We start from the raw sequence: 121,067 nt of genomic DNA, 5'->3' as shown, positions 1-121,067 counted from the left end.
CCAGAAGTGCAGCGGGGGCCGAATAAATGGCCTCAGGGGGCCGCATGCGGCCTGCGGGCCATAGTTTGGGGACCCCTGCTTTAAAACAAGGCTAGGCCCTGGCCAGCTAGCTCACTTAAGAGCATCATCCCAAAACACAAGATTGTGGGTTCAATTCCCAGTCAAGGCACACCAGGAATGGCCAACGAAAGCACGACTGAGTGGAATTACAAATGAATGCTTCTGTTCCCCCTCTCTGTCTCTGAAAATAAAAAAGAAATTAAGCCCTGGCCTCATAGCTCAGTCGGTTGGAGTGTCCTCCCAGAGTGAGAGGTCTCTGGTTGGATTCCCCAGTCAAGGAACATACAGGAGCAGCTCCATGATCCTGTCTGTCTCTCCCTACCTTAAAAACAAACCAAACAACAAAAAAGGCTATAACAAGATGAAGTATACAACTATTTCTCTTATGAGTAGTTATCCAAAGAAATGCAACACACTAATTCAGTAAGACATACGCACCTGTATGTTCATTGCATTATTTATAAAAGCCAAGATATGGAAGTAACCTAGGTGCCTGCCAATAGATTAAAGGATAAAAAAATCTAGAATATATATACCAATGGAATATGACTTGGTGATAAAAACGAATGAAGTCTTGCCATCTGCAACACACGAATTAATAGACCAGGAGGATCTTGTGCTGAGTAAAATAACAAAGACAAATATGTGATTTCACTTTTATGTGGAATCTATTGTAGAAAGCAAAGGAACAAACTGCAATTTGATGGTTACCAGATTAGAGATGGTTTGGAGCATGGGTGAAAAGGGTCAAGGGGTTAAGAAGTACAAATTGGTGGTTTCAAAATAGTCATGATCATATAAAGTATGGCATAGGGAAACAATATTGTAATAACTATGGTGTCAGATGGGTAGTAGATCTATTGGGTCAATTATCAGTTATATAAATGTCTAATGTACTCTTGATACTAACATATGTCAATAATAAAAATTTAAATATTATTTACAGAGGCCCTGGCAGGGTAACTCAGTGGATAAAGTGACCCCTATTTATTTTTATTTTCTCCTGTTAAACTCTTTTGGGGGGGATATTTATTTTTTTATTAATTTTAATGGGGTGACATTAATCAATCAGGTTACATAGGTTCAGAGAAAACATCTCCAGGTTATTTTGACATTTGATTATGTTGCATACTCATCACCCAAAGTCATATAGTCTTCCATCACTTTCTATCTGGTTTTCTTTGTGCCCCACCTCTCCTCCCATTCCCTCCCTCCTCCTCCCCACCCCTGGTAACCACCACACTCTTGTTCATGTCCTGGAGTCTCATTTTTATGTTCTTAGTTTTTTTATTTAATTTACTTATTTCATTCAGTATAATGTTATCAAGGTCCATCCATTTTGCTGTAAATTATCCAATGTCATCATTTCTTATGGCTGAGTAGTATTCCATAGTATATATGTACCACATCTTCTTTATCCAGTCTTCTATTGAAGGGCTCTTTGGTTGTTTCCATGTCTTTCCTCTTTCAATTAATGGAAATTTTTTTTTTAATTTATAGAAACAGTGACATGACAAAGGCTAAAATCTGTCTATTACAGTATTATTGTTACTTTTAAAGTTACTGTTTTACCCCAAACTATTTCCATACATAAAAAGTCAGAGTTGAAGTATAATTGATTTTTTTATTGACTTTTAGAGAGGGAAAGAGAGCAAGAGAAAGAGAAACATGAATTTGTTTTTTGTTTTTTTTTTTTTTTTTTGTTTTTTTTTTTTAAATTTTTTTATTTTATTTATTCATTTTAGAAAGGAGAGAGAGAGAAGAGAGAGACAGAGACAGAGAGAGAGAAGGGGGGGGAGGAGCAGGAAGCATCAACTCCCATATGTGCCTTGACCAGGCAAGCCCAGGGTTTCGAACCGGCGACCTCAGCATTTCCAGGTCGACGTTTTACCACTGCGCCACCACAGGTCAGGCATGAATTTGTTGTTCCTCTTATTTATACTATTCATTGGTTGATTCTTGTATGTGTCTTAACTGGGGATTGAACCCATGACCTTGCCATATCATGGTGATTATGTAACGAGCTGAGCTATCTGCCTATGACCGATTGTTTATTTTCTTGTATCTCATTTTTAAGTATAAACTTCAAAGTTGAGTGAAGTTCAATTGATATTTTTAGAATTCTAAGCTAAATATTAAAATAGCCTATATATGCATATATAAATGAGTCTTATATTCTCCAAATAGGAAAACTAATAAACTGCAAAGATACAAAAATAGGTTTTTGTGAACATTATGTCCTATAATGTTATGTACTTTTTTCTATTGAAAAATGAAAAGGGCCATATTGTAGATCTTATATAAAAAGAATATATTCTGATTTAAGAAATGCAAGCAGTACAGAAAAATACAGAGTAAAAGTCATCTAAAAGTCCATAACTCCATTATATGCACTGTTGGCATTTTGTGTGCTGTCAGCACATTGTTTTGTCACCATACTTTTCCAACTCAATAACTCAAGGCAGTAAGAATGAAGCATGTTTTATCAATTTTATGATTATTTCTTGTTATACTGTAAATTAATCAGTTCCCCATTGGTGAATATTTAGTTGGTTACTTTTTACTATGATAAAGCATGCAGCAGTAAACACCTTTGTTAAATATATTGGCAATGCAATATTAAATAAGAGTATTGGGAATAGGCATCTTTGTCCTGTTCCTGATCTTAGAGAAAAAGCTTTCAATTTCTTCATTGAGTATTATGTTAGTTTTGGGTTTATTATTTTTGGCCTTTATTATTTTTTTTCTATACATATTCTCCTACAGATTTTAATCATGAAAGGATGTTATATTTTTCCCAATGCTTTTTTTTTACATGTATTGATACATGATTTTTATCTTTCATTTTAGTAATGGGATGTATTACATTTATTGATTTGCATATGTTGAACCACTTTTTGCATTAAAGGGATAAATCCCACTTGGTTATGATGTTTAATCCTTTTTATTCATGAATTTAGGTTGCTAATATTTTGTTAAGAATTTTTGTATCTCTATGCCTGACCTGTGGTGGTGCAGTGGATAAAGCGTCGACCTGGAAATGCTGAGGTCGCCGGTTCGAAACCCTGGGCTTGCCTGGTCAAGGCACATATCAGAGTTGATGCTTCCAGCTCCTCTCCTCTTTCTCTCTCTCTCTCTCTCTCTCTCTCTCTCTCTCTCTAAAATGAATAAATTAAAAAAAAAATTTTTGTATCTCTCTTCAGGGTTACTGATCTATAAATTTTCTTGTGGTATCCTTATCTGGCTTTGGTATCAGGGCAGTGCTGACCTCAAAGAATAAGTTTGGAAATTTTTTGGAAGAGTTTGAAAGGATTCATGTTAATCTTTTTTAAGTAGTTGGTAGACTTCACTAGTGAAGCCATCTCTCCTGGAATTTTCTGTGTTGGGAGGCTTTTGATTGTTGATTTTTTTTTTTTTTTAGCAAGAGAGACAGGAAGGGAGATGAGAAGCATCAACTCGTAGTTGCGTCAGTGCAATTTGTTGATTAGTACTTCTCATACATGCCTTAACCTGGGGTGCTTCGGCCAAGTTAGTGACCGTTGCTCTAGCCAGCATGGGCTCAAATGACCTGGGCTCAAGCCAGCACCCATGGAAGTCCGTCTGAGATCCCACACTCAAGCCTATGACCCCGCACTCAGGCTTGTGAGCCTGTGCTCTAGCCAGTGACTTCGGAATTTCAAACTTGAGACAGCAGCATCCCAGGTCGATGCTGTATCCACTACGCCACCACCAGTCAGGCTGATTCTGTTTCTTTGCCGATTAGTAGTCTGTTCAGATTTTCTATTTCTTTCAGATTCTTATTGCTACGTTGTGTTTCTAAAAATTTATCCATCTCTTCTAGGTTATCTAATTAATTGCCATATACTTTTTTATAATAGTCTCTTATGGTGCTATGTATTTTTTTATGTTTATTTTATTGAATTTAGAGAGGAAAAGAGAGACACAGGACATCAAGCTGGCCACCACTGTGCTTCCAGAAGATGCTCTACCAATCAAGCTATCCGGCCAGGGTGGTGCTATGTATTTCTGTAGTGTCAATTGTAGTGTCTTTCATTTCTAATTTTGAGTCTTCTTTTTTATTCTTGTTAAAGATTCATCAATTTTTTCTTTTCAAAAAATCAGCTTTCAGTTTTATTGATCCTTTGTAATTTTTTTCTGTTCTCAATTGCATTCATTTCCACTGTTATTTTTGTTTCCTTCTTTCTGCTAACTTTGAGGTTAATTTGTTACTTTTTTTTCTAGTTCCTTGAGATATAAAGTTAGATTGATACCTGTCTCATTTCTTAATATATGCATTTATCACTTTAAACTTTTTTTAAGAACTGCTTTTGCTGAATCCATTATTTGTCATGTTAATGTGTTGTTCCCCACTTATGTTATTGTGGGGAATCAGTGAGATACCTTTGGTAATATGGAGATATATAGGAAATGTTTGTCTCTAAACTAAGCACTCCCACTGTTCTATTCAATTGTTTTGTTGGTTAATGAGAAGGATAGCAGGGGTAGTTTCTTCTTGCAGTCAAACTTTAAGTGGTCACTTCTTACTGTAGTTTGTGTGCCTGCCTATACCAGCTTTTGTAATTTTTGATTCTCGACTTTGTTTGGTTAAGTAATTGAACCCACCCTTGTTGAAGCTTTTGTCAGTTTACTCATTATTCTGAGTCATTTGACTCTGCATAAAAGCTTACAGATGCTGATACAGTTTCATATAGTAGAGTATAAAGATTTGTGGCAACTATTTTCTTTACCTATTATTTTACTTGTACTTTATTCAGTAGAGGTGAAGATATTAAAAGTATGCATGTTATTCACTTTTATTTTACGATTTGCACTGTACAGTGATTTCACAAGAGAAAGTGTGCTGTATTGGTTTCCTTGCCAGACTTTTTTCTTTTCTTGAGGGTGAGGTGTATTATGTTTTTTGTGGTATAATTTTCACACATTCTAAGTTTACAGTTTGATGAGGTTTGACAAATGTTGACACCTGTGTAACCATCACCCATATCAAGACACAGAAAACTCCCATCATCCCAGAAAATTTCCATGTGCCTCTTTGCAGCAAGTTTTCACCCTGCCCCTACTTGCTCCAGGCATTGGTGGGTCTAACTGATTTCTAACGCCATAGATTAGTTCTGCATTTTCAGCATATAAATAGAATCCTATGCTAGGTATTCTTTTTTTTATTTATTTATTTTTTTTTATTTTTAGAGAGGAGAGTGAGTGAAAGAGAGAGAGAGAGAAGGGAGAGGGAGGAGCAGGAAGCATCAACTCCCATATGTGCCTTGCCCAGCAAGCCCAGGGTTTTGAACTGGTGACCTCAGCATTCCAGGTCGACGCTTTATCCACTGCGCCACAGGTCAGGCAGCTAGGTATTCTTTTGTGTTTGGCTTCTTTCTCTCCACATCATCTGCCAATATTACACACATTGGCAGTTGTGTGTGTTGATTGTATTGAGTCTTTCTGTGATCATGTTTTGCTTCTCTTTAGTACAGTGGAATTTTGGAGTCATAAAGTAAGAGTATGTTTAACTTTATAAGAAATTGTAAAACTGCTCCCCAAAGTAGTTATATATACCATTTTACATTTCTACCACCAATGTCTGAGATTTCAAGTTCTTTGTCATATTTTATTTTAGGGAATTTTCAGCTACTTTGTCTCTTCCAGATGACTAGTCTTTTGTTTTATTTTACTCGATTAACACTTTGGTAATGATGTTTTAAAGAGGCAAAAGAGTCTTTGCAGATGAAAAAGGTGGAAGTCTAGAATCAAACATGACATGAAAAGACAGGTCAAAAAGAAAGATAGATTTTATCCTCAGACTTCTAGTAATACTTTTAATGGGTAGCCACCTGGCTGAGACCTATGGTAACACTTCTTTCAGTGTCCCTGCTGCTGCTTGAATTGTAAAGGCTGCAACAGAAATGTGTTTCTTTACTTCCCTCCAGGCTGAACACGGGTCGGCTTTATTTTCAATGTCAAACATGGCATCATAGATCCCAGGAAATGATTCCCCAGCATATTTGTTGTGCCTACTTGGAGCAAAGATGATGTGCCTATTAGGAAAAAAACAAAACTATGTTGAGCTAGAATATACATCTTAATGCCTTTTTAAATTTTTTTTCCTTTTAGATTACATCTTACTATGTTAAGTATTCTTTGTCTCCTGGCATTCACTTTCGTTACTCCAAAATGAAGACATATATAACTCATTTGAAACACTTATGTAACAATATAATTTTTAAGCAAAGAAAGGAGCTAACAATATGCATTTGTTAAGATGAGTCATGAATTCTACCATGTTGCCAACCCATACTGCTGGATTGTGACTAGGTTCTTTTAAGTTGTTTGCATTTAGTTGTCTAACTGCTTGGATCCACAGTGATAAAAGTGTATGCATTATGGATATACTTAAGAGAGAGGAGATAGAAAACAATAATTTATCTTTGTGTTGATGATTTTAGAGATTAAACAAGAATGACAGTTGTTCCCAGTACTCTTCAGACATCAAAAAGCAATATTGAAGAAGTTTGTGTTCCCAAGATATGTATACGATAAGGATAATGAAGCTCATTCCACAAAGGTAAAACAGTCATATATGGGTTGCCCACGCACACACAGTCAAGTTCTGATAGAGAAGAAGGTTTTGCAATAGATTTCCAACTTTGTATCCTAAGTAGTTAGTGCAAGAGATCAAACTACGTAATTTATTAAACAATCATCAGAAATTCTTCCCAACACTAAAATCCTACAGCTTCTTCAAGCTATATGAGACAAAACTGTATGAAACAACATGGAAGTCTATGAAGTCACTATTAATGATCAAAGAGAAATTTACAATGTTAATCTCTTATATTTCTTTATTTTATTTATTTATTTATTTATTTATTTATTTATTTATTTGCATTTTTCCGAAGCTGGAAACGGGGAGGCAGTCAGACAGACTCCCACAGGTGCCCGACCGGGATCCACCCGGCATGCCCACCAGGGGGCGATGCTCTGCCTCTCTGGGGTATTGCTCTGTTGCATCCAGAGCCATCCTAGCGCCTGAGGCAGAGGCCACAGAGCCATCCTCAGCGCCTGGGCCGTCTTTGCTCCAATGGAGCCTCGGCTGTGGGAGCGGAAGAGAGAGACAGAGGAAGGAGAGGGGGAGGAGTGGAGAAGCAGATGGTCGCCTCTCCTGTGTGCCCTGGCCGGGAATCGAACCCGGGACTCCTGCACGCCAGGCCGATGCTCTACCACTGAGCCAACCGGCCAGGGCTAATCTCTTATATTTCTTAAAGAACATCAGGATTTATCACTCTTGGCTTTTAAATCTTAATATGGCTGCAACTGGATTTTTCTTACTAAAGTAAGTGTATGTGCTACACTGGAAGCACTGATACTGTGACTTATATACGAGTTGAGCTGTTGAAGATACAGGTCAGACTATACTTGCTCTCTTCTGCAGAATTGTAAAGGGGGAGTGTAGTAAAAAGTCACTGACATAGGAAACTTTGTTTGAATCGTTGACCTGACATCTAATAATGCCTCTGTGGTCTGGCAAATTACCCAACTTTTCTAAACTTGTCCCATATGTATAAAAGAACTGAAATAATTTAGGCTCTGCCTATAGTAACTAAGTAAGTTTTAGAGTCAAAACACCTGTTTTAAAATCAGAACTCCTATTTACCTTATGACATCCCACTGGTGAGTTAACATCCCTGTGCTTGTTTTTTCATCTTTAAAATGGGAGTTATAATAGTACCGTCCTCAAAGGATTGTTGTGAGAATCAAATGATGGATGGAAACCACTCAGTATAACTTGACATTTAGTAAATGCTCAGTAAATATTAGCTATTATTCTGAGGTTAAATTCTTCCATACGTCTCTTGAAGGTAAGGAATCTTGCAGTTTGTGACAACCCAGGTGGACTTAAGAGGGTTTTAGGCTAACTGAAATAAGAGAAAAACAAATACTGTATGATTTTTACTTATATGTGGAATCTAAAAAGACAAAATAAGAAAACAAAATAAAAGCAGATTTAAACTAATGAACCTGATGGTTACCAGCAGGGAGCAGGGTAGGAAAGGGTTAGGACAGAGTGCAGGAATGGTGAAGGGGAATATAGTCAATAATTGTGATTAAGTTTGCAGAGTGACAGATGATTACTAGAACTAGTGTGGTGATTACATTGTAAGGTATAAAAATACTAAATTACTGTACTGTAGACCTAAAACAAATATATTGTATACCCACTTTAATTAATTTTTTTTAAATCAAGAAGCTAGCTAAAAGATAATCTGACAATAGACAGTGACCAATTCAAATACCATTTCATGAATGATAGACCCCCAAAACTATTCTGGCCCTGTAAAAATTGAAACCCTAGTCTAGTTTATCACCCTCTACAATGACCATTTCTAAAATTCAAGAGGTGTCAACTGTAGCAGATGGTAGACTACAATCTACATTTAAACTATAATCCTTTCTCCCTCAAATGTTTTCATATTTTCATAATCAGATGCTCTGCAGCTTTTAAAGACTTCTGCATACCTATTTCACTAGATTACAAGAAAAGTAAGTTTTATTTAATACTCTATATTAGAGTATGTTAGTTTTCTATTGTTATAACAATTTATCACAAACTCAGGGGCTTAAAACAACACAACTTTACTGTCTTATACACTGCTCACAAAAATTAGGGGATCAGGGAACGTGCAGATACTCCAGTACTTTCAGCCTTTTGTATAGTACATTTTACCAATGAAATAAAAGTTGGTTTTGCATCTCACTTGCATAATCAAACAACTTTCTTTGACTTGTTTGCTTTTCTGATGTTTTTGTTTAATAAAGATCAAATGCTTCTTTTTTTATTGCTTCATATTAATTTTGAAATGTCCCCTAATTTTGGTGAGTTTTGTAAGTTAGAAATCTGACAGGGCTGTCACTGGACTGAAATCAAGGTATCAGCAGGGCCATATTTGGGAGGTTATAGGGGAGAATCTATTTCCTTATGGTTTTCTAGTTTCTACAGGCTTCCCTGAATTTTCTGTCTGCCAAACCAGAACAGCAGGTCACATGGCACCACGTGGCAACACTAACTAGTTCTTCCCCTTTCCCACCTAATAGTGATTACATAATTGTGCCTACCTTGATAATTCAGGGAAACTTATCTATCATAAGATCACCTGATTAGCCTGACAAGGCCGGTGGCGCAGTGGATAGAGCGTCGGACTGGGATGTGGAGGACCCAGGTTCGAGACCTCAAGGTCGCGAGCTTGAGCGCGGACTCATCTGGTTTGAGCAAGGCTCACCAGCTTGAACCAAGGTTGCTGGCTCAAGCAAGGGGTCATTTGGTCTGTTGGAGCCCCCTAGTCAAGGCACATATGAGAAAGCAATCAATGAACAACTAAGGTGCCACAATTTAGAATTGATGTTACTCATCTCTCTCCCTTCCTGTCTGTCCCTATCTCTTCCTCTCTCTCTGACTCTCTCTGTCACTGTCATCAAAAAAAAAAAAAAAAAAAAAAAATCAACTAATTAGAAACCTGAATTCCTTCTACTACCTTAATTCTTTGGTGTTACCTAACACAGTGGTCCCCAACTTTTTTTGGGTCACGGACCGGTTTAATGTCAGAAAATATTTTCATGGATCGGCCTTTTAGGGTGAGACAGATAAATGCACAAAATAAAATTATGCGACCGGTGTAATAACTGTGGTATTTTTAAATATAATTGTCAAACTTATGAGACAAGCATCAAGAGTGAGTCTTAGACGGATGTAACAGAGGGAATCTGGTCATTTTTAAAAAATAAAACATCGTTCAGACTTAAATATAAATAAAATGTAAATAATGTAAGTTATTTATTCTTTCTCTGCAGACCAGTACTGGTCCGTGGCCCGGGGGTTGGGGACCACTGACCTAACACTTTCAGAGCTTCTGGGTATTATGAAATGGACATATTTGGGAGACACCCTTACAGTGAAAGAAATAACACTTACTTGGATAGCTGTGATAGTTTAAATGTGTTATGCATAATTCAGTTACATTTGCAGAAATTAATTTTAAGCATACTTTTTATAACACATTTATACTTCTGAATTTTAAGCTGAATGTTTTACCCTGGCCAGTTGGCTCAGTAGTAGAGTGTCAGCCCAGCATGTGGAAGTCCTGGGTTTGATTCCTGGCCAGGGCACACAGGAGAAGTGCCCATCTGCTTCTCCACCCTTCCCCTTCTCCTTTCCTTTCTGTCTATCTTTTCCACTCCTGCAGCCAGCACTCCACGGGAGTAAAGTTGGCCCAGGCACTGAGGATGGCTCCATGGCCACTGCCTCAGGCACTAGAATGGCTCCAGTTGCAGTGGAGCAACAGCTCAGATGGGCAGAGCATCGCCCCCTGGTGGGCATGCCTGGTGGATCCCAGTTGGGGGCATGCAGGAGTCTGTCTGCTTCCCACCCCCAACCCCACCCCTGCTTCTCACTTTGGGGGGGAAAAAAAAGATGAATGTTTTAAATATTTCATAGTAAAAACATTTGATTTTAAAATGTGTTTTTCCTGATTATTTTATTACTGAACACTGATTTTATGATAAATACATATATATATATAGAATACATAAATGTGTACACAATGGGTTACTCATTTTTTAATCCAATATTTGTCAATTCTAAGTGATAGAAAAATTTAAGTGCATTATAAATCTAGTAATCTTTATTTGCTTGAAGTTCATGAAATAACAGAAATTGAAAATGGCATTGATCCAGTACATATACTGAATTTTTTTATCTCATATTTTAAAAAATTGTACAGGCTTGTTTTTAACCTGATCTACATGCCAGATGTGAAAAAAATGAAATGAATTTTTATTTAAAGAAATGAAAAATTCTGGGTATCTGGGATTAGTAGTATATAGCTGCATTTCTCAAAGAGTTAGTTGGGAAAAGTGGGAGTATGTTACCCATACATATTTAATTAATAAAATAAACCTTACAATCAGGAAGGAAAAAATTATTTCCATACCACTAAAGACTGAAACATGGCAGTATGGTTAGTTAACATATGACACCAAACAGTTTAAAAAGAGTTGTTTTCTTGTAATGAGGACTTGGAACATTTACTCTCTTAGCAACTTTCAGATAATGTAATACAGTATTATCAACTACAGTCACCATGCTGTACATAACATCCCCACGATTTATTTTGTAACTGGGAATTTGTAACTTTTTTTTTTTTTCATTTTTCCAAAGCTGGAAACGGGGAGGCAGATAGACTCCTGCATGCGCCCGACCGGGATCCACCCGGTATGCCCACCAGGGGGCGATGCTCTGCCCCTCTGGGGCGTCGCTTCGCTGCATCCAGAGCCATTCTAGTGCCTGAGGCAGAGGCCACAGAGCCATCCTCAGCGCCCAGGCCACCTTTGCTCCAATGGAGCCTCAGCTGCGGGAGGGGAAGAGAGAGACAGAGAGGAAGGAGAGGAGAAGGGGTGGAGAAGCAGATGGGCGCTTCTCCTGTGTCCGGGAATCGAACCTGGGACTCCTGCACATCAGGCCGACGCTCCACTGCTGAACCAACCGGCCAGGGCTGGGAGTTTGTAACTTTTGACTGCCTTTACCAATTTGGCACACCTCCCACCCCATGCCTCTGTCAACCAGCAGTCTGTTCTCTGTATCTTTAAGTGTGTGCATGTTTGTTTTGTTTTTGAATTTCACATATAAGTGAGATTATATGGTATTGTCTCTTTCTGATGTATTTCACTTAGCATAAGGCCCTTAGTCTTCATCCATGTTGCAAATAGCAAGATTTCATTTTTTTTTATGGCTGGATAATAACTATTTGTCAGTCTATATATCTTTACCTGTATCTATGCATATAGATAATATATCATATTTTCATTATTCATTCACCCACTGATAGACACAGGTTGTTAACACGTTTTGGCTACTGTAAATAATGCTGGTTACATAGGAGTTATATATATATATATATATATATATATATATATATATATATATATATATAAAGTTTATACATAGGAGTATACATCAATGTATACTGATATATATATGTATACTGATATATATATATCTTTCAAATCAGTATTTTTGTTTTCTTCATATAAATATACAGAAGAACTGCTGGGTCATATGGTAGTTCTCTTTAATTTTTTGAGATTCCTTCATACTCTGTTCTATAGTGGCTTTGCTAATTTACAATTCTAACAACAGTGTACAAAGTTTCCCTTTTTTTCCCCATATCCTCTTTAATACTTGTTATTCTCTTTTGGAGGTTAAAGGTAATATCACATTGTGTGTGAGGGTTTTTTTGTTTGTTTGTTTTTTGCATTTTTCTGAAGTGAGAAGCGAGGAGGCAGAGAGACAGACTCCGCATCTGCCCAACCGGTTTCCATCTGGTAAGCCTACTAGGGGGTGATGCTCTGCCCATCTGGGATGTTGCTCCATTGCAACAGGAGCCATTCTAGCACCTGAGGTGGAGGCAATAGAGCCATCCTCAGCGCCCGGGTCTATTTTGCTTCAATGGAGCCTTGGTTGTGGGAGGGGAAAAGATAAAGGAGAGGGGAAAGGTTGGAGAAGCAGATGGGCACTGCTCTTGTGTGTCCTGACCAGGAATCAAACCTGGGACATCCACATGCCAGGCCAATGCTCTATCACTGAGCCAGCCAGCCAGGGCCTCATTGTGGTTTTGATTTAATTTCCCTAATAATTAGTGATGTTTAACATCTTTTCATGTGCCTGTTGGCAATCTGTATGTCTTAAAAATTTTTCTATTTAGATCCTTTGAACATTTCTTAATCAGTATGCTTTTTTTGTTGTTGTTACTGAATTTTATGAGTTCTTTATATGTTTGGGATATTGAATCCTTATTGATGTATCATTAGGAAATATCTTCTCCTATTGGGTTTTTTGTTGTTTTGTTTTGTTGATGATTTTCTTTGCTGTGCAGAAGCTTTTTAGTTTGATATAGAACCATTTGTTTAGTTTGGTTTTTGTTTCCTTTGTCATTGGAATCAAACCTACAAAAATATTGCTGAGACTTATGTTCAGAAGCTAACACCTATAATTTTTCAATGTACAGTGTTACCTTGAGATACGAACAGACCAACATACAAAATTTTAAGATACGAGCTGCAATTCAGTCCATATTTTTGTTCGATATCCAAGCAAGATTCTGAGATACGAGTCGTGATTCGGAAAGCTGCCATTAGTTGGAGGAACTCTCAACTGCGGAGTTGAAGGAGCTACGGATGATGCAACATACAGAGCTTCTGTAAGAAATTAATAGTGAGGAGGAGGTTGAGTCGGAGGAAGTGATTTCTACAAGTGAAATTAAAGACATGCTGGCAATGTGGGAGAAGCTTTCAAATTTCACTGAGAAGAAACACCCAGAAAGTTTCAACTGATCGTGCTTCAGCACTTTTTAATGACAATTGTTTGTCACATTTCCATAACATTTTAAAAGGCAAGCAAAAGCAAACCTCTTTGGATAAACTTTTATTCGAAAGTCCTGCAAGTGAAAGTGCTGAAAGTGCAGCCAAAAAGGCAAAGACAGGTGATGATTAAATGAAAAATATGTAATGTTAAGCTTAGGTTAAGTTTAAAGTTAAGAAAATGCAATTTTTTTACAGTTAAGTTTTTGTGGTTTCATTTTAAGAAAGTACAATTTTAGTTTTGTTTAAAGTAAAGAAAATGCAGTTTTAGTTTACATTTAGTGTTAAGAAAGTGCAGTTTTAGTTTACATGTTTACAGTGCCTGCATCCCTTCCTCCCTCCCTCCCTTCCTCCCTCCCTCCTCTTGCCACATTCATCTGACTCCAAGGTAAGAATACAGTACTAAATAACACTTTTTTCTTTTATTTCATATATTTTGTTATGCACTGGTAAAGTATACATGTGTGTAATTCTTTAATTTTCTTTTTTTAAGTATTTTTTTAAATTTTAATTAATTGTGTTTACAAAGATTCTAGGGTAACCCCAAATGCATCCCCCGCCCCCTTATTTCCCTCAACATCTCCCTTGTCCCCCTCCCTACAGTGCCCTCCCCCCTTCCCTTCAGGTTTATCCCATCCTACCATCCCCTTTCCCTCTGTCCTCTTTTCCTCTGGTCCCTTTGATCCCACCTCTGTCTCAATTCCATTCCTCAGTTCTCATTATTCTTTGGATTCCTCAAATGAGTGAGGTCATATGATATTTTGCTTTCTCTTCCTGGCTAATTTCACTCAACATAATAGTTTGCAGGTCCCTCCATGTTGTTGCAAAAGATAATATTTCCTTCTTTTTCATAGCCCCATAGAATTCCATTGTGTATATGTGCCACTGCTTTTTAATCCACTCGTCCACTGACGGACATTTGGGCTGTTTCCAGATCCTCGCTATTGTGAACAATGCTGCCATAAACATGGGGGTGCATTTCTCCCTTTGAATCACTGATGTGGTGTTCTTGGGATATATTCCTATAGGTGGGATGGCTGGGTCAAAGCGCAGTTCCATTTCTAATTTTTTGAGGAATCTCCATACCGTTTTCCACAGTGTCTGCACCATTCTGCATTCCAACCAATGCAGTGCAGAAGAGTCCCCTTTCTCCACATCCTCGCCAGCACTTATTCTGTGTTGTTTTGTCAATGAGTGCCATTCTGACTGGTATGAGGTGATATCTCATTGTGGTTTTAATTTGCATTTCTCTAATGATTAGTGATGTTGAACATTTGTCTGTTGGCCATCTGTATGTCCTCTTTGGAGAAGTCTTCATTTCTTTTGCCCATTTTTGATTCGCTTGTTTGTCTTCCTGGTATTGAGTTTTACAAGTTCTTTATAAATTTTGGTTATTAATCCCTTATTAGATGTATTGTCAAATATGTTCTCCCATTGTGTGGTTTGTCTTTTTTATTCTGTTCATATTGTCTTTAGCTGTGCAAAACCATTTTAGTTTGATATACTCCCATTTGTGTATTCTGTCTTTTATTTCATTTGCCTGTGGAGATAATTCAGCAAAGATATTGCTGCGATAGATGTTGGTGAGCTTACTGCCTAAGTTTTCTTCTAGGATACTTATGGTTCCACAATTTACATTTAAGTCCTTTATCCATTTTGAGTTTATTTTTGTGCACGGTGTAAGTTGGTGGTCTAGTTTCATTTGTTGCAGGTAGCTCTCCAGTTTTCCCAACACCATTTGTTAAAGAGACTTTACTCCATTGCTCTTACCTCCTTTGTCAAATGTCAATTGTCCATAAAGATGTAGGTTTATTTCTGGGTTCTCTGTTCTGTTCCATTGATCTATATGTCTGTTCTTATGCCAGTACCAAGATGTTTTGAGTACAATGGCCTTGTAGTATAACTTGATATCAGGAAGTGTGATACCTCCCACTTTATTCTTCTTTTTCAAAATTTCTGAGGCTATTTGTGTTCTTTTTTTGTTCCATATAAATTTTTGGAATATGTGTTCTATATCTTTGAAGTATGTCATTAGTATTTTAATTGGTATTGCATTGAATTTATAAATTGCTTTGGGTAATATAGACATTTTGTTATTCTTCCTAACCATGTGCACAGTATATGCTTCCACTTGTTTGTGTCTTCCTTGATTTCTTTTATCAATGTTTTATAATTTTCTGAGTACAAGTCTTTAACCTCCTTGGTTAAAGTTACTCCTAGGTACTTGGTTTTTTTTGTTGAGATATTGAAGGGGATTGTTTCCTTAATTTCTCTTTCTGACAGTTCATTGTGTATAAAAATATCTCTGATTTTTGTGTATTAATTTTATATCCTGTCACCTTGCTAAATTCGTTTATTAGGTCTAGTAGTTTTTTGACTGAGACTTTAGGGTTTTCTATGTACAGTATCATATCATCTGCAAATAATGATAGTTTTACTACTTCTTTTCCACTTTGGATGCCTTTTATTTCTTCTTCTTGTCTGGTTGCTGTGGCTAGGACTTCCAGAACTATGTTGAATAAGAGTGTAGAAAGGGGGCACCCCTGCCTTGTTCCTGATTTTAGGGGAATTGCTTTTAATTTTTGTCCATTAATTATAATGTTGGCTGTGGGTTTGTCATAGATGGCCTTTATCGTGTTCCCTGTATTCCCACTTTGCTAAGAGTTTTGATCATAAATGGGTGCTAGATTTTATCAAATGCTTTTTCTGCATCTATTGAAATTATCATTTGGTTTTTCTCCTTCCTTTTGTTTATGTGGTGAATCACATTAATTGATTTACAAATGTTGTACCATCCTTGCCTCCCCAGAATAAATCCCACTTGATCATGATGTATGATTTTTTCATATATTATTGGATCTGATTTGCTAGTATTTTGTTGAGGATTTTAGCATCTAAATTCATCAGGGATATTGGCCTATAATTTTCTTTCTTTGTGTTGTCTTTGCCTGGTTTTGGAATCAGAATTATGCTCACCTCATAAAAGGAACTCGGAGCCTGACCAGGCGGTGGCCCAGTGGATAGAGCATGAACTGGGATGCGGAGGACCCAGGTTCGAGACCCCGAAGTCATCAGCTTGAGCGTAGGCTCATCTGGTTTGAGGAAAAGCTCACCAGCTTGCACCCAAGGTTGCTGGAGAGCAAGGGGTTACTCAGTCTGCTGTAGCCGCATAGTCAAGGCACATATGAGAAAGCAATTAATGAACAACTAAGGTGTTGCAACAAAAAAATAATGATTGATGCTTCTCATCTCTCTCCATTCCTGTCTGTCCCTATGTATCCCTCTCTCTAACTCTCTGTCTCTGTAAAAAAAAAAAAAAAAAAAAAAAGGAACTTGGAGGTGTTCCTTCCTCCTTAATTTTTTGAAATAGCTTGAGAAGGATAGGAGTTAATTCTTCTTTGAATGTTTGATAGAATTCACCAGTGAAGCCATTGGGCTCAGGAGTTTTGTTTTGGGGGATCTTTTTGATAACTGTTTCAATCTCTTTTGTTTTAATCGGTCTGTTTAGGTTTTCTGATTCTTCCAGACTGATATTTGGAAGATATGTTTCAAGGAATTTGTCCATTTCACCTAGGTTGTTTAATTTTTTTGGCATACAGTTCTTCATAGTATTTTCTTAAAATATTTTGCATTTCTGTTGTGTTGGTTGTTATTTCTCAACTCTCATTTCTAATTTTATTTATTTGAATCCTCTCTCTTCTTTATTGGGTGAGTCTTGTTAAAGGTTCATCGATCTTGTTTACCCTTTCAAAGAACCAGGTCTTGGTTTCATTGATCCTCCATATTGTTTCTTTAGCTTCTATGTCATCTATTTCCACTCTGATCTTTATAATTTACTTCTATCAATACTACCTCTGAGTCTTACTTACTGCTCTTTTTCTAGTTCTTTCAGAAGAAGGGTTAGGTTGTTTATTTGAGCTTTTTCAAGCTTCTTAAGGAATGCCTGTAGTGCTATGAATTTCCCTCTCAGGACTGCTTTTGCTGTGTCCCATAAATTTTGAGTTGTTGTTTGCTCATTATCATTTGTTTCTAGGAATTTTTTTATTTCTTCTTTGATTTCATTCTTAATCCATTTATTATTTAATAACATGCTATTTTGTTTCCATGTGTTTGAGTATTTTTCAGATTTTCTGTTGTGGTTGATTTCTAGTTTCATGCCATTGTGATCAGAGAAAACGCTTGATATGATTTCAATCTTCTTAAATTTGTTGAGACTGTTTTTGTGTCCTAACATGTGGTCTATCTTAGAGAATGTACCATGAGCACTTGAAAAGAATGTATATTCTGCTGCCTTAGGGTGAAAAGTTCTAAAGATATCTATTAAATCAAGTTTATCTAATATATCCTTTAAGTCTGCTGTTTCTTTGTTAATTTTCTTTCTTGAGGATTATCTAGTGATATTAGTGGGGTATTGAAATCTTCTACTATATATTATAGTATTGCTGTTGATCTTGCCCTTTATATCTATCAAAGTCTGCTTTATATATTTAGGTGCTCCTATATTAGGTGCATAGATATTTTTGATGGTTATATTTTCCTGTTGGATTACTCCCTTTATCATTATGTAGTGACCTTCTTTATCTCTTACTATAGTCTTTGTTTTAAAGTCCATTTTTTCTGATATAAGTATTGCTACCCTAGCTTTTTTTTTCATTTTCATTTGCATGAAATATTTTTTTCCATCCTTTTACCTTCAGTCTATGTGCTTCGTTTGTTTTAAGGTGTGTCTGTTGTAGACAGCATATGTATGGGTCCTGTTTTCTTATCCAAGTAGTTCCCCTGTTTTTTGATTGGATAATTTAATCCATTTACATTTAAGGTTATTATTGATATGTAGTTGTTTATTGCCATTTTATTCTTTAAAGCTGTATTCCACTTTTGCTATATTCTTTTCCCACTTTGATCTGTTTACAACAGGCCCTTTAACATTTCCTGCAGCGTTGGTTTGGTTGTAATGAATTCTTTGAGGTTTTTTTTTTTGTCTGGGAAGCTTTTTATTTCTCCTTCAATTTTAAATGATAGCCTTGCAGGATAAAGTAGTCTTGGTTGTAGGCTCTTGTTCTGCATTACTTTGAATATTTCTTGCCATTCCCTTCTGGCCTCAAATGTTTCTGTTGAGAAGTCAGATGTCATCCTTATGGGGGGCTCCTTTGTAGGTGATAGCCTTCTTTTCTCTAGCACCTTTTAATATTTTCTCTTTATCATTTAGCTTTGGTATTTTAATTATGATATGTCTTGGTGTAAGTCTTTTGGGGTTTCTCTTTAATGGAGTTCTCTGTGCTTCTTGAACTTGTGAGACCCTTCCTTGCATCAATTTAGGGAAGTTTTCAGCTATGATTTGATTGAATAAAGTTTCTATTCTTTGTTCTTTCTCTTCTTCTTCACGAACCCCTATGATTCGGATGTTATTTCTCTTTATGTTGTCACAGACCTCTCTCAGAGTTTCCTCAGACTTTTTGAGTCTCTTTTCTTTTTTCTGCTCTGCTTTCGTGCCTTTGTTCATCTTGTCCTCCAACTCGCTGATTCGATCCTCGGCTTCATCCATCCTGCTTTTTAATTCCTTCCATTGTGTTCTTTTTTCTGATATTGTATTTGTCACCTCTGACTGATTCTTTTTTTAATATTTCAATGTCTTTTTTTATACTTGCTATCTCTTTATTTAGGTGTTCATAATGAACACCTATCCATTGTTGTTCTAAGATCCCTAAGCATCCTAACAATCATTATTCTAAACTCTGCATCTTGCAGTTTGGTTATTTCTGTATCACTCAGTTCCTTTTCTGGAGATTTCTCATGGGGTTTTATTTGGATTGCTCTTCTGTGTCTTCTCATTATGTCTCTGTGTTTGGGTGTGTTGTTTGTAGGGCTGGTTGAGTCTAGGTTTGGTGTTGTCTGCTTCCAATTTTCAGTTGTGTTATTTCTAGGTCTTCTTGGGTTGGTATCAGCTGTTGTTTGTAATCCACTTTTGGATTTGGGCTGCTTTGAAGTCTTGATTTGTTTGTTTTCTTCTCAGTTGTAGTCTTGTTTACTGATCTCAGCAGGGGGCTTATTTGAAACTGTATCCAGGAATGCAGTGGGTGTAACCTGAGACTCTGAAGGCCTGATCTGCCAGTTACTCTCTCTGGAGGCAGGGTGCTTTTTCTGCTTCAGTAGGGGGTGGTGTATCTCAGATCTTCATGGAAACCTGAGTTACTGCCCCCTCCTCCCCACTTCTGGTTTTCAGCTGTGTCTTGTTGCGCTGATTGGAGCTGGAGAGATGTCTGGAAATGTATGATCCAGAAGCATTTTAGTCTTGTGTTATGTGGAAGGACTAACCCCTCCCCCAGCTATGGCCGCCTCCAGCACTGGATGAGTCAGCTTCTCAGGTCCTCCCATGCATTCCTCTGCCAGTCACTGTCTGTCTCTCTCAACCCATTTTCCCTTTGGAAGATAAGCCAGTCCTTTCAGCACACCTCGTTCCCATGTCCCCAGGCAAGTGGCTGTGAACGATATTTACTACTCTTTTCCTTGGAATGAGAGCCCTTCTGGGCTCTCAGACTCACACCCCCTTTGTTCCTGTAAGCAGGGGAAACTCACCATCATCGGTGCTCCCTACCAGGCTCAGTGTGGCTTCTTCTTTGCTCCTTGGTTTTTGAGAGCTGGTCTTGTAGTCCGGAGTTGTTTTTTCATGCTGATTGTTCCTAAATTAATTTGTAATCCAGTTTGGTGGTGTGAGCTGGGAGTCTGTGCATTTGCCTACTCTGCTGCCATCTTACTGAAGCTCGCCTCTACTGTAGTGTGGTCTACATGTGTGTTTCTTAATTAAAATTATGTCTTTTATAATTGAGGATGGTTTGGGGATGTTTCACAAGGCTGGAGTGGATTAAATCTATTTCAGTTATTTTAAATGCGAGAAATTTGTTTGATATACGAGTTGACTGACTTACGAGCTCAGTTACAGAACAAATTAAAGTCGTATCTCAAGGTACCACTGTATTTTATACTTTCAGGACTTTAGAGTTAATTTTCTGTACAGTGTAAAATAGTGTTCTGTTTTTTTTCTTTCACATGTGGCTGTCCAGTTTTCCCAGCACCAATTATTGAAGAGATATCCCTTTCTCCACTGTATATTCTTGGTGCCTTTGTCATAAATTAGTTGTCAGTATATACGTGGGTTTGTTTCTGGCTCTCTATTCTGTTCCATTGATTTTTGTCTGTTTTTCTGCCAGTGTCATACTGTTTTGCTTTATCTTTGTCATATAGTTTGATATCAGGAAGAATGAAAAATCTTTCTTTATTCTTTTTACTCAGGATTTCTTTGGCTATTAAGGGTCTTTTGTGGTCCCATACAAGTTGAGAATTTTTGTTTTAATTCTGTGAAAAATGCCATTGGGATTTCGATAATGACTGCATTGATTTTTATACATTCCTTTAAGTAATATGAACATTTTAATGTTAATTTTTCCAGTCTATGAGCATGGACTGTCTTTCCATTTCTTTGTGTTATCTTCAATTTCTTTCAACAGTGTTTTAGTTTTTGGTGTAGGTCTTTACCTCCTTTGTTAAATATTTTCCTGGTGTTTCGTTCTATTTATTATTATTATAAATGAGATTTTCTATAGTTCTCTTTTTGATAATTCATTGTTAGTATATGGAAACACAAGTTTTTTATATTGATTTTTTTACCCTGCAATGTTATATTTATTTATTCTAATAGGTTTGGTAGGGTTTTTAGGGTTTTTTAGTATGTTGAATAAAAGTGGCAAGACTGTCCCTCCTTGTCTTATTCTTGAAAAGAATATTGAAAGCTTTTCACCATTCAATATTATGGTAGTGAGCTTGTTATATATGGTCTTTATGAGATTATAATATGTTCCCTCTCTACCCACTTTTTTGAGTTTTTATCATAAATGAATGTTGAATATTATCAAATGCTTTTCCTGCATCTGTTGATATATGATTTTTATCCTTCATTTTGTTAACTGTGGTATGTGATTTGCATATGGTGAACTATTCTTGCATCCCTGGAATAAGTCCCACTTGAACATGGTGTATAATCCTTTGAATGTACTGTTGAATTTGATCTGCTAATATTGTGATTAGGATTTTTATACCTATGTTCATTAGGATATTGGCCTGTAATTTTGTTTTCTTCTAATGTCCTTATCTGATTTTGTTTTAGAATAATGGTGGACACATAAAGTGAGTTTGAAAGAGTTTCATCTTCATTTTGGAAGAGTTTGAAAAAATTAATATTAATTCTTTAAATGTTTACTAGAACTTACCAATGAAGCTGTCTGGTCCTGAACTAATCTGTCTATTCAGATTTTCTACTTTTTTACAATTCAGTGCTGGCAGAGGCTATGTTTCAAGGAATTTATCCAAACTGTCCAGTTTATTGGCATATGATTTTTCTTAGTAGTCTCTTATGATCCTTTGTGTTTCTGTGGTATCAGCTGTAAAGTCTCCTTTTTCATTTCTTATTTTATTTGAGCCCTCTTTTTCTCAGTGAGTCTAGCTAAAGGTTTATTTTTTATTTAAATGAGGGAGATCTTAGTGTTTTTTGGGTCTCCATTTCAGCTCTGATCTTGGTTATTTCCTTCTACTCTGAGATTTTTGTGTTACTCTTTTTCTATTGCCTTATGGTATAATGTTAGGTTACTTGAGATTATTCTTGAGATAGGCATTTATCGTGTGAACTTCCCTCTTAGAACTAATTTTGCTGCATCACATAAATTTTAGCATGTTATATTTCCATTTGCTCCATATATTTTGATTAGTCTTTTGATTTCTACATTGACCTATTAGTTATTCAGTAGTGTGGTTTTTTGTTTGTTTTTTGACAGAGACAGAGAGGGACAGATAGGAACAGTCAGGAAGGGAGAGAGATGAGAAGCAGCAATTCTTTGTTGTGGCACCTTAGTTGTTCATTGACTGCTTTTTCATATGTGCCTTGTGTGTGGGGGGGCTACAGCAGACCGAGTGACTCCTTGCTCAAGCCAGTGACCTTGGGCTTCAAGCCAGTAACCTCTGGGCTCATGTCTATCCCACACTCAAGCTGGCAACCTCACGGTTTCAAACCTGGGTCCTCTGCATCCTAGTTCAATGTTCTATCCACTGCGTAACTGCCTGGTCAGGCCAGTAGCTTGTTTTTTAAACTTCACATATTTATGAATTTTCCAGTTTTATAAATGAGTTTTGTTTTTATACCACTGTAGTTGGGAAATTTGCTTGATGTGATTTCAATCTTCTTAAATGTGTTAAACTTGTTTTGTGGCTTACTATATGATCTGTCCTTGAGTATGCATTATGTACACTTGAACAAGTGTGTTTTCTGTTGCTTTTGGGTGGAATGTTTTATGTATATCTTTTAAGTCTCTCTGGCATAGTGTGTTGCTTAAGGCTGATGTATTCCTACTGATTTTGTCTGGATGATCTGTGGTTTATCTATTTATGTAAGTATCATCTTTCGTTCCCTACTATTATTACTTGATTCATATATGTAGGGGCTCCTATATTGAGGGCACATATATTTACAATTGTTACATTTCCTTGATGTTTTGACTCTTATTATATAATGCCCTTCTTTTTCTCATTTTTTGCTTGAATTCTGTCTTGTCTGATATAAGTACAGGTACTCCGTTTTCTTTTGATGTCTACTTGTATGGTATATCTTTTAACTTTCCCTTTCAGTCTGTGTGTGTTCTTACTTCATAACTAAGTGTCTTGTAGGCAGCATATACATGGGTCTTGTTTTATTATCCCTTCATCACAATGTTTTTTAATTGGAGAATTTAGTACATTTATATTTAAAGTAAATATTGCTTTATACTCACTGAAATTTTGCTGTTTTTGATTCAGTTCCTCTGTTCTCCTTGTGTTCTCTTTTGTCGTTTGATGACTAGTTAATGGTATGCTTAGAGTTCTTTCTCATTATCATTTGTATCTACTACAGGTTTTTGTTTTGTGGTTGCAATGAGGCTAATATGTTACAACTTACATTTATAAGAGTATGTTTAAGCTGAAAATAACAAATTTGAATACATGTACTCTCCTACACACCACAGGTTTATGTTTTTGATGTCATACTGTTACCACTTTTTATGTTGTATAAAACCAGGGGTCATCAGGCACATGTAAGAGGTTCTATTAAAGAGACCAGACACTCTGGACCACAGCAAGGAAAAGCACAGAGATGGCACCAGCCACCCGATATATCTGGTAAGGGTTACTGATAGCCCTCAGATAGGTGTTTAATTGGAAATCTACCCCTCAGGCTATAACTGATAAGCTTAGACTTTTTTCACTGAAAGACTGAGCTTCTGGGTCTGTTGCCTCTTGTGCAGTAAGGATGGAAGTCCTTTAAGAATTCTTTCTCTGTTGGTTACAGTCCTGTGGGGCCTGCCAGCATATGCCTCTCTAGCCACCAGAGCCAGGCAAGGTTTTCCTCTGGCAGTAGCTACAAAAAACAGGGTGCCAGACAAGGTTATTCCTTTCTGGGAGAAATCATCAAGCTGAAGTGAGGCAAAAGGAGAGCACGAATATTGCTTCCACTGGCCTCCATTACCTGGGATCAACTCTGTAGGCTTCTATAGGTGTGTCAGACCAGAAACTTGTATCTCAGGTCCTGGTCAAGCAAATAGGCTTTTGTAGAGAGACCGCAGTGTAGTACCCTGGTGGTGGTGGAAGTCCAAGAACTATCTGATTGAACTGTGGTATTGAATACCAAGCCCCTAGGCAGCAGCTATAAAAACCAAGGTACCAAATGCAGATACTATAAAACTTCCCTTGCAGGAGATACTAGTACTCTGGAGCTGGGCAGAGGGAGAGCATAAAAATGGTGCCAGCTGATGAAAGGGGAAAAAATATGGCAGCCACAAGCTTTAGCAAAGGGAGAGGCAGAATGGCACCTGTCAGCCTCCATTATAGAGAGGATCCCAGCAGGTGTCTCCTTCTTTGGCCAGTGTTTAAAGTTAGCAAATTATTCTTTCACATAAAATTGGGGTACTTTTCAAAGGGCTGCTTCTTCCCTAGCCCCAGTGGTGAGTCCGCACAGTCACTTAAGAGCCATTTCTCCATTTGTTATAGTCCTTTGGGTCTCACACTGTGGGCCCCATTGATTGTTAAAATCAGATGTTTTGAGGGCTCATCTCTCAAGTTTAACAGTTGGGTTGCCTGATTTGGGGCATGAAATATTCTCATGAAAAAACTCCTGGTTTGTGAGTTCCCTCCTGGTTATGGGTCATTACACTGGGGCCAGGGTTTACGACGAGAGTAACTTTCTGCCTCTCCTATCTGCATCATTGTGGCCTTTCACTGGCCTGAGGTGGAGTTGGTTGGGTAGTTTTCAGGTCTTTTTCATAGTGCATTGTTCCATATGCAGCTACACAGAGTCAGTGTGTCCATGGAAGTTAAGTTCAAAGCTTCCTTTGTCACAGTCTTGTACTGCCTCTCCCCTAGCTTCAGAAGATAGTCTTAATATTCAGTTAGTAGTTCCAAATATATTTTAAAAACAGAATGCAGTCTATTTAGGGGGTAGTTTAGTACCTATTTAAACTTAAAATGTGTTTACCCTTTGACTCTGAAATCCTAGGTACCAATTATAGAGCTATTAAAACATCCAAATAACATAGAGGGACATCCAGTGGCAGTACTTTTCATAATAGCAAATAATTGAGGAAAAACAACTCAGGAAGGAGTAAAAAATAACTTACACATGTGAGCTATACAGCTGCCACTGTGCAGTAGATGAGAAAGAACTAAAATACATAACAACTGACCCTTGACAAGGTGGGGGTTCAGGACACCACTCTCCACACTGTTGAAAATCCATGTATAACTTTGAGTCCTCAAAAACTTAACTATCCTTAGTATACAGGCAGGTTTGGTTCCAGAAACTCCTGCTCTGGTGGATACCAAAAATCCATATGCTCAAGTTCCCTATATAAAAAGGTATGGATCAATGCATACTGTCAGTCCCTCATATCAGCGAACTCTCAGCCAGGGTCAAAAATAGTAAAGACATTTATTTAAAAAAATCTGTGTATAAGTGAACCCATGTTAAATCTTTGTTGTCCAAGTTTCAACTGTATAATAGAGAAACATCACTATTTTCATTTTTTAAAATCAAGTTGTACAATATACATGTAGTATATATATACATGTGAACATAAATGCATTAAAAATTTCACACTAAATTATTAACCCTGATTTTTTCTGAAGAAAATAACAAATGTCTGGGTATGGATTATAGGGAATCCTGAGGGGACACTGTGCCTTTTTATTCTATTTGCTTCTATAGAGCCTGAATTTGTTTTGACAAGAGATATTTGCTTAGAAATATATAAAAAATATCTACAGATAGGCTAATAGGGAAGTAAGGATTAAAATGACATATGTAAATACTTGGCTGTTTCATTTGTATCAACAGATACTTATGTCCATCCCTATTATTTATGATTTTATAAAAATAGCAGCCATTTACTGAGTGTTTCTCTTTCTGAGCTAAATTTCCTGCCTATCTTAAATCTACAAGCCTGTGAGGTGAAAGCAGCTATAATCTCCATTTACAGCTGGGGAAACTAAGGTTTAAAGGAATAATTTACCAAGTTATACTTAGTATGTGGTAGAGCTATGCTGGAAAATCCTGTGTCTATAATTATTTAAATGGTAATATTAATCCCTAATATTTATAAGAAAAGCAACATATAGAACTATTTTTCATGTATCTTATTTGATGATAAACACCTATAAACAGCCTTATAAAAATAGCAGTTTTGACCAGCTTACTTCATGTGAAAATACCCTAGAAGTGACTTGTTCTAAATTACACATGTGTAAGTAAACTAGAACACATTCTGATTCTAAATGGTAGGACCTTGCTAATTGCCACCAAGGAAACACAGTTTGAGACACCTGGAAAAATGAGACTATCCGAAAGAATATGGCCAAGATACTGAAAGAAAACATGACATAGAGGTCCAGGTAGAAAAAGAGGCAGTTCCTTTAGGCGAAACAGGAGAGCCATCTTTAAAAGCTGAAATGTTGAGTGAAAATTGATGTATATTTATGCTAATTACTTTTGGAGAGTAGAACAGTATCAAAGGGGTTAAAGTTACAGGGAAATAGATCTTTATGAAGAAATCTATCACATAACCTTTCCTAAAAGGAACAGACTTCCTCAAGAGGTAGTAAGTAAGCATCCTGTCATCAGAAAATTCAAACAGAGGTTGGATAACTACATTCAGGCATACCTTGGAGATATTATAGGTTCAATTCCAGATCACCACAGTAAAGCAAGCTTTGCCGTAAAGTGAGCTTTGCAATCTTTTATCTAGTGGAAAGTTTTGTCTTTGTTTAAAAAAAAAAAGGCAACATGTGAAGCTCAGTAAAATGAGGTTTGCCTATATCTGAGAGCTTATAGAAAAGATCTATGTAGAAAGTTGAGCCATATGAGCTATAAGATCCCTTTTAAGATTTTTGTTGCAGAGTTCTTTAATATCATTTATAATTGACATCTGCAGCAAAGCAATAAACAATATGAAAATTTTTCTGACAATACAAATTATACTGTTATGCACAATCTTAGTCATGTTTCTCTCAGTATACATATGCACCTTGAACTCATCTGATGCCAAGAGTGTAAAGCAGGCCTTGGCTGGTTGGCTCAGCAGTAGAGCGTTGGCCCAGACTGTGGAAGTCCTGGGTTCAATTCCTGGTCAGGGCACACAGGAGAAGCACCCATCTGCTTCTCCACCCTTCCTTCCCCTTCTCCTTCCTCTCTATCTCTCTCTTCCCCTCCTGCAGCCAAGGCTCCATTGGAGCAAAGTTGGCCCGGGGAACTGAGGAGGCCATGGGCTCCATGACCTCTGCCTCAGGTGCTGAAATAGCTCTAACCACAAAGAAACAACGCCCCCTGGTGGGCTTGCCAGGTAGATCCCGGTAGGGCCCATGCAGGAGTCTGACTGCCTCTCTGCTTCTAACTTTGGAAAAATACACACACACAGAGTGTAAAAACAGACTTTGGGTATGCTGATTTTGGTCATGGTGAGGTTTGTGGTGTCCTCTAGTGGGACACCGGTTGTTTCCTTACCTATAGAACTTCCTCCCTGGTAAACCAAGTGGATCGATGAATGCTCTTTCCAGAAGCATCAGTTGGTCATTCATGATTCTCACTGCAATGGGACTTTGAGAACAAGAAACAGATAATCATAACTCTTAACTATGGAGCCATATTTTAAAATAATATTATATAGTGGTACCTTGAAATACGAATTTAATTCATTCTGTAACCGAACTCGTAAGTCAGTCAACTCGTATATCAAACTGCTGATACTGGACCCGTGCTCCAATGCACCAACTAGCGGCAGCTTCCCGAATCATGACTTGTATCTCGGAATTTTGCTCAGATCTTGAACAAAAATACGGACCGAGTCACAGACCCTATCTTAAATTTGTGTGTTTGTATCTCAAGGGACCACTGTATAAAGGAAAGGCTGATGATCCCAGTTTCCAGACCAGAACTTGAGTAGCACTGATTTAGAGTTGAATGCTTATGAGTATAGCCAGAATGCTTTTGTATAGTAGGGAAGCTTTCCATTTAGAACTTACTTATTAAGATCAACTTCTGTAAGTCTTCTGTGGAAATCTGAAGCAGCCTCTGAGAAGTTTTTCACAGCAGAAAATAAGGAATCTTTCAAAAATAGAAAAGCAGAGGGAAATGAGTAAGCACAGTGCTCCATATTTCAGAGGCTCACTTTCCTGCCCTCCCGTTCCTGGTTAATACAACTGAATAATACTGAAACCAGTTTTCTATTGAACCTTCTTGTAGAACCATGGAAATTGTTTAAAAATGTTGAATAAAAATAATGTATCAAATAGAAAATGGCTAAATTGGGTCTTAAGAAAATAGGGTTTAGGACATACATGCTTCACACTGCTGGTAAGTACAGTAATCTTCATTTAATGTTGTTGATGGGTTTTCTAACTTTAAGCGAAGCAATATATAACAAAACCAGTTTTACCATAGGCTAATTGATAAAAACAAGACTTAAGTTCCATAGGCATCTTACCTATGTTATAATGAAATGACATTGAGTGAAACAACATTATTAGAGGACCTACTGTATTACACTCAGTGTAAGTACATACAGTATAACAAAACAAGGTCCTTTTATCCCTAGATATTCCATAAACTTTCATTTTTGTTGCTGTTGTTTTAAACCACATACAAACAAATAATCTAATAGATATTATGGGCACTGAGGACAAAGTGTATCGAAGAAAGGAATTTAAATTTCAAGTGAAGCATACAAATTAAGGTAAGAACTGAAATGTGTCCCTGAGACTTAGTACACAGGTGAATGAAAGTTGGGCAATAATAGTGATTTCAGTAGAATAGTGGGAACACCAGCCAGTGCACTTGTGTGCTGAGTGGGAGGGGAAGACCTGGAGACAGGGAGTGTAGACCATCCATCCATCCTCATTCTTTCCTTCCTTCATTAAAACATTCAAGGAACTATTTTTTCCTGGCACTAAATGAAAAGTTTTGATTGTGAAGTCAGGCACACCGAGAGAGGAAATTTTAAGACAGAATTCTAAGACATAAAAATGTTTAATGTTGATAGAGTCACCACTAAAGATAGAGAGTTAGGGAATATAGAGAGAAAAGCATTATTGTATAAGACTGGGTCCTTAAGAGGGTAAATAGGTGAATCAACCTTACACTACAACTGTGGTTTCTCTCTTAACTGGACCCCGACTTATACAGAGTGATAAAAGGTAATTCACCAAAAAGAAATCTGGGCATTTCAGAAGAGACTGAATTCTGGATAGCCATGCAGCTGTGAATATCCATCTTTCTACTGGCCCTGCTCTGTCTCCATTTTTTCCCCCATTTCCCCCATCATTGCAGAGATTCTCTCCCATACTAATCTAAACACAATTTTCTTTGCTCCATTTATTTCTAGGTCTTGGTATCTGCTGCTCATCATAACTTTCTGAAGATTACTAATTCTTATGTAATAATATTTAAAAAGTCATTGCTACCTCTTTGTGCTCCTTTATAGTACTGTGTATCTTTTTTTTTTTTTTTTTTAAATAAATTTTTATTAATGGTAATGGGATGACATTAATAAATCAGGGTACATATATTCAAAGAAAACATGTCTAGGTTATTTGGTCATTAAATTATGTTGCATACCCCTCGCCCAAAGTCAGACTGTCCTCCGCCTCCCTCTATCTAGTTCTCTGTGCCCCTCCCCCTCCCCCTAACTCTCTCCCTCTCTGCCTCCCATGTCCTCCCTCCCCCCACCCCTGGTAACCACCACACTCTTGTCCATGTCTCTTAGTCTCATTTTTATGTTCCACCAATGTATGGAATCATGTAGTTCTTGTTTTTTCTGATTTACTTATTTCACTCCGTATAATGTTATCAAGATCCCACCATTTTGCTGTAAGTGATCTGATGTCATCATTTCTTATGGCTGAGTAGTATTCCATAGTGTATATGTGCCACATCTTCTTTATCCAGTCTTCTATTGAAGGGCTTTTTGGTTGTTTCCATGTCTTGGCCACTGTGAACAGTGCTGCAATGAACATGGGGCTACATGTGTCTTTATGTATCAATGTTTCTGAGGTTTTGGGGTATATACCCAGTAGAGGGATTGCTGGGTCATAAGGTAGTTCTATTTGCAGTTTTTTGAGGAACCACCATACTTTCCTCCATAATGGTTGTACTACTTTACAGTCCCACCAACAGTGAATGAGGGTTCCTTTTTCTCCACAGCCTCTCCAACATTTGCTATTACCCGTCTTGTTGATCATAGCTAATCTAACAGGGGTGAGGTGGTATCTCATTGTAGTTTTGATTTGCATTTCCCTAATAACTAATGAAGCTGAGCATTTTTTCATATATCTGTTGGCCATTTGTATCTCTTCCTGGGAGAAGTGTCTATTCATGTCTTCTTCCCATTTTTTTATTGGATTGTTTGTTTGTTTGTTGTTGAGTTTTATGAGTTCTTTGTAAATTTTGGAAATTAGGCCCTTATCTGAGCTGTTGTTTGAAAATATCATTTCCCATTTAGTTGGCTGTCTGTTTATTTTTATATCAGTTTCTCTTGCTGAGCAAAAACTTTTTATTCTGATGTAGTCCCATTCATTTATCTTTGCCTTCACTTCTCTTGCCATTGGAGTCAAGTTCATAAAATGTTCTTTAAAACCCAGGTACATGAGTTTAGTACCTATGTCTTCTTCTATGTACTTTATTGTTTCAGGTCTTATATTTAGGTCTTTGATCCATTTTGAATTAATTTTAGTACACGGGGACAGGCTGTAGTCGAGTTTCATTCTTTTGCATGTGGCTTTCCAGTTTTCCCAACACCATTTGTTGAAGAGGCTTTCTTTTCTCCATTGTGTGTTGTTGGCCCCTTTATCAAAGATTATTTGACCATATATATGTGGTTTTATTTCTGGGCTTTCTATTCTGTTCCATTGGTCTGAGTGTCTATTTTTCTGCCAATACCATGCTGTTTTGATTATTGTGGCCCTATAATATAGTTTAAAGTCAGGTATTGTAATGCCCCCAGCTTCATTCTTTTTCCTTAGGATTGTTTTGGCTATTCGGGGTTTTTTATAGTTCCATATAAATCTGATGATTTTTTGTTCCATTTCTTTAAAAAATCTCATAGGAATTTTGATGGGAATTGCATTAAATTTGTATATTGCTTTGGGTAATATGGCCATTTTGATTATATTTATTCTTCCTATCCAAGAACAAGGAATATTTTTCCATCTCATTGTATCTTTTTCGATTTCCCTTAACAATGCTTTGTAATTTTCATTATATAGGTCCTTTACATTCTTTGTTATGTTTATTCCTAGGTATTTTATTTTTTTTGTTGCAATCGTGAAGGGGATTATTTTTTTGAGTTCGTTTTCTAATATTTCATTGTTGGCATAGAGAAAGGCTATGGACTTCTGTATGTTAATTTTGTATCCTGCGACCTTACTGTATTGGTTTATTGTTTCTAATAATCTTTTTGTGGAGTCCTTCGGGTTTTCGATGTATAGGATCATATCATCAGCAAAAAGTGATACCTTTACTTCTTCTTTTCCAATATGGATGCCTTTTATTTCTTTGTCTTGTCTGATTGCTCTGGCCAGAACTCTAGCACCACGTTAAATAAGAGTGGAGAGAGTGGACAACCCTGTCTTGTTCCTGATTTAAGGGGGAAAGCCTTCAGTTTAGTGCCATTTAATATGATGTTAGCTGATGGTTTATCATATATGGCCTTTATCATGTTGAGATATTTTCCTTCTATACCCATTTTGTTGAGAGTCTTAAACATAAAATTGTGTTGTATTTTATCAAAAGCCTTTTCTGCATCTATTGATAAGATCATGTGGTTTTTGTTCTTTGTTTTGTTGATATGGTGTATTACATTAACCGTTTTACGTATGTTGAACCATCCTTGAGATTCTGGGATGAATCCCACTTGATCATGATGTATTATTTTTTTAATATGTTGTTGTATTCGGTTTGCCAGTATTTTGTTTAGAATTTTAGCATCTGTATTCATTAGAGATATTGGTCTGTAGTTTTCTTTCTTTGTGCCATCCTTGCCAGGTTTTGGTATGAGGGTTATGTTGGCCTCATAAAATGTGTTTGGAAGTATTGCTTCTTCTTCAATCTTTTGGAAGACTTTGAGTAGAATAGGAACCAAGTCTTCTTTGAATGTTTGATAGAATTCACTAGTATAACCGTCTGGGCCTGGACTTTTATTTTTGGGGAGGTTTTTAATAGTTTTTTCTATTTCCTCCCTGCTGATTGGTCTGTTTAGGCTTTCTGCTTCTTCATGACTCAGTCTAGGAAGGTTGTATTGTTCTAGGAATTTATCCATTTCTTCTAGATTGTTGTATTTGGTGGCATATAATTTTTCATAGTATTCTACAATAATTCTTTGTATATCTATGATGTCTGTGGTGATCTCTCCTCTTTCATTTTGGATTTTATTTATTTGAGTCCTGTGCCTTTTTTCCTTGGTGAGTCTTGCCAAGGGTTTGTCAATTTTGTTGACCTTTTCAAAGAACCAGCTCCTTGTTTTATTGATTTTTTCTATAGTTTTTCTGTTCTCTATTTCATTTATTTCTGCTCTGATTTTTATTATCTCCTTTCTTCGGCTGGTTTTGGGTTGTCTTTGTTCTTCTTTTTCTAGTTCCTTAAGGTGTGAAGTTAAGTGGTTTACTTCGGCTCTCTCTTGTTTGTTCATATAGGCCTGAAGTGATATGAACTTTCCTCTTATTACTGCTTTTGCTGCATCCCAGAGATTCTGATATGTCGTATTTTCATTTTCATTTGTCTGTATGTATCTTTTGATTTCTGCGCTTATTTCTTCTTTGACCCATTCATTTTTTAGAAGTATGTTGTTTAGTTTCCACATTTTTGTGGGTTTTTCCCCCTCTTTTTTGCAGTTGAATTCTAGTTTCAAGGCTTTATGATCAGAAAATATGCTTGGTACAATTTCAATTTTTCTAAATTTGCTGATATTGTCTTTGTGGCCCAACATATGGTCAATTCTTGAGAATGTTCCGTGTACACTAGAGAAAAATGTATACTCTGTCGCTTTGGGATGAAGTGTCCTGTAGATGTCTATCATATCCAGGTGTTCTAGTATTTCGTTCAAGGCCACTATATCTTTATTGATTCTCTGTTTGGATGACCGATCTAAGGCCGTCAGCGCAGTATTGAGGTCTCTAAGTATGATTGTATTTTTGTTAGTTTTTGTTTTAAGGTCAATAAGTAGCTGTCTTATATATTTTGGTGCTCCTTGGTTTGGTGCATATATATTAAGGATTGTTATGTCTTCTTGATTCAGTGTCCCCTTAATCATTATGAAGTGACCATTTTTGTCTCTGAGTACTTTTTCTGTCTTGTAGTCAGCATTATCAGATATGAGTATTGCTACACCTGCTTTTTTTTGGGTGTTGTTTGCTTGGAGTATTGTTTTCCAGCCTTTCACTTTGAATTTGTTTTTATCCTTGTTGCTTAGATGTGTTTCTTGCAGGCAGCATATAGTTGGATTTTCTTTTTTAATCCATTCTGCTACTCTGTGTCTTTTTATTGGTAAGTTTAATCCATTTACATTTAGTGTAATTATTGACACTTGTGGGTTCCCTACTGCCATTTTATAAATTGCTTTCTGTTAGTTTTGTATCTAGTTTGATTCTTCTCTTTTGTTTTTCTATCATTTGTTTCTGTTTGTTTGTGTTCCATACTTCTTTCCTCTGTTGCTACCTTTTTTAAGTCATGTGTTTTTGTGGTGGTTTTTTCTAGGGTGGTTACCATTAAGTAATGAAAAGGGTACCTACCATATTCATTGTAGTACCCTATCTTATGAGTATTTCTGCACTTCATCGTCCTTTGCTACTGTTAATCTCCATTCTCTCCCCCCCTTTTTTTTTCCTTTGTTGTCACAGTTTAAGTTTGGTTTTATTGTGTTCTTGGTGGAGCTGTTACTTGTGGTGTTGTTTTCTTTTGTTCTTTGAATCTGGTTGGAAAACCCCCTTTAGTATTTCCTGGAGTGGGGGCTTTCTCGTGATAAATTCTCTCATCTTTTCTGTATTTGTGAATGTTTTTATATCTCCTTCATACTTGAAGGATAGCTTTGATGGGTATAGTATTCTTGGCTGAAAGTTCCTCTCTTTCAGGGCTTTAAATATTGGGGTCCACTCTCTTCTAGCTTGTAGAGTTTCTGCTGAGAAATCTGATGATAATCTAATAGGCCTTCCTTTATATGTTGTACTCTTCTTTTCCCTGGCTGCCTTGAGAATTTTTTCTTTGTCATTGGTTTGTGTCATCTTTATTATGATGTGCCTTGGAGTGGGTTTGTTGGGGTTAAGAAAACTCGGTGTTCTGTTTGCTTCTTGAATTTGAGGCTTTAGTTCTTTCCACAGGCTTGGGAAGTTCTCGTCTATTATTTGTTTGAGTATATTCTCCATTCCATTTTCTTTCTCTTCTCCCTCTGATATACCTATTATTCTTATGTTATTCTTTCTGATGGAGTCAGATAATTCCTGTAGGGCTTTCTCGTTTTTTATTATTTTTGAGTCTCTTTCTTCTTCTCTCTGTTGTGCCTCAAGTTGTTTGTCTTCTATTTCACTAATCCTATCTTCAATCTGGGTTGTTCTGCTAGCTAAGCTTGTTACCTCGTTTTTCAGTTCGTGAATTGAGTTTTTCATTTCTGTTTGATTTGTTTTTATAGTTTCAATTTCCTTGGTAATATATTCTTTGTGTTCATTGAGTTGTTTTCTGATCTCCCTATATTGCCTTTCCGTGTTTTCTTGTATATCTCTGAGTATTTTTAAGATTTCTATTTTAAATTCTCTGTCATTTAGCTCCAAGGCTTCCAATATGTTAAGTCTTTTCTCCATAGATTTTTCCACATCTATTTGTGTTACCTCTCTTTCTTTTGTATCCATAATATTCGATTTCCTCTTTCTTATTGGCATCTGAGGGTGGTCTTGTTGATAGCACTAATTAGAATTAATAAAGAGTAAAAAGTAAAAAACAAAAACAAAAAAAACAAAACAAAAAAACAACAACAACAAAAAAAAACAAAAAAACAAAACAAAAAAAAGAAAAACAAAGGGTAAAACACCCCACAAAAAAAAGCAGTAATAATTTATTATTTCCCCCTTTTTTTTTTCTTTGTTCTCCTTTCCTCCTCTCCCCTCCTCCGGGAAATATCGTGCCTATAATGGAGGGCCTGGTTTGCGGTGAAGAGTTCAAGGGGGCAAAAAAATAAAAAAATAAATAAAAAAAATAAAAAAATAAAAAAATAAAAAATAAAAAAAAAAAAGGAAGAAAATCTTAGACAAGCATAAGTTGATCTGCCTGCGGGTGATGGTCAACCAAGAGATATAATGAGAGGGACAAGAGGGAACCAGAAAAAAGGACAAAAAAAGGAATAATCAAGAAGAAAAAATAAAAATAATAAGTAAAGATACGTTGTATTAAGTGGAGCAAAGACCAAATACAATGGAGACCTTGGGTTGGGAGGACCCAAAATGCCACAAAAACAAACCAACCAGAAAAAAACAAAAACAAAACCGAAAAAGAAAAACAAAGCCAAAAAAAACCTTGAGTCCCAAATTAACTAATTTGTTCGTGATTGAGGATTAAATGGGAGGAAAGTAAAACGAGAAAAGAAAAAACGAATAGAAAGGAAAAAATAAGAAAAAGAGAAAAACGAAGGAAGAAATAAAAAAGGAAGAGAAAAAAACAAAATAAGGCAAAAAAAACAAAAGAGGAGAGAGTGAGAATTAAGTGTCCTGGAGTATAACCCCAAAGGAGGGTGAGGATGAAGAAGAGAAATAAAATGTAACACTTATGGGTAGTGTAGTTCAAGAAAAGGGAAGCATAAGATGGGCAGAGAATAGAAGGACTGAGGTGGAGGAAATAAAGGCAATAGGATAGAAGGAACAAACAACAACAACAACAACAAAAAAAAAAACCAACAAACAGTGGAACAAGCTGCAAAGTCTGTGGATTTTTCCTGATTTTGAGATGTCAACCTCTTCCTCCTTCTCCTCTCTCCCTCTTCCCAGTCGGCGACTCTGCACCCCAGGCCCTGCCCTTGCGCCACACCCAGGCAGGGACTTGCAGGTGATGGGGTTCTATGGCAATGTCACACAATTGGCTTTAGTCTTGTTGGTAGTCAAGGCCTGCCGGCGTCTGCAGGGTCTAACGACGAGAGAGTTCGCCTTCGTGGATTCTCTCTCCCAGTCCCCCCCTCCCGAACCAGCAGCCTGGCGATCCAGCCACAAGGCTGCCACTGCTTCTGCCTGGGGAGTAAGAGACTCAAAGAGCTGGGAAATCCCCACTCTATCCCCACTCAGTGCAAGGTTCTGGGAAGGGCTCTGACAGTCAGGGCCTCCAGTGTAATCAGGCGGGGGTGGGAGTCAATTGTTGTCAAGGTGATTGTTCAGCGCCTAGCATTCCGTTGGACCTCTCAACCCAGGCTTTCCACACTTTGTAGCCTGTTTTGGCCGGTAAGAAGAGGCACTAGTCTCTGCTTGCGACTAGTGTGGTATAGATCTTATTATCTGCCAAGTCCTTCTTGTTAGCGTTTATCCCTGAATATGGAGGCTCTATCAATCAGAAGTTGCCCCCGCCCCTTTAGCGAGAGGCACCAAAAAATATCACGCCTCTTGTCTTGGGTCGGTGAACTGAGAGAGATCTTATCAATTAGAACTGAGGGTGCGCAGATTTCACGGGTTAATTTTAGTAATTGGGTCGCAGCTGTGCTCCCGAAGGTATTTCAGGCTGCCTGCGCGCGCCCCTCCCCCAACGCTTGATTGTTAGCTTGAATGGCTGGGTGAGGTGCCCCGCCCGCGGAGAGAATCTCCCAAGTAGGGAATACCGCCCTGGGGCCTCTCCCGCTCCCCGTGCGCGGGCCGCTGGGAACGTTAGCGGTGCTCGGTCTGCAATGCTCGGTCTGCAACCAGACCGGGAGCGCGCCAGCGGCTGCTTGCCGCTCGCCCTGCAACCGACCCGGGCGCTGCTCGCGACGGCTGGCGGCGGCGGCTGGCGGTGGCGGCCGGCGGCGGCGGCGGCGGCGGCCGGCGGCGGCTTCCGAGTGCGGGATGACTTACCACAGGCGCACTTTCTCGCGGCTTGAATGAACGTCCCTGCGGTAGCTTCCTCCACACCCTCGTCTCTCAGATTCGAGTGATAACAGTCCTTTTGCTTTCAGTTTGCTCCGAAGATAAATTTTCCTGTTTCTAGTTGATAAATTTGTTGTGATTTTGGGGAGATCTGTCGGACGCGCTGCTCACGGCGCCATTTCCGTGACGTCACTCCCTACTGTGTATCTTTATAATAAATTGTTCCTTTTATTTTGTCTTCTCCTTCCCCACGAGACTTTAAGCTCTCTGAAGACAATGGCCATACATTCAGTACATACTTGATAATTACAGTATATTCTAAGAATATATACTTTCAGAATAAAATGGTTATGATAAAATAGTAATAATAAGTAACATTTTATTGTTTCTATGTGTCAACCAACGGAATCTTTACAGCCATCCTGGAAACATTCTTTTAACCATTTCACTCATAAGAAAACGAACACACAGAGGAGTTAAGTAACTTTCCAAAGGTGACACACTGAACAAACATCAGAGCCAGGATTTGAGCCAGATTCAACATTCAGTGCTACTACACTACACTATATTCATCTATGTTTTGTAGAACAGCAACCACAAGTGGCCAGAAGTACAGGGAAAAATGCTTAACACCATGTAAAGAAATCCTGCATGTAGACTAATATTAAAAGACATATGCAGATATAATCATTATAATGTATATAGTAGAATTGGTGGTTTTCTCCACTTTCCAATATTTGTCCAATAGTGGATTGCATTTTTATAGTATTCTTATAACAGTGAAAATATTTTAAAGGCAGAAATATAGGGAAAACCCAACATTTGGAGCCCTAACTTGGCAAAATGGTTTCATCCTACAGATAACCAAATTAAATCACAGTCTTTAATAGATGTTAAAGTTTTTTTTCCAGAAGCCAGAATTAAGTGAGGCAGTAATAAATTGTAGGATGAAATAGTATGCATTGATGGTAGGAGCTATCTTAAACCTCTAACTTAAAGATTATGAAATACCTGCTCAGTCATTTCTTACCAAATGATACTCCATGACCTTTCAATTGGTCATGCTTCTTGGATATATTGTAGATACTTGTTGCATAGTTCTTCAAAGCTTTTGCATAGTCTTGAATATTGAAAGGAATGATTTGAGAGTCTGCAAGCTCATAAACCAGTGCCCCTCGTAATTGAGCCACAGAAAGCTGTTTTTTAAATGTGGGGTCATAAAAATTTTCAACCAATTCAAACGTCTCAAAAACTGTATGGTATACCGGGTAGCTGCTGTACTTATCCGTTTTCTAAAGAAAAGGTGGGGGTTGGGGGAGGAGACCAAGTACAGACAAACATTACATACTCAAATCATAACATTTTACATATAAAATGATGGCAGAAAAAAATACAACTATATGGTACCCTGAGTTTTATCACAATGAAGCAAAAATAAAGTAAAATCTAACTAAAATACTACCAGGTGTTCAGTAATTTCAAATTCTACCATTCATTTTATAATAAATAATCTTCATTCAAATACTGCTACTTGAAAATACTCATATTTCTAATAATTAAGATTAAGAAGTTCATACTCCCAATTGCAGAGTGGCACAATTTAAAATTCAATTGATTAGGAATGAAAGGTTCTGGGCAGCTAAACGTCTATATAGCTGAAGGATTATGTATTTAAGCACTTGTCCTGTCTCCTCAGACAGTCCATAACCAAATGCTACAGTATTTAACCTGTATTACAAAATTAAATACTACCATTATAGAAATTTATCCCATAGTGGCATGGCATTCTATTTTTTCACTTCTTGGGTCTCTCTGTGCTTTAGTTTTTACCTATCTTTACATTGCTATAGAGGCTATCATTCTCGCTGCTTTTATTACCACTAAAAGGAATCCCCGTTTCAGTCTCTTCCCTTTTGTCTAGTACTGTTTTTCATCTGCATTGTCTTAGAATTAGATAACTTTGTTCAGAATGATGATGGAGTATAAAAATGAACAGGCATTGGAAGAGGTGAAGCACATATATGTATTAAGTATAATGAGTATTAGTATACAAATATATGTGTTTGTTTCGGGTTATTCTGGAGCTGTTATTGCTTACTTTGTTCTTAGTTGTGTTCTGGCTAGTCAAATTTGCAAGGGCTGTATATCCTATACAAGAAAGATGTTGGTATACTGCAATTATGATTTGAAAATTATTAAAATCTATGACAAATCTGAGTTCAGTTTGGTTTGTGACATCATTAATAACATAGGCAAGTAAACATAGCATATGTTGGCATATCTACATGCTTGCACATCATCAATGTGAGTGGAATTGTGCAAACCAGTCAGTGTCAAACAGAAAACAGGATCAAGTTAAAAATGAAGGGAAACTTGTTTTATTCCCTATTCTGGAGCTCTGACACATGACATGCAGTAGTGGGAATGTGAAGAGGGTCTAGTAACAAGAATCTTGGCTTAGCACTCCCCATGACCAACGTCTGTCCTCCACCTGCACACTTCCTCCAGGAAAACTACATCAAGGCCCACAAGACTAGGAGAATGACATTGTCCAACAAAACCTATGTCAGGAAAATGATATGAAATACTTGATACTGATAAGCATCTACATCCCTGACATGACTGTCAACTACCACTTCATTGAATAGCCCTGACCATTAAATTCACAAAATAACCCAAATTACTATCTAGTCCATCCACAAAGGGACATGCAATCTGACTCTATCCCTGAAATTCTTCACAGGAGACATATCTACCTGGTGGCTTTACCAAACAACTAAATGACAGACTTCTTAACAAAAAGAATGTGGATGAGGTACAATGTGTCCAAAATAATAAAATGGCTTACCCTATTCTTAGTATAACGGGCTCTGCCGGAAGCAATTCCAAGTCTTTGAAAATAAGCTTCAAAATCACTTCCAGACCCCAGCTTGTTGATTCTAAATATAGAATGTATGTATAAGTACATACATATATACACACAGAGAGAGGGAGAGAAATACATAAACATCATATGAAGGTAAGTAGATGGGACAATGAATCCTGTCCCAAGAACAGCAAGGAATTACATGGCACTTTTATAGGAATAAGTCTACTCTCCCCAAGACACTTCCATGTCTCCTGCTGGCTATTGTTCTGATAAACCTATAAATCTGCATTGACTACAACCAGAGTTCGGCAGTGCCACCAAATATGGCAGCCTACTGACTATGCTGTCTTTTATATTTTCTGTATTTATGGTATTTGTTTAGAAGGGAAAATAAGATACAGTTCGTACCTTCAGAATATTTTAGTCTAATAGGAAAATCACCATGAGAAAGTCTGTATTTAAGATTGTAAAGATTGTAAATATACTTTATTTTTAAAAATCTATTTCTTTGCCTATAATTAAGAAACCACCACATACATATACAAATATATATATAAATATAAATAACATGGAAATTTTCTCATAAGGGTAAGTCAGTAAAGCAAAATATAAAATTACATACATATGAAAGACATAACTATATACTTCTACTAAACTATTAGATGTGTTTTTGAGATTGAGACCTTGGATATTTTTTAAAATCTATGCTTTTGAATAAACATGTAGAAACATAATGGAAACATTTAAACTTTTACAGACTATTTGGAATATGGAACAAAGCTATAAACTGCTATCATCTGCTTTTAGAAACAGCATGCAATGGAAAAAATATATAAAATGAATTCAGAAAAGCTATTACATGAATCAGGTGAACTAAAAATAAATACTTAAAATAATTAATTAACAAGTAAAGACACAATTTGGTGTTTACTGCTAATGCCCATTAATAAATTTAGAAGCAAATAATCCATCATGTATTTTTTACTCCACCCTTGTCATTTGAAGATATTTATTAATGCATTTATACAAAACTGAATGAAATTTTATGTAAGAATGCAAAATATGGCAAAATAATTTTGACTGAACTTTTGTAAAGTCAGCTGTCTGCTCTATTGTGGGTCCTGGCTGATCGCAGCAGCAGCTGCGTGGTGGGATGCTCTGGGGTCATCTCCACTCAGTCTCTGGATGAGGCACCTGAGAACCGCATGTCTGGAGAAACAAGGGACATGCAGGAATGCATAACTTACCCTGTGATAGAAAATACATGAACAAGTAATTTACCTAGGAAGGTTTTCATTTTCAGATGAAGGGTCCTTTTCCAACCAGCTTTCATAAAGAGATTTACTCTCAAAACCATTATCGGGGCTGGAGATCTGGAAAGATAAGTCAAATATTGGCAATGAGAGGCAGAAACAAGTATATTTTTGCCAACATAAAACCACATTATATAACATCAACTTCTGCTTCTAACTGTACGTATGTTGGTGTGGCAAAACAGGCTTTTGCAAATAGGAAGAAAATATGCAGCCCAAAATTCTTGTTTGTTTATAATGCCTACCTATTGGTAATTTTGCCAGATACCTAGGATAAAATTTCGGGCTTATTTTAGTAAATTTTTACATAGAATTTTATATTTTTAATAAATATCACTTTAATGTTTGGCAGCTTAGATTTATTTAGTGGAAACTATTTGGAGGGGAAATAGATACAATGTTCACTTCAGAGTAAATTGTTTTTGTCCAGGAAGACCTGCAAAGAGTCCTCAGGGCAGCAGATCTAGGTTATGAAGCTGAGCTTGAAATTGAAATTGTCAATATAAATCCTTGTTTAGTAGGGTGGACAGGTGGGTGAGGAGAAATGTTATTTTTAAAATTCTGATAATATTAAAGTTGGAACATGGTAGGTTTAAAAAATTCTACTTAGGTTTGGCCAGGTAGCTCATTTGGTTCGAGTATCGTCCCCATAGGCCATGGTGGCAGGTTCAATCTGTGGTCAGGGTCAATGAATACATAAATAAGTAGAACAACAAATCATTCTCTCTCAAATCAATTTAAAGAGAACACTGAATAACTTTACATAACCTCAGATATCTATTTGGGAATAGACTCTGTGTATACATAAACATTTTTATTACTCCCATTACAAGTATACTTACAAACATACTTTGCTTTTCTTTCTCCGCTCTAAGGAAAGCAGGGAGGGCCATGTGGTGAAAACAGTGTGGACTGTGGAGTCCACCCATGTCTATTTTAGATCCACATCAGCACACATATTGGCTGAAGTTTGTTCATTTACAGCTCTGCTTTAAAAAGAGACCTAACACAGATCCTATTTATGCAACTCAGAAAGCATTTTGTAACCTTTGGTGCATTGCTTTAAACCCTAGTTTTCTCACCTGTGGAAATGGGAGCATGGTACCTATCTCAACCTACACATCAGCTCTGACATCTTCTCTGACCTTATTCCCTCGTCATCACACAGGCGGCCTTGGCGCTCCCGAGGCATCCCATTCCCTGCTAGCACATTGCAGCTGCACAGAGGTTCTCTGCTCATGTCCAGCTGACTGGATTCGACTCTCTACTCAGCTCCTGTCAACCTGCAACAGCTGAGATCCTGCTCCAATTCCTACAGTATGCTTGGATCCAATTCCTTGAAAAATTCTCTTCATTTTCTGGAATCACACCATGTTGGTCTAGCACTAACCAGAACTCTGTGGCCTGGACACCCCAAAGCAGACTTTTCTTAGCTATATGTGCTGTCATAATTGCTGTCCCTCCTCCACTGTATCAACAACTTGTTCCATTTCTTGCTTCCGGCAGACAGCTGCCCTTTTTTGCAAGCTCAGCCCTCCCCACCACCTCACCCTACTCTCCCATCACCAGCATAATCTGACTGTGCCAACACACATTAGGTTTGATAAAATTGTGATTGTCAGTTTGCAGGAGACTAGTAAGTCCTTTTTCTACTGAATTTTGGTATGGCCATAAGTAAGCATCTGGCTTTGCACAGAAGGGCGTAGACCTACACTTTTCCGCTATTGGCCCTAAATGTTTTATCCTCCCTGACCTCACAAGCAGGAGCAGGCTCTGTAGGACACAAAGCATAAATGCATGTCCTGAGAAGGGTCTCCCAGGATGGATTTTCTCTGCAGCTTGCTATTTAGAGAGGATGTTTTCATGGGATATTCCAGTGAAAGGATTAAAGACATAACCTAACCAATACAGTGAGAGAGCTGTGATGGGAATAATGGAGACTTTCACTGGGGAGAACTAGTTTTTAAAGACACAGTAAAAGGGAAAGGGCACATACAGAAAAGTAATATCTACTTGAAAGAAACATTTCTATAATTAAAACAGGGAAGTATTTAGAATAGATTATAAGGGGATATACAATTTTTAGAGAGTACATTAGTTTTCAAAGTACTCTTTGTATCAATAACTAATACTTACAATATTTCTGTGCCATAAGTAAGCATGTGGAATTATTTCATTTTGCCTTTAGACCTGCTACTGCTTAATGTATTCACTACCCTGATACAAAGCAATCTTTCTAATGAACAAATATCAATATAATAATGTACAACCTTGTAAAAGATTTATCAATTTCTCCAACAGATTTCTGAACTCCTCAGCCTGTTTGTCACGCCCCATTTTGTAACCATCTTTCCAAGACACTCTGTGCTTCGGTCATACTCAGCTCCCTCTGGGTTGGGAAGTACGTTCTTTGTTCTTTCATACCTCATCTTCTTGGGAACTGTGTCCTCTGCTTAGAATGCTTTCCTTACTTCCACAGCCTTCCATTCTACAGCCCAAGCATTAATCACTCTGTAAACATCTGATGCTTCCCCACTTCCCCAGGTACCCCAGGGTTTTAGGTTCCCTGCTCCATAATTGTTCTCCATTGTATATAGTATCCAAATATTCCAGTGAACTATCCTCTCTAGATTACAAAGTATTTGGATTCAATGACATTGTCATTTTATTATTGCTGCTCCTAGAATTACTAGGGCCTGATAATTGGTAACCACTCAATAAATATCTGAAGGATGAATGAGGAGCCATGGCAGTCTTTGAACCAAGGCTTTTTCATTCCAGCTCAGTGTTCTTTCTGTTATATCAAAATGCCTCTGCCAGATGAACTAATATACCCTATACACAACTGTGTACAGAATAAGAATTGTTAGAACAGAGAAACTAGCAATGCTATCTTAATTTTAATGTCATATAGTGTTTTAGAAATTTTTGTTCTGACTTTTTATACAAATCAGCTATGTCTGTCACCAGTTTAAAAATACTGCTAATTAAGAAAGATGAGTATTACTTATCTCTTCATCAGAAAACATTAAGACAGATCTACTTTTATACCTCTTTTGTCAGTTTATACACCAACTGGTAAAGAAGGGGTGTACAGTCAACTCTGAGAGTATAATTGCCTGAAAAATAAAACATAGTATATATTTAAAACTTTCAAATGAAAGTGTAATCTATGTTTAATTCTAACTTTATTTTCTAATTATAAACAATATCTAATAGACATCAAATCATAGGCATCAGTCCCTGGGAATTAAAAATAGGGTGGAGATAGTTCTTCAGGAACAAGAGAGGTTGCAGCGCACACTCTACAGAAGAAGGTATAGGGGGACTTGGGCTGCCAAGGCAGCAGCTCCCATAGCAATCTAGTCATTGTAAGGGTAATGCTTCTCCCCCCTCCTCCCCCCGCAAGAGAAGGGGGTGGGGACAGAACAGACAGACAAGAAGGAAGAAAGATGAGAAGCATCAATTCTTCGCTGCAGCACCTTAGTTGTCCACTGATTGCTTTCTCATATGTGCCTTGATGGGGGGGAGGGGCTCCAGCTGAGCCAGTGACTCCTTGCTCAACCCAGTGACCTTGGTTCAAGCCAGCAACCTGGGGCTTCAAGCCAGCAACCTTGGGGCTCAAGCCAGAGACCATGGGGTCATGTCTATGGTCCCATGCTGAAGCCAGTGACCCCAAGCTCAAGCTGGTGAGCCTATGCTCAAGCCAGATGAGCCTGCACTCAAGCCAGCAACCTCAGGATTTCAAACCTGGGTCCTCTGTATCCCAGGCCAATGCTTTATCCACTACGTCACCACCTGGTCAGGCTGTAAGGGTCATTCTTATGTACTGTCTCTTAGGGGGAGTTTGGCACAGAAAACAGTAAGGCTACAGCATTCATTCCCCATTCATTCATTCAATGAGATAGCAGATAGCAAGACATTAGACTAGAGCATGTCAGTATCTAGTAAGTAAGCACTGACATTTATCTAGAGACATAACCATAATGCAGGGAAAGTTTAGGACATATAAATGTCACATGTCAGATTCAAAAGAAAGTCTGTAGTTTGTGCTCACCTCAAATTTGTTTCAATACAGAAAGTATTTCTCTGTGAAATACTTCTCCTAAAATACTTTAGCCAAATTCTTTTAATACCTCTATTAGAAGAATGTAGAGTTTTGAACAGGAATGCAAGATAGACAAACGGTAAATATTCTTAAGAAATTAGGATCAGTAACTTAGCTATGAATCAAATTTACCTTCTATTGATGAATCTGAGTTGATGTAAGCAATGCTTCTCTCCTGGAGTGTTTTTGCATTCTCCTATAGTTGAAGACAAGTTGTCAATTCACAGTATTTACAATTGTGGGAATGTAAAAAAAAATAAGCCAATTAATTTAGTATAAAAGTGGTCTGCAAATACTTTATGAATCATGTACCTATGCCTTTGACTATAATTTCTGAAGAGTGCTGATAACTGGTTGGTTGACAACAACATTAATGGAATTAAAATAAGGACAAGAAATAGGATGCTGTAGTTATTGCTCATAACATTAGCAGGGAGCCCCAGGAAAAAAAGTCTTTTCAAAGTGTGGTTCTTTGATTCCCTGAACCAGAATATGAAGGAGTGAGGCTCTCAGATTCTGGGCCCCGACCCAGATCTACTGAATAAGAATTGCTGAGAGTGAAGCCCGGAAATCTGGATTTTCTAAAAGGTGTCCTTGGCAATCCCTGCATGTACTGAAGTTAGAGATCCAGTGATACTGGAAATTTAAATGTATCATTTTAACAGGAAAAAAAAAAACCAGAAAACAAAAGTGAAAAATAGAAAATTTCATTTTTTTTTAATGAGAAGATATGATGAAAAAACAAAAATGAGAAGAGGACAAATAAATGAGAGGGAGTGAAGGAAGGCCATTACGACCAACAAGACTGACTCCCTCTAGCTCACCCACACTGCTCAAGAAAGATACAGACTAATGCCACACACAGATGGGAGTATGCTGAGAGCTCCCATTACTTCTCTCTCTTTCTAGCTGACTACCTTACAAGAACATGTTATAACAAACATTCAAGCTGAGAGGTTGTGGCGCAAGTGAGGACTGGCAACTCTGTACTTGCGCACACAGGCCAGATGATAGTTGTCTCTGCTGTAGATAAAATATAGAGTCAGAGTTTCCATTATTCTCCATTTAATTAGAAATTAATTTTTATTTATTTATTTATTTTTTACAGAGAGAGGGATAGACTGGGACAGACAGAAATGGAGAGATGAGAAGCATCAATCATTAGTTTTTCGTTGCAGGTTGTAACACCTTAGTTGTTCATTGATTGCTTTCTCATATGTGCCTTGACGGCGGACCTTCAGCAGATCAAGTAACCCCTTGCTCAAGCAGTAACCTTGGGTCCTAGCTGGTGAGCTTTGCTCAAACCAGATGAGCCTGTGCTCAAGCTGGCAACCTCGGGGGTCTCGAACCTGTGTCTTCCTCATCCCAATCGGATGCTTTATCCACTGCGCCACGGCCTGGTCAGGCTAGAAATTAATTTCTTTAATCACTTAAAGTATTCTGTTGAACATGATGAAAAATCTGATAGAAAACTAGAAACTGTTGAAATTCTCTTTTAATCCACATTTATTTAAATTAATGCAAAGTATATTATTTTATATCTTTGATTTCTTTGATCTTTATTTCACACTGCTTAAAATTATAGAAACAAGAGACATGTATTTATATAAATATATACGTGTATTCACATGAAATTATTTATTTCTAAAAGTAAATGACTTTAATGAAATTTGATTCATCTAGTCAACTTCCAAAATGCATGTTTGTAATACCAACGTAATAGTAAACCTTTGCAATATAAACGGAATTGAAAGGATAACTGTGTGGAATTGAAAGGATAATTGAAAGGGGATTCTCAGGTTACAACAGTCTCGACATATGAGGTTTCAAGTTTATAACTCTCACTCCCATAAAAACTAAAAAAAGTTGAGATGTGAGTGTTTCGGCTTACGCTGTTAACGTGGTACCTATGGTCTACGTGGGCAAACTAATTTGGTTGCACACGACAGAAGAATATGCAGTAAGTAACGTGGGATGTGAGTGAGGGAGTTGGTGTCCCCCAGTACGCTTACCTACGCCATATTGGACTGTTAAAAGCGCAAATGTTCGTTCATGTTAGGGTAGGGTGTGGTTTGACTTATACCAAAATTCAGGTTAGGTCACCGTCGTAGGAATGGAACTGTGTTGTAACCCAAGGATCCCCTGTATGTGATTTTACCCCCATACCAATTTGATTCACATTATTTTAAAGGAAGAGAAAATGAGTCAGAAGGAAAGCATCTGGAGAACTAGAACCAATATGAAGTATATGACATGTTCAAAACAACTCTGTCAAGTCTAGACCTATAAAAAAAATCTGGACCTACAAAAGATACACAGAGGATGACAGATGGAGAATAAGGGCTTATATAGTACACCTGCTTTTATAAGAATTATGAGCTTACCTTGTAAACTTAAGAACTTAGAGTTACTCTGCAGAGAAGCTAAGGGAAAAAGACGAAAGAAGGAGGCCTAGGAAAGACACTTAGAGATAAAGCATTAAAAGCCAGTCACACAAATGAAAATCATATCTGAAAAAAAAAATAAATCTTGGAAATTCTAAAGCAAGGCAATTTACTAACGTAATTCTACAAGACCCTCCCATACTCAACAATCAGGCACTTGTGGGAATGCGAAAATATCCATATGGCTGCAATTTTATATGGAAACTATAAACATGAAATTATAATCAAAGTCAAGTCGTCTTAATAGAATATCTTATGTTTTATTACATAGAAGAATTCCAAGGAAACCTCAAAAACTGGAAAATTAACTCCAGGGATTTGTTTGAGTTTTTAGATAAGCCATTCACTTGCCAGAAACAGCTTACTAGTCTTGACTATTTGCTGACCCCATAGATTTTGTGTGATTCTGTTTTGCCCAACTGATGTGAAAGTAAAAACCAAACTCTAGTTCTTAAATTCTCTGAAGTCTTTCTCCAAATTAAAACCATATTAGGCAATGGAGTCAATCTGCTTGTGAACATCCTGAGATACATACCTTTGCTCTCTGTTGACTAAGAATATAAGCACTTCCCTTGTCTTTCTTACCTCAGCCCATTCTGTGGAGCCCAGAAGTCCAAATTCTTCGGCATCCCAGCTGGCAAAAATGATAGTTCTTCTAGGTCTCCAGCCTATAATCATTGTTAATACACACAGTTAGGAACACCTCCCTAAAAATAAAGGACAATTAGTGAGTTGCTTTTTGTCATCATCTACCAGAGAAACATTATTTACCTCTACTCATCAATTTTCCAAAACTCTGAACAATTTCTTGTAAAACAGCAGTGCCAGTGGTTGGGTCAATACCTCCAAACACCCAGGAATCCCGATGACCTCCCAGAATAACATACCTGTCTGGAAAAGAATGTGTTTGAAAGAAGTATAACTTTGAATGCATTTTAAATAGTTTTAAGTTATAATTTTTAAATTAAACTGTCTCTTAGCTTGAGTTTCCTCCACAGAAAGAAATCAACACTAACTATAAGAAGGTAGAGTCTTCTTTTATAAAGTACAATTTTTAAAAAATCAAATTTAGTTGTTTATACCAGCCAGAAAAAAAAATCAGCTGTTGAGTAAAATTTATCTTCTACTACTCTATGTTAGTAAAAAAGTATTTTTAATAGTTCTTTGACTCACCAGGTTCCACAGATCCTCTGATAGTTCCGATTACATTGTAAATCCTTGTAATTTTATTGATGTTATGAACATGCATTTTAACCTTCCTAGAATTTCAAAGGGAATAAATTATTTCACACAGAGCATATGTCTAACAGATTTCTTTCAACATTACGAAAAGTCTCAACAGTACAAGAAGATTCTATAAGATCAATGAATTTTCATATATCCACTACTTAAATTAAAGAAATTGTTACTGAACCACTTGCAAGTAAGTTGCAGATATCACGACATTTTATTCCTAAGTACTTAAGCATGCATCTTAAAGTAAAATTATTATTTTTTTGACTGAGACAGAGAGTCAGAGAGAGGGACAGATAGGGACAGAAAGACAGGAGGGGAGAGAGATGAGAAGCATCAATTCCTCTTTGCACCACCTTAGTTGTTCATTGATTGCTTTCTCATATGTGCCTTGACCGAGGGGCTACAGCAGAGCAAGTGACCCCTTGCTCAAGCCAGCAATCTTAGGCTCAAGCCAGCAACCTTGGGCTTCAAGCTAGCAACCTTTGGGCTCAAGCCAGTGACCATGGGGTCATGTCTATGATCCCATACTCAAGCCAGCAACCCTGCACTCAAGCTGGTGAGCCTGTGCTCAAACTGGACAAGCCCACACTCAAGCCAGCAACCCCGTGCTCAAGCTGATGAGCCTGTGCTCAAGCTGGACAAGCCCACACTCAAGCCAGCAACCCCGCGCTCAAGCTGGTGAGCCTGTCCTCAAGCTGGACAAGCCCACACTCAAGCCAGCAACCCCGCGCTCAAGCTGGTGAGCCTGTGCTCAAGCTGGACAAGCCCACACTCAAGCCAGCAACCCTGCGCTCAAGCCGGTGAGCCTGTACTCAGGCCAGACAAGCCCACACTCAAGCCGGCAACCTTGGGGTTCTGAACCTGGGTTCTCCACATCCTAGTCTGAAGCTCTATTCACTGTGCCACTGCCTGGTCAGGCCAAAGTAAAATATTTTAAACTGTCAATATTTTATATTCCTCCTCCCTATAGCTATATGGGTATTAAATTTTAAAATATTCTATTATTCAACATGTCTTGAGTATTCATTCTAAAATGTTAAATATACTCTACTTACGTAATTACAAAAATAAGGTAGACAGCCATTACATTTTTATGGGAAAGTAGATCGTTTATAATGTGTCTTTGTATTTACATTAATTTCTACTATTTAATAATTTTCTACAAGATTATTGACTTAGTATTATCAGTTAAAGAGCTGGCTGAGTCTGACCATAGAGCATTAGACTAGGACATGGAGGACCCAGGTTCAAAACCCCAAGGTTGCTGACTTGTGCCTGGGCTCATCCAGCTTGAGTGCTGGCTCACTAGCTTTAGCATAGGAGTTGCTGGCTTGAGTGTGGGACCATAGACATAACACCATGGTTATTGGCTTGAGCCCAAAGGTCGCTGGCTTGAGTCCAAGGTCACTGGCTTGAGCAAGGGGTCACTCACTTTGCTGTAGCCCCTCAGTTAAGGCACATATAAGAAAGTAATCAATGAACAACTAAGGTGCCACAACAAAGAATTGATGCTTCTCATCTCTCTCTTCCTGTCTGTCTGTACCTATCTGTCCCTCTCTCTGACTCTCTCTCTCTCTGTCAAAAAAATAAATAAATAAAAATCAATGAGCTGGCTCAGTGCAGCTTGTAAGAAGCATGATAAATGGTTACATGGGAGTTTGGCAAGTGTCTGTTAATATGTACAAGACAAACCAATAAAGAAACTTCCAGGCCATCACTGTTGATTCTAATTTGGGGAGGCTTTTCAATATTCATTCATGAATTACAATCAACCAAATTGGAAATCAAGGCAAAACACAATCAAGCCCAGACAGGAAAAAAAAAAATGCCATTCCCATTACATGAATCCAAAATGACATGGGAAAATGTTAAGTCTATTTTTCATAAGGAAACAAAAGTCCTTATCTATGGGGGAGTGGGGGGATAGAGCCCAGCAGTTTCTAATTTGTGGTTCATTTTTGGATGGAAGAACTAACAAGCTGTCAAAATCTATATGTTATGAGTGTAGATTCTGTTTTTTCTCTCCAAAAGGATACTGAACTTCTGAATACATATTTAGTTTATATGCAGTATTCAACCAAAAATGCCTTTGGGGAAAACTAAGCAATTTTTTTTTTTTCATTTTAAAACATTAAGGATTTATTTTTGCTGCTGATAAAAATAGCAAAAAATCAAAAACATTATATAGCATGTGTTTATTAGTTAGAAACTTAAATTCATTAATATTATATCATCAAATGAAAATTAAAGAATGTAACAATGAGAAATGCAAAAAAAATCTATTAGATAAAATTAAACATTTATTGTAATGAAAATGAACAGAGGCCCTCTGTTCAGATTCTCAGAGGAGCTCATCCCCAACTTTAATCTTCTGTCCTGGTTTTTAGCACCACTGACTCCACAAATGCCTTTATATCCACTAGTTCCTATTATCACTTCAAGCTCACCATGTTCCAAATAAACTGAACTCTAGAATCTCGGCCCCACAGGGCAGGAATTTTTGCCTCTTTTGTTTCTGCTGAATTACCAGGACCCAGAATGGTGCCTGGGGTATAGTAAATGCTCAGTAAATATTTGTGAAATGAATAAATATACTCCTGTAAGGAAAAACTAAGAAAGACCCTAGCTCCTCCATCAGCATTACCTCTGCCTATCATTGCCTTTTAACTAGACAATATCATAGCTCTGTAGAGACAGAAATTAACTTACAGAGATATGATAGTAGAGCAGAAAATTCACGTTCCTTGAAATGCACAATCTGTCTAGTAACCATTCAATGGATTGCCTGTCCCAATGTGAAAAAAATCAGTTTTTCTGCTATTAAGTACCTTCATTTGAGCAATCCTGATGAGCTGATATTTTGTATTAACTTTGAATTCTCCTTTGAGCCAGTTTTTTGTTTGTTTGTTTTTAGCAATAAAGAGACAGACAAACAGGGACAGACAGAAAGGGAGAGATGAGAAGCATCAGTTGTTGTTGCACCTCAGTTGTTCATTGATTGCTTCTCATATGTGCTTTGACTGGGGGCTCCAGCTGAGCCAGTGACCTCTTGCTCAAGCCAGAGACCTTGAACTTCAAGGCAGCAACTTTTGGCTCAAGCCAGAGAACATGGGGTCATGTCTATGATCTCACACTCAAGCCGGCAACCCCACACTCAAGCTGGCGACCTTGGGGTTTCAAACCCAGGGCCTCAGCATCCCAGGTTGACACTCTATCCACTGTGCCACTGCCTGGTCAGGTCCTTTGAACCAGTTTTAACTCCTTTCAGGTACCCTTATTAGTTAAATACAATTTTGGACACATATTCATTTTATATTTGTATGAGAATTATGGTTTTACTTTTTTTAAATCAATTATTTTTTTTTATAATTTTTTGATCCCAATGAGATGTACATGGATTCATCTCATAGACCAGGCACAGGCAGCTTAAACCCAGACATCTCTTATTTTAACTCTTAGAAGTGAATACCAAGTATCAGTAGAATTCTAACTTTGCTGACTGACTGTAACAATAAATTTTTTCTACTTAGTGTTTTGTGTATGTTTCTGGTTTGCTTATGGCTGATAAGTTATTCTCCAATTGTAGAAGCAATGGCTAGAAATTTAATTTGATGTCCTGTCATTTGGTCACCTCTATAAACAGATTATTAGATTATCAAGATTTCCTTTGGGTGAGATACGACAGAAAATATGTCTTTTAGTAATTAACCTGTGTATTTGTCCATTTTGTGCTAAAACCAATTAAGGGTTCTCTGTCCATGGAGAAGGATATCAATTTTTTTATTTTTTTTTATTTTTCTGAAGCTGGAAACAGGGAGAGACAGTCAGACAGACTCCCGCATGCGCCCGACCAGGATCCACCCGGCACGCCCACCAGGGGGCGATGCTCTGCCCACCAGCGGGCGATGCTCTGCCCCTCCGGGGCATCGCTCTGTTGCAACCAGAGCCACTCTAGCGCCTGGGGCAGAGGCTAAGGAGCCATCCCCAGTGCCAGGGCCATCTTTGCTCCAATGGAGCCTCGGCTGCGGGAGGGGAAGAGAGAGACAGAGAGGAAGGAGAGGGGGAGGGGTAGAGAAGCAGAGGGGCACTTCTCCTGTGTGCCCTGGCCGGGAATCAAATCCGGGACCTCTGCACGCCAGGCCAACGCTCTACCACTGAGCCAACCGGCCAGGGCTGATATCAACTTTTTGATGTCTTGACCAGAGAATTTTTGTTTGAGTTTTCTCTTGAACTGTGACTAAAATTGTAGAATTATAACTATATATTTTTCTCTTTTTCTGTGTCTATTTCTGTTTTTAAATAAAAAGACCTTTATCTTTCATTATATATGTTTTCCTACTTCTAGAGGGTATTAATAAATTAGATAATAAAATATATCAAAAGGACTCTGTTCTGATTGAATTATAGATAAAATAAGCACTTATGTAAAAATTCTAAAATTTCTATAAAATAAGAAAATTGAAATTATAATACTTTAAAATATCTGAAATTTAAAAAAATTACAGAAACCAAAATATACTCTTAAGAATCCCAAGTTCACACTGTTAAGGTAAACTTTCAGCAAACAAGACTGATTTAATAATTTTGGTTTAATAAAAATCGCTTTATCTTCTCTGATTTATCAGTATTACACTGCCCTTTCTCTTTCAGAGAAATCAAAATAAAGTTCTGGTCAAGCCTTGCTGTTTTATAACTCTGTTCAAGCTGATCTCTTTAGATGGCATTTCCTGCCTGCCTCAATCCAGTACAGAATTTACTCTTTTTGTAAAATTAAACTCAAATTCAATGGCTGGGAGTGCAGTGGATAGAGCACCAAGGTCACTGGTTCAATCTGGCTTGGCTCCATCACAGGCATCTCTGGCTTAATCCCGTTGGTGCCAGGTCAACCTCCAAGGCTGACAGTTCAACACCTGGCCAGGGTACATGTGAGAAGCAATCAACGGCACAACTAAAGTGGAACACACATTAATGCTTCTCATCACTCTCTTTCTCAAAAAAAAAAAAAAGTTGAGAGAAAAACAATTAAGCTTAGTGTATACATACCCTGTTATTACTCCTCCTCAACAGTGCCATGAGTTAATAATAAGTGTATTGAGTCCTACAATAGTAACATGCTTATTCAGTTGACTCAACCCACCCACATAGTGAATGATCAATAAGAGTTTCCTCCTTTCCCTTAAGTCAGCCTACTGTTTCATGTTAGATTCAGGGAGTGTGCTGTGGCTGCCAGAGTGTAACTATTGAAGGAGCAGGAACAGGGAGTGCTGACAGGAACAGGGAGTGCTGGCAGGAACAGGGAGTGCTGATAGGGCCCCTGTGAGGCTGAGAACAAAAAAGTTTATGTTTGAGATTTACCACTAAGCTAAACCCGGCCCCTGTTGCTATGCTCCAGCCCCTGTTGCTATGCGACCTCCCTAGCGAATAGCTAACTGCCATATCTGCTTCTGTATAATGCTTGCTCACTTAGGATATATAAGGACCTAGCTGTAAGCACCAGGCATGACTCCCGTTTGCAGCTACTTGTGAGTACGGTGTCTCCGGACATCTTGGGAGTTCGCCCCTGCACAGGTTAAACTTGGCCAATAAAGTACCATCTAAACTCCTAAAAGTCGAAAATGGTGCCGTGAGGACATGGACCAAAAAAATCTCCCCAAAATTTCAACAAGTTCAACAACCAGAGACAGAAAAACCTATTCTTGGAGTATCCAAGAGTTTCACACCCTGAAGGCGAAGGTAGGATCAAGCAATAAATTGGCTAAATATAGAATCAACCCTGAGGGAAATAAGTCAGACAAAGAAATTCTGCCTTCCTCACTAACCTGAGCAAAGGCTGCTTTCACTTGGAACTGAGAGTCGGGAGGAGCTAGGGGTGTGGAGGTAGCTAGGCTGCAGCGTGGATGTCCGTTCAAGCCGAGGAAAGAGTGTGCCTGTGGTGAATCAGCCCATGCAAGCAAATGCCCATGCGCCATGCCCCGAGCATCCCAGACTCCAGCCTGGCCTACACTGAGAGCAACTGCCCACTGGGCCATGAGCAGCCCAGCCCCCCACGCGAACCCGGCCATGAGCACCCCAGCCTCCCGCGCCGGGCCGCGACAGTCCAGCCCCCCACGCGCCAGGCCGCGAGCAGCCCAGCCTCCTGAGCACCATGCAGGGAGCAGTCCAGCCTCCCGCGCCCTGGGCCACAAGTAGCCCAGCAACCACCCGTATAGGAGTAATCGCCCACGCTGCCACAAGCAGCAGCTGCCAGCGGCGCACAGAGAGTGCACCAAAGCAAACTTCCCTACACCCGAGCTTCTCTAGGCGGTAGGGGTGCCTCACCCAGCCATTCAAGCTAACAACCAAGTGTTGGGGGAGGGGCACACACGCAGCTTGCAGTTCATTCTGGAGAAATTCCCCGGATCCAATCGCTGAAATTAGCCTAACCCACAGGCTGCTCACCTCCCAACTGACCTACATGGCTATAATTGACAAGATCGCTCTCAGTCCAGCTATCCAAGACAAGAGGCATGATATTTTTTAGTGCCTCTTGCTAAAGGGGTGGGGGCAACTTCTGATTGGCAGAGCTTTCATACTGAGGGACATATGCTAAAAAGAGGGACTTGGCAGTGTTAAGACCTCCTGTACTGCAGGCAGCAACTAGGGCATTTTCTTCCCAGCCAAAACAGGCTACACAGTGCAGAAAGCCTGGGGACAGTGGTTCCACAGAGTGCTGGGTGTGCTGAACAGGCCTAGAAGCTCAGAGAACGTCACCTTGAGAGCAATTGGCTCCCAGCCCCACCTGATTACGCTGGCTGCTCTGACTGCCAGAGCCTTACCCAGAGCCCTGCATTAAGTGGGGATAGAGTGGGGATTTGCCAGCTCTTTGAGCCTCTTACTCTCCAGGCAGAGGCAGCGGCAGCCTCATAGCTGGATCATCAGGCTGCTAATTCAGGAAGGAGAGATTAGGAGAGAGGCTCCGGGAAAATGGACTCTCTCATTGTTGGAGCCTGCAAACGCTAACAAGCCTTGACTACCAACGAGACTGAAGCCAAATATATGACATTGCCGTAGAGTCTCATCAACTGCAAATCCCTACCTAAGCATGACACAGGGGCAGAGCTTGGGGTACAGAGTCACCGACTAGGAAGAGGGAGATGAAAGAAAAGGGAAGAAGAAGTTAACCTATCAAATTAAAAGAAAATCCACAGACTTTATAATTTGGTTCCACTATTTCTTTTGATTGTTTGTTTCTTTCATCCTCTTGCCTTTATTAGTATTATTTCTATTTCCTCAACCTTGGTCCTGTTATTCTCTGCCCATCTTACTCTTTCTTTTTCTTGAACTACAATACCCATAAGTGTTTCATTTTATTTCTTTTCTTCTTCCTTACTCTCCATGAGGGTTACACTCCAAAACCCTTAACTCTCCCTCTCTTTTTGTTTTTTTTCTTTTTTCTTCCTTTCCTTTTCCCCTTTTTCTTGTTTCTCCCTTTATATTAGTTTCTTCTTTTCTCCTTTTAATTTTCCTCTCATTCAATCCTCAATCACGAACAAATTATTTAATTTGGGACTCAAGTTTTTTTGGATTTTTTTGTGGCATTTTGGGTGCTTTTTACTTCACTTTTTAATTCAGTAGCATTCCTCCCAACCCAGGATCTCCATTCTATTCGGTCTTTGCTCCACTTAATACAATAGTTTGTTTTTTTCCCCCTTTTTCTGGTTTCTCTCTTATCCCTCTCATTATATCTCATAGTCGACCATTACTTACAAGCAAATCATTTTATACTTGACCCAAATGTTTTCCTTTTTTGCATTTTGTGGGTCCCTACTTCCTTTTTTGCCCCTTGAAGAGTTCCCCCCAAATCAGGCCCTCCGTTATAGGCAGTTTTTGTTTCATTTAGCATAATATAATTCACAGTTTATCACGATATTTTCCTAAGGAAGAGGGACGAGGAGAAGAGAAGAAAGAAAAGGGGAGGGAAATAATAAATTATTATTGGGTTTTTTTGTGTTTTTTTTCCAAATTTTTTATTATTTTTTATTTTTTTATTTTTTTATACTTATTCTTTATTAATTCTCATTAGTGCTATCAACAAGACCACCCTCAGATGCCATTAAGAAAAAGGAAATCAAATATCATGGATACAAAAGAAAGAGAAGTAACACAGATAGATGTGGAAAAATCTATGGAGAAAAAATTTAATATATTGGAAACCTTGAAGCTAAATGACAGAGAATTTAAAATAGAAATCCTAAAAATACTCAGAGATATACAAGAAAACACAGAAAGGCAATTTAGGGAGCTCAGAAAACAACTCAACAAACACAAAGAATATATTAGCAAGGAAATTGAAACTATAAAAACAAATCAAACAGAAATGAAAAACTCAATTCATGAACTGAAAAACGAAGTAACAAGCTTAGCTAATAGAATAGGCCAGATAGAAGATAGGATTAGTGACATAGAAGACAAGCAACTTGAGGCAAAACAGAGAGAAGAGAGAGATTCAAAAATTTAAAAAAATGAGCCTGACCAGGCGGTGGCATTGGGATGCAGAAGGATCCAGGTTTGAGACCCCAAGGTCGCCAGCTTGAGTGCGGGCTCATCTGGTTTGAGCAAAAAAAATCACCGGCTTGGACCCAAGGTTGCTGGCTCTAGCAAAGGGTCACTTGGTCTGCTGAAGGTCCATGGTCAAGGCATATATGAGAAAGCAATCAATGAACAACTAAGAAGTCGCAACGCGTGAGAAACTAATGATTGATGCTTCTCATCTCTCTCTGTTCTTGTCTGTCTGTCCCTGTCTATCTCTGCCTCTGTAAAAAAATAAAAATAAAAAATAAATAAAAAATAAATAAAAATAAAAAAAATGAGAAAGCCCTACAGGAATTGTCTGACTCCATCAAAAAGAATAACATAAGAATAATAGGTATATCAGAGGGAGAAGAGAGAGAAAATGGAATGGAGAATTTATTCAAACAAATAATAGACAAGAACTTCCCAAGCCAGTGGAAAGAACTAAAGCCTCAAATTCAAGAAGCAAACAGAACACCGAGTTTTCTTTTTTTTAATTTTTTTATTTAAAAATTTTTTTAATTTATTCATTTTAGAGAGGAGAGAGAAAGGGGGAGAGAGAGACAGAGAGAGAAGGTGGGGAGGAGCAGGAAGCATCAACTCCCATATGTGCCTTGACCAGGTAGCCCAGGGTTTCGAACCAGCGACCTCAGCATTTCCAGGTCAATGCTTTATCCACTGCGCCACCACAGGTCAGGCAACACCGAGTTTTCTTAACCACAACAAACCTACTCCAAGGCACATCATAATGAAAATGGCACAAACCAATGACAAAGAAAAAATTCTCAAGGCAGCCAGGGAAAAGAAGAATACAACATATAAAAGAAGGCCTATTAGATTATCATCAGATTTTTCAGCAGAAACTTTACAAGCTAGAAGAGAGTGGACCCTAATATTTAAAGTCTTGAAAGAGAGGAACTTTCAGCCAAGAATACTATACCCATCAAAGTTATCCTTCAAGTACAAAGGAGAAATAAAAACATTCACAAATACAGAAAAGATGAGGGAATTTATCATCAGAAAACCCCCACTCCAGGATATACTAAAGAGGGTTTTCCAACCAGATCCAAAGAACAAAACAAAACAAAACCACAAGTAAAAGCTCCACCAAGAACACAATAAAACCATATTTAAACTGTGACAACAAAACCAAAAAAAAAAGGGGGAGAGGAAAGAGATTAACAGTAGCAAAAGATGATGAAGTGCAGAAACACTCGCAAGATAGGGTACTACAATGAATATGGTAGGTACCTTTTCATTACTTAATGGTAAACACACTTGAAAAAACCACCACAAAAGCACATGACTTAAAAAGGGTAGCAACAGAGGAAAGAAGTATGGAATACAAACAAACAAAAACAAATGATAGAAAAACAAAAGAGAAGAATCAAACAAGATACAAAACTAACAGAAACCAATTTATAAAATGGCAATAGGGAATCCACAAGTGTCAATAATTACACTAAACATAAATGGATTAAACTCACCAATAAAAAGACACAGTGTAGCAGAATGGATTAAAAAAGAAAATCCAACTGTATGCTGCCTACAAGAAACACATCTAAGCAACAAGGATAAAAACAAATTCAAAGTGAAAGGCTGGAAAACAATACTCCAAGCAAATAACATCCAAAAAAAAGCAGGCGTAGCAATACTCATATCTAATAATGCTGACTACAAGACAGCAAAAGTACTCAGAGACAAAAATGGTCATTTCATAATGATTAAAAGGATGCTGAATCAAGAAGACATAACAATCCTTAATATATATGCACCAAACCAAGGAGCACCAAAATATATAAGACAGCTACTTATTGACCTAAAAACAAAAACTGACAAAAATACAATCATACTTGGAGACCTCAATACACAGCTGACGGCTCTAGATCGGTCATCCAAACAGAAAATCAATAAAGATATAGTGGCCTTAAACGAAACACTAGAGAACCTGGATATGATAGACATCTACAAGACACTTCATCCCAAAGCGACAGAGTATACATTTTTCTCTAGTGTACATGGAACATTCTCAAGAATTGACCATATGTTGGGCCATAAAAATAATATCAGCAAATTCAGAAAAATTGAAATTGTACCAAGCAGATTTTCTGATCATAAAGACTTGAAACTAGAATTCAACTGCAAAAAAGAGGAAAAAAAACCCACAAAAATGTGGAAACTAAACAACATACTTTTAAAAAATGAATGGATCAAAGAAGTAATAAGTGCAGAGATCAAAAGATATATATACAGACAAATGAAAATGACAATACGACATATCAGAATCTCTGGGATGCAGCAAAAGCAGTGAAAAGAGGGAAGTTCATATCACTTCAGGCCTATATGAACAAACAAGACAGAGCCCAAGTGAACCACTTAACTTCACACCTTAAGAAACTGGAAAAAGAAGAACAAAAACAACCCAAAAACAGCCAAAGAAAGGAGATAATAAAAATCAGAGCAGAATAAATGAAATAGAGAACAGGAAAACTATAGAAAAAATTAATAGAATAAGGAGCTGGTTCTTTGAAAAGATCAACAAAATTGACAAACCCCTGGCAAGACTTACCAAGGAAAAAAGAGAAAGAACTCATATAAACAAAATCCAAAATGAAAGAGGAGAAATCACCACGGACATCGTAGACATACAAAGAATTATTGTAGAATACTATGTAAAACTTTATGCCACTAAATTCAACAACCTAGAAGAAATGGATAAATTCCTAGAACAATATAACCTTCCTAGACTGAGTCATGAAGAAGCAGAAAGCCTAAACAGACCTATTAGTAGAGAAGAAATAGAAAAAAAACATTAAAAACTTCCCCCAAAATAAAAGTCCAGGCCCAGATGGCTATACTAGTGAAATCTATCAAACATTCAAAGAAGATTTGGTCCCTATTCTACAGAAGGTCTTCCAAAAAATTGAAGAAGAAGCAATACTTCCAAACACATTTTATGAGGCCAACATAACCCTCACACCGAAACGTGGCAAAAACGGCACAAAAAAAGAAAACTACAGACCAATATCTCTAATGAATACAGATGTTAAAATACTAAACAAAATACTGGCAAATCGAATACAACAACATATTAAAAAAATAATACATCATGATCAAGTGGGATTCATTCCAGAATCTCAAGGATGGTTCAACATACGTAAAACGCTTAATGTAATACACCACATCAAAAAAACAAAGAACAAAAACCACATGATCTTATCAATAGATGCAGAAAAGGCATTCGATAAAATAAAACACAACTTTATGTTTAAGACTCTCAACAAAATGGGTATAGAGGGAAAATATCTCAACATGATAAAGGCCATATATGATAAACCATCAGCCAACATCATATTAAATGGCATAAAACTGAGGACTTTCCACCTTAAATCAGGAACAAGACAGGGTTGTCCACTCTCTCCACTCTTATTTAACGTGGTGCTAGAAGTTCTGGCCAGAGAAATCAGACAAGAGAAGGAAATAAAAGGCATCCATATCGGAAAAGAAGAAGTAAAGGTATCACTTTTTGCAGATGATATGATCCTATACATCAAAAACCCGAAAGACTCCACAAAAAGATTACTAGAAACAATAAACCAATACAGTAAGGTCGCAAGATACAAAATTAACATTCAAAAGTCCATAGTCTGGCCCTGGCTGGTTGGCTCAGCGGTAGAGCGTCGGCCTGGCGTGCGGGGGACCCGGGTTCGATTCCCGGCCAGGGCACATAGGAGAAGCACCCATTTGCTTATCCACCCCTCCTCCTTCCTCTGTCTCTCTCTTCCTCTCCCACAGCAAAGGCTACATTGGAGCAAAGATGGCCCGGGTGCTGGGGATGGCTCCTTGGCCTCTGCCCCAGGCGCTAGAGTGGCTCTGGTCGCGGCAGAGTGACGCCCCAGAGGCGCAGAGCATCGCCCCCTGGTGGGCAGAGCGTTGCCCCTGGTGGTCGTGCCAGGTGGATCCCAGTCGGGCGCATGCGGGAGTCTGTCTGACTATCTCTCCCCGTTTCCAGCTTCAGAAAAATACCAAAAAAAAAAAAAAGTCCATAGTCTTTCTCTATGCCATCAATGAAATATTAGAAACAAATTCAAAAAAATAATCCCCTTCACGATTGCAACAAAAAAAATAAAATACCTAGGAATAAACATAACAAAGAATGTAAAGGACCTATATAACGAAAACTACAAAGCATTGTTAAGGGAAATCGAAAAAGATACAATGAGATGGAAAAATATTCCTTGTTTGTGGGTAGGAAGAATAAATATAATCAAAATGGCCATATTACCCAAAGCAATATATAAATTTAATGCAATTCCCATCAAAATTCCTATGACATTATGTAAAGAAATGGAACAAAAAATCATCAGATTTATATGGAACTATAAAAAACCCTGATTAGCCAAAGCAATCCTAAGGAAAAAGAATGAAGCTGGGGGCATTACAATACCTGACTTAAAACTATATTATAGGGCCACGATAATCAAAACAGCATGGTATTGGCAGAAAAATAGACACTCAGACCAATGGAACAGAATAGAAAACCCAGAAATAAAACCACATATATATGGTCAAATAATTTTTGATAAAGGGGTCAACAACACACAATGGAGAAAAGAAAGCCTCTTCAACAAATGGTGCTGGGAAAACTGGAAAGCCACATGCAAAAGAATGAAACTCGACTACAGTTTGTCCCCTTGTACAAAAATTAATTCACAATGGCTCAAAGACCTAAATATAAGACCTGAAACAATAAAGTACATAGAAGACATAGGTACTAAACTCATGGACCTGGGTTTTAAAGAGCATTTTATGAATTTGACTCCAAAGGCAAGAGAAGTGAAGGCAAAGATAAATGAATGGGACTACATCAGACTAAAAAGTTTTTGCTCAGCAGGAGAAACTGACAACAAAATATACAGACAGCCAACTAAATGGGAAATGATGTTTTCAGACAACAGCTCAGATAAGGGCCTAATATCCAAAATTTACAAAGAACTTATAAAACTCAACAACAAACAAACAAACAATCCAATAAAAAAATGGGAAGAGGACATGAACAGACACTTCTCCCAGGAATAAATACAGATGGCCAACAGATATATGAAGAGATGCTCATCTTCATTAGTTATTAGAGAAATGCAAATCAAAACTGCAATGAGATACCACCTCACACCTGTTAGATTAGCTATTATTAACAAGATAGGTAATAGCAAATGCTGGAGAGGCTGTGGAGAAAAAGGAACCCTCATTCACTGTTGGTGGGACTGTAAAGTAGTGCAACCATTATGGAAGAAAGTATGGTGGTTCCTCAAAAAACTGAAAATAGAACTACCTTATGACCCAGCAATCCCTCTACTGGGTATATACCCCCAAAACTCATAAACATTGATACATAAAGACACATGCAGCCCCATATTCATTGCAGCATTGTTCACAGTGGCCAAAACATGGAAACAACCAAAAAGCCCTTCAAGAGAAGACTGGATAAAGAAGATGTGGCACATATACACTATGGAATACTACTCAGCCATAAGAAATGATGACATCGGATCATTTACAACAAAATGGTGGAATCTTGATAACATTATACGGAGTGAAATTAGTAAATCAGAAAAAAACCAAGAACTACATGATTCCATACATTGGTGGGACATAAAAACGAGACTAAGAGACATGGACAAGAGTGTGGTGGTTACCGGGGGTGGGGGGGAGGGGGGCGCGGGAGGGAAGGAGGAGAGGGGGAGGGGAGGGGGAGGGGCACAAAGAAAACTAGATAGAAGTTGACGGAGGACAATCTGACTTTGGGTGATGGGTATGCAACATAAGTGAATGACAAGATAATCTGGACATGTTTTCTTTGAATATATGTACCCTGATTTATTCATGTCACCCCATTAACATTAATAAAAATTTTTTAAAATAAATAAAATTAAAAAAAATAAACTCCTGAAAGTCTCCGACGTTTGTTCTCATACTCGGTGGATGCAACATTTCACAAGTTAGCTTAGTGTTTCAGATGCATAACGTTTTGAAAGTAATAAACTTTTAAAACTTTAAGTGAAAAGAGAAGTTAAAATATTGAACTTTCCCTGGCCAGATAGCTTGGTTGGTTGCATGTTGTCCCAGAGCATAGAGGTTGCTGGTTCGATCCCTGGTCAGGACATATATAGGAGCAGGTTGATGTTACTGTTTCTCTCTAACTCTCTGTCTCTATTTCTCTCTCTCTCCCCTTGCCTCTCTCCAAAATAAATAAATAAATAAATAAACAAATAAACAAACAAAATATTGAATCTAAATCTCAAAAGTCACAATTTTTGAGATTTTATGAAATCAATGTGATATCACTATTGGAAGAAATGAGATACATTATTCTATAGTTACTTTTTAAAATATTTTTATTAATTGATTTTAGAGAGAGAAAGAGAGAAAGGAAAGGAGAGAAAGATGGATTTGTTTTTTCATTTATTTATTCATTAGTTGATTCCTATATGTGCCCTGACCGGGGATTGAACCCACAACTTTGGCATATCGGGACAATGCTCTAACAAACTGAGCTACCCAAGCAGGACTACAAGTACTTCTTAAGTGATATAAAATGATCAATTATTCATTCTAAAAAAATGAGAAAAAGAAGATAAGCAAAATATAACTGATAGAACAGTTATCTTGACATATTTCCATTGAACATATCAAACTTTTCCAGGCTATTAAATTAACATGAAATTACCTGAAGGAATTATTCCCTGTGAAGCCAGGCCCAACATTGTAATCTACATTCAGACTTCCTTTCCAGCTGTCATCTGGTGAAGCTGTTCCTCCCATATGGCTGTCAAGAGAAAATTAAAATGATAAATAAAGTCTAAGCATCACAATTTCTTAGCAAAAATCATGAATTGTGATGATGAGCTTTCGTACATTTAACAAACACTTATTGGGCATTTACTATGTACCAGGTACGGTCAGAACTCCCCGTGTGGGGCTTACATTGTAAAGAGAGAGACTTGACTGAGACACAGAAGCAAAATGTTTAATGTGTTAGTGAGAAGAGTTAAGAAGGTTAAAAAAAACAAAATAGGGAAAAAAGAAATCTTCAGCTTTTTCACTTTTGACTTTAACTATTTATGTAAGGATGTATTAGGTCCAAAAAATAAAGATATGAAGCACATGGCTGTGCTAAGGAAAAGAAATTAATTTCTAGAGAACCTGCTTATTCCATAGTAGGCATTCATAAAGCAATCATTAAATTGTGTTGGCACAGACATTTTTATTAAACACAAGTTAGGAGATTTGAAAAGGAACATCAATTATAGAATACATATAATAGCAAACATTAATTGAATGTTTACCATATTCTAGATACTTTACATGCATGATCTTCTCTACTTCTTATAATAATCCTATCTGAGAGAAACTATTTCTGTCCACATTTTACAGATAAAGAAACTGAATCAGGGAAAGATTGAGTAAATGGTCCAAGCTCACACATCTAGTAAGTTGTGGGCATTATCATATTTTAAAAATCCAAGCTAAGTACAAATATTAGAGGAATATCTTAAAAAATCCAACTACCTGAAAAAATCTCAAATCTGTATTTTTAGCTTTGGACATAGTTTTGCTTTTGAGACTCTCATTTGGAGCAAAAAGATTGTTTTCTCAGGCACTAAACTGACTGCATTTATGGGGGAAAAGGTATGCTCTGTTATTCCTACTTCAGGAGCTATTTAGATCCAAGACTTTTCACTTAATTAGGTTACATTAGTTTTAGAAGAAAAAATGGACACATTAGAACAAAATATTTTAATCTCTTATCCAACAAGAAAACTTTACCGTAATAATATTTCTGCATCATTATAGCCAATGGGGTGTACAGGGATTTGGGGCATTCCCACTCCTTCTTCAACATCGAGTCTAAAGGTGTACTCTGCAAGAAATCAATTGCATAAAAAGAAAACAATCAAAGAATCTGAGCCAGGGGTATAAAACACTTTTTTTATCACTATTGGAGATTTGCTATACATTTGACATTATATTCAAAATTAAAAATTCCCCCCAAACCAATGATTGTTTTACCTAATATGGTCTACTTACTTCAACAGTAAGAAATTTAATAATTTTCATTCTAATTTAAAATTAATTATGCCCTGGCCAGTTGGTTCAGTGGTAGAGCATCGGCCTGGTGTGCAGGAGTCCCAGGTTCGATTCCCGGCCAGGGCACACATGAGAAGCGCCCATCTGCTTCTCCACCCCTCCCCCTCTCCTTTCTCTCTGTCTCTCTCTTCTCCTCCCGCAGCCAAGGCTCCATTGGAGCAAAGTTGGCCCAGGCGCTGAGGATGGCTCTGTGGCCTCTGCCTCAGGCACTAGAATGGCTCTGGTTGCAACACAGTGATGCCCCAGATGGGCAGAGCATCACCCCCTGGTGGGCGTGCCGGGTGGATCCCTGTCAGGCGCATACGGGAGTCTGTCTGACTGCCTCCCTGTTTCCAACTTCAGAAAAATACAAAAATAAATAAATAAATAAAATTATAGGTATTGTAGATTCCCAAACTTGTTTTGACATTTGATATAATTCTCTTGAATGTTACAAGAATATTTTATTTTTTCAAGGATATCTTGAATCCTTAGAGAAGTTTCAGTTATCCAAATGTCTGAAAAATTTGTCCCATATTATGAAACTACAAATAACTGTAAAAAAATTAAAAGGAATTCAAGAAATCTTGGGATTAAGTGATAAAGACTTCATTCAAACACAACATTCTCATTTAAAAAAGGCTGAAAAATATTGTCTGGCTTAAAAACTCCCTTGGGACTTCGACTTTCAACCAAAATAAAACTGTATAGCACCAAAACACCTATTTTAGAAAAAAGAAAGTTTTCAAACAAATGACATCAAATTCTACCTTACAAAATTAGAAAACAAAGATAAACAAGGAAAAAATCAGAGAGAGGACATAATAAAGATCTAGGCACAAAAATAAGAGATAGGAAACAGAAAAAAGGCAGCGATTATTGATAAACTCAAAGATGGTCCCTCTGAGAAGATTGATAAAATTGATAAATCTCTAGGAAGACAGATCAGGGGGAAAAAACATAAATTGCTTATATCAAGAATAAAGAGAATATGACTCTAGTACCTGCAAACAAACAAACAAACAAAAAGAGAGAATATTATGAACAATTCTGTGCCCATAAATAACTTAGGTAAAATGGAAAAATCTTGAAAGACAAAAACTATCAAAGCTCACTCAAGAATAAATAGATAATCTAAACAGCCATATATATATATATTTTTTTAATTTTATTTATTCATTTTTAGAGAGGAGAGAGAGAGGGAGAGAGAGAGAAGGGGGGAGGAGCTGGAAGCTTCAACTCCCATATGTGCCTTGACCAGGCAAGCCCAGGGTTTCGAACCAGCTACCTCAGCATGTCCAGGTCGACGCTTTATCCACTGCGCCACCACAGGTCAGGCGCCATATAGATATTAATGAAGTTGAATTAGTAGTTAAAAGCATTCCTACAGCCTGACCAGGCACAGTGGATAGAGTGTTGGACTGGGATGTAGAGAACTCAGGTGGGAAAGCAATCAATGAACAACTAAGGTGCCGCAACGAAGAATTGATGCTTCTCAGCTTCTCATCTCTCCCTTCCTGTCCGTCTGTCCCTCTCTCTGTCTTTTTTGTTTTTTGCAATAAGGCAAAAAAAAAAAAAAAAAAAGGCATTCCTACAAACAAAACTTAAGTTCTGGATGGATCTGCTGGGGAATTCTATTAAACATTCATAGATAAAAATCAAAGTCATCCTTATCAACTCAAATAAAAAGTGAAGGAGATAGTTACCAACTCATTCTATGAGGCCAACATGACTGATGCCAAATGAGATAGATATTACAAAAAAAAAAATCTATAAGCTGATATTCCTTATAACTAAAGACTAATTTTTTTTTTTTTTTTTTTTTTTTTTTTACAGAGACAGAGAGAGATAGACAGGAACGGAGAGAGATGAAAAGCATCAATCATAAATTTTTTGCTGCGACACCTTAGTTGTTCATTGATTGCTTTCTCATATGTACCTTGACCATGGGGCTACAGCAGACTGAGTAACCCCTTGCTCAAGCCAGCAACCTTGAGTCCAAGCTGGTGATCTTTGCTCAAACCAGATGAGCCCATGCTCAAGCTGGTGACCTTGGGGTCTCGAACCTGGGTCCTCCGCACTCCAGTCTGATGTTCTATCCACTGCACCACCACCTGGTCAGGCTAAAGACTAACATTTTAACAAAACTTTAGTACAAGTCTAGCAATATACCAACAATATATAAAAGGATAATGCATTGTGACCGAGTGGACTTTATCCCACAATGGAAAGGTTGGTTTAACATACAAAAATCAATCTGTATAACTTAACAAAAGCAAATAATAACTTATAATCATTTCAATGATTGCAGTAAAAAGCATTTGATAAAAATCAATATACATTTCTAGATACATGTGTTAAAAACTCTTATCACATTACCAAAGAAATGAACTTTCTCAATCTGACAAAAAAAAATCTATAAAAAACATACAGATAATATCATACTTAACAAAGAAAGACTTGTCCTTGGGGCAGCAACAAGGCAAGAATATCTGCTCTACCAACTTTTTCAACAAATTACTGAAAGTACTAGCCAGTGTAATAAGGCAATAAAAAAATAATAATAGGAGGCATCCAGATTAAAACCTAATGTTTTTATTTGCAGGTGATATAATCATCTGTGTACACTGATGGTCTGTACAAAAACCTACCAGTACTAAGTAGTGAGTTCAACAAGTTTGCCCAATACAATATTAATACATTTCTTCTACAAATAAAATAGTATCTATTTCTATTTACTAGCAGTTGGAAGCTATTTAAAAATTTAAGATAGCATAAAACTATGAAATGCTTATGGATAAATATGAAAATAGATAGGCATGGTCTATACAGTGAAACTTGCAACATACTAAGAGCCCTGGCCGGGTGGCTCAGTATATAAATCATTGTCCCTACACAATGAGGTCACGGGTTCAATCCCTGGTCAGGGCACATATGAGAAGCAATCAATGAGCACACAACCAAATGGAAAAACAACTAAGCGAAACAGTGCACTGATGCTTCTCTCTCTCACCCTTTCCCTTCCCTTTGTTTTCTCCCCACCACCAAATCAATGAAAAAAAATTAACATAAACATGCTGAGAGAAATTAAAGAGTAATTCAATAAATGGAGAATTGTACCATATTCAGGGATCTGAAGATTCAAAAATGTTTTAAGATAGCAGTTCTCCCCAAACTGATTCAATCTCTTTTAACCTGTCAGTAAGTGTGTGTGTGTGTGTGTGTGTGTGTGTGTGTGTGTGTGTGTGTAAATAGGTAAGCTCTTTCAAATTCAAATGAAATTGACCTAGAGTAGTCACATAAACTTTAAAAAAGAATTTCACTTGGAGGACTCACATTTCTATTAAAATATATTATTAAAAAGATTTAACATACTAAGTGTTAGTAAGGAAAAGCAACTAGAACACTCATACTCTGCTGCTGGATTGCGAAATGGTACAACCAGTTTGGAGAACAATTTTAAAATTTCTTAAAAAGTTAAACATTCCTCTACCATAAAACCTAGACATTTCATTTTTATGTATTTACTAAGAGAAATGAAAGCATACATAAAAATAAACTTGTATACAACTCTTTAGAGCAGTTTTATGTGTAATAGCCACCAAACTGAAAACAATCCAAATTTCCATCAACAAGTAAACAAACTTGTATATCTAGTCAATGGTATACCATTCAGCAAAAAATATAATTAATTATTAACACATATCAATATGGATGGACCTCAAAATACTTACATTGACAAGAAGCAGCTCAGTGGCTATCTAAGGATTAGCAAGGAGGGGCCAGGAAGGGTTGAGAGGAAGCCATTATGAAGATGAGAGGACACTTTTGGGTCATGGATACCTTCATTATCTTGATTGTGGAGATGGGTACACAGATGTCAAAATTTTTCCCACTTTACACAGTAAATAACACCAAAATAGAAATGTATGATCTAAAGACATCCTCCCTTCCCCATCAAGGCATGTACAAGAAGGCAATCAATGAACAAGTAACGAGCTGCAATGAAGAATTGATGCTTCATCGCCCCCTGGTGGGCAGAGCGTCGCCCCATGGTGGGCGTGCCGGGTGGATCCCGGTCGGGCGCATGCAGGAGTCTGTCTGACTGTCTCTCCCTGTTTCCAGCTTCAGAAAAATGAAAAAAAAAAAAAAAAAAAAGAATTGATGCTTCTCATCTCTCTCCCTTTCTATCTGTCTGTCCCTATTTGTCCCTCTCTCTGTCTCTGTCACAAAAAAAAGAGCACATTACTACAGATTTGAGGATCTGTGTTTCTGAACCTCCACTCTGCTAAAAGGTAGAGAACTGAATCGATCTTCCTTTTTCCATGTCCACACCTCAGGAAAATTTAAAACTAAAATAACACAAGGGAATGTCTTTGAATTCCTAGCAATAGCAATTCAAAATATTATCATTGTACGCAATTTAAATGTTGTTCTGGATACTTGCTTTCATGCCTTTTATAAGGTCAAGTACTACTTTTGCAAAAATGGGTAGACCGTGACAGGCTCATGTATTACCTTTAGCTGGATAGCCTGGAGTGAGCGGATCACCAGCACCGTTCAAATTTAGCACATTCCCTCTCTGGGCTGCAGATCCAGGAAGGTTCCATCCTTTGGGATATGACTGTACCTCAGGGGCAGAGTAGTCAGCTGGATCTGAGTACAAGATGATTCCTATGGCTCCTGCTGACATGGCATTTTTAACCTGCAGGGGCAATGTGCAATCCATGATGTAGCAATGGCAAATGATTGACTTATCTAAGAGAAAAACAATTTAATAATGTAAGGAATTTTCGATACTTTTTTATCATGCTGTTACTCATTGACATAGTTCTCTTTGCCTGGAATATAATTTCTCTGTTGCTAGACCTAACAACCCTCACTCATTCTACACAACTCCAAATAAGCTATCACTTCTATGAAGCATTCTATTGTTCCTCAAACTGCAAAATTAATGTCCCCCTTCTTTGTACTTCTATATTTTGTACATATTTTTATTTGAGATGAATAAAAGTATTTTAAAATATATTTTAAATATCCTTTCCCCCTAGGGTTAGGATTCTAAGAGATTAGTGTTATTACTAGTACTCCCGTTTTGTAGATAAGGAAAAGCTGGCACAGAGGGTGTTTATGAGAACCTAGACCAGGGGTAGTCAACCTTTTTATATCTACCGCCTACTTTTGTATCTCTGTTAGTAGTAAAATTTTCTAACTGCCCAGTGGTTCCACAGTAATGGTGATTTATAAAGTAGGGAAGTAATTTTACTTTATAAAATTTATAAAGCAGAGTTACAGCGAGTTAAAACATATAATAATAATTACTTACCAAGTACTTTATGTCGGATTTTTGCTAAGTTTGGCAGAATAAATCTTTATAAAACAACTTACTATAGTTAAATCTATCTTTTTATTTATACTTTGGTTGCTCCACTACCACCCACCATAAAAGCTGGAACGCCCACTAGTGGGCGGTAGGGACTAGGTTAACTACCACTGACCTAGACCATATTTTAATCACTTTTAACTGTCCACCTTCAAAACCTGGCACAGCAGCCTGACCAGGCAGTGGCCTAGTGGATAGAACATTGGACTGGGTGTGGAGGACCCAGGTTTGAGACCCGAGGTTGCCAGCTTGAGTGCAGGCTCATCTGGTTTGAGTAAAGCTCACCAGCTAGGACCCAAGGTCACTGCTTGAGCAAGGGGTTACTCGGTCTGCTAAAGGCCCACGGTCAAGGCACATATGAGAAAGCAATCAATGAACAACTAAGGTGTCACAATGAAAAACTGATGATTGATGCTTCTCATTTCTCTCCGTTCCTGTCTGTCTGTCCCTGTCTATCCCTCTCTCTGACTCTCTCTCTGTCTCTGTAAAAAAAAATAATAATAAAATAAAACCTGGCACATCACACAGTAACTACTCTACATTATGCGTGGAACTAAACTAATTTAAATTTCTATACACGACAGTCATAGAACGTGAAAAGTTACCCTCAGTGATTTTGAAAACATTTTCTTATAATGCAAACTGACCATGAAAAAGAACATTTACCCTATAAAATACTGAAAAGAGGAATAACCATCAGTTTTAATCAACTAAAATACTCCAATATTCAGAAAGCAATTGTATATGTTAGTGTAATCTTTCACAACTTTTTGAAGGGTAATCAGATGATGCCTATCAAAATTTTGAAATAATACATAATATTATTCAGACATTCATCTTCTAGGACTTTATACTAAAAAAAAAAATCTTCACACAAAGGTTTAAATACATATTGACAAAGATTGACAAGATGATAATTCACAATAGACTTATTTGTAATAGTAACACATTTAAGATACACCAAGCATCTGTCAATAGAGAAGTGGTTAAATAAATTGGTTATTAATTCTGTGAAATATTATTATATCTAAAATAATGAGGTTATTTACTTAATAAACAGTTACAAAAAAATTACTAAATATGAGTGCTTTTAAACATAAAGTCATTTAATCCTAATGAGGAGCCTTAGAGATTGGTGTTATTATTAGCACTTCCATTTTATATATGAGGAAGCACTGGGATGGAGAGGATAAGCAGCTTTCTAACAGTTAAAGATACAGAGAATGGGAAACCCAGTCTAGACCAGAAGCCAGGTTGTACGGATCTAGAGTCCTATACTGTTAACCATGAGTTATTGCTGAACACTCATGAGTTATTACTGAGTGAAAAAAATAAAATTATACAATATATAGGGTCTCATGCCCTGTTTGTTAAAAAAATAAATAAATAACATATGTAAAATGATTATAGAGACATATATTTATATTTCGCAGAATTAGGTCTGGAAAGAGCACTTAAGATAGATTATGTCTAGGCATTGAAGTTGGGTAATACAGGTAAGCTTTTCATTTTTTTTTTGTTTATATAAATTTCCTTTAATTGATAAAAAGCAAATATTGCTTTGGTAATAAAATTGTTGAAAATAACTCCCCTTTCTAGAAGGTGTGGTAACATAAAAACGGGATTTTCTGTGCAACCATGGAAATAGCAAAAATACATATACAGTCAAAGCAATTTTGGAAACCGTGATATAAGATGTTCATTTACATTTATAGAAAATGTTCCCTTCCCTCTAGAAAAACAAAGACACCATACTTTATTTCCTCTAAAGATTTTCCCGTATCTGGCGATCACAATCTTTCCCGTGCAGTTTATGCCCATCTCTCTTTCCAGTTTGAAAAAATCTTCAATACGGGCATAGTTTACATATACAAGATCCCCCTATAGGGAAAATGAAAAAGAAAAACAATATATAATACTGCTGTAATTAAAGAGAAACCTAAAGAATATGTTTACCCCACCTGGGAGCATTATGCTAATAAGCAAGTCAGAGAAAGACAAGGACCATATGATTTCACTCATATATGGAACCTAATGATCAAAATAAACTAACAAGCAAAAGAGAGACAGACTCATAGAGAGCAGGCTGACAGCTGTCAGGCGAGAGGGGTGGGTGCTGGGTGAAGGGATTGGAGGGGTTGAGCAAGAAAGGATACAAAAAAAGAAAACTCTTAAACACATACAACAGTGTGGTGATTACAGGGAATGGAGGTAGAGGAGAATATGGGGGAATAAATGGTGATGAATGAAGACTTGACTTGGGGGGGTAAACAGAATACAGTGTACAGAGATGTGTTGTAGAATTGGGCATCTGAAACCTGTATAATTATGTTAACCAGTGTTACCCTGATAAATTCTATTAAATAGATAGATAGATAGATAGATAGATAGATAGATAGATAGATAGATAGATAGATGATAGATAGATAGATAATAGATAGACATATAAGAAAACTATAAAAAAGTTATCTTTTCTGGATTGGGCTTAACAAATAGATCCACGTTAATTCTGTATAGTCAGAAAATATTTCAATATGCTCAAAAACTTTAAAAACGACAGCATGTAAAACATTTTAAACCATATGTTCTATTTTGAAGAAGTTATCAGTGTATACTGAGTCGCATGAAATAGGATAAATAAAAGTCCTTTTAAAATCCCAACTATGTTTAATTTCCTACAAGATTTCATTGATTCTTACAATTTTGCTCAGACCTAATATGTTTATGATATTCCTTTTTCCACACTTGTATATTTAAGGGCTTGACAGACATTTAAGGGCATTTCAGCTTAAATGTTCATCTTAAAACTTCAGTGTGATCTATCAAATCATATCTATAAATCTGTAATAATGTCAGGCTATGATCAAAGAAAAGAAGCTTGTAAAAACATTTACTGTCCTTACAGAATTAAAGGCACATTCAGCAGTTTCTTTGTTATTTCAAAGGAATGGCATGTGCCCTATCATGGAATAATTTTATGTATTTATTTTTGTTCTTTTTCTGGTATTTTTTCTTTTTTTTTTTTGTATTTTTCCAAAGTTGGAAACGGGGAGCCAGACAGATTCTCACATGTGCCCGACCGGGATCCACCCGGCATGCCCACCAGGGGGCATCGCTCTGCTACAATCAGAGCCATTCTAGTGCCTGAGGCAGAGGCCACAGAGCCATCCTCAGCGCCTGGGCAAACTTTGCTCCAATGGAGCCTTGGCTGCAAGAGGGGAAGAGAGAGACAGAGGAAGGAGAGGGGGAGGGGTGGAGAAGCAGATGGGTGCTTCTCCTGTGTGCCCTGGTCGGGAATCGAATCTGGGACTCCTGCATGCCAGGCTGACGCTCTACCACTGAGCCAACCGGCCAGGGCCTCTTTTTTCTTTTTTTTTTAGGGTAGTGAGTACATAGCACTGAACCTCAAATATCAGCATGTGTGATCCTCCTAATCTCAATTTAGTTCTCCACATAGATTTTATATAACAAAGAAAGTTTTAAAGAGATAAATGAGAAACTGCCTTTTGTTTACCTCTGGCGTGCCTTGGGCTGAGAAAGCATTATAAGGTGGTACAATATTTGTAACATTCTCATATCCATCTGGTGGTGGCTCAAGGTATGATGTTTTAAAAACCTAGCAAGCATGAAGTTAGAAGAAGTTTTGTAGATTGCTATTAAAGACTAATACATTTTCCCCCAAGCATACATTTAAGATTAAGCATCCTGAAACTAGGTTCTATAATTAAATGGATAAATCCCAGTGACAATAATGAAAGAGAATTTTATCATTGTTATAGTCTTCAAAATGGTAGAATCTTCTATAAATACACTCAATTTTAGGTAACTAAAAGCTCCCATCTGAGGTAGAAAAATGGCTCTGAATGTGGCACTCCCATGATTTTCCTATTCCTTTCAGCTTTTTGTGGGGGCCCCTTTTCTTTCAACTACATTTATGATGTTTCCCTGTGTTTTATCCCCAGTTCAGTGCCAGCCTCATTTTATACTCCCCTCCTAAGCAATTTCATTGACTCTTACAATTTTCCCCATACCTAATATATTTGTGATATCCTGTTTTCCAGATTTGTATATTTAAGGGCTTGACAGACATTTCAGCTTGATGTTCAAACTCGACACGTTAAGCCTTGAACTTTTATCTTCTCTCACCCAGGGCCTGCTTCTGCATTGCCGTCTGCTATTATTCGCATCATTAGCTAGCCTCCCACACTAGACACCCAGGGATCCAACTGAACTCTGTCGTCACCTCCTTCTTCCAATCGTAACCAAGTCCTGCCAACACTAATTCCCATTTCTCAAATCTATTCCTCTTCCTCATTCTTGCTGACATCTTAATTCAGGGCATTATCATCTTTTACTTGAACTATCTTAGATTTTAACTTTAACTCTTTACTTAATAATCTAGGTCTAATCTGCCAACTGCCCACACTATCTATAACTCTTTACTTAATCTAGGTCTAATCTGACAACTGCCCAAACTATCTAAAATGCCTTTCTAGCCACACTCTTTCATTGTCTAGGACTTGTTGGTGGTTTCCATTGACTGAGGTTAAATTCCTAGCTCTTCAAGACAGTGTATAAGCCATTCTGTGACCTCTCCCCAAAACATAAACAGTTGACCTTGAACAACATAGGTTTGAACTGTATAATAGATCTCCTTATATGAGGATTTTTTTCAATAAATAAGAACAATACTGGAAACATATTTTCTCTTATGACTTGTTTAACATTTTCTTTTCTCTAGCTTTCTTTACTGTAAGAATGTAGTATATAATACATATAACATAGAAAATATATGTTAACTGACTATGTTATCAGTAAGTCTTCTGGTCAACAGTAAGCTAATAGTAAAGTTTTGGGGAGTCAAAAATTATACATAGATTATAGGTTGGCGCTCCTCACCCCATGTTCTTCAGGAGTCAACTGCATCCTGATTTATCCTTTATCATGGCTCTTTTGTTTTACATTTTTGAAATACAAAAAAAATCTTTAAATTCCCCCCAATACTACTAAACCAGTATATGTCTCCAAGCTTTGCCAATATTTTCTCTTCTGCCTAGAATTGCCTTATCTGGCTGTTTCATGTGATTAGTTAACCCTTTAGAATCTTTCATGACTCACATATCAACTTTCAGAAAGCCTCTGACTTCCAGGGTGGTGTGAACCAAAAAGGGGCCCATGGAGAGTAACCTCACAGGGCAATCTGGTCATCAGCTCCTAACTGGACAGGTCATGCTGGGTGGTCACACCCTAAACACACACCTTTTTCTTTATCTTTAAAAAAAGGTTTATTATTCCTTTTAAATACAATGTTCATTTACATATGTCTTTGTAAAAATAGGCATATAACTTTTTAGTAAAAGGTTTATCTTTGCCTTAAGCAAGTCCTGTCCGTTGTTCTGTGCATATTGGTTAACACACCTTTGAAATAACCACCCTCAAGAGAGCACATAACTGGTTAATTATCCTGTAACTCAGTCCCCACTTCGTTTTCTCCCACCTCCATTAAATCTTCCTGATGTTCCCTCCTTAATTTCAAACGTGTGAAAAGCTACAACCTGGAGTATGTTATCAGTTTGCCTAAATAAATTTACTCTTATAAAAATTCTCTACAGGTTTGGGTATTCTTACATCGACATTGAGTCAAGTGACCCTGTTCACTCTAGATAAAGTACCCTAATCATACTCTTCACAGCACTTACTACAATGATTGAAATGATATGTTCTCATGTCTGCCTCACCTTATTTAATTAAGCAAAGGAACCAAATCCTAGCATCATTCTGGGCTCAGAACCTAGCACTGTGCCTGATACATAATAAACACGAATAATTAGTTTTTAACTATTTAACGTATCTAGAAAATGAGTTCCATTGTACTATTAACAAATTTATTTTTACTTGACCCTAAATTCCAATTCACATGAAAAGGACAAGAAGTACCAACAATTCTATATCACCTCAATTCCCTGTTCATCCATGACGGATATATAGTTGGCATTTGACTCATTAGGGTAAGATAGGAGAACATCATAATGAACCAACTTGGCTGAGTCCAGTCCAAACTTCTTCCACTGGGTTTGGATTTCTTTGGCAAGCAGTAAATTTTGTTCTGTTCCTGCCAGATGAGGGAGCTTTGTAAAAGAGCTAAAATGAAAATAAAATACAAAGAGGAGTTAAAGACTACTATATTTGGAGGATGTGCCTAAGAACTCTTCCAGATGCATTACTCATCTTTTAGGCATTAATGTTATTTCTATATCAGAGATCTCAAACCCAGGCAGCATTACCAATTTTTAGACATGCCAATGAGGACGACCAGAGTTTGTCACCCCAAAATGTGTCTTTTGGGATATTAATTATTTTGAACTGGTTATTTTCAAGAAATAAAAATCTCAGAAAAAAAAAAGTTAGGCCTACCTCCTTACTGCCTAAAAGAATTTAGCTGGAGGACCTGCTTCAGGAAGGGAGAGATCACAGGTAAGTCTAGTTCAATATGAACTAAGTGTGACAGACAAAGGGAAACCTAGCAAGGCCCATTGGATCCAAGTCCACTCTGCCCACTGCTAACGACTGCCAGAAAACATGTACCAAACACTTGCTTTTCTATTTCCGTGTGACTTGCCTTCTTGCCCTTTGAAGTCCCAACCACAAATGCCCCTTTCTCCTCAGCTCCAGATGGAATACGGGCCTCACCTGCTGTTGGGCAGATAAAATGTATTATGCTCACTTTGTTAAAGTGGCGCTGCCCACGTGGAGGCCGTTGCCCAGGTGATATTAATGTGTGTCTCTGGGCAGGCAGAATCCCTGTAGCCTGGGGCTTGGTTTTGGGATTAAACCTTTCCCACCTGTTTTGATGTGGGGTGGTACAATCCAATCATGCCTCAGAGAAGTGACTTTGTATTAGAGACTTCCCTATTCTGTATATTGGATTAAAGGTTTTGAATCTACACTATAAAATGGGGGCAGAACGGGAGCTTGCGCTCTTGGTTCCTGAGATTATTATTAGAGGAGAGAGCAGAGAGGAGAGCAGAAAGAGGCCATGTGGCCAGGAGAAGCAGCCAAGATGGCGGAGTATTGAGTGAGAGGCCAGTTTGTGCAGTTTGACACTGGTGAAGGAAGGAGATGGGGAACAGTGGTGAATAAGTCTGGTGAGCTAGAAACCTTTGATTTTAGGAAACTCGGATAAGTCAGTAGCTTTGTGAGCACTGAATGTGAGTGGGTTTTGGAGCCCAGTGTGTGTTTTTACTTGCCCGCTGGGTGCAAGCTAGAATTAAAGATGACAGCCCATCAGTTCTTGGCTCCGTTGTTTCTTTACCGACTGTCCGAATCCAATGCGAACCTGCATGGGCCAGGCTGCTTTGATAGTGGCCCTGGCTGTGGCTCCTGGCTTTACACCTGCCAGATCTATCCTCAGGCCTCTAGTCTCAAGGAACCCCCTGTATTCATATGTATTAAATCTGTTTATTTTCTCCTGTTAATCCCTCTCATGTTAAATTGATTTTGAGTCCAGCCAGAAGACCTTAGAAACGTAGGAGGAAAATTGATTTTTCTGCCCCACCTCAGTTTTTAAATGCTGGTGTGTAACTGCAATTTTTACGCGAGGCTCCCCTAGAAAGGAACACGTTCCATGGTAAAAACATACAGTCAGCAGGGGCCCAGGTAGAGCAAACACCCTGGACCGACGGCACACCTCAGCCCAGTGGTGCGGCTTTGTGCTGCCCACCTGTGAGTGCGGACATTTTGAAAAAAAAAAAAATGTTTGCTGGAGACCAGTCGGGGAGTCTATGTAACATATATACCTACTGTTGTTTTATCATATTGTATACAGTTGTTTATTTATCTCATTAAAGATAAAGTTCATGAACGTCTGTGTTTATAACCCCTCCTGTTTAGTTCCTGCCTGTGATCTAAGAATTATACAATAGAAGTTCATTGAATTGAATTTGAGCAACATTCTATTGGTAACATTATTCTTAATGTGATTGACTTTGCTTGAGGTTGGTAATATTTTTAAACAGTTTCCCAAATCCCTCCCCCCATCCGTAGAGCAATAATACTTTTGTACATTATCAACCATAGGACAACCAAAAAGAAAAAAATTAACCTTCACTGAAAACTTACCATGCCAGGAACTTGACCAGGTACTTTCACATGGACTATCTCATTTAATCCTCACAACCTTCTTCCATTTGAAACAAGTAGAATAAAATGTTCCCCCAAATTGCTCCATTCAGTCAAGCCCTTCCCAAACTATGGCAGTTATCAATAGGTAGGTAGCTTTAAAACAATGGTTCAGGAACTAATCTGACTCTTTTTAACTTTTTTTTCAAAGATATAAAGCCAAGCCATAAATCACAGAGACTTTAATATCTTGTTGGGAAAGTCCCTTCCAGCATCCCATAATAAGTGCTGCATAATCCCAGAAAGCTTCATTCACTTCTCTGACATACCCGGACATCAGTATTCACAAACCTGAATATCTGTGTTCCAAAAAAAAAAAAAGAGAGAGAGAGAGAGAGAAGCTTGCTAATCTACTCCCTGATTGGTTAATCCCAGCAACTTCTGTGTCCTCAAGCCATAGGGGTGTAAAACCTGGGACCCTATCTCAGTATTCTCACCCTCTGCAGAGCCTCAATAAATCTGCCTTTGTTTTTATCCATGCCCCAGGTCTAAATACTTTTATGTCAGGAGACAAGAACCTAAACTCATCAGTAACACATTGTTCCCATTTTGAAAATGAGGAAAAAAAGAATACTTAATAACTCATTCCTATCTGACCAGGTGGTGGCACAGTGAATAGAACGGGAGACTGGGACACAGAGGACCCAGGTTCGAAACCCCAAGGTCGCTCGCTTGAGTGCAGGCTCACCATCTTGAGCACAGTTGCTGGCTTGAGACCCAAAGTCACTGGCTTGTGCCCAAGGTCACTGGCTTGAGCAAGGGGTCACTGGCTCAGCTGAAGCCCCTTGGTCAAGGCACATATGAAAAAGCAATCAGTGAAAAACTAAGGAGCTGCAACAAAGAATTGATGATTCTCATGTCTCCTTTCCTGCCTGTGTGTCCCTATCTGTCCCTCTCTTTCTCTCTCTCTGTCTCTGTCACAATAAATAAATAAATAACTTGTTCCCAATTTCATAACTATTGAACACCAAAACTAGAATCTGCAGGTTATATTTCTTTTAACTTAATAAAAAGTGATTATTTTAAAAACATCCATCCTGCCTGACCAGGTGGTGGCACAGTGGATAGAGCGTCAGACTGGGATGCGGAAGGACCCAGGTTCGAGACCCCGAGGTCGCCAGCTTGCGATTGGGCTCATCTGGCTTGAGCAAAGAGCTCACCAGCTTGGACCCAAGGTCGCTGGCTCAAGCAGGGGGTTACTCGGTCTGCTGAAGGCCCACGGTCAAGGCACATGTGAGAAAGCAATCAATGAACAACTAAGAAGTCGCAACGCACAAAGAGAAACTGATGATCGATGCTTCTCATCTCTCTCCATTCCTGTCTGTCTGTCCCTGTCTATCTCTGCCTCTGTAAAAAAAAAAAAAAAAAAAAAAAAAAAAAAAAAAAAAATCCATCCTATCATATTTTTCAATGGCTTAAAATCCTTCTCTAGCTCCCTCTACCTGCATTATAAGTTTATACTCCAACATGGTACGTGGGGCTCTTCTTCATATGATCCACCTTCCCGGTTCATGTTCCACCATTCTCCTTATAAACTTCTCCACTCTAGTCCTGACCAGGTAGCTCATTTGGTTAAAGAATTAACCCAATATACCAAGGTTGCAGGTTCAATCCCTGGTCAGAGTACGCACAAGAATCAACCAATGGCCTGACCAGGTGGTGGTGCAGTGGATACAGCATTGGATTGGGATGCGGAAGACCCAGGTTTGAGATCCCGAGGTCACCAGCTTGAGCACGAGTTCATCTGGTTTGAGCAAAACTCACCAGCTTGGACCCAAGGTCACTGGGTCGAGCAAAGGGTTACTTGGTCTGTTGAAAGCCCACAGTCAAGGCACATATGAGAAAGCAATCAATGAACAACTAAGGTGACGCAATGAAAAACTGATGATTGATGCTTCTCATCTCTCTCCATTCCTGTCTGTCTGTCCCTATCTATCCCTCTCTCTTTCTCTCTCTCTGTCTCCATAAAAAACAAACAAACAAACAAACAAACAAACAAACAAAAGAATCAACCAATGAATGCATGAATAAGTGGAACAACAAATCAACGTTTCTCTCCCTTCCCCTCTCTCTCTAATATCAATTAAAAAAAGTTTTTACACATACATTTAACATTTCCTCTACCCTATCTCATCTGGTCTATTCATTTCTCTCCTGAAGTGACCACCTTGTAAGCCTTTGTTCAACAAGGTCTTCTCTCAAACATAAAAGTCCTATTTACCTGACTCTCCCTCTGTCACCACTTCTAGTCACCACCCTTCCCTCCTGCAGGCTATTAGCTATTAGGACTCCTTAAGCATCAAGCTACTTGGTCAGGACTTTCTTCTCTCTAGCATTAAATCAAAACTGCATATTACAGATATTATACCTTTACTTGTAAAAAAAAAAACCAACAAAAATACTTATAGACCAAAATTTTTTTATGACAGAAAAAATTCCAACAGTGAGTCTAGAGCTATATAATTTCTACTTTATATCATTTGTAATTGTTGCATTTTCCACAGTGAATAGTTATAATTAGAAAAAAGTAAATATATATTCTTACATTGAAATGGAGGATTAACCATGAACTTTTGCCTCCCATCTTTTAGAGAACCCACTGAAATGAAATAAAAAAGTGCAAAGAAAAAACCCACACAAACAAAAACAAAAAAGAGCAGCAGGGCATAACACTCTTTACATCTGAATCTCCTGTAGTCCCCAGGCGGGCATTACAGCTCCAGGAGTACAGACAAGAGCTAAGTCCTCTCTTGTTTCTTTTACAGAGAAAAGCTTTCTGTGGAAGATCTCAGTGAATTCTTGCATTTCATTAGGCATAATAGGGTCATATACCCCTTCTCAAACTAGGCATCGCCAGAGGGAAGGGAGTTATGATTGAATTATGGATCAATCAGATTCCTGGGCTAGAAAAAAAGTAACCCTCACTAAGCCTAGGCCCGCCTGATGGAGTGCAAGCAGGGGTCTTCAAACTTTTTATAAAAACCGCCCACTTTTGCAGTGCTGGTCAACCTGGTCCCTACCACGCAACCAAACAGCGATGCGATTGGCCCACCATGAAAGCTGGACTGCCCACTAGTGGGCGGTAGGGACCAGGTTGACCAGCACTGCAAAAGTGGGCGGTTTTTATAAAAAGTTTGACGATCCCTGGTTCCCCTTAACACAATTTTGAACCCCTCCTTTCCCTCCGAGACACTCTCAACTCTCTCCTTTTCTTCCTAAATCCTTTGGATCTGTGACAATTCTCTATCCTCAGCCCTTTCCCTGAATGTTTGCTTGAACTCCTTTCTTTAACTGGCTTCTTCAGAGGACCCTGTTCCCCTATAAGCTGTTTTATTTCCCATGACCCCATGCACCTTAGGGCTAGGAGAGTAGGTAGGGGGCCTTCTTATCCTCCACTGGCTCTTTCAGATATATTTTTTCTTTTACTTCTTTTAAAAATAACAACTCTTTGCCTGCTCTGTGGTAGAGCAGTTGATAAACCAGCAACCTGGAATGCTGAGGTCACTGACTTGAACCCCTGGGCTTGCTCAGTCAAGGTACATACAGGAAGCAACTACTATGGGTTGATGCTTCCCATTCCTCCCCTTCTCCCTCGCCCTGAAAATCAATAAATAAAATATATTAAAAAAATAACTCTTTTGAAGCTAATACCAAAATTTATCGCCTTCCACACTTTCTAGGTGCTATAAAACTCTTCTTCATTCATTCAAATTTGGGGCTCTTAATTCATTCTACCTTTATTCTTGCCATCATTCTTGGTGCACAACTGGATATATTCAGTTGAATGTAAAGGGAAGAAAAGCCAATACCATACAGACAATCACTATGCAAATTCTTCATACATAACTCACCATTTTATGCTGCATTACACATTAACACAATGTAGAGCTATAATAAACAGACATAAATTTTAATGTTTGACAGAGTATTACCAAGTTTTGGTTCTGATACCTCATATAACTTTCTAGGTAATTTCTTTTGACACTTCATGATATGTTGCAGACAGAATTCAATAATGTTAACATTTTACCTGGTCTTTCAACTTACAAAAATTTAAATGCAAGCATTCTGTCTCACCTGGTAAGGCACTCTGCCATTTTACTGTTACATGAGATATACAGTCTTTTTTCAAGTGACATAAATTCTGTTGCCTACTGATTCTTTTCCTTTATCTCCAAACAAGCTCATCAAAACATTTTGAATTATCTTCCAGATATCTGATGTGCCTCAGTCATAAATCAACTCTAATTTCATAAGAGCCATATAGCTGTTTTCAATCCCCATTACCAGAGCTCACTCTAGTTCCTCTATGGAAACTAAGATGGAATTTTCTGGTCTCATCAAATCATAGGACAGACAGGAAGGAAATACACTATATATACTACTGTATACACATCACTTTGCTTATTTGATTCTGGGGTGTAAAAGAAGTCTCAGAAGGGGAGAAAAGAAAGAATGGTGCAGAGAAATTTTAAGAAATAATAAACAAAACCATCCTAATTTAGTGAAAGGCATAATTTACAAAGTCAAGAAGCACAGAGAGCCATAAACAGGATAAATTTTAAAAAAACCTATACCTAGGCTCGTAGTAAAACTGTTGAAAATTAAAGACAAAAATGACATGTTATATAATTTAAATGACTTTAGCCATTTCATCAGATGCCAAAAGACAATGAAAAAACATTCAAAGTGCTGAAAGGAGACAAAAGCACAGTCATCTTAAAATTCTATGTAAAGAAAAACTATGATTCCAGAATTAAGGTGAAATAACAATATTATACATAAAGAAAAACTAAGAATTTGTCACCACCAGACTTCACATTACAGAAAATGCTTAAGAAACTAATTCAGGCTAAATAGAAAAATCATAGAAGAATCTAAATTTTCAGAAAATCATTGGAAATGCACACCTGAGAATTTTTTATCTTTTAATTGGCTTTCAGTATACATAATTGTCCAAAAAAAATTACAACATTATTTTGTGAAGTTTATATTGTATGTGTATATGACACTGTTGACAGCTATAATATAAAAAATGGTAGAGGAAAGGGTAATAGACATGTAGAAATGTGAGTTTTCTGCCTTTTATATTAAGTAGTACAATAGTAACTTTAAGAATACACTGAAGAGTTATAAATGTATAATGTAATCCTAGGAGCATCTTCCAAAAATAAAGAAGAAAGGTATAGCCAAAAAGATAAGCTAATATAAAATAAAAAATTTAAATATTTCCCACTACTCAAAAGAGGGCAGAAATGAGAAGTAAAGGAACAAAGGAAGCAAACAGGAAACAATAAAATAATAGACCTATGTTTGACCACATCAATAGTTGTACGTTAATGGTCTAAACCAGTGGTAGTCAACCTGGTCCCTACCGCCCACTAGTGAGTGTTCCAGCTTTCATGGTGGGCAGTAGCAGAGCAACCAAAGTATAAATAAAAAGATTTAACTATAGTAAGTTATTTTATAAAGATTTATTCTGCCAAATTCAGCAAAAATTTGACATAAAGTACTTGGTAAGTAATTATTATTATATGCTTTAACTTGCTATAACTCTGCTTTATAAATTTTATAAAGTAAAGTTACTTCCCTACTTTATAAATCATAATTACTATGAAACCAGTGGGCAGTTAGAAAATTTTACTACTAATAGAAATACAAAAGTGGGCGGTAGGTATAAAAAGGTTGACTACCCCTGGTCTAAATACTCAAATGAAAAGGCATAGATTACCAGAATGAATAAAAACACAAGTTGCTAATATCTACTGCTTACAGAGGACACACTTTAATTAACATTACAAAAATAGATAAAATAGCAAATGGTAATTATATGCTCTCTATAGAAGGCGCACTTTTTATTTTTTAAATTATTTTTATTGAATTTATTGGGGTGACATTGGTTAACAAAACCATATAGGTTTTAAGTGTACAACTCTACCACATCATCTGCATACCACATTGTGTGCTCACCCCCAAAGTCACGTCTCTTTCTGCCACCATTTACCCCCACTTTAACCTCTTCCACTCCCCCACCCCTTTTTTTCTCTAGCAATCATTATACTGTTGTCTATGACTGTTATATTTTTTCTATTTTTAATTTTTTTTGCTTAATTCTATCACCTTTTTCACCCACTTCCCCAAACCCTTCCCTTTTGACAGCTGTTGGTCTGTTCTCTGCACTTACAAGTCTATTCTGTTGTTAGTTTATTTTGTTCATTACATTCCACATATAAGTGAAATCATAAGATATTTCTCTTTGATTGGCTTATTTCACTTAATGTAATACTCTCCAGGACCATCCATGCTGCCGTAAAAGGTAAGATTTTCTTCTCCTTTATGGCTGAGTAGTATTCCATTGTGTAAATGTACTACAGCTTTTTTATCCACTCATCTACTAGACTACCTCCTTACACCATACATGCAAATAAATTAAAAATGGATTAAAGACTTAAGTATAAGTCGCAAAAATATAAAAATCTTAGAAGAAAACTTAAGCAGTGAATTCTCAGATATTCCTCTTAGAAATATTTTTTCCAATACATCTCATTGTACAAAAAAACCAAAATAAAAAATAAACAAATGGGCCTGACTAGGCAGTGGCGCAGTGGATAGAGAGTTGGCCTGGGATGCAGAGGACCCAGGTTTGAAACCCTGAGGTTGCCAGTTTGAGTGTGGGCTCATCTGGTTTGAGCAAAGCTCACCAGCTTGGACCCAAGGTTGCTGGCTTGAGCAAGGGGTCACTCAGTCTGCTGTAGCCTCCCCATCAAAACGCATATGAGAAAGCAATCAATGAACAACTAAGGTGCTGCAACAAAGAATTGATGCTTCTCATCTCTTTCCCTTCCTGTCTGTCTGTCCCTACCTGTCCTTCTCTCTGTCTCTGTCACAAAAACAAACAAACAAATAAATAAATAAATAAAAATAAACAAATGGGACTACATCAAACTAAAAAGCTTTGCACAGCAAAGGAAATAATTAATAAAATGAAAAAGACAACCCACTCAGTGGGAGAACATATTCACCAATGATATATCTGATAAGGGATTAATACCCAAAATTTATGAAGAACTTATACAACTCAACACCAAGAAAAAAAACAATCTAATTAAAAAATGGGCAAAGGACCTGAATAGATACTTCTCCAAAGAAGATATACAAATAGCCAGCAGACATATGTAAAGTTGCTCAATTGTCACTAATCATCAGACAAATGAAAATTAAAACCACAATGAGATATCATGTCACACCTGTCAGAATGGCCATCATCAATAAATCAACAAATAACAAGTGTTGGCAAGAATGTGAAGAAAAGGGAACCCTCCTACACTGTTGGTGGGAATACAGATTAATTCAGCCACCATGGAAGGCAGGATGGAGTTTCCTACAAAGTACATCTTAATTGTAAGAAAATGATAGGTTAAAAGTAAGTGGATAAAAGACATATCATGCAAATGTAGTATAAGAAGGCTGATGTGGCTATATTTATACCAAATAAAGAAAGACATTTCATAAGGATAAAAAGAATATTCTACCTTGAAGACATAACAACATTCATGTGTATATGCCTAATATATATACTCATAATATATAAAGCAAAAATTTACAGAATAGAAAAAATAGAAAATTTCACATTCCAGGGGAGATTGCAAAGTACTTCTTGGTAGAATTTGATCCTTCCCAAAATAATTAGTAAAGACATAAAAGAATTTCTAATCAGTTAAAGAAAAGAATGTTACATAAATATATAAATTGATAAGATAAACCATTTGACAATATTTAATACCTATTCATGATTTTAAAAAAAACCTATGAGCACTCTTAGGATAGAGGGGAGTTTCCTTAACTCAATAAAGAACATCTACAAAAAATCTACAGATGGTTGTTTGGTTCCTATTCCTCACATGGGGCACCACTTGTCTCAGAGACAATGACTACTCAAAGACCACATGGTGTGCATTGAGGGACCTAGGGGAGAACACCTCACAAGCCCTTATACAGGTTACATGAGATGGCCCTGACCCTCAATGATACACATAAAATAGAAGCAGAGGAGAGAATGAGTAAGTCAGGAAGGGGAACTTCTTTAGAGCAGATGAAAGGGTAAGGGAGTAGCTCAAATGTCCCCACCTATTGATTAATCAGAATTGCTAATTCTATCCCTATTGTGCTGCATTCTGCACAGTACTGTGTTCAGTACTTTTGTCTGTAAGGCCACTGTGGCTTTTACCTCAGGGCACTGAACTCTGTTCCAGCTCTATATTCCTATTCAGGGCCTCTACAACAGATAACATTACAAAACTCTGAATTTAATAGTAAATATCTGAATGCTTTTCCTCAACATTAGAAACAGGGTAAGGATGTTGGCTCTCATCACTTTAATTCAACATAGTACTGGAATTTCAGTCATGCACCCCTGCACACACACAAAGAAGAAGGAAGAGAAGGAAAAGAAAGAAGAGGAGAAAAAAAGCACACAAGTTTGGAAAGAAAGAAATAAAATATCTCTATTTAAGGATGGCATTATTGTCTACATAGAAAATCCTAACTCATCTACAAAAACTCATAGAACTAACATGTGAGTGTAGACAAGCCACAGGACACAAGAACAACACATAAAAATCAACAGTATTTCTGGATACTAACAAAAAAAATTGGAAACTGAAATTAAACATATAATTCACATTTGCTCTAAAGAAATAAAACAATCAGATATTGTATGGCCAGGAGCCAGGGCCACCATCACAGCTGCCTGGCCCATGCAGGTTCGCATTAGATTCAGACAGACAGTAATGAAACAACAGAGCCAAACACTGGTGAGCCATCAGCTCTAATCCTAGGTTGCACCCGGCGGGAAAGTAAAAACACACACTGGATTCCAAAACCCATTCATTCAGTGCTCACAAAGCTACTGACTTATCCAAGTTTCCTAGAATCAAAGGTTTCTAACCTCACCGTTCTCATTCATCTCTGTTCCCCATTTCCTTTCCTTCTCTCTGCACAAACTCTACACAAACTGGCTTCTCTTTCAGCACTCCACCATCTTGGCTACTTCTCCTCTCCTCCATGTGGCCTTTACTCTGTTCTCTCTAATCTCAGGAACTGAGAGAGAGCAAGCTCCCGGTCTGCCCCACTTTATAGTGCAGAAATCAAAACCTTTAATCCAATATACAAAATAGGGAAGTCTCTGATACAAAGTCCACCCCACATCATAAAAGGTGCGAAAGGCTTAGTCCTAAAACCAAGTCCCAGGCTACAAGGATCTTGCCTGCTGTTGGGTGGATAAAATGTATTATGCTCACTTTGTTAAAGATGATGCTGCCCACGTGGAGGCCATCACCCAGATGAAATGTGTGTTGGGGGTGGGCTGTGGACAGGCAGAATCCCTGTAGCCTGGGGCTTGTTTTGGGGATTAAGCCTTTCCCACCCTTTTTTTTTCAATTTTTTAATTTTTTTTAAATTTTTTTTGTATTTTTCTGAAGCTGGAAACAGAGAGAGACAGTCAGACAGACTCCCGCATGCGCCCGACCAGGATCCACCCAGCACGCCCACCAGGGGCAACGCTCTGCCCACCAGGGGGCGATGCTCTGCCCCTCCGGGGTGTCGCTCTGCCGCGACCAGAGCCACACTAGCGCCTGGGGCAGAGGCCAAGGAGCCATCCTCAGCGCCTGGGTCATCTTTGCTTCAATGGAGCCTTGGCTGCGGGAGGGGAAGAGAGAGACAGAGAGGAAGGAGGGGAGGGGGTGGAGAAGCAAATGGGCACTTCTCCTATGTGCCCTGGCCGGGAATCGAACCTGGGTCCCCCGCACGCCAGGCCGACGCTCTACCGCTGAGCCAACCGGCCAGGGCCTCCCACCCTTTTTGATGTGGGATGGTACAATCCCATCATGCCTCAGAAAAATACTTTGTATTAGAGACTTCCCTATTTTGTATATTGGATTAAAGGTTTTGATTTCTACACTATAAAATGGGGGCAGAACGGGAGCTTGCTCTCTTGGTTCCTGAGATTAACATTAGAGGAAAGAGCAGAGAGCAGGGAGCAGAGAAAGGTCACATGGAGGGGGCCTGGAGAAGCAGCCAAGATGGCGGAGTGCTGAGTGAGAAGCCAGTTTGTACAGAGTTTGTGCAGGGAGAAGGAAGGAGATGGGGAACAGAGGTGAATAAGACTAGTGAGCTAGAATCCTTTGATTCTAGGAAACTCAATAAGTCAGTAGCTTTGCGAGCACTGAATGTGAGTAGGTTTTGGAGCCCAGTGTGTGTTTTTACTTGCCCGCCAGGTGCAAGCTAGAATTAAAGATGATGGCCTACCAGATTTTGGCTCCATGTTTCTTTACCGACTGTCCGAATCCAATGCAAACCTTCATGGGCCAGGCTGCTGTGATAGTGGCCTTGGCTACTGGCTTTACACCTGCCCATAGCCCGCTCCCAACACACATTAATATAATTACGCCCATTCCAAGCATAAGGGCAACTAATATTATCTCCTGAGAGATGGGCTTCCACGTGGGCAGCACCATCTTTAACAAAGTGAGCATAATATATTTTATCTGCCCAACAGATATAAATCTAATAATACACATATAGAATCTGCATCCTGAAAATTAGAAAATGTTGATAAAAGAAAAGAAAGAAGACCTTAGTAACTGGAGAGACTTACCATGTTCATGGATTTAAGGACTGGACACAGTAAAATTGTCAAGTACCACATATTGCACTATAAGATTAATGCAATTCCTATCAAAATCCCAGCAAAGACTTTTCTAAATGTAAATGTTTATTTTACATTTTATATAAAAAGGCAAAGGATATAGAATAGTGTTGATCAAATAAGTTTATAAATAATGATATATATGTTTGCTCACTTAGAGTCTGCATTGGATGTAGGGGGAAAGGCTGTAAGCAGGCAGGATCATTATAGCCTAAGGCTTAGTTTTAAGACTAAGCCTTTCCCACCCTTTTTGATGTGGGGTGGTGCACTCTCATGAGGAATCCCATTATGCCTCAAATAAGTGACTTTGTATCAGAGACTTCCTTGTTTGTATATTGGATTAAAGGTTTTGGTTTCTACACTATAAAGTGGGGCAGACCAGGAGCTTACTCTCTCTGTTACTGAGATTAGCATTAGAGGAGAGAGCAGAGAAAGGAGAACAGATAAAGGCCATGTGGAGGAGGTCAGAAGTAGCCAAGATGGTGGAGTGCTAAAGGAGAAGCCAGTTTGTGCAGAGTTTGTGCAGAGAAGAGGAGATGGGGAACAGAGGTGAATAAGGCTGATGAGGTAGAAACTTTGATTCTAGGAAACTCGAATAAGTCAGTGACTTTGAGAGCCCTGAATGGAAAGGGAAGTGTTTTCCCACTGTGTGTGTGTATTTCTTGCCCGCCGGGTGCAAGCTAGGATTAAAGGTAATGGCCCACCTGTTCTTGGCTCTATTGTTTCATTACCGTCTGTCCGAATCAAATGTGAACCTTCATGGGCCAGGCTGCTGTGATGGTGGCTGTGGCAACTGACTTAACAAATAGCTAAAATAGTTGTTCAAAAGAATAAAGTGGGAGAAATAATTCTGTCCACTGTTAAAGTTTATGATACAGCTGGTCAAATAAGCTTTTAAATATGATATATGTTTGCTCACTTATAGTTTGCATTGGGTATGGGGGATAGGCTGTAAGCAGGCAGGGTGGTTATAGCCTAAGGCTTAGTTTTAAGACTAAGCTTTTCCCCAAACCCTTGACTGATTGCATGATCTGGGGTGGAGCACTCTCATGAGGAATCCCATTATGCCTCAGATAAGTGACTTTGTATCAGAGACTTCCTTGTTTGTATATTAGATTAAAAGTTTTAATTTCTACACTATAAAGTGGGGCAGACCGGGAGCTTGCTCTCTTGGTTCCTGAGATTAGCATTATAGGAGAGAGCAGAGAGAAGGAGATGGGAAACAGAGATGAATAAAGCTAGTGAGCTAAAAACATTTGATTCTAAGAAACTTGGATAAGTCAGTAGCTTTGTGAACACTGAATGAGTGGGTTTTGGAGCCCAGTGTGTGTTTTTACTTGCCCACTGGGTGCAAGCTAGGATTAAAGGTAATGGCCCACCAGTTCTTGGGTCTGTTGTTTCATTACCTTCTGTCCGAATCTAATGCAAACCTACCCTGGCCCGGCTGCTGTCATGGTGGCCGTGGCTACTGGCTTTACAAGCTTCAACTATCAAGACAGTATGGACAGAGTGGTATCAGCAGTGTGGATAAGTCTTGAGAGTATTATGTTAAGTAAAATAAGTTAGATGGAAAAGGACAATAACTATATGTTTGTCAAATAAGTTTGTATATATGATATATATGTTTGCTTTTTTGGGGTGTGGAAGACAGGCTGTAAACTGGCAAAGTCATTATAGACTCAGGCTTAGTTTTAAGACTAAACCTTTCTCTCCCTTCTAATACTAAGGTCTTCTCAAAACTAAGCTTTTTCTCTACACCCTTGACTGTTGCATGATGTGGGGTGGTGCACTCTTATGAGGAATCCCATTTATGCCTCAGGTAAGTGGCTTTGTATCAGATACTTCCTTCGTTGTATATTGGATTAAAGCATTTCCTGCTTTTTCACGCTTGATTTTTCACTCATTGTTGAAGAGAATGATTCATCATCAGACACAGATGAGAACAAGCTAATGTATGGGAGTTTTGACAGTGATAAGGAGTTGTATGAATTTTATGATGAATAAAACTTGAGTTCAATAACTTTATATAATTTTTTTTTCATATTTTGGGCCCCAAAATTAAGGTACATCTTATACATGGGAGTGTCTTTTACATGGGGAAATATGGTAAGTGTTGGCCAGGATAGGGAGCACTACTACATCCAAATGACTGGTAGAAATGGAAAATGGTAAGATCCCTTTTGAAGTCTGTTTGGTGTTTTCTTTAAAAGTTAAACATATGGTTATCATTCAAAAACAGACATCCCAGAGAAACGAAAACATATGTGCACACAAAATCTTGTGAACATACGCTCATAGCAACTTTATTCACAATAATAAGAAACAACCCAAATGTCCATCATCTACATATTGTAATATATTTATTCAGTGATTTACTACTCAGTAGTAAAAAGCAATAAACTACATATTAATACATGCAACAATCTAGATGAATTCCAAAATCATTATGCTGAGTAAAGGTAGACACAAAGGAGCATTTACTGTATGTTTCCATTCATATAAAATTCTAGAAAATTCAAAGGCATCCATAATGATATAAAGTAATCAGTGATTATCTAGGGCCATCGGTAAAGGGAAGATAAACTGCAAAGGGCATGATGTAAATTTCCTGTATGAGGTTTAAGAGGTGGTTTGTTGAGTGTATTAGACACATGTCAATACTCCAAATTATGGGATATATATGAAAGCAGTTTATTTTATGTAAACTGCACTTCAGTAAAGCTGGGTTATTTCTTATGATAATCTTTTAAAAGAGTCTGAATACAGAAATAAATGTCATGGTTAGTGCCTTCAGGGCGTTCATAATCACTCCCCCAATTATCACTCTTTTTCATGTCTAGAGACTGGTAGATTTCTACTGATCCTTTTGCTTTACTTTTGTCTTATTTTTGTTACTTATATTTGCAACATGGGAAGGAGGTTTAATTTGTGGCAGACAGAAACTGAAACTTTAGCCTCCTTTCTTCTCAATCAACCAGTTAGTTCTTCCTGGCAGAATATCATGTTTAAACAACATTACTGATCAAACCCAGACAGTTGCAGCCCAAAGTTACATGAAGTTGAAACATCTCTTAAAGCAATCAAGTGCTTTTCCTGTAGATGAAGTTAGGGAAGAAAGACTCCTTCAACATTGAAATAGATTTCACCCTAAGTGTATTTAGAGACATTTTACATCTTTTTTTACATTAAAAAAAAAATTTTTTTTTTCTGAACTGAGAAGCGGGGAGGCAGAGAGACAGACTCCTGCATACGCCTGGCCGGCATGCCCACTAGAGGGGGATGCTCTGGGCAGATGCTCTGGGCAGCCTTGCTCCGTGGCAACTGGAGTCATTCTAGTGCCTGATGCAGAGGCCATGGAGCCATCCTCAGTGCCCGGGGCCAACAGTGCTCCAATGGAGCCTTGGCTGTGGGAGGGGAAGAGAGAAGTAAAGAGAAAGGAAAAAGGAGAGGGAGGAAGGGTGGAGAAGCATATGGGTGCTTTTGTATGCCCTGGCTAGGAATTGAACTCCGGAATGCCACACACCAGGCTGACGCTCTACCACTGAGCCTATAGGCCAGGGCCCAGGGACATTTTAAACTTACCACAAATGAATGTGATACCATATAATTTCACACAAAGAAGATTACCTGTATGACTAGAACCAGTTTTAATACACTTCTCACACTGCAATATTTTAAACACTTTATTTTTAAGATCAAATATGCAACACAAACTTACCGAAGAAATGATTTAATGTTCTCAGCTTTCATCTCGGATACGAGGTTCCACCGCACACTTTGATGATAGCGCAGTGTAGTGGCTGATTTGCCCAGAGGCTTAATGAACCAGCCTGGGGGAGAGCACACATTGCACATATACAGACCACATACACACAGAGCTGCTTTACACTGTTATCAAAACTAGAAGCCAGAAACAGTCCTTCCCTAAGTAAGAAACAGATCATGGTGAGCTTTACAGAAATATTCATAAAAAAAACTCTGGGAACCTTCCAATTCTGTGTCATGTGATAATGAATTGGTTAAAACGAGTTTTACACGAGGTAAGTTCTTTTCATTTCCCCACGCTAGGCATTAAGGCAAGGACCTTTGACCATTCCACAAATATTTATTTAGTAAATGATGAGGGAAGGGGCGCCTTTGCAGTGCTGCACATATTAGTTCCAAGCTTTGACTCATTAATACTGCTTGGAACTGAAACCACCACTTTCATCCCTGAGGAGAGTGACAACTCTAAATTGTCTTTCCATCAAGCCCTTACCAGTACGCTGAACTCAGTGAGCACTTAACGAATCTAGATTTCAGCCACACTGTATTAGGAAGGCCCAAAAGCATTCCACCCAGTTTCCAGTTTGGCTGAAACTCTGGGCATTGGAGTTCAGCATCCGGACTGAGACTGAGCTCAGTGGCCGGGCGAGCCCAGCACAACCCAGCCTCGTTCTCTCCAGGGAGGAGCGGCAGCCCTGGGCTGGGAGGAAGGGCTCCGTACACTTACCCACCATAAATCCTGTCAGGAAAGAGGCCAGCGCTGCCGCCAAGCACATCCAGAGGTATAGACGGCCCCGGGAGTTCGCCATGGCTTCCGGGCGACTGAGCTTGGAGCGCAGGCTGACGCGAGGTGCTTGGAGGTTGCAGATGAACCGATAGAGGGCGAGCGGGGACGCGGTGAGCCTCCAGGTCCCCGCGGGGCGTGGCCACTGCTGACAGCCAGCAAAGCCCCGCCTCCACCCTCGGGGACCCTCTGGAGGCGAGTGCAAACCTGCCGGAGACAACTCCTGGTTCCTTAGGTTCCCCTGCGGGCGCAAGGGGAGAGAGAAAGCCCTGCAAGGAAGGAAACACATTCTTCCAGGGGGCAGGCGACTTCTAGTCTGTTGATCTTACAGAAACCGGGACAAAATCTGCGGTGGGGCTCTAGAAATGTCCCTACTTGTTTCCTAAAAAACTCTGCTTACCTGCGTCTTTGCCACCCCCGTTCTAGGAATTGCAGAGTTTCGGCTGGAACTGCATTACATCCTGCTTTTCCTTCCCTGTAGACTACCTGCTGCCGCCGGCTTCTCTGTCCTAATTTCTAACTGGTCACTCGTGGGAAGCATTTGGGGTCCTGGCTGCTTCACCTTAACACAGGGAGTTCCTTCACCAGGTAACATCAGAACTGATAATTCAGAGAGAGAGAGAGAACTGAGAGGATTGATTTCTCCTCCCACCCCCAACTGAACAAGTCTCCAAATTTCTGTAATTCTCAGTTTTTTCTTCTGTAACAGGTTTCTCCCAGCCTCGCCAGAGTGTTGTAGGTTCAAATTATATTCACCACTGAAAGTGCATTGCTGGGTAACTGACAGTATGTTTTCAACAAATGCCATCCTGCCTGCCTCCTGAAACAGGTAGAATAAAATGTTTCCACAAATTTCTCCATCAAGTCAAGCCCTGCCAGGAACTCACCTCACTCCTTTTAAGTTTGTTTTTCATATCTAAAGCCAAGCCACAAATCACAGAGACAAACTCAATACGTGGTTAAGAAAGTCCTTTCCTACATCCCATAATAAGTGCTGCATAAATAATCCCAGAAGGCTTTGCTTTGCTTACCTACACCAGGACATCAGGGTTCAGTGTTGTATACCAGATATCTGTGTTCCAGAAAAGGAGACACCTGCTAACCAACTGCATAATTAGTTAACCCCAGCACCTTCCCTGTCCTCAAGCCATAATAACCCCTAAGCCCCACATTCAGGGCACAGACCTGGGATCCTAACTCAGTGTTCTTGCCCTATGCTGAACCTCAGTAATCTGCCTTTGCTTTTATCAGTCCCCCTGGTCTCAATTATTTTATATCGGGAGACAAGAACCCAAATTCATCAGTAACTCCCCCTCCTACCAAAAATTTTAGTTGATTCTCTTTTAAAATGTTTTGTCTGTATAGTAAATAAAAGTTTTTTGAACAACACAGAAAAAGCGTTTAGAAAGTTTGAAAAATAGTAGTCCTTATAAATATGACTCCTACATCTATCCATTTTATCCTAGAGGAAATCTTTAGCAATTCCTGACTAGATTCCTCATATCCAACCAAAAACGGTTGTACAGCCAAAGCAAAAGTGTCTACTGAGTGGATTATGAGACAGTACATCTATGGTTACACCCTACTCTTCACCATGTTTTCTAAGGCCCTGATGATCTCAGCTGTGAAAAATACATTAACAGAGCCACTTCACAATGGAGTTGGAGTCACCATCCCAGAGGAACTAACTGCCTTACCCATCTCAATCCTCAAACTTTGAAATGTTTTATTTTATTAAAAAATTTTAAATATTATTTAACTGATCTTAGAGAAAGAGAAAGGAGAGAGAGAGGAAAGGGGAGGGTAGAGTGGGGGAGAGAAACTTTGATCTGTTCCACTAATTTATGCATTCATTGGTTGATTCTTGAATGTGCCTTGACTGGGAATTGAACCCTCAAACTTGGTTTATGGGGATGATGCTCTAACCAACTGAGCTAACTTGCCAAGGCTTTTAAATTTTTTATTTATTGATTTTTAGAGACAGAGAAAGGCAAGAGAAAAAGAGAAAGAGAGAGAAAGAAACATCGATTTGTTGTTCCACTTATTTATACATGTATTGGTTGCTTCTTGTATGTGCCCTGATTGGGGGTTGAACCTGCAACCTTGGAAAATGGGGACAATGTTCTAACCAACTGAGCTACCCTACCAGGACCTTTAATATTTCAGTTGGGCAAAATAACTGGGAAAAAGTAACATGGTATATTCCAAACTGTTGCGAGGCAGACATTCTGATGACAGGACTGAAAGTTAAAGACTTCCTTTAGAATTAGCAGCACCATGTATAGCTAAAGAATAACTTAGTTTATCTGCACCTATAGAAGTTCCTTCCTTGACTTATTAGCACTAACAGAAATCCCTACCTTCTATCAATGTGATTATTCTCCTTCCCTTTCTCATGAAAAAAAACCCTTGCCTTCATAGAACACTATCTGGGGTTCTGCCTGAAGCAGTGCTTCCTGAATAACTCTTCTTTTGAATATCAGATAAATGCTTGTTGCCTCTCACTTTGGCCTCTTAGTTCACAGTAACATAGTTAAGGCACTTTACTTTGCTTCTAAGGAGCTTCCAGAAGAGTCTGATTTCTTTTTCTTGCACTATGATTGTTATTTTGTGAGGGGTGGGGAGATGAAAAGCATCAAGTCATAGTTGCGTCACTTTAGTTGTTCATTGATTGCTTCTCATATATGCCTTGATCAGGGGGCAGGGTGAGGGGCCCAGCCATACCAGTGATTCCTTGCTCAAGCTAGTGACCTCTTGCTCAAGCCAGCAACCTTGGACTTCAAGCCAGCAACCATGGGGTCATGTTGATGATCCCACGCTTAAGCCAGGGACCCTGTGCTCAAGCTAGTAAGCTTGCACTCAAGCTGGTGACCTCAGGGTTTCCAACCTGGGATCTCAGCATCCCAGGTTGACACTCTATCCACTGTGCCACCATAGGTCAGGCTCTTGCACTGTTATTGTTGATGAATGTATCTGATGATTTTTCTCTTAATATTTTTGTGGAATCCTTGAACCAAATGTCATTAGTAAGTTAATTGATTTCAAAATATTTCTATGTTATTAAAGCCTAGTTTTTACTTTAACAGTTGGATAACAAAGGTCTCCTCAATGACAAACAATATCAGATGTTATTTGTGTCAGTATACACTAAAATGTGTTACACATATAACTTTTGAGGATTACATAATTTATTAATTTCTAGGCCCTTGGCCTTTTCTATCTGTTACTGATGGGATAATTGATTGGTTACATTTTTCTCAAAAGCCAAAATAAAATCTTCTCTAGAAAAAGGCTTGTTGCAGCCTGGCCTGTGGTGGCGCAGTGGATAAAGTGTTAGCTTGGAATGCTTTGGTCACTGGTTCAAAACCCTGGGCTTGCCCGGTCACGGCACATATGGGAGTTGATGCTTTCTGCTCCTCTCCCCTTCTCTGTCCTCTCTCTCCCTCTCTCCCCCTCTCTCCTTTCTAAAATGAATAAATAAAATCTTTAAAAAAAAATTAAAAAAGAAAAAAAGAAAAGGCTTGTTGCAGAAAGGAGTTAGAAAGTAGTGATTAAAATGACTGCCATTTGTGAAATTTTATTTTTTCTAGTGTTATCTCAATTTTATAGCTAAAGTTGGAGTAATAGAAAAAAATCAGTGTATGAATTACCACAATTTCCCATGTTGATTAATTTTCCCAAATTAAAATTAGGTTATTCTTAAATCAGTATTTATTAAGAGGCTACAGCATGCCAGACATTTGTTTGTCTGAGAATATGTCCCTTTCCTTTAGGAAGCCTACAGTACAATGAGAAGGCAAATACTGAATACGTAACTAAACGTGAAGTTTTCTGAAGTAGAGCAGTACAGTATTACCTTAAATATGAAGGTCGTCGCTGCCTCAGCTGGTGGCATCTACAATCTTTATCTTGCCAATCCATTGTAAAAAGTCCAGTTAGCTGGTTCAGTAGTCTTTGGCCTTTTGTTAATGCATACACAGATACATTATTTTATCTTAATTAACCTTATAACAGAAAGATGCAATCATAGATTCTAATTATTTGTATCTTGGAAAGTGTTGCTTCCTGTAAGCATACCTAACAAGGCAACACTGTTGATTTATGCTAACCCTGTTCAGTTTTTCTTTCAGAGCTAAAAAGTGTATTAAAAACATCTAGTATTGGAAAATGCACCTCTCAATAAAACTATCTCACATATTTGACCTGCTCTTTATTCAGTGAGCCTCTAACACGACAGAACTATTTTCTACATTCACAAATTTAAGTAGCTCTTACATAATTGTTCCCCTTTTTTCTCATCTTGAAAAAGGCAATCTTGTAACTACAAAGTTCAAATCCTATCAAATGGGTCACAGTGAGGTTTGAAAGCAAAGTGAGACATGTGTCTTAATAAAGCAGTATAAGTAAATTCCTTAATGAATATAGCAATAGTTAAGATTTAATTGAGAAGGAATAACCTTTAACTGTGTCACGTTTTGTATTTTGCTTGAAGATGTTGCTTTATCTTTCACAAGAGGGATCACCTAGATGCTCAGTGCACAGATATAGACATGATATAGACATTAATGATGTCATAGGGTGACATGATCTGGTCATCCAGACAACAAATGTACACTTTCTGAAAAAGTGAAAAAGTGATGTTCTCTTATGGTGGCTGAGATTCATGCAAGGAAACCTAGTCCAGCTGAATATTTCTGAACGCTAGGTCCAAAAACTGCCCAAAATCCACTCCCAACCTAAGATGTTAGAATGTTAGTACATTGTACAATATACCACAATGTAAAGAGCAGGTGAGAAGTGAGACACAAATATAGATAGTGATAAAAGGGTAAACAACTAATACAAGAAAGAAGAAATGTTCAAAGAAAAACACAAAACCATGATTGGATGATTTCCTTCTGATGTCACAATTACTCCACTCAACAGTAAATGTATAAAGCAGAAAAGACCCACCAGTTAAAGTATAAAACAGAGAGAAGACCCCACCCATGCCCTCATCTCAACATGGGATACGAGTACGATGATGCTAACATTCCAGGTGAAAAGTCAGCCCTGGTAAGTTCTACTAGTTGACCTTTAAACCAAATTTTCTTTCTCAGCGTTTCTCATACCTTATCAACAAGGGCCTTCAGTTTATTTTCCGTGATGGCTTTTACCTAATAGTGCCAGGATCAGGGGACCCTTCCTACTCTTTCCTCCAGCACTCTCATCCTCTAGCCTCATTTAAATCCTCAGTCCCTGTACACCTGCAGTATCAGATTTTGAATAAATCTGTACAGATCTTGCTTCTAATAGCCCTTTTCCTATTCCATCTTACCTGACGTCAATTTTCACTTGGTGAGACCAGTTTCCCTCAAACCAGGTAAATTTCCACTTCCTGGGGAAGTGGAAGTAACTCCCGCAATGACTTGCGGGGTCAGAGAGAAAGGATGGACCTTTTTTCTGCCAACAGTATTTTGCGATATGTTCTCTTTTGAAGTTCCTACCCTTTGGTTATATCATTTGCTTCCTATTTTCATCTTTGTCCTCAGCTGAGCACAAGGAAGTTCTCTTACCTTCTGCAGTCACTGTTAATGTCTGCTTTGTAGATGTGGGTTCACCTCTGGCCCTTCACTCTGTTTTCTTTTGCCATTGCCAGTAAGTTCTATTGGCTCTGCAGTCAAAATATATCTTGAATCCAGCCGTTTCACCAGTATTGCTCTAATCTTAGGCACAGTCATCTCTAACCTAGACTTCTGCAGCAGCCCTCCTCAGTGGTCCCTGCTTGGATACAGACCATCTTTGACTTAACAGAGTTGTCTTCCTGAAGTAACAATAAGATAAGGCTATTATTAAAATCCTTCAAAGCTTTTGTATTAAACTTAAAGACAGAATTCAGACTTCTTGAGGTGGCAGCCAAACCCACGTGATCTAGCTTTTAAATCCTGCCTCCCTTTGAGGACAGGACACACATGAAAACCAAATGCATCAAGACCAGGAAACTAACACATCAGCAGCAATCACCTGCATCACAAAGAACCAGACAATCCCAAAGGGAGGCTCGTGCTTCTGTGCCCTGCTAGTGACAGTGTAGTACGTCCATGTGTCCACAGATGAAGGAGACATCAGTAAGTGGCAAATAACCAAAAAAGTGACTGGCTTTCTTCCACAGTATTGTTCCACGGTCCCTAACAAAGCAAAATGGTAAGAGAAAGGTATTCAGATTTTATAATTAGAGGCAGTTACTAGAAAAACTAAAAGTATTTCATGTTTTTACTCTAGTGAGCTGAGATACTCTAATTAACTGGTAACTCTTCTTGGCCAGCTAGAATGACCCAGGACAATATAATTTGTAACAATAGCCATGTAATTCCTATTCTGCAACCTCATCCACAATAAAGGTCAGTCCCATGGTTCCCTAAACTGCATTGCCAGTATTTGGAATTCAGAGTTTATTCTCCTCTCTCTAGATCTCAGACCATTCTGAGAAAGGCTGCCAGACACACGCCAAGCTTCCACCACTACCAGCTTTCACGCAGAATGTCTTTTTTCCCATAACCCCAGACCAGCAAGGCCATGAGTGAGAAAGTTAAAGAAGTGTTCAGATCATTGAAAACCTTCACTGCTCTTGCTTAGAGTGGTGACGTTATTGCAGACTCTGGTTTGTACATGAAAAGAGGATGAAAAGATCAAGGGAAGGAGAGACAGAGTAAGAGAACCATGCTGCTCCAAAGAATGTGAAATAATTGTTCAATGAATGCTGTCTGGCTTTCACAAAGACTGCTAATTTAACAACCTTCTATTCTTATTCCTAAAACAGAGGCCATCCTTCCACAACAAAACTAAATTTCTAACCAACAAACTTTTTTTACTCCTCCTTAAGTCTCTTTCCATAAATAAGAATATTATTAAGCTATTTTATAAAAATTCCTTTAAGCCAGAACCAAAATCTGAATTAACTTGCATATTGATGTGTAAAAAAAGAAAAAAAAAAGAAAAATCAGCCTGACCTGTGGTGGCGCAGTGGATAAAGCGTCGACCTGGAATGCTGAGGTCGCAGGTTCAAAACCCTGCACTTATCTGGTCAAGGCACATATGGGAGTTGATGCTTCCTGCTCTTCCCCCCCCCATTCTCTCTCTCTCTGTCTCTCTCTCTCTCTCCCCTCTCTCCTCTCTAAAATGAATAAAAAGAAAAAAATGTAAAAAAAAAGATTAAAAAAATCAAAGAATGTCTATAGTCATCTGCTGACACTGTCACAAGCTTTTCTTCAAAAAGATTTAAAAAGCACTTAACTCTAATCAACTTGGAAAGATAAATAGACCAAGGACCATAATCCTGGCCATTATTATCATCTTTGTAAAGAAAAAAGTCATAATGAGCAGAAACAGTATAAAGCTGTCATCTTAATACCTAAACATTATATTTTTCTGTATTGCTAAAAGAAGAAAGTTTCTGTCCTTGCAATTTATTGGCCTGAAAAGACCCCTACCTACCCCAGCAAAACGCAGCCTAGGAGAGTGACTCTATACTCATAGACAATCAGCTTTCCTGGTTTTTATACCATTTCTTATTTGATTTGTTTTGGTAAAACCAAATTTAAAACTAATCTATAAATAGAGAATTTAGAGTGAGGTAATTTCTGTTTATCTTCCATTTTAAAAATTGCTTTGGGTTCTTGCTCTGCCGGCATTGGGAAATGGTATCTCACCCACGTGAAAGGGGGTTTTGCCTGTACTTAAAATAACTCCTCAAAAAAAAAAAATAGAATTTCTATATAATCCCTCAATTCTACTTCTGGGTATTTATTGAAAGAGAAAGAAGACATTAACTCGAAAAGATATCTACACCCCTGTGTCCATTTTAGCATATGAAAACAACCTAACTGTCCATTGATGGATTAGAATATAAAGAAGTTGTGGCATGTATATACAATGAAATATTCAGCCATACAAAGAATAAAACCTGACCCTTTGTGACAATATAAAGAAACCTTGAGGGCATTATGCTAAGTAAAATAAATTAGACAGAAAAAGATAAATACCATATTATCTCCTTTATGTATAATCTAACAAAAGCAAACAAAACAAAAGAACATATACATATTCTCTAGCTTGGTCTGCTTAGGACCTGGCCCCAGAACCTCTGAACGTAGTGAACATGCTGATCTCCCAGACCTTGGTCTCAAAATATCATTCACTGCTAAGTGGCCCAAGGACCTTTGGAGAAATGGTTTATTCCAGGGGTGTGGCAAAGATAATTCTGGGACATCTTGTGCAGAAAAATCAAAGAAATGCTCAAAGATTATGGAGACATCAAAAGGCCAGGCAGAAAAACCTGAAGGGGACCTGACCAGGCTGTGGTGCAGTGGATAGAGTGTTGGACTGGGACGCAGAGCACCCAGGTTTGAAATTCCAAGGTTACTAGTTTGAGAATAGGCTCATCCGGCTTGAGCAAGGGGTCGCTAGCTTGAGCATGAGATCATAGACATGACTCCATGGTCACTGGCCTGAGCCCAAAGGTTGCTGGCTTAAAGCCCAAGGTTGTGGCTTGAACAAGGAGTCACTCATTCTGCTGTAGTCCTCTGGTCAAGGCACATATGAGAAAGCAATCACTGAACAACAAAGGAGATGCAACAAAGAATTGATGCTTCTCATCTCTCTCCCTTCCTGTCTTTCTCCCTCTCTGACTCTCTCTCTGTCTCTGTCAAAAACAACAACAACAAAAAACCCTGAAGGGGCTCCTAAATAGAATGAGACAATTTGACATCAAAATATATAATGCTTGTAACTAATTATAACTCACTGAATAAAATTCAAAATCACAAGTCTAAAAAGTTACAAATGAATAAATATATTGAAATGGTCTAAATAAATAAGCATGAATTATAATTAGAAATAAAATATTTGTATAATTTCAAGTACCTAACTAGCCACCAAAAATAATTGAGTAAAGGGGAAGAAATAACTTTAAAGTGGGGAAACCTGGCAGATACCACCTTATCTAAGTGCCCTAAATGAACTCTACCAATGGTGGACCCATTGGAATCACACACTACTAGATAGAGTGCAATAAAAGCACAGTATCGCTTTTGTGATTTTCTTGTCAAAGACGCATAATCCATTTTTATTCATGAGAAAACAGGCAAGGCCACTTTAAGAGATATTCTACAAAATATCTGACCTTTCACCTTCAAAAGTATCAAGGCCAGGGAAGTTAAGACTGAGGAATTGTTGCAGAATAAAGGAACTAAAGGGACATGACAAAGAAATGCAACTCAAAATTCTGAATTGAATCCATTTGTTATAAAGGAGTATTTGGGATAACTAGCCAATCTTGAATGGGGATGAAATGGCAGTAATGTGTCAGTGTGAATTTCCTGGGTTTTTTTTTTTTCAGAGACAGAGAGAGAGTCAGAGTGAGGGAAAGACAGGGACAGACAGGAACAGAGAGATAAGAAGCATCAATCATTAGTTTTTCGTTGCTCATTGCGACACCTTAGTTGTTCATTGATTGCTTTCTCATATGTGCCTTGACCGTGGGCCTTCAGCAGACCAAGTAACCCCTTGCTTGAGCCAGTGACCTTGGGTCCAAGCTGGTGAATTTTTGTTCAAACCAGATGAGCCCATGCTCAAGCTGGTGACCTTGGGGTCTTGAACCTGGGTCTTCCGCATCCCAGTCCGATGCTTTACCCACTGCGCCACCGCCTGGTCAGGCAATTTCCTGGTTTTGATGGTTGTATTGTGGCTAATTAGGACAATGTCCTTATTTGCAGGAAATACACACTGAAGTAGTCAAGGTAATGGACCTAAGTCAACAACCTACTCTTCAATGATTCTGGAGAAAGAAATGATCTTTGAAACTTTTTGGTAAGTTTGTGAGCCTTTCAAAATTCAATAACATATTTTAAAGTGAAACTTGCATTACAATCACCTCTGACACAGCGTTATCACCAGTTTAGGATTTGTGTGTCATAGGATGCAGAAGCAGGTCAGTATATGAAGATAAGAGAGCACAGAAAGGCAGAGGGCCTAAACCAGACTCCCAACAGACACTACTCAGGATACTCTGAGCCTACGGCTTTCCTGCTAATGCCCAAACGGATAGGGATTTAGAGTTACTGGTATTTTTCTGTCCACGTAAGAAACTTCCAAACCTGTAAGGAATTTTTATAAGACTTTGAGCCAAACTGATGACATATGCCAGGGAGCAAGACCTCAAATGCTCCAGACAGTAACAGTTTGCAGCTTCTTGTATGGGTTTCAAATTAAGGAGGGAACATAAGGAAGATGATATGGAGGTGGGAGAAAGCAAGGCAGGATCAGATTGCAGGACACTTAACAGCATTATATACTCTCTCAAGCATGATTATGGCTAATTTCAAAGGGGCGTTAACCTCGATGCACACAATGGACAAGGCTTACTTCAGGCAAAGATAAACCTTTAACTGAAAAGTTATATGCCTGGGGTGTGACTACACACCATGACCTGCCCAATTAAGAATTTACAATCATAGGTCCTGGCTGGTTAGCTCAGAGTATTGCCTGGAAATGCCAAGGTTGTGGGTTTGAACCCTGGTCAGGGCACATACAAGAAAGGACCCATGAAAGCATAAATAAATGGAACAACAAATGAATGTTTCTTCTCTCTGTCTCTCTCTCTCCCTCCCTTTCTCTGTCCCTCCAAAATCCAACAATAAAAAAAAAATTATGATGAGATCATTCTGTAAGGCTACTTTTTTATTGAATTTATTGGAGGTGACATTGGTTAATAAAATTATAAAGGTTTCAGGTGTACAATTCTATAATACATCATATGTATATTGTATTTTGTGTTCACCATGCCAAGTCAAGTCTCGTAAGGTTACGTTTCGTACAACACTTTTGTCCATGTCCTTTAAGAACATAGTTATCTATAGACTGTTCAAAATTTATTTTATATATTTTATAGTGAGCATTCATTTTTCTCAACTTATCCCTTTTATTGAATATTTGAAGTCCTATATTTAGAAAATGTCAGATTGTGGGGATTCAATGTTCACTGCTCTTCTGGTGAGCAAAAGATAGCATGCCTTCCTGGAATGATCTCTAAGTGGGAAAAATTGTCAGGGGCTCAAGCCATTGAATTTGATGGGCTCTCAGTCTGTCTTGACTTACCAAGCCTGCGAGGTAAACTCTAGATAGGAGTTTTAGTTGGAACAGTTGGCCCTTCTCAATCTTCAATTAATAGAAAAAAAAAAAAAAAGAGTAGAGTTGAGAGATTCTTGAATTATCTAAAATCTGTCCAATTTAAATAAAAAATATATAAATTGACAATTTTAAAAATTTCCTCATTTTTAATTTTAATTCCTCGTTTTAATTTGCAAACATTTGTAAACTTAAAGTAATAATTTTGCACAGGCAGGAAATTTAAGATGGCTTAGAACTATATATAGTACCCTATATTTAATATTTCTCAATTATTTTTCTTTTAAAGTTGATTTGCCTTCAAGGCTTTTAATTTTTAAATTCCTTCCCTATAAAAATGGAATTCTCTTGGTGTTTCTTTTAAAGAGATAAATATAGATAAAAATTTTCAGAAATATAACTAAAAGTGTAGCTATAAAAAGTCATTGACACTCATACCCACAATTTAATATATTGAAATTTTTATAACAAAAGATAAAAAAAATACATGAAGTCCAATGTAATTTAATCTTCAATGTAGAATATAATGAAATACTGTATTTTTTTAAACCCTTTATTGTCAACCATATCACCTGTATCTACATCATTGTTGGGCTGAGTTTGGATTTATGTGAGATTCTATTATGCAAGCAACATACACTGACTGAGTTAACCTGATCAGAAAAGTAATAGTAGCTCATAGACTTCTGGCAAGATTAAAAAAATTTTAATGTTTTTTAAGCGGGCAGAAATCAAGATAGCCAGGTTCCCATAACTATGGCAAAAATCGTCCTATCACAAGAACAATTTGGGGAGGACAGTGAGGCTGAGGCGGCAGGACGCTGGGCGACACTAACCCTGCGGCTGGGCACCACTTGCTCGCGAGACTGTCCCAGACCACCACCAAAAGAACACTTTGGTCATGTAAGTGTGCCCTGGCTTCCAGGGGCAGGAAAAAAAATGCCTAGTGGGAAAGAGCTCTGAAACCAGGAAGACTCACAGAGTGGAACCCAGTTGTCCCTCGCCATATCACGGTTCGCTTTTCATGGTCTCGCTGTATCGCGAATTTTTAAATTGTATGATATATATCTAATTTTGTATCGCGGATCTTTTGCTATATCACAGAATTTTGCAGTATATAGATTTTTTTACATATTTATTATTTTATTTATTTTTGCAATAAAATAAGCAAAATAAGTATGGGAAAGGCTAATAACAGTGTGAGAAAGTTTTATAAGCATATGTGGAGGGTTTATAAAGCCTTAAAATCTATATAAATAACAAAATAAATCCAAGGTTGCTACATCATGGATTTTCGCCTATTGTGGAGGGTTCTGGAACCTAACCCCTGCTATAGAGGAGGGACCACTGTATTCCATAAACACAGAGAGAGAGGTTTCAAATGCTAGACAACCAAAAATATGACAGCAAATGATCTCATAGTCCATCATTTGCCTGCCCAACATCCACATATATTACTCTTTCTGTAGTTATATTTCCAAAACACATATTCCCATGTAGTTTTCTAATTTGCGTGCTCAACACGGCTATTCTCACCTCTTCTTAAAATAGACACAAAAACGTGTTACAGTATTGTCTAGGGAAGTGTTTCTTAGGTGATATGCCCAAACTAATAGCATCAACATCACTGGGCACTTTGTTAGAAGTGTAAGTCGGCCCTGGCCAGTTGGCTCAGTGGTAGAGCGTCGGCCTGGCGTGCAGGGGACCCGGGTTCGATTCCCGGCCAGGGCACATAGGAGAAGCGCCCATTTGCTTCTCCCCCCCTCTCCCCTCCTTCCTCTCTGTCTCTCTCTTCCCCTCCCGCAGCCAAGGCTCCATTGGAGCAAAGATGGCCCGGGCGCTGGGGATGACTCCTTGGCCTCTGCCCCAGGCGCTAGAGTGGCTCTGGTTGCGGCAGAGTGATGCCCCGGAGGGGCAGAGCATCACCCCCTGGTGGGCAGAGTGTCGCCCCTGGTGGGCGTGCAGGGTGGATCCCGGTGGGGCGCATGCGAGAGACTGTCTCTCCCCATTTCCAGCTTCAGAAAAATACAAAAAAAAAAAAAAAAAAAAAGTGCAAGTCCTCAGACCAGTCCTGGACCCACTGAATCAGAAGCTAAGCAAAGCAATCTGTGTGTAACACATGCTCCAGACACATTGTGATGATGCTAAAGATTGAGAATCACTGGTCTAGAGTGACTGATCTTGACAGCCACAGAAAAAGAATTGTTTGCACACAATGGGAGGAATCAACTCGAAGGCACAGAACTCCTACAACCAGCTTCAAGCTTAGCATTTGTAAGGTGAACACCAATCTCATAGCCTGTTTACATTTTATATTCAGAGGAAGTGAAGTTTGCACTCCAAAATATGCCTTTTGTGATAGTAATTATTTTAAGCAAGTTTTTTTTGTTGCTTGTTTTTTAGAAAAGACTCAGAAAAAAACCTGACCTTTCCCCTAACTGCCTAATCATTACAGATAATTAGAGTTTGACATGAACCAGTGAGTGAAGGACAGGAAGAACCTAGCAAGGCTCATTTGATCCAAGTTCTCTCTGTGTCCCATTGTTAAAGATGGCCCAGAAAACATTTACCAAGCATTGCTTTTCTATTTCCATGTAACTTACCTTCAAACCACAACCTCCTTCTTCGTATCTCCAGACGGAATACAAGCCTCAACTGCCCAGCGTGTCCCTGGGCCTCCAAATTCTCATGGAATCCCTGTGTGTGCATACGTCTTACATTTAGTTATTTTCTCCTGTCAATGTTTCATGGTAATTTGACTATTCATTCACCCAGAAGAATTTGCAAGTGTAAAAAAAAATTAATTCTTCTGGTTCCACAATATGCAATAAGGAGAAAGAAAAGAAATAGAAAAATAAAGAATATAATAAACATATATGATAGAGTAAAATATGAGTCATAGGATTAGAGTCCTTCTTTCAGCAATTGATCATTTTTTTATTCAAATCTCATTAAAAGGTAGTTGACTGTTGAAACAAAGATAATAGTGTAGTGTGGAATGTATAACATATGTAAAAGTAAAACATACAAAACAATAATGAAAAGTCTAGCTTATATGAATCTATAAAAAGAAATGCACTTTAAATATAAAGGAAAATTGGCTAAAAGGGTAAAAAAAAAGCCATGTTATTTCTTGGCTTAGTGTTATCAAACTACAAGATTGGCTTTTGCTGTATTAGAGAAAGTGTATTTAATAGCAATGAACAGCAGGATTAGGTAGGTAGAATTTAATTTTTAGTATAGATATCTTTTGAGTTATGGTAAAAATATTATTAAAATTTGTTCTTTTTATTTTATTATGTTTCCTCCCTATTAGTAAAAATTATTTTTTCCCAATTTTTTTTATTGTGGTAAACAGGTCATTTTAGAAGGATAAAATAGTCATCCATCAAAAGAACATAGTGATTGTAAATATTTATGCACCTATTAAGAGGTCTTTAAAATAGATGAGGTAAACAATAATAGAACTGCAAAAAGAAATAACAAATCCACAATTAGAACATTTTTATATTTTCCTATTAATAATGGACAGACCAACTCTACAGGAAATCAATAAAAATATAGAAGATGCAGCAAAACGATCAACCAACTTGAGCTAATTAAGACAGAACATACCACCCAACAACAGCTATTTATGCATTCTTTTCAATTAAGCACAGACAGTTAGCAAGATAGTCCATATTCTAGGCCAGAAAACTAATCAAAATAACTTTGAAATGATGAAAATCTACACAAAATACAGTGTGTCCGTAAAGTCATGGTGCACTTTTGACCAGTCACAGGAAAGCAACAAAAGATGATAGAAATATGAAATCTGCACCAAATAAAAGGAAAACCCTCCCAGTTTCTGTAGGATGATGTGGCAGCATGTGCGCATGTGCAGATGATGACATAACACCATGTATACAGTGGAGCAGCCCACGGCCATGCCAGTCAAGATGTGGACAGTACAGAGGAAAGTTCAGTGTGTTCTGTGGCTCACTAAATTTGAATCCGTGACCAAAGTGCAACGTGAATATCAGCGTGTTTATAACAAAGCACCACCACATAGGAATAACATTACTTGGTGGGATAAGCAGTTGAAGGAAACTGGCAGTTTGGTGGAGAAACCTCGTTCTGGTAGGCCATCAGTCAGTGATGAGTCTGTAGAAGCTATATGGGATAGCTACCTAAGAAGCCCTAAAAAATCTGTGCGTGCGTGTGCTCGACAATTATACCTAAGCAAGACTACAGTTCATAAGGTGTTAAAGAAACATCTTTGTTTTACAGGGTATAAATTGCGGCTGTTGCATGCTATCAAACTGGCGGATAGACCCACACGATGCGTGTTTGCTACAGATATGCTTCATGAGATAGACAATGATGCAAGATTTTTGCAGAAGATTGTGTTTAGCGATGAGGCGACCTTTCATATCTGTGGACATGTTCATCACCGTAACGTCTGAATATGGGCTGCTGAACATCCTCATGCGTATGTTGAGTATGAACGTAACACCCCTAAAGTGAACATGTGGTGTGGCCTGATGCATGATAAGGTGATAGGCCCATTTTTTTTGGAATTGTATGCAGTGCCACAATTTCCAGAAAGTGTCATCTTTCAACAGGACGACGCTCCTCCACACTACGCCACCATTGTTCCTGAGTTTCTGGATAGAACATTCCCCCGGCGGTGGATAGGCAGGGGTTCTGTCAAGCCATGGCCACCACGATCCCTGGATCTGATGTCCTTAGACTTTTACTTTTGGGGTTATGTGAAGCAACATGTGTACATTGAACATATCAACGACATTAATCACTTAAAACAGAGAATCACAGAGGTTATTCACTTTGTTACACCAGTCGTCCTTACCTGTGTGTGGCAAGAACTTCACTATCATTTGGATGTGTGTAGGGTAACAAATGGAGCCCACATCGAACTGCACTGAATAGGTATGAAACTGGGACAATTTTCCTTTTATTTGGTGTGGATTTCACATTTCTATCATCTTTTGTTGCTTTCCTATGACTGGTCAAAAGTGCACCATGACTTTACAGACACACAGTATATTTTCTGAACATAATAAAATTAAATTAGCATTAACAAAGAAATTCCTAATTATTTGAAAACTAAATAATGTACTTTTAAATAACCTATGATTCAATGAAAAAGTATAAAGGGGAATTACAAAGTGTTTTAAACTCAATTGAAATCAAAATACAACATATCAAAATATGTGGGCTGATAGTAAAGCAGCACTTAAGGGGGAAATTTACAGCACTAAAAGTCTCTATACTAGAAAGGAAGAAAGGTCCCAAGTTAATGACTTCAGATTTCACCCTCAGAATCTAGAAAAACTCTTTCTCCCCTGTTAATCCTAATCCGGAGGGACCCGAAACATTGAAGACATGAACAAAGTCCATCGATTACACATCAAAGCTTTATTGTCTAGCTTGGCCAAGCGGCGGCAACTCCAACAGTGGTCTGAGGGAGTGTGTGCCGGCCCTTTGTTCTACTTAGTTTTTATAGTATTGTAAGTGGGAAGTACAGAAGCAAAAATTGTAATTAGGAGCCCCTTACCACTATTGGTTATAGTCATATGTCCTTTAACATGATAGGACCATGTTCAATTTGCAAGCCATACATCATTTTGGAGAAAACAAAATTTACAAGTCAACACAATGGCAGAAAGATGTTTCTTTACATATTAAGAGACATTCCTATATTTTCTAATGTTTATCAGCCATCTCTTTGTCCAGAGTCACACACATTAACTACATGCATTTATATGGGAGAGGTAGTTCCCGTGGGGACAAATGCCTGCAAATGGCTCATTACTATAAGAAAAGGTTTATTTTGGCTTTTCTCTCCCTGTACTTGGCTAGCCATTCACCCCTTTGCATTTACAATACAATGCCAAGGGCCATCCTGGTTATGCCAATCACACTGTACAGAGATTATTTCTCACATTTTCTCTGCACACCTTAATCCAAATTAATAAAATGTTCTTCAAGCCTCCCAAAATATCAATATTAATTTTGTAGCTTTTGGCACTTTACAACACCTGTGGGTGAGGTGGCTGGCTCAGTGGCTCCTTACCCCCACGCCCCATCTCTCCCTTTCTCTCTCTCTGTATCTTAATCAATGAAAAAATTAAAAAAAAAATGAATGTAGAAAAAAAAATAAACCCAAAGTAAGTCAAAGTATAGAAATAACAATCTGAGCAGGAAGCAATGATACAGAAAATAACAACTATGAACAAAACCAAAAACTCAGCCCTGGCTGGTTGGCTCAGTGGTAGAGCGTCGGCCTGGCGTGCAGAAGTCCCGGGTTCGATTCCTGGCCAGGGCACACAGGAGAAGCGCCCATCTGCTTCTCCACCCCTCCCCCTCTCCTTCCTCTCTGTCTCTCTCTTCCCCTCCCGCAGAGAGGATCCACTGGAGCAAAGACGGCCTGGGCGCTGGGGATGGCTCCTTGGCCTCTGACCCAGGTACTAGAGTGGCTCTGGTCACAACAGAGCGACGCCCCGGAGGGGCAGAGCATCGCCCCCTGGTGGGCAGAGCGTCGCCCCCCTGGTGGGCGTGCCGGGTGGATCCCGGTCGGGCGCATGCGGGAGTCTGTCTGACTGTCTCTCCCCGTTTCCAGCTTCAGAAAAATACAAAAAATAAAAAATAAAAAAAATAAATAAATAAAATAAAAAAATAAAAACTTTTAGAAGATCAATAAATTTGATAAACCTCTAGCCAAACTGATCAGGAAAAAAGGGGGGAGAAGATACAAATTACCAATATAGGAATAAAAAAGGTGACATCACTATAGAGTCTACAGATATTAAATAAAGAGTAAGAATATATTACAGACAACTTTTTTTAAAAACCAATAAATCAAGCAATTTAGATGAAGTAAAAAATAAAAAATCCAGAAAGGCACTTTAGCCCCAGACCACTGAGAACAGATTTATAATTAAACAAGTTGAGTTTATGACATCCTTCAATCAGGGAAAACCTATACCAAAGTGTCTCAGAAATAGTATATGAGGAAAACATACTACAGGGTGCAAGCTTTGGTTGAGGGATTTGAGTGAAGGTCTAAGGAAATGGGGATTTGTTCAAACTGGTTTCTGTCAAAGAGAAATCAAATCTTATGTCTATACCAAGACTTATATTGAGTGTGCACAGCAGTTTTATTTGTTATATTGCCAAACTGAAAACAACCAAGATTTCCATTAACAAGTAAATGGTTAACCAAACTATGCTACATCCATTCAAATTATTATTTCTGCAATAAAAACTCCTGCACATAGTTTTTATTACATAATCTTATTACTCATAGTCTGGTCCAAGGTGTTGGGCAAATGAATTTGTAAAATTTGTGTTTTTTGAGTTTGCTCACTTTTATTGTTAAAAATGGCGCTGGGCAGCGCCAGGTATGTGTCTGTGAAATTGCTAATTACCTTCCTGCTTGGGAAGGGCCATTGTTATGCTAATGTTGCTGGAGGAAAGGTTTTCACACCAAAAAAGTTTTAAAAAGGAAGAAGAAGCAGGAGAAAGAGAGAGAAGCCAAGATGACAGGGTGCTGAAGGAGAAGCCAGTTTGTGCTGAGAGGAGAAGCGAGAAGGTGTGCAGACGGAGAACCAGAGGTGACTGAGACGGGTGGGGCCTTTGATTCTAGGAAAAACTGGAGAAGATTCTCCTGGTTGTGAAACCAGAGAATGTGTAAGTAGCTTTGGGAGCCTTGTGTGTGTTTGCTCATAGGCCGGTGCAAGACTTGAATAAAGGAATGGCCCAGCATTGTTTGGCTCCACTGTTTCTTTACCGTCTGCCTGAATCTAATGGGAACCTGCACGTGCCTGGCAGCGATGGCGGGGCCCTGGCCTTGCACAAGGTCAGCAGCAGCAGCATTACCCGGGAGCACTTTCAGGCTTCTCTTTCAATCTGCAGTTTGACAAGATGCCCAAGTGACCTAATGTACTTTAATTTAGAGAAACACTGGTCTAAAAAACATCAAAACTCCAATGGGACTCAAATTCTTAAAATAGATTGATATTTGAGTTCAAGACTTACAAAACGTGTTCTTCAAGATTAATTGGAATATTTTTAATACTTTGAATTTTTATATAACCTTTTTTTCTGGAATCAAATCACTTTATTGAGGGCGAGGAGGAGCAGAGTTTGCAACCCCCAAATAGGCCTCTTTGGGATATTATTTTAAGCTGGTTATTTTAAAGAAAAGACTCAGGAAAACCTTTTGACCTTCCCCTTTACTCCCTAAAAGAATTTAGATAGAGGACCTGCTCCAAAAGGGGAGATATTCTCACAGAAAAAAACTACAGTTTGAAATGAACTAGTAAGTGATAAACAAGGAAAAACTTAGCAAGGCCTATTTGGTTAAATCCCTCTCTGTGCCCTAGTGTTAAAGATGGCTCAGCAAATGTATATTTACCAAACATTTGCCTTTCTATCTTCGTGTGGCTTGCCTTCCTGCCCTTTGAAGTTCCAAACCACAAATCCCCCTTTCTCCTTAGCTCCAGACTGCATAAAAGACCTCAACTGCCCAACTGTCCCCAGGCCAGCTTTTTGTTTTTTGTTTGTTTTGGTGTCCTGACTGGGGATCAAACCCTCATCCGTTGGTGTATTGAGACAATGCTCTCACCAGCTGAGCTACCCAGCCAGGACTAAGTTCTCATATTTTATGGCACTTTCCAATATACATATCTATTAAATTTGGTCATTTTCTCCTGTTTATATTTTAATTTGATTAGTAGCTGAGGCAGAAGAAGTTAGAAGGTGGGAGGAAATCTTTTCTTTTTTTTTCCCCCACAAGGGGCTTAGGGGAAGGTTGAAGGCCTAGGAGGGCACTGAGACCCCAAGTCCTCCGGGAGGCTGGGATCTCCTCAGCTTCATAGTTCCCAGAAGCTTTTTTTGTAACTTTTAAGATCTACTTTAGCTTGCCACAGGAAAAAGAACAACACCCTGTTTGTAGTTTTACTTTTAATCAAAATTATCTGACACAAATTATTTAACAAATTAAACTTCAAATATATTATCACAAATATACTTAATTAAGTATATGGTAATTACCACAAGTACCATAGTTCTCTAATTCAAATATATGAAAGTGTTTTTAAGAAAGGAAAAAGGCCTCTCTAAAGTTGCATCATAGTTGAGGAACTGAGAAAGCAGAAAATGAATGGCTTTGGTGAGGATTACACACCCTCCTTGCTTTTTATAATAGGCTGTAATGGAGAATATTTCCACAAGGTGGCAGTGTCAGCTTCCAAAAAAAAAGTTTTGCTTATTCATAGTTAAAATAGACTTTTCTGAATTCATTCTAATGTATAGAATTAATAAATTTTTATTATTGATAGTCTTTGGTGATTTTAGTAGTTTGAATTATTTTTCATTTTAATATCTTTAAAGGAAATAGTGCATGCATAGTCACCAATTTGACATGAGAAAATCATTTATTATAATTTTAGAACTATTCCCTCTAAAAAAGAAGTTAACATTCCACAACTGGTGGATATTATGTAACTTTTAATTTTGTTTAAAAATTAAGGATTCACACAAATACACCTGATTTTTAAACAGATGCATAGCAATTCAAAGGAGGAAGGAGAAGCGGCTAGAACAATGAGATACCCATAAGCACAAAAATGAGTGTTGACAAATTCAAAGCTAAAACAAAAATTAACTTGGATCAGAGATTGTGAAACTATAAACTTATAAAAAACAGGAGAAATATCATTGGACCTAGGGATAAGTAGTAATTTTTATGCTCGACGACAAAAGCACAATTCACAAAAATAAAAACATTTACTAAATTAGAATTCATCTAAATAAACAACTTTTCCCTGGGAAAGATCCATAAAGAATGAGAAGGCAACTTGCAGACTGGAGAAAATAATTTGCATAACACATAGTTGACAAAAAACTTGTATGTAGAAAACATAAAGGATTAACAGTGAATAACCAAGCTGTCTAGTTAAAAGATAGGCCAAAGACATGGATAGATATATGACTAAAAATGATACACATATAGTAAATAAGCACAGGAAAATATATTCAATATCATTAGCCATAGGAAAATGCAAACTGAAGTCATGATGAGATATCACTATACATCTACCAGAAAGTCTATAATTAAAAAAAGAAATTAGTGACAATACCAAATACTGGCAAGGATGGAAATATGGAAGTTTTTTGTTTTGTTTTTTTTACAAAACTAAATATTTGCTAAACATCTGACTGTGCAATTGAACTCTTGGACGTTTATCCTAGAGATATAAAATGGGTTGATGTTCACACAAAAACATACATAAGAATCTGTATAGGCCCTGGCATGTTGGCTCAGCGGTAGAGCGTAGGCCTGGCGTGCAGGGGACCCGGGTTTGATTCCTGGCCAGGGCACATAGGAGAAGCGCCCATTTGCTTCTCCACCCCTCCCCTTTCCTCTCTGTCTCTCTCTTCCCCTCCCGCAGCTGAGGCTCCATTGGAGCAAAGATGGCCCCGGGCGCTGGGGATGGCTCCTTGGCCTCTGCCCCAGGTGCTAGAGTGGCTCTGGTCGCAGCAGAGCGACGCCCCGGAGGGGCAGAGCATCGCCCCCTGGTGGGCAGAGCGTCGCCCCATGGTGGGCGTGCCGGGTGGATCTTGGTCGGGCGCATGCGGGAGTCTGTCTGACTGTCTCTCCCTGTTTCCAGCTTCAGAAAAATGCAAAAAAAAAAAAAAAAGAATCTGTATAGATTGTAATCATAATAACCTTAACCTCCAAACATGTCCAATTTCCTTCCATGGGTGACTGGTCAAACAAACCATGGCATACCCATACCATGAATCACTACTCAGCAACAGAAAGGAACAAACTATTAACACATGCAAAACTTGGATGGATCCCAAGGGAATTATGATGTTTAAAAAACCAGTCACAAAAGGTTTCATACTGTCTGATTTTATTTATTAAAAACTCTTGAAATGCCAAAATCATAGAGATAGATATTAGGTTAGTAGTTGCCAGAGGTTAGGGACAGAAAGAATGAGAGAGTTGGCCATACTAATAAAGGATAGGACAAGAAATCCTTGTAATAAAATATTCTGTATCCTGATTATGTCAGTGGCTCCATGAATTCACACACATTATAAAGCATGCACGCATGCACACACACACACACACACACACACACACACACACACACGAGTACATGCAAAACTTGTGAAATCTGAGAAAGCTCTGTGATTTTTTTTTTTTTTTGCACTGCCATGAGAGCTGTTGGCATTCATCAACAGTCTCAGATGTCCCTACCAACATTAGCTTCATCAGAGACAGAAAGTTCTGTGAATTGTATCAATGTCAATTTCCAGGTGTAATAATGTACCATTAAGTTATGCAAGATTCTACTATTGGAAGAAATTGGGTGAAGGCCATTAGTACCCTCACTGTAAATAGCTTACAACCTACATATAATGCTATAATTATCTCAAAATTAATAAATAAAGAACAGTAATGCCTGTTTCTAGCATACAAAATATTTAAAGGTCACACAATTGTGTAAAGTTAAATTATTGAACTATTTACTCACTCTAGATATTTCTTAGTGCCTCTACCCACACTTGAAGGTATCTCCATATATAGTCTTTGTTTTGTTTTGTTTGTTTGTTTTAATGCTGTTAATGGGTTCTTGGAAACTGCAACCTTAAGTGAATCAACATTTAACAAAACCAATTTTTCTATAGGCTAACAGATAAACAAGAGTTGAGTTTCTAAGGTATATTTCTGGTCACAAAAACATCACCAGACATCAAAATAAAGACCCAAACTCTTCTAATATTAAAAGCTAAAATAAATGCGAGCTATACATACATTAAAAACATCAATAAAAAGAAGGTAATGTTTTTATAACCTGCTAACTCCAGTTCGGGACTGCAGGTAGCTGAAGCCTATTCCTGCAGCTCAGGGTGCAAAGTAAGACCCAAGCCCAGACAGGATGCCCGTCCAACTCAGAGCCACTCATACGGACACCACACCACACTCACTCAGACTGAACACACCCATTCACGTCATGTGAACATCTGTGGGATGTGGTAGAAAAGCAAAGTACCCGGGAAAACCCATGCAGATGTGGGAGAACAGTCCAACTCCACACAGACAGTTGCCCTGGCGGGGAATCAATTTTTTCACTCTCTCATCAACATTATGTTGAATGAATGATATTGTTTAAATAGTATAAATCACTTTTTAAAAATTTAGTATAGCTACTCCCATGTAAGTTTTTAGCAATTTCCTCCTTTAAAAAAATTACTTATTGATTTTTAGAGAGGAATGGAGAGACAGCAAGAGAGAGATAGAAACATCAATCTGTTCTTGTATGTGCCCTGACAGGGATCAAACCGACAATCTCTGAGCATCAGGATGACATTCTACCCAACCAAGCTATCCAGCCAGGGCTTAATTTCCTCATACTTAACAACTGCATAGTTACATCGTAATTATAGTTTGATTAATGGGTGATGGGCTTGTTTTTTGGTCATGCTGTTCTCATATCTTCTCTATTAAAAATGTGTTTCACAAAGACAGCAATACAAGGAGGCTGTCTTCTGTTTCTGTTAAATAACTTAGAATGAAAACGACAGGTTCAAATCATATGCACATTAAACACGTTAATAGGGATCCTGTGCAAGTAGCAGCATACATAGTTTTAATATCTCTGAATCGGCCACAAAACCCGACAGAGCACATAGGATAACAAGGCAGCATCTATGGCAAGACAGAGTGAGGCAGTATCCCCATGATCCCCACGCCCCCACGGACCCCACAACGACCCTTCGAGGATGCAAGGAAAGGACACAGGGTTCCCAAAAGCTCAAAACCCAGTGAAACTTAGAAATCCAATAGCTAATAGACATACCACCCCCAATTCAGGGATTCCTGCTTGGCACGTAAAGCTTGGTGCTCTGTGGGTCAACCTGAGTGGCAGCTGAGGCCATGAGGGCCTCCTCCAGTCCCAGGTCCTATGGGAGACAGAGGATGAAAGGACAGCAAAAGCAGAGGAAGGGTGGGCTGCACCTCCACGAACTCACCACATGAACCCCTTCCGGGGCAGAGCCCTGTCCTGAGGAGTTGCTTCAGACAGTCAATTATAAATCAAGTTGGATAAGGACACCAAGGACCGAGAAAAGAGAAGTCCAGATTAAACATGCAGGAAGGGGAGGAGAAGGCAGATCTCAGCAAGTTTGAACATAGGTAATTTCTTTAACCTTCAAGTTCCAGAAATACCAGACACTGTGAATGTGAAATAACAGGAAGTCTTGTCAATAGTGATATAATCTCCTGACCCTTACTACCAATCTAATCTCCTGATCCTTACTACCAATCTAATCATTCTCCATTGTCAGATTGTCTCATGATGGACATTGCTCATCAAAAAGTTTCTAATGTTTTCTTGGGAAGATAGGTACCGAAAGAGCTCTCTGACACTCCTACCTCTGGGGCGACACATCGATTTAAAATACCACCAGTGCCTGATTCCGCCTAGCTTTTTATCTGGGGCGGAACACCCCTCCTCTTGTAAACAGCTATTACCTCCTCCTGTTGATATTCCACCCTCATCCTGCTATTGGAGAGCGCTGGACGTGTCACTGCTCCCAGTCCAGAATAAACACATTCCTTCTCATTCTTTAATACTGCACAACTGTATTAAACAAATTTACAATAATGTTTTCCTCTTTTCTCTAATGAGAGCAGACCCACAGCTACGTAAGGGCCTTGCTTTAGCTTGTTACGTTTTCAGGGCCACGGTTCTCCTTGCAGTGTCTGGGGACATCTCCCCAAATTGTTAATGGGGGTGAGCAAATGTATGGTGGAATCAGGCTTACGGAGTCCAGGTGAGAGCGTTACGTTACTCTGGAAACACACCTGCTGTATAGCGAAGGGAACTGTACTCAGTATCAATATTTTAAGTGCTGTAAGACTAATTACACACCAAGACAATAATTATGCAATTTTTATAAAATTGGGTACAAAAATATTTGAAATGTGTGTGCATTTTTAAAAAATGTTTTTGTTCTACTATCATAAATTTCTTTCTTAGGTATTAAATAGAAACAGCGGAATATAATGAAATATGTGTAATGTGTATAGAACCACATAATAAACACCTGAGTCTCCAGCCCCTTAGTTGAAGAACTCAGTCTTCATGATTGACTTTGAAGCCACCTGTGTGACCTGTGCTGATTGGCTTCCAAATGAACTGTCTGCATCATGTACTCCTCCTGCTCTTTAAAATCTTTTGTCATCATTGCGTATGATTCCATCTGCATGTGAATCATGGTAGCACCCCTTTAAAAATTTTGTTTGATACTTATTTTCACAATGTGTATGAACATCAGTTTATCACTGTCAAAATGCTGTGAACGAGCATTTGTGTTTTATGCTGTGAGAGGAGAGGATTGTTAGGAAACTGGTCAAAGGATATGAGGGCTTCGGACTGCAACCAATCTCCTGGGAGACAGGCTTCACTCTGGCTGTAGCAGCAGAATTCCTACTGATTGAAGGACCGCTTCACACTGTGAAAACTCACTGAAAAAGATATACAATATAACATAATACAAATTCGGCAATATAGTACAGGAAAGGAGGGAAGAGAGGGTGATTGTTCCTCTACTACTACCTGCTATGTGAATGAGAACTGGCCCAGACAGTCAAGTCTTGATCAATGTTATAACAACAAACTTGCAATGGAAATATCTGTGAGTCAACATTTATTGAAACACTTCTACCTCCATGTGCTAAATAAATATGCTAAGAAAATATTTGAGTACAGTGAATGCATTTGGGAAAACTCTAGGAATGGAGTTAGGGGAAAATATCTCTTCTAGTGTTTCCCAGGTCAAAATTTCTTTGCCAGAATTGTTTAATGAAACATTCAGATTAGCTAGGAGAAAGAACCTACTACTTTTAGACACCATGGAAATGCAGTCCAAAGGGCATGAAGGCACTGGCCCCAATTTGAGCACATGGGCTTTAGGTAGACCTCTCCAAAACTCTTTCAGGGGAGAGGGCTGTATCTAAGTGCTTGAATTGCATGGCTGCAATTTTAAAATCCTAAGTGCTTGGCTCTGGCCAGTTGGCTCAGCGGTAGAGCATCAGCCTGGCGTGTGGGGGACCCGGGTTCGATTCCCAGCCAGGGCACATAGGAGAAGTGCCCATTTGCTTCTCCACCCCTCCCCCTCCTTCCTCTCTGTCTCTCTCTTCCCCTCCCGCAGCCAAGGCTCCATTGGAGCAAAGATGGCCCAGGCGCTGGGGATGGCTCCTTGGCCTCTGCCCCAGGCGCTAGAGTGGCTCT

At 38.3% G+C, this 121,067-nt stretch overlaps 1 protein-coding gene and 1 non-coding gene across 3 annotated transcripts; both read right to left on the bottom strand.

Moving 5' to 3' along the window:
- Positions 1-5,682: 5,682 nt before the first annotated feature.
- Positions 5,683-94,665, bottom strand: NAALAD2 (N-acetylated alpha-linked acidic dipeptidase 2). 2 transcript variants are annotated; one of them, XM_066360716.1, is made up of 19 exons: positions 94,534-94,665; positions 93,760-93,871; positions 77,113-77,299; positions 74,673-74,774; positions 72,914-73,039; positions 70,294-70,480; positions 65,476-65,569; positions 64,376-64,474; positions 49,036-49,121; positions 48,634-48,753; positions 48,448-48,530; positions 45,551-45,614; positions 44,362-44,429; positions 41,279-41,370; positions 39,977-40,067; positions 38,159-38,420; positions 28,075-28,156; positions 27,557-27,649; positions 5,683-6,113 (listed from the first exon to the last, which is right to left on the bottom strand). In XM_066360716.1, exons 1-19 carry the CDS (start codon positions 94,613-94,615, stop codon positions 5,921-5,923), a joined length of 2,223 nt encoding a protein of 740 aa, XP_066216813.1. In that variant the 5' UTR covers positions 94,616-94,665; the 3' UTR covers positions 5,683-5,920. The 2 variants fall into 2 exon arrangements, with proteins under 2 accessions (XP_066216813.1, XP_066216814.1); XM_066360717.1 differs by lacking the exon at positions 72,914-73,039.
- A 22,312-nt stretch (positions 94,666-116,977) lies between these two features.
- Positions 116,978-117,057, bottom strand: LOC136389799 (small nucleolar RNA SNORD74). The gene has a single exon (XR_010748371.1). It is a non-coding gene; the product is annotated as a small nucleolar RNA SNORD74 (small nucleolar RNA).
- Positions 117,058-121,067: the final 4,010 nt, after the last annotated feature.

The sequence above is a fragment of the Saccopteryx leptura genome, chromosome 1, assembly GCF_036850995.1.
Source record: "Saccopteryx leptura isolate mSacLep1 chromosome 1, mSacLep1_pri_phased_curated, whole genome shotgun sequence".
Classification (NCBI taxonomy): domain Eukaryota; kingdom Metazoa; phylum Chordata; class Mammalia; order Chiroptera; family Emballonuridae; genus Saccopteryx; species Saccopteryx leptura.
The sequence above is the reverse complement of the archived record's forward strand: the minus strand, read 5'-3'. Positions and strand labels throughout refer to the sequence as shown.

Bases quoted from the DNA above. Each gene is read 5' to 3' on its own strand.
- NAALAD2 (XM_066360716.1), bottom strand. From the start codon at position 94,615: ATGGCGAACTCCCGGGGCCGTCTATACCTCTGGATGTGCTTGGCGGCA. The intron at 70,481-72,913 runs GTATGGTGTCTT...TTGCCCCTGCAG, and splicing joins AAATCTTTAGAGGAAATAAA to GTTAAAAATGCCATGTCAGC. The intron at 49,122-64,375 runs GTAATTTCATGT...TTGAAATTCTAG, and splicing joins ACAGGGAATAATTCCTTCAG to GAAGGTTAAAATGCATGTTC.